At 47.1% G+C, this 101413-nt stretch overlaps 1 protein-coding gene across 6 annotated transcripts; it reads left to right on the forward strand.

Annotated features, from left to right (window-relative positions):
- The first annotated feature begins 3230 nt into the window (after positions 1 to 3230).
- Positions 3231 to 91354, forward strand: GTF2IRD1 (GTF2I repeat domain containing 1). 6 transcript variants are annotated; one of them, XM_033171542.1, is made up of 27 exons: positions 3231 to 3360; positions 41918 to 42046; positions 45052 to 45193; positions 49406 to 49552; positions 49970 to 50153; positions 51313 to 51623; positions 54230 to 54325; positions 58272 to 58355; positions 59637 to 59820; positions 62135 to 62160; positions 63278 to 63398; positions 65795 to 65832; positions 67257 to 67337; positions 68162 to 68275; positions 68728 to 68793; positions 69704 to 69887; positions 70014 to 70072; positions 71265 to 71327; positions 72814 to 72897; positions 74869 to 75052; positions 76038 to 76066; positions 81143 to 81190; positions 85153 to 85230; positions 86188 to 86380; positions 88686 to 88723; positions 89023 to 89159; positions 91229 to 91354. In XM_033171542.1, exons 2-27 carry the CDS (start codon positions 41924 to 41926, stop codon positions 91295 to 91297), a joined length of 2883 nt encoding a protein of 960 aa, XP_033027433.1. In that variant the 5' UTR covers positions 3231 to 3360; positions 41918 to 41923; the 3' UTR covers positions 91298 to 91354. The 6 variants fall into 6 exon arrangements, with proteins under 6 accessions (XP_033027433.1, XP_033027436.1, XP_033027434.1 ...); XM_033171545.1 differs by having other exon boundaries at positions 68162 to 68215; XM_033171543.1 differs by having other exon boundaries at positions 54236 to 54325.
- Positions 91355 to 101413: the final 10059 nt, after the last annotated feature.

Here is a 101413-nt window from a genome sequence, read left to right on the forward strand (position 1 = left end):
GCCAAAAGGCAGGGGTAGTCTGGAATGTTTTGCCGCTGTAGTGAAATGGCCCGAGGTGTCACTCTGTTCTATGCGGCAAGGGTGGAACCGGAAGGCCAAAAAGCATCACACTCACACATCGGAGGTGGAGAAAACAGCCAGGATCTCCCCTCTCTCCCTGATCTTTTCCGAACGATATCAGTCTCTCCTTTGTCTACTCACCCTCTAGCCACTTGTGGAAGCCCAAATTACTCCCAAGAAACCGGAGATGTGTGAGAGAGTAGTTCATCCATTCTAGAAAGGCAGGCTTCTGCTTTCTTCAGTACTGTCGCCCCTTAAATCTAAATGGAGATTTATTTATTTAAGAACTGGATCGAAGGAGGCTTTCCGTTCCAACTCCACTTGCGAGCCCTATTTAAAAATGGATCAATATCGGGCTGACCTTGGGCACGGCTGTACTGAGCCACTTCACGGGGTGTGTGTCACCGTTTGGAAGGGAGGAATCGCCTCCCCCAGCTCAGTTACTGCAATCCTTTGCTTCAGCAAGCACGAAATTGCTGCCAGGCGGCCGTCGCATATTACATTTTCCCCGGTTGCAACCCCTTCTGTGGGGTGTCGAGCGGTGGATTTGCTCACAACGGGGTTTGCCCCAAGCAATAATGTCCCCCCTGTTACTCTCTGACTACTTCTAACCCAGCACAGTGGCATAGCGTGGGAGGCGGGGGGGCCGTGGCACCGGGAGAAAATTCTGAAGGTGCACAACCAGGAGCCCCCCATGCAGGCACTGGCTTCCATGGGGATCCCCGCCCCACAAAAGCAGCAGAGCAGCCTACCAGGGGAATGCTGCTAACACTGTTCCCAGCTCTCCGTCCGTCCCTTCCTCCCTGTTGCCAGGGGTCTCTGGGCCCCAGAGCCTGGCCTAGCAGGGTTGCCGTGTCCCGGCAGAGGCTGGGAATTGAAGAACCTCCAGAGGGCTCCGTCTGCCTTCCTTGTGCTCACAAGAGCGCACTTCTGAAGCCCCTTGTTCTGCAGACTGCACTGAGGCTGGCCTCCTCGCTGAATGGCCATCCATCTGGAGCTCTTGCTTCTCACTTGGTGTGCTGTGCTTCCCAGACAGTGGTGGAAGCAGCCCAGGCCCACAGTGAGTGGGCACAGACGGAGGCAGGCAAAGGGCAACCCCAGTGGGACACAGCATGGTGCCCCCTCTATTAGGGGGATTTGCCCACCAAGGAAAGGGGCGGGATAGGCTGAAGCATCTCACCTTGGCAGGCATTATATATATATAAAAAACACAGCAAATTGCCAATGATTTAATGTAACTCAGATAGGATATAGTTGACCTGGTGTATTTAGACTGCAAAACACTTTTGACAAAGTCCCTCACCAAAGACTCCAGAGTAAGCTTAGCCATCATGGGGCATGAGCAGAGGTCAGTTGCTGGTTAATGAACAGGATGCAAAGATTATAAATGAATGGAGTGTTTCCCCAATGGATGTAAGGAAGTGGAGTTCCTCGGGGATCGACCCCATGGGATCTGTACTTTTCAACTTGTTCAGCTCTTTGGGAGCCAAAGTCAGGTATGATTCAAGGCTGCTGCGGCAGGCTAGTCTGCACTGACTGGGAGCAGCTCTCCAGGCCACACTGAAAGCACAAAAGAATCCTGGGAAATGTAGTTTGCTCCACAGAGAACTACAGTTCCTAGCACTCTTAGCAAACTACAGCTCCCAGGATTATTTTAGAGGGAAGCCATGCACTTTCAATGTAGGGTGTGGATTTGACCTGAAGGTCGCATAGCCTAGCATGCCGAAAGCCATCAAAACATTTATGGGAACTTTGAAACTCTCCCGATAAGGACACACTCTCAAATAGACTGCAATAGAGAGCGGTAGACTCGTAATCTGGGGAACTGGGTTCGTGTCTCCGCTCCTCCACATGCAGCTGCTGGGTGACCTTGGGCTAGTCACACTTCTCTCTGAAGTCTCTCAGCCCCACTCACCTCACAGAGGGTTTGTTGTGGGGGAGGAAGGGAAAGGAGAATGTTAGCCGCTCTGAGACTCCTTCGGGTAGTGATAAAGTGGGATATCAAATCCAAACTCTTCTTCTTCTTCTTCTAGACTGGGTATTGCTTAATTTACAACCTTCCCCCATGGAGTTCTGGACTACAACTCCCATGAGCCCCAGCCAGGACTGATGGGAATTGTAGTCCAAAACTACACCCGAAGGCTGCTTTACTGCATGTGCCTCTTGCAAGGAACATAGACTCGCAGAATTGGAAGGCACCCCAGGGGTCATCTAGTCCAACCCCCCTGCAATGCAGGAATCTCAACTGGATCGTACATGGGAGGTGGCCACCCAACCTTCTGCACTTGGGTGGATGAGACCTTCCTCCTTGAGAAACAGCCGGAGCATTTTCCTTCCGATCCTCTTGGGCTGCTTTGCGGGATTCCTCTGCTGAGCTGACCTGAAAATCCATAAGAAAGACAGAAGAGCATTGCCGGATCAGGCCAAACAGCCCACCCTGCCCAGCACCCTGGTTCAGCACCTAAGTGAGGCAAACCCTCCAGCAGGATCCGTTCCCTGCTGCACAAAAGCAACTCTTCCCCTCCTGGGGTTCCCAACAACTGGCATTCAGAAGCATTGCTGCCTCCGACCCGTGGGGGCAGAGCATCGCCCCCTCTGCAGCCCTCAGCCTCCTCCTCTTCCACGAACTGGTCCCAATCCGCCTTTTTAAAGCCATCCAACTTGATGGGGGCTTGGGCTTTTGCCTCTTCCTCTAAGTTCTGCTGCGGGGTTTTCTTTGCATCCTAGAAAATACATTTGAGGGGGGAAAGGAAGCAAGCCTTTATTTATCTCGGGGACACACACACACACAGAGAAAGCTCTTGCACGTCTGCAGCTTACGGTTTGCTGCTGCTGCAAAACTCTCTCTCTCTCTCTCTCTCTCTCTCTCTCTCTCTCTGCCTGCCTGCTTTCCCTTTCCCTGCCTCTTAATCCTGTATGTAAATGGCAGCCAATGGATGCGGCTCTTGAGCGGGGCTGGGATTAGAGCCGGGGCGAATGGGTGGCAATCTTACTGGGATTACAGAACAAAGAGGCGCCCTCCCCCTCGCTCGCCTGCGCTGCAGCCCCCGGGAGGAAGGGGCTGGCTGCATGGGCCCCCCCTGCTCGGCCCGGCACCCCCCTCCCCGTAGCATCCACCCCCACCCCCGGGGCGCCCAGGGTGCCAATTACCCCCATCCCCCCTTCCAGTCCCCCCACCCTCCTCCTCTTTCCTCCTCTCTCTCCTTCCTCCTCCTCCTCCTCCTCCTCCTCCATACAGATTAATTCCACCCTGCAATCCAGGCGGGAGGAGCCGGCAGCTGGGAGAGGCTGATCCCTGCGGTAAGAGTAACTTTTCCAAACCCCCCCCACCAACCTACACCCTTCCACTCACCCCCTTTACTTCCTCTTTGCCCCAGACCCTGGTCCAGATCCACATCCCCCCTCTTTCTCCTCCCCCCCCCGTTTGCATGGCGAGCATTCCCCCCCCAAACCTCATCTTTCTTTTGCGCCTTGATTTGCGCGCGCGTGCGTTTTGCGGGCGCGCAGTTTACCAGCTTGCGCCTGCCTTGCGGATGTTCCTTTGGGGGGGGGGGTGAGGTGGGATTATTCGGAATTAAAAGACGTGGTGCGGTGGGGAGGGGGCTGGTCTGCCGGGGAGGAGTTGGAGAAAGAGGGGTGGGGGGGGCAGGGCTATATGGCCACTCAGCCCTGATGCGTCTCAGGTGTAAGAAGACATCGCAATCGTATTTGTTGTGTGTGTGTTTTGGGGGAGTTTACGGTTTGCGTCTTGGGGTGGAGGAGAGCAGGTTGTGTCCGTGCATTTTTCCTCTTGTCCCGGTGGGGGTGGGTTGGGGGGAAAGGTTAATTTCAAGATGAGTTGCAGGAAATGTTGCTGTGGGGGTGATGGTGAGATGGTGTATGGGGAGGTTGAGTCTTCCTCTCTGGCATCCTCCTCCTCCTCCTCTGCGGTTTGGGAATGAGGTCAGTGTGAGGAAGCCAAGCTATAGGAAAGTGAGTTGATGATTGACTAAGACCTTTCACCCTTCTTTCTTTTTTTATTTCTCTCTCTCTCTCTCTTTCTCCCATCCACAACACTTCACTGCTTTCCATGCAGTTTCTGGTTCTCTTCCACCCCCCCCCCCCCGCACCTACCTGGACTTGCAACAGCCATTCACCCCTCTCCCCCTCTTCCCCAAACTTGAAAATTGGGAGCTGTTTTTCAGACTGCAAACGCATCCAGCCTTTTCTCTTTCCCCCCTCGGCCTTCCTATTTCATGTTGGGCTGCAAACTGTCAATGAGGATGGGGAGAACTGAATGCGGTTTAACCATTTTGACACTGCCGGCATTCTTATTTTGAACAGCTATTTATGGCAATCATCATCTCATTTCCAATTTCTGCTCCAAGTTCTACCCCGAGTTGTTGGGTTTTTTTTTATTAAGGGCAATTCTCTCTCTCTCTCTCTCTCTCTCCAACTCTAACCAATCCCTTGTAACATTTCTCTCCTAACCGGAGAGATCTGATTATTGCTTAAATTTTACAATGAAAGCACCCACCTGGATCCCTCCCAGCCTTCAGAAAGTGGAAATCCCTTCCCTCCCTTCGTGTGTGTGGCCTGCTTGCTGTTTGATTCGTGGGTGAGCAAAGCGCGCTCTGCATATGCTCAGAGGCTTCGTCCTTCGGATGCTTGGCAGTTTAGCTCTGGTGTAATATAAAAAAGGGGTGTTGGGCTGAGCTTTGGGTAAACCCTGGACACCCTGTCTGTTCCCACCCCCAGCAAAAGGAAAAAAGTGTGCTGGGTTTTGGAAGGTTCTCTGTTTCACTGCATTTAGCCTCAGTTATCCTTTCTGTACTTGGTGTTGTGTTTGTACATTTTTAAAAAAAGGAAGACTAGCGCCTTAGGAGGAGGGTGGATCTGTAGCTTGGTGGGAGAGCATCTGTTTTGTATCCCTGACATTTCCAGGTCCGGTTGGGAATATTCCCTGCCTCGGTATACCTGGAGAGCTGGTCTGACATCAGCCACCTCTGCTCACCCCCCAAAAAACGTATCTTTGGTGGGGTGGGTGCAGATTTATTTCCCCACCCCTGTGCATGTGATTGATGCTTTTTTTTAATATAAAGGGGGGGAGAAAGGGGGGGGGGTTGTACTGGCATCACCAGAATATCAGCAGGGGCAGCCAGGCCTGCCTCATGGGTTGCATCGATCAGCTTTGCGGCACTTTGCAAGAAGGGAAGTCGCTTTAAAAGCAACAACAACCCCAAAACAGATTTATCCACAAGCAGGGAAGAGGCTGCAGGAAGAAAGTGTGTGTGTTTGTGTGGATAACCCAGCACAGCAGTACCGGTTAAAAATAGAAACGGGTGGTTTAACCGGCGAGGCACTCCCTAGGTCTTTCAAAAAAGAAAAAGAAAACCGCTAACCAGACACAGAAAAATGTGACCATGCGCTTTGCCCTTTCTGAAGGGAAATTGCAAGCAGGGCTGTTGCGGAAGAGAGGTGTGGGGGGGGGGGGGGGGAGAAGGGAGAGGTTAAACTCCAGGTCTGCTGGCAAGTTGCACCCTGGCAAAGATTTATTCCCTTTTTTTAAAAAAATTGACACAGTGAGGAATTCGTTCAGGAAGGGCAACGTGCCGCAAGAGTTCCTGTCGGATTAAATTCCCCTCGGTATGTTGCACATGCCGGCACATTTTCCAGTTCAGGTTTACCTGTTAATGGAAAAATTGAACGGGGCTATTCACCTGCGCAGGTTCTGTGTGGGAGATGCCCAGCAGGGTGATGGGTGTATGACAATTCTGTGCATCAAGGATGATGGGTATATATTCATGCGTGTCTTTCATGAGAGACGGAGTGTTTTTTCTGTGCGTAAGGAGTCATGCTTGATCCAGAAGGCTACTCCCCCCCCCCATAGTTCAATGTGTGGCTTTGAGTGAATTCAGTTTGGTCAATCCCTTCTCTAAGGTGCCATGTCATACCCAGGCCACATTTGTAACAAACCTATACTTTGGAACTCTCTGCCTATTGATAACAGGAAGACACCTTCGCTGTTCTCTTTTTGGTGCCTGCTAAAAAAAATTTGTTTAGACAAGCCTGTCCAGATAGGTATAAAGTTGATGTGTGTTTTAATCTGCTTTTAAGTTTAGTGCCGATTTTAATTTTTTTTTAATGTTCCAGATTGTTGCTTTTTTGCTGTTTTCAACCAATCACTTTTTAATTGTTTTGTTTATTCTTTTTGTAAACTGCTTCGAGGTGGGGTTTTTTTTTTTTTTGCAAATGAACATGCAGAAGATTTTAGGTTCGACAGAACTTGGTTGAAGGTGATGGCAAAATATTCATTAATACTCTTGACTTCCAAATGGCCCAGCAGACAATGCTAGGTTAGGTGGGCAAACAGCATTTAGAACTGAGTGCTATTGGAAGGGAGATTTGCAGATTTCTTTGCCCATAATTTCAACATTGGGGACAAAAAAAAAGTCTTGGTTGAGAAGCACTTCATGAATTTAAATGTCCTATATAAACATTTATAGACGCGGGTGGCGCTGTGGTCTAAACCACTGAGCCTAGGGCTTGCTGATCAGAAGGTCGGCGGCTCGAATCCCCGCGACGGGGTGAGCTCCCGTTGCTCAGTCCCTGCTCCTGCCAACCTAGCAGTTCGAAAGCACGTCAAAGTGCAAGTAGATAAATAGGTACCGCTCCAGCGGGAAGGTAAACGGCGTTTCCGTGTGCTGCTCTGGTTCGCCAGAAGCGGCTTAGTCATGCTGGCCACATGACCCAGAAGCTGTCTGCGGACAAACACTGGCTCCCTCGGTCTATAGAATGAGATGAGCGCCGCAACCCCAGAGTCGTCCGCGACAGGACCTAACGGTCAGGGGTACCTTTACCTTTATATAAACCACAGTTAATAACAGCCAATTGCATGATTGTTTATTATTGCATTTATATCTGAGGAGCTCAAAGTGGCATACATGGCTCTTCCCCCCACCCCATTTTATTCTCACAACAGACCTGTGAGGTAGGTTAGACCGAGAGACAGCCATTGGCCCATGGCCACCCATTGAGCTTATGACTGAGTGGGGATTTGAACCCTGATCTCCCAGATTCCTAGTCTGACACTCTAACTGCTACACCACACTGGCTTTCTAGAGTCCTTCTCTATTGGGGCAGCTCTGTAAATTAAGTAGGTCAATAAATAAATATGGGGAAAGCAAAATGTCACTTGGAGAAGGTTCTGAAATATTTTCCCGGAAGCTTGAATTTGTTCTGTTCTGGATTGTTTCCTTGGGTGTTTTAGTGTGTTGTAAACTATGTTGAGACCCCCCCCCCCACTTAAAATATAAAGCGGTATAGAAATGAAATAATAATAATAATAAATGCCATGGGGGGGAGTTCCTAGACATTTGGTGATTGGCGCTGTGGGTTAAACCACTGAGCCTAGGGTTTGGTGATCAGAAGGTCGGCGGTTCGAATCCCTGCGACGGGGTGAGCTCCCATTGCCCAGTCCCAGCTCCTGCCCACCTAGCAGTTCGAAAGCACGTCAAAGTGCAAGTAGATAAATAGGTACCTCTCCGGCGGGAAGGCAAATGGTGTTTCTGTGTGCTGCTCTGGTTCGCCAGAAGCGGCTTAGTCATGCTGGCCACATGACCCGGAAGCTGTACACCGGCTCCCTTGGCCAGTAACGCAAGATGGACGCCGCAACCCTAGAGTCGGACACGACTGGACCTAATGGTCGGGGGTCCTTTACCTTTATATATATATGAGTTTCTAATACTGGAAATGGGACAGAAGTATTATAACCAGGAAAACTAGCATAATACCCCCATGTCTGAATGCAACCCCAGATTGGAACAGGTAATGCTGGTGGGAAAATGTTTTGGGGTGTCCCTGCCACCTCACCTCTGATGGTTTCTTATGTTTTAAACTGGACCCAGGCAGTCAAATAGAGGACTGCCTTCTGTAATGTAGGACACCCTGCCGCGCTGTTGTCAACCGGGTGCTGTTCTGGCTGGGACTGATGGGAGTTGTAGTTTGAGAACTACAGAGAGCACCCAGTGGGCAAAGTCGGCAACAGTTCTACTCATTGCACTCTGCTGCTTTCAGAGCAAGAATTACTCAGACAGAACCGGGAAGTGTCTGTTTTAAGGGTTATGTATTGTTCAAAGGGTTATATTCTGTCTGCTTGGGAGATGGATGGGGGTTTCTGTTTAAGATGAACCTGACTTGATTTATGGACAGCCTCCTCAGTCTGCTGTCTGAAGCCTCCACTCCCGACCGCAAGCCAATATTTCGTTTGTTTGCTTGTTTTGTTAATTAGCGTCTAACTTGGTTTTTTTTTTAAATTCCAAATTTCCCCATGCTGCTTTCAACGAAAACAACAATGTAACTGCTGCAAAATGCGATCTAAACGGTCTCATAAAAATTAAAAGCATTCAGCTGTATTAAAAACCAGCTCTCAAGAAAAAAAAAAGATTTTACACACACACAAAAACCCCAACAACCCCGCAGAAGCAAGACTCAGTTTGGAACAAAAGCTTCTAGCAAGGGGGAGAGAGAGGGGTGTGCTGGGTTATCTACCGTATATCTGCCATCTCCTGCTATTTAAAGGTAAGGTGAAAAACACAGTCATCAACTGTGATGCAGTAGCAAAAAAAAAAGCTCATGCTATTCCAACCTGCATCAACAGAAGTACAGTGTCCAGATCAAGGGAAGTCACAATGCTGCTCTATTCTGTGTTGGACAGACCACACCTGGAATACTGTGTCCAGTTTTGGGCACCACAATTTAAGAAGGATGTTGACAAGCTGGAACGTGCGCAGAGGAGGGTGGCCAAAATGATGAAGGGTCTGGAAGCCAAGCCTGATGAGGAACGGTGGAAGGAGTTGGGGGTGTTTAGCCCGGAGAAGAGAAGACTGAGAGGTGGCATGAGGGTCGTCTTCAAAAATCTAAAGGACTGTCACATGGAAGATGGAGCAAGCTTGTTTTCTGCAGCTCTAGAAGATAGGACCCGAGCCGATGGATTCAAATGACAAGGAAGGAGATTCCAGCTAAACATTAGGAAGAGCATTCTGACACTAAGAGCTGTTTGACAGTGGAACGGGCGCCCTTGGAAGGTGGTGGACTTAGAGGTTTTTAAATTGAGGTGGTATGGGCTACCTGTCAAGCATTTTCTGGCTGGGGGTTTTTTCATAGCAGTGGGCTGGGCTAGATGGCCCTTGGAGCCCCTTCCAGCCGTATGAGTCTGTAGCCAGATTCGATTGTGTCTTCACACTAAAAGAGAGAAAGAAAGAAAACAGATTGGCGGGATTGGGTCACGATGCCAGATTTTGGGTTCTGTTGACAATTTAAATTGGATAATTTTGTTCTCTCTCTGAAGCTGTGGGTTAAAACCAAAAACCTCACCCTCCAGCCAGGAGATCTTTCTCTTTCACTGCCCTATTATAAATATATTAAAGATGGTTGTTTCACGGGAGTGTTTGCAGGGCATGTATTCCTTTTCCCCTCTTTGTAGATGTTAAAACCACTCAATGTTTGTGTCCCTATACATACATACATACATACATACATACATACATACATATATACATACTGTAGTTATAGCCCACTATTCTTTCCTCCAAGGAGGTGAAGGTGACATACGTGGTTCTCCCCCCTCATCATTTAATTCTCACGACAACCCTGTGAGGTAGATTAGGCTGAGAGAGGCAGTGAGTGGCCCAAAGTTGCCCACTGAGCTTCCTGGCAGAGTGGGGAATTTGAACCCTGGTCTCCTAGGCCCTAGCCTGACACTCTAAACACTACACCACACAGGCTCTCTAGGGGGTTCAAAGGTATACTGCACTGTAACTGGAGGTTCTACTGAGTTATCTTTGCCAGCAGAATTCAGCGGCCATGTTGTTCACCGGAGCAAGATGGTTTGAGCATATTACACCGATCCTAGTCCAGCTGCACTGGCTGCCAATTAGTTTCCAGGCCCAATTCAAAGTGCTGATTTTGTCCTATAAAGCCTTAAACGGCTCAGGACCGCAATACCTCAAGGACCACCTCTTTCCATATGAACCTACCCAGACCCTGAGATCATCTTCTGAGGCCTTTTTTTCGTGTGCCTCTTCCTCAAGAGGTCTGGTAGGTGACAATACGAGAACAGGGCCTTTTCTGCAGTGGCTCCCCGTATGTGGAATGCTCTCCCCAGGGAAGTTCTCCTGGCGCCTTCATTATATGCCTTTAGGCGCCAGGCAAAATCATTCCTTTTAAACCAGGCCTTTGGTTGATTTGATTGACATGCTATGCCAGGGGTCAGCAAACTTTTTCAGCAGGGGGCCAGTCCACTGTCCCTCAGACCTTGTGGGGGGCCGGACTATATTTTGGAAAAAAAAAAATATGAACGAATTCCTATGCCCCACAAATAACCCAGAGATGCATTTTAAATAAAAGGACACATTCTACTCATGTAAAAACACACTGATTCCCAGACCGTCCGCGGTCCGGATTGAGAAGGCGATTGGGCCGGATCCGGCCCCCCAGGCCTTCGTTTGGGGACCCCTGTCCTATGCCCTTTTAAAATGTTTTTTTTGGGGGGGGCTGTTTAGTTGTTTTTATTTTGATTATACATTTTGTGGTTTTATGTTTTGATTTTATTCTGAGACCTGGTATAGGGCGGTATATAAATTCTGATAGCAACCACCACCACCACCAAACCTTTTTGTTCTGATCCATCAGGGCTGCTCTGATGTTCTTAAGTAGCTCCTGAGCAGCCTTTTTGTCACAAGAGAGAACTCCTAGATGGTGTGAACCTCGGCCCCCTATTTCTCAGAATCATAGAGTTGGAAGGGGTCCTGGGGTCATCTAGTCCAACCCCCTGCAATGCAGAAATCTTTTGCCCAATGTGGAACTTGAACCCATCCCCCTAAGGTTAAGAGTCTCATGTTCTGTCGACTAGTGGGGTTTATATACTGCTTAATCTTAAAAAAAAAAACCTACATAAAACATATATCGAAATGACCAATAATCCCCTCTACCTTGGAAATAAAACTGGCCATTTTAAAATATATACATTATAAAATAAAACAACATATTGGAATGCGTGTTGAAATTGCATGTCTGGGGAGGCTTGTTTAATTGAACAAAAAAAGTTTTTTTTAATAAAAAAATGATTTTTATTCATTTTAAAAGAAATATTGATACAAATACAACAATATAAACAATACGACAACACAACAATACAAATAACTAAGAAAAGAAACAACATCATCAACAACAAAAACAAGAAACAAAAACAAATACCACATATGTGCTTCTTAACTTCATCTAGTTTCCGTAACATCTTGAGGTGACTTCCCTCGAACACTTCCTTCTGAATTTCATTATAAAACATCTTTAGCAGTTTATTCCACATTGGCTATTATCCTTTTGCTAATTTAATCAGTTCATTATCAACTATTCTTTTAATTATTTTTTACATTTGCCATTCTTACATTCAGATTCAAATTTTTACACTTACAACCTATACTAGCTTTTCTAAGGGAAATAAACTAGTGTATATTGCAATATTTCTTCAAATAGTCTTTAAATAATTTTTCCACTCGTCTTTCGCAGTCTCTTCCTTCAGGTCCCGTAGCCTCCCAGTCATTTTGGCGAGTTCCATAAATTCCATCATCTTCATTTGCCACTCATCTATCGCCAGTATTTCTTGTGTCTTCCAATTTTTGGCAAGCAATATTCTAGCAGCTGTTGTGGCATACAAAAAGAAAGTGGTATCTTTCTTTGGGATTTCTCCCCCTCCTATTCCCAGTAAAAAGGCCTCTGGTTTTTTAAGAAGGGGGTTTCTCAGCACCTTCTTCATTTCATTATAAATTCTTTCCCAGAAGTCTTTTATTTTGGGGCATGTCCACCACATGTGGTAAAAGGTCCCTTCTTTTTCTTTACATGAACCAAGAAAGTTTTTGCCAGGTGTTGACGGCACCCGCCTAATATCAATGGGCAGGGAGTTCCAAAGACTCAGTTCCTTCCTAGTGTGGGAGGAGCATTATGTTGCATTTGCAAAAAGTGCCTGTTTCCCATGCATAGCCTCCTTTGTGATATTACTCTCGCCGCTTGCACTTCAAGCTGTTTCTCTCCCTCTCCCTGCATCGCCCCCCTTTTTAATCCAGCGGTGAATCACTGCAAACATTCCCTGTATCCAGTCTGTGCAGTGTGCCAGCTCTCGGAGTGAGGGTGAAACAGGGGAGAGAGAGAACACAAATTCTCCCTTAAACTGCTTTCCCACGTCTGATCTCATTTCACTCTCCCCTCGTTTAGCCCGCACCCAGTTATCTGGCGCTTTGGCGCGGGAAGGCGGCTGAGGATGACCTCCGTTTTTTGTTATCTAGCGCCTAGAGTGACGGCGGGTGATACCGATCCAAGTCCGAGGTGTATTCTGAAACCTCTTTGGCCGGCACAAGCCTTTGCTGATAAGGCACAGGTTTTGAATTCCACTTATTTTCCGGGGCCGAAAAAGTAGACGCTTGCCACCATATCTGGGTCACATGGAACGTTTTCTGTGTGATTTTAATCTAGATACTGGGCTGAGTAGACTGCAGCCGAGTTTCTATTGTTAAAGGCTAGCCTGTTCCTTCTCTTTCCTTGTGCCTTCCGACGGCAGATGTAGAATATTATGATTTTTATTTTATTTTATTTCTTGCTGGCCTGTCTCTTCTGCAAGGAGCTCAAGGCTGGGCAGGTACCGAGCTCAATTGATCCTCCCAATCAGATTCGCAAGGTTGGTAAGGGCTGAGAGAAGATTTAAAGTATATTACACCACTTTAACAGCCATGGCTTCTCCCAAAGCATCCTGGGAACTGTAATATGTTAACGGGTGCTGAGATCTGTTAGGTGTGGACAGGTACACCGTATTGAGCTAGGTCAGGGGTGCCCAAACTTTTCCCAAAGAGGGCCAGATTTGATGAAGTGAACATGCGTGAGGGCCAGATTAAATCGACCGGTGGGCTGGATTAGGCCCCCGAAATGGACTTTGGACATGCCTGAGCTAGGTAAACCGATGGTCTCATGCAGTCTGAGGCGTCTTCCTATACCCTTCGCCAAAAGTGCAAGAAATTATCCAGGCGCCAGGCGCGTTTTGCAGCTAGCGTCGGTCCAACTGCGGCCACGTGGAGCTCTCTGGATGCCAGGTTGGTTACTAGCCAGTGTGGCGTAGTGGTTAAGAGCGGTAGACTCGTAATCTGGGGAACCGGGTTCGTGTCTCCACTCCTCCACATGCAGCTGCTGGGTGACCTTGGGCTAGTCACACTTCTCTGAAGTTTCTCAGCCCCACTCACCTCACAGAGTGTTTGTTGTGGGGGAAGGAGGGAAAGGAGAACGTTAGCCGCTTTGAGACTCCTTCGGGTAGTGAAAAGCGGGATATCAAATCCAAACTCTTCTTCTTCTTCTTCTTTAGGGGAAGCAAAATGTCTCTCCGAGAAGGACCTGAAATATTTCACATGAAGCTAGTGTTTGTCCTGTCGATTGTGTTATTTGATGTTCTGATGTGCTTTGAGATTTGTACTTTAAAACGTAAAGCGGTATAGAAATGAAATTATTATTATTGATGATGATTATAATAATAAACGACTCCATTGCAAGAAAATAAAAGGCAACTAGACATTCTGTTGCGGGAACCCGTAACCTAGGCTTAAGGTGCCATTTGGCGATTAGATTATATATCTGTGTTTCTGACACTGCTCCCAAAGCATCCTGGGAACTGTAGTTTGTTAAAGGGTGCTGAGAGTTGTTAAGGAACCCTGTTTCGCTCACAGAACTACAATTCCCAGAGCCTCCTGGGAAAAGGAATTGATTGTTAAATTGGACAATTGTAGAGATGAAAGGGACCCCCCAGTTTAGGGAGGAGGATGAGCCGGGCGTTTCTCCTGGGCGATGGCAGTAGCAGAGGCGGTTAGAAGGAGCACCTCATGGCCTCTCTATGGCTGCTGCCGCCGGCCTTCTCCCTTGGGCAGTTGGGCGGGAAAAACGGGGAAGCGGAACGCAAGGAGTCTTTATTTTTGAATGCTTTGTGCAAAAAATGGGGGGGGGGGTCGAGGAGGGTCAGTTGGGGGGGAGTAAGAAATGTCCCTATTTTCATCTGAGAAATGTTGGAGGGTATGAGATTCTTCATCTCAGAGTCATAGGTTCGATCCAACCCCAGATTTCCTGTGTTTCGTCCGCCCTGGCTGTGGAAGGGAGATGAAGGCTTGTTCTGAAGATGGTTGGGGGGCAGATTTTCAGTCACACCCCCCCCCCCCGCTTCCAGATCATAGACATCATTCATTGCAGCCTCAAGTGCTCTGTCTTCTCCCTCTGCCTCATTTTACCTCTTGCCTCCTCTCTTCTCTCCATCCTCGCTGGCCTCTTGCCACAGCTTCTCTGACCAGTTTTATGAAGAGAGGCCGCCATGGAAAGTGTTTCTCGTTTTTTTAAGGACAAGCACCTATGCCAAGCAGTTTTTAAAAAAGCCTGGTGAAATCGGGCCCCAGCGCTATTAATACAAATCTTGCGGTGGGGAGCGAGAGGCGGGAGGCCTTTGAACGAGGCATTAAACATTTATTAAAACCATTAGAATTAGTGTCAGGTCGTATTGATTTAAAAAGAAGCGCAGGGGAAGCTGCAGTCGATGGCGAGGGGGGCAGAGGAAATGCGTCTCCTTCCCCCCCCCTTTCTGTATTATTATCACATTTGTATCTCGCCTTTCCTCCAAGGAGCTCAAGGTGGCACACATGGTTCTCATTTGGCCCTCAAAACAACCCTGTGAGGTAGGCCAGGCTGAGGGAGACAGAGCGAGCGCATGACTGGGCCATGGTAACCCAGCGAGCTTTGTGGCTGAATGAGGATTTGAGCTGGAACCTTGTGCCATCATGCCCCTAGTATGTGGACAGCATGCATCTCTCCCTCCCTCTCCCTCCGTCTCTCTTCCCCCTGCCTGCAATCTTAATGTCTAAACAGGGCTAAGACTAACACCCCATTCTGTGTAATGGGTAGATAAAATGTAAGAGCCTATCGATTTTTCATTCATTATGGCCACTGCAGCTACTAAAGCTCTGCAATGTTTTTAAAAAAGTACAGTGGCACCTTGGTTTTCAAATGGCTTGGCTCCAGAACAAATCAGCTCCCGAACGCCGCAAGCCCGGAAGTAAGTGTTCCGGTTTGTGAACGTTTTTTGGAAGCCAAACATCCGATGTGGCTTCCGATTGAGCGCAGGAAGCTCCTGCAGCCGATCGGAAGCCGTGCCTTGGTTTTCGAACGGTTATGGAAGTCAGGCCGGAACGGATTAAGTTTGACAACCAAGGTACCACTCTACAATCCTTTTCCTGTGCTAATGATGCAAAAGAAAAGAAGAGGCCCAATTATTTATCTGCCCCGCTGCCCCCCCCGCCCCACTCTGCTTTTGACAAGCTCCATATATGTTTACATCGCTTGCCTTCAGAGTCAGTTTGTGAAGAGGTCCGTAAGCATCTCTGCTGAGAGGGTTGCAGTTATGCAGGTGTCATTCCCACGGGGAACAAGACAGTGATGTTTCGAGAAGCACCAATATCGTTAATGAATTAACAAACATCAAAGCGAAGGAGTTTTCCTTTCCCTCCCCTTTCCTCCCTTCCAGGAGCACAATTCTCAAACCGCTAAATTAGAGACAAAAGGAACCATTTTGAAAATGAATAAAGAAAGATGCTGCTAGGGGGGGATCAAAACAAGCAATTTGCCCAAAGCCAAATATGGTCTGTTCCCCATCCCCCCCAGTCCCATCCTTCTGCTTTAGAAGTTCAGCCTAAGACAGAAAAAGAATGGCAGAATCTTAAAACAGCGACTGCCATTTTGGGGACTGGGAAATGGCTATCAGTTGACGATATGTCACCGTAATCATCTATAATTATGCCCCTGTTTGTTTTCCCTGTTTACCAGCTATAGCCCATCCGTTGTGGCGTATCAAATATGCCTTTTGAACTACCTTCCTAGAGTTTCTGGTCAGGTTCACACATAACACTACACCGTGGTTTGGCTTAACTATGGTTTGAACACCCAAAACCACCCAGGCCAGCTAACTATGATTTCTTTGGATTACGAATCTTGGCTTTCATTATCTTGCTCTCCCATTGCATCCAACCCACAACCCTGGTTTGTTTCAGAGCCCTGCCACAGAGGCTCACCCTGCTACAGAGGGGCAAGGCAAGAGTGGACTGGAGATGGAGCCAGCTTTCGGTGGAACAAGCCATGGTTACTTGGCCTGTCTGCTAGAATGATCCTGGTTTCTTCAGCCAAGCATTGTTAAAGCAAACCATGGCTTAGTGTTACGTGCCCAGGCAGCCGATAGAAGTGAAATTGCAGGGGAAGGAATTGGATGTCCTTGTACGTTGCCCAGGGCAGCCGAGGACACAGAATTGCATAAAATATATATGGATGCTCCCTGAAAAATAGTTGGCAACCTTTAACGAGAAACGCTATCCTTCTCACCATCGTGGGAAAGATCGTGATCAAGTGATCCGTTTAGTTACTTGGTCTGCTGTTCAGATGCTAAGAGTTGGTGGCAACTTCCAAGGCCTCCCTCCCACTGTCTATGGAAGAGGAATACAGTGGTCCATTCTTAACCTGAAATCGTTCTTAACCTGAAGCACCACTTTAGCTAATGGGGCCTCCCGCTGTTGCCGCGCTGCTGCTGCCCGATTTCTGTTCTCATCCTGAAGCAAAGTTCTTAACCCGAGGTACTATTTCTGGGTTAGCAGAGTCTGTAACCTGAAGCGTCTGTAACCTGAGGTACCACTGTAGAGGTAACAGCCTTACAGCCAATCAGATCAATGGTCTGTCTCTTTCAGCATTTCCTACACTGACTGGCATTAGCACCTCAGGGTCTCAGGCAGGGATAAATATGCGAAAAGCAAAATGTCACTTAGAGAAGCATTTTTCTTGAAGCTTTCATTTGTTTTATCCTGGACTGTTTTATTTGATGTTTCAACGTGTTGTAAAGTGCTTTGAGATCATAGAATCCTAGAGTTGGAAGAGACCACAAGGGCCATCCAGTCCAACCCCCTGCCAAGCAGGAAACACCATCAAAGCATTCCTGACAGATGGCTGTCAAGCCTCCGCTTAAAGACCTCCAAAGAAGGAGACTCCACCACACTCCTTGGCAGCAAATTCCACTGTCGAACAGCTCTTACTGTCAGGAAGTTCTTCCTAATGTTTAGGTGGAATCTTCTTTCTTGTAGTTTAAATCCATTGCCCCGTGTCCGCTTCTTTGGAGCAGCAGAGATGTTTTTCTTTAGACTATAAAGTTGTATAGAAATGAATAATAATAATAATATTAACGAAATCAATTGCAAAAAGAAGGTTCCTAGACATTCCATTGTGGCAACCGTAACCTAGGTTTAAGGCGCCGTTTGGCAATTAGCTTATATATCTGAGTTTATAACACTGCTTGCAACTCCCTGGAAAATCACGAGAGTTTTTTTTTGCACTTTAATTTCCCTGCGTTCATGGAGAATGCTGTCCAGCAAAATCTGGGGAAATATTCCAGTGTAGTTATTTACCAACATTTCCATGGGTAAATCAAGGGGGCGCATGTCCATTGGCACTTGTTGTCGTGCCACTCCACGCCCAGGGTGCGTGTGAAATTTAGCATGACACAGCGCTGTATCGATCAAAAGGCCACAGTTCTATAAGGCAACAAACGGGGAATGCAGTGCGAAACGAACATTAGAAATTGGACTGGGGAGCCAGCGTTGCAACCAGGAAAACTAACACAGTAACCTCCATGTCTGAATTGCACCCCTTGCTTGAAACCTTGGGGAATCACTGCCAGTTACTCTATGCAGATAATACTGAGTTAGACTGGCTCAGCAGAAGAGAGCTTCCGACACGAAGCTGTCGGGTGGAGGTGTTTGCATACGTTTCTGTGGTTCCTCTCCTGAAAGGTGCAGGTACTACAGACAGGAGAAGGAATAAATAAGGCTGTTCTTCCAGTATTTGCTCCTCGGTTAAAAAAAAAAATAGCAGCAAGCAGAGCTTTCTCATCTCCATCCTCCTTTTGGTACCATTCCTGGAGATTTCTTCCTTGCAGTCATCTTCGGCCGGGAAATGGCTTGGCAGCAAATACTGCTTCTGATTTCCTGCGTGACTTTCTCAGATCCCCTAACCTCTTGCAACTCATCTTCTGTCTCTGTGTGTCGCTGATAGAAAAGGAGAAGCTGTTTTTTGAGAGAAAACGAGAGTCACTTTTTCGGGTTTACGCTGCTTCCAATCGCGAGCACTTTAGTCACAGGAGAAGGCTAGGTGTTTTGCCCTTCATCCTTCAGGCCATGGCAAGATATAATTAAGGGTGGCATCTAATGGTTACTGTCACAAGTGAGGCTCCAGAGTCTTGATTTACATGGAGAGGCCTTTAGATCTGGGTGATCCCATTTGCCCTGATACCTCTTGGGGGGGGATTGTGGAGCGTCATTTTTTGTTACTGCCTGCTAGTGGCTGACCTAAGATCATACGATGAGATGTGGCGGATGAGCTCAGTGGTCCATTTAATCCTGCATCCCGTTTCCCTACCTATGGGAAGCAGGACATGAGTGCAATAGCCCTTTTGTTCCCCGGCAGCTGAAATTCAGAGACATGATCCCTCTGACTCTGTACTAATGTAGGTATAATTAGTAGCCATACATAAACCTTTCTTTCGCCATAGATTTATCTGATCGCTTCTAAAGGGCAACCATCACTCTGCTTAACAGAGTCCAGAAAGAAAAATCCCGACAACACTTTACTGAAAAAAACTTGAAGAGAAACAGCGTATAATTTGAGGAGAAAGGGACAGGGAGGTTTTATCTTTCTTAATTTGGCCTTTGTACATAGTGGGGAGACATTCAACCAAACATACAGAGGAAATCTCCCTCAGAACGACACAGCCAATCGGAGCATGAGCCACCTTAGCAAAGATCCTGCCACTCTGCCTGGTTGCTAAGCAACACCACCTGCCCCACCCCTGGCTAGTTGACGTTAGCACTAACAGAATTAGCCCTTAAGCTGCAAAAAGAATGATCCCTGCTATTTCCAACGACCACATCTTGCAGCAGTTTCTCATTACTCCTTGAATGAAGAAGTGCTTTCTTGTGTGTGCCCTGAAGCTCCTGCCTGTCAGTTTCTAAGTAAAAGGAGATGGGAAGAAAAACTTTATCTCTGACCACACCCTGAATAATTTTAGAACAGTCGTGTCAATCAGTCCATTAAATTTAGTAGCCTTCAACAGTGGGAGTAGGCCACCAGGGGGAGAGGGCCTTCTTAGTGGTGGCACCCTAGCTATGGAATAGTCTCCTGCTTGTTCTGCTTAGGTTAGGAGGTGCCTGAAAGTCATGTTCTGGTGGCAACACTCATCTCCTTCCTCTGGTAAAGCCCGCCATGCCATTTTTGTTTCCAGTTTCCCGAAAGCTGCCATTTCTGATTAAGAATCGCTGCTACTTCTTTTTTAAAAATATCATTTTTATTCCTTCCCCCACCACCCTGAAGGCAAGTTTTGTTTGCAGGATTAGAAGCAAATAAATATTTATGCAATATGCAAATAAGACGTGATAAGATTTGAGCGCCGTGGAGAACGGGAAGCCTTTTAAGAGTTGCGGGGAGGAGATTAGGCGGCGTTTGCTGGCGTACCAAATTCCTTGTTGTCTGAAGAGGAGGTTTCGTCTCCCCGTCTTTCCTTAGTAGGAATGCAGGAAGGGGAGGAGGAGCAAGAAGAGCATGGCTGCAGGATCAGGCCAAGGCCCATCTAGTCTGGAATCCTATATTCCAGAGCAACCGGCCAGATGCGTCTGGGAAGCTCACAAGGAGGACTCGAGGGCAAAAGTCCTCTCCTTATTTACCTTCCCCAGGCATATTAGAGCCATTTCTGCTGCTGGTCCTGCAGGTCGTAAGCAAGCATTATGACTGGTGCAGCTGAGAGCCTTTATCCTAATGAATTCATCAAATCCCCCCTTTTAAAAACCTGTAAGTTGCTGACATACCTTCCAACATTTTTCCGATGAAAATAGGGACACCCTATTCCATTATAATAATAATAGTAATAATAATAATAATAATAATAATAATAATAATAATAATAATAATAATTGTTATTATTATACCCCACCCATCTGACTGGGTTGCCCCAGCCACTCTGGGCGGCTTCCAACATATATAAAAACATACCAAAACATTAAACATTAAAAACATCCCTATACAGGGCTGCATTCAGATGTCTACTCAAGGTTGTATAGTTAACTTATCTCCTTGGGTTGGGGGGTCGCATAACTCCATATCCTCCAACATTTCTCCCATGAAAATAGGGATGTCCTAAGGAACAGCGGGACATTCCAGGATCAAATCAGAAACTGGGGTAGCTTCTGTAAATCTAGGACTGTCCCTGGAAAATCGGGACATTTGGAGGTTCTGCGGTGCAAAATCCACTGTTTAGCTGTGGATCTTGAGATGCTCAGGTAATTAGTATTCCGTACGCCAAATATTCATCTGCAAACAGCATATGCTCCAGCTGTCCCTGTTTGCTAGGCACAGCCTCTATTTCCTGGCCTCAGTCTCCAGCACGTAGCAGCATAGGGAGCTGCCCTCCACTGGAGTCAGAACATTGGTCCATCTAGCCCAGTACTGTCAACACTGACTGGCAGCTGCTCGTCAGGGATTCGGACAGAAGTCTTTCCCAGCTGGGGATTGAGCATAGGAGGCTTTGCATGGAAAGGATGTGTTCTGCCACTGAGGCCCCCATCAGCCCCATACATTCAAATCATACCACTTTTAAGTTTCCCCCAAAGAATCTTGGGATATGCTCCTTCACCTTCAGATTGATAAATCCTGACGGGACTAAGGCTAAACCCATAGAGGGGTCTGGAGCAGAGAGAGCGAGGAACCAGCAAGTTAGAGGGACTGAGAACATTGAATCAGAGCACCAAAGGTGGTCAGATCTGGGTCCTTCAGAACCATGGACAGGTCTCAGGAAGCAGAGGAGTTGCTCTGATGCGCTCTTCTTTGGACTTAATGACCTAGCAAGGTCAAGAAAAAGTTCCCTTACCGCCGACAACTGGCAGCAGTATTATCACACTTCAACCAAGCTCTTTCACAGAGCCTTGCTTTCTTCCACAAACCACTGTAAGGTTTCCCGACACCAAGCCCCGGAGACCGAACCTTTCAAACTTGCACTGTTTTAAACCAACTTTTCCATGACAGTTCCTGAGTCCAAGGGACTGATTTTCATGGTTGGATACAGTCGGATGGCAATTTGAATCAATATAGTGGACTGTAACCATTGGTCTTTAGCTGCTGGGTTCAAAACTGCACTGATTTTTTTTTTTCATTTTTCATTTTTTGTTCCTTTGAATTCCTGAGCAACGGCAGCAGGTATGCGGCTGCTAGTAATAAGTAATCCACAGATCAGTGGTAGAGCACATGTTTTTCATGCAGAAGGTCCCAGGTTTAATCCCTTGCATCTCCAGATTAAAAAGGATTAGGGAGCGGGTGATGGAAACGGGACTCTGGAGAGCCTCTGACGGTTGGGAGTGGACAATACTGAGTTAGGCAGCCAAAATGTCTGAGCTGGTGTAAGGCGGCTTCCTCTAGTCATTAGGGATTGTTCTGTGGTCTGACTCATAGCCAAAGGCAAACCTTAGGCTCCAACTACACTGTACATTTAAAGCACCATGAAACCGCTTCATTCAGCCACGGCTTCCGTCCAAGAATCCTGGGAGCTGTAGTTTCTTTCCCAAGGCTGCTGAGAGTTGTTAGCAGGCTGCCTATTCCCCTCCCAAGAGCTACAATTCCCACAGCTCCCTCTGAAGACGGATTGATTGTTAAAGCACCTTGGGAATTGTAGTTCTGTGAAGTGGAAAGGGGGTCTCCTAACAATCCTCAGCACCCTTTAACGAACTACAGTTCCCAAGATGCCTTAGAGGAAGCCACGACAGTTAAAGTTGTATAATAGTGCTTTCAAAGTATAGTGCAAATCAGGGGTGTCTTAAGCATATCCGGTGGCGCCCCCCCCCCTGTTTCCCAGAGTTGCTGACCTTTTTACAGCGCTGCCGGCAGCTTTGCGGGGCTGGAGGAGGCAGGCAGCAGCTGGAGGGCGGCTCCTCTGGCAGGGAAGAGGCAGAGGTTCCGGGCGTGGCGCTGCTTCAGCGCGGCGGGCAAGGGCACCATGCCCAGCCTCCGTCTCTTCCCTGGCGCCTGTGCTGCGGTGGCCATGGCAGGTGGAGGCTCCAGGCGTGGCGCTGCTTTGGCACGGTGGGCGAAGGCAGTGAGCTGATGCTGGGAGGCGCTGCGTCCAGCCCCCGCCTCTTCCCAGGCGCCCTCCAAAACTTGGCGTCCTGGTGCCCCGCGACACTTGCCTCTATGGGCAAGACGCCCCTGGTGCAAATGGGGCCTCCGTTTCAAATTTTCACTCAAGCCATCAAACTCAATGGATGACTTTGGGGGTCTCCCTCCTTCCTTCCTTCCTTCCCTCCCTCATTTTTTCAACCTTTTCTACCTTGCAGGAAGCGTTAGAAACTCTCATATATAAACCCTTAAGCAAGGGTTACAGTCACCAATAATGTAATGTCTAGTTTGCCGTTTGGGGGAAAGACTGCTCGGAAGTCGTGTTTTTCAATATGACGTTTCGGTTCCTGAAATTTGTTCTGATTGTGCAGATAAAATAGAACGGTTAGAATTAGACAGGATGTGTTGCTAGTGTGTGAAAACAGTCAAGATCCAGTGATCCCCAGGCATGCATCTCCAGATGGTGGAGATGTCAGGAGCCATCCCGGCACCCGGGCATCTTCACTTGGTCGCAAGTGGCCGATAGCCAGGTGCAAAATGCGCCTGGCGAATTTCAAATGCTGTTTCGCACGGCTGCTGCAAGGATAAAACGAGGGCGGAAGTTGCAGGGAACCAGGCAGAGGGCCTTTTCGGTAGTGGCACCCACCTTGTGGAACACCCTCCCACCAGATGTCAAGGAGATAAGCAGCGATATGACATTCAGAAGACATCTGAGTTTTTAATGTTTGGTGTTTTATTTTGTTTTTATATTTTGTTTGATGCTGCTCAGAGTGGCTGGGGCAACCCAGTTATTACAAATAATAATAATAATATGATGATGATGATGATGATGATGACTACTCCACTTGGATCCCCTTGGGAGGAAAGGTGGAATATAAGTGTAAATTAATAACCCATGCTTTTGTTTTTAAATGTGGGGAACAGGTTAGCGTAGAAACGCTGAGTGTGCGGCTCTCCCTCCCGAGTCCTCAACGCCTCGGGGAACGCATTTTTTGCCTCATGAAACGTGACTAATTATTTACTTGACGGTAGGCCTCTCTCCGTAGGCCGCGCTGCCCTCCCTTTTGAGTTGGGGGAGAAAAACACACACAACCACCCCGTGTATACAAAACCCTAGTCAAGGGAGCTTGCTTTCCAGGTGGGAACAACAGGCTTTTTATATTGGCTCTTCTGGATCTCGCCAAGCGGGCGAGAATAAAGATTTACAGTGTTTGGGAGATTAAAGGCCCTTGTTACGTTGTTCAAATACCACGAGATTAGTTTCCAAGGCGACGGATGCCAGTTGCCATAGGCACCGTAGGGGCCTGGAATTGAGATTGAGGATGCATTTATTTATTTTTTACCCTGGTCACGCAAACAGTAGCTGAACCGCAGTTGTGTGTGCACGCGTGCATTTGTGTGTTTAGCAGAAAGCAAGGAGAGGGTGGAGGGGAAAGATTGTTGTGACTCTGAAATTTTGATGTTCAATGTATTATTATTACGTTTTTATATATGTTTGAAGCTGCCAAGAGTGTCTGGGGCAACCCAGGGTATAAAACAACAACAATATTATTATTATTATTACTATTACTATTATTGAATAGGACGTCCCTGTTTTCATCGGAGACATGTTGGAGGATATGTCTTAATTGTTTCATCACTTGCTGTTTGCCGCCCTGGCTTTTTGAGCTGGAAGGGAAGGATATACATTTAATTATTAAAATAACTATGTGGAGCACAAACACCGATCCGAGGGAGCCGGTTTCGTTTCACTTCCTCTAGATTTGTGACTCAGGTCGTTCTTGTTTAAAGAGCCCTGATTGGTTGAGGAATTCGTTGCTCGGTTCCTGCTTCTCTCATTATTCATTTTATTATATCGGATCATTTTCTCAGTGCGTATTTCTAAATTTGATAGATGCCTTTTGTCCAAAAGGCAAGGTGAAATCCCCCCCTAAAATAAAGTTAAATAGTAACAAGTACTGAGGTGTCCTTAATAACAGAACGAAATTTGGAAAAAAAACTATTCTCCTGCAAAAACTATTTTAAAAGTCACCCCCTTTTCTTAAATCCCAGCTTAAAGAGTAGGGTTGGGGGATATCTGGTTTTCAACATTGTGATATATCACCAGCTAAACATCGCAATATACTGATATATCACGGTGTCTGAAATAAGGATGGAGCTATGTAGAGGCAATGGCTGGCTTCACAGTTTTCCCCGCATTGTGATTTTTGCATAGCACACCACACGCACATCATGGTGCCAGGTCCAAAATTATGAAACGGATATCACAATATGGACTTCAAACCGGTTTTGGACGATATATCGATATATCACCCAGCCTTACTTAAGAGATCTCTGTGTTTCTAAGACTTACATCCTGCATTTAAAAAAAAAAAAAATGCTCCAAGTGCAGACTTTCATTATCAGTGACTTTGGAAGGTACATTTTGATTGGCAAGGAATTTAACGGCCTCTCTCGAGGGAATGCAGAAAGCAATCTTTGTGATTAGGAAGAGGGGAGCGAAGGGGAGAGGGAATAGGCTGCTAGTGATGAATTGAGATGGTCTTGGTTCATTAATACACCTTGCTAATTTTAGCCTCCCTTCTGAAACCTTTGCTTCTGCGATGTGCAATTTCCCAGCTAGCATCGGAAGTTTGTTTTCATTCTTTTTGTGGGGCGGTGCCCCCGGTAGTGCCTGCTGGATCTGGCCAGTGACCCATCTAGTTCAGCACAGTGGCCAACCTGATGCCTGTGGAAAAACCAAAAAGCAGGATTCAACCACAAGAGCTCTCTTCTCCCCTGTGGTTTCCAGCAACTGGTATTCAGAAGCATTGCTGCCTCCAGCCATGGATAGCCTTATCCTCCCTGAATTTCTCCAATCCTTTTTTGAAGCCATCTCGTCTGGAGGTCATCACTGCCTCTTGTGGCAGTGAGTTCCACAGCTTATCTATGCACCGCGTCCTGAATCTCTGTCCTGAATCTTCCCATGTTGTCCAGGAATTCCGGTGTTATGAGAGAGGGAGAAGAAAACCTTTCTCTATCCACTACCTGTACTACACCATGAATACTTTTATAAACTTCTACCGTGTCACTTCCTATTTGCCTTTTCTCTAAACTAAAAATTCCCAGACGCTGCAACCTTTCTCGATTGGGGAGTTGCTCCATCTCCTCGGTCGTTTCAGCGGCCCTTTTCTGAAAGATTTCCTTGAGAGACCCAGGAAATTTGTGCCCGTATATCACAAGCGCATGTTTGTAGGTGAAGCAGGATGCACTAGCAACATTCTCAGAATTTAAATCCTGGGAACTGTAATTTGTTAAGGCTGCTGGGAATTGTAGCTTTGCAAGGGGTTAAACTGCAGTTCCCAGGATTCTTTGGGGGAAGTTGTGTATTTAAAATGTGCTTTAAACATATGGTGCCTTGCCTTGCCCTGGCCTGTGAGCTTGAGAAGCCAAGCCACTGCTTTCTCTGACACTCCCTTTTCACTAACTACTTTCTTCCTGCTTTGACCATATGTCTTGTCGTCTCTTGGCTGCCTTCTGTCTGCCACCCCTACATGTCACTACTAATTTACTGTAGCATTCAGCATTGACTATTGTCTGATGCCCCCAGAAACTGAAGCGGGCTTTTTTGTTTGATTGACAGAGGAGTCGAGTCGAATGTTCAACTGCAGGCCGAAATTTCGCACAACCGAATCAGGCCTATGTGAATTTAATTACAGGTGTGTTCACCCCCCTTTTTTTTTCCTTAAGGAGAATGAAATCTAAATAATCTTATGTGCTCATTCTCCTTCCTCTACGCTTTGAGAGAATTTAGAAGTAAGCGAAACAGTGGCTGTGGGGTGTGTGAGTGTGTAGTGCTTTGCTGCAGCACACGAGAGTTTATGCCTTTGATCTCAAACAGCCCCATCAGCAAAGGGATGCTGAACCCCAGGGAGCGGCATCCTTTTGAAACACAAGCTTGAACGAATTCCCTCCAGATCTTCCAGAAATCAAAATAGAACGACCTCTCTTTTTTCATGTCTGCAAAAGCTGTCTTGATTTTTTTAAAAAAAATATGCTTTGCTCTCTCCCTTCCTCTATTCCCCTTAAACCACCCTGGGAATTGTAGCTCTGTGAGAGGAATAGGGGTCTCCTAACAACTCTCAGCACATGTAAGGAACTAGGGTTCCCAGGATTCCTTGGGGGAAGCCATGGCTGTTTAAGAACTGGAAGGTTGCATAGAATCATAGAATTGTAAGAGTTGGGAGGGACCCCGAGGGACATCTAGTCCAACCCCCCTGCAATGCAGGAATCTCAACAAGATCATACATGACAGGTGGCCATCCAACATCTGCTGAAAAACTTCCAAGGAAGGAGAATCAACCACCTCTCCTGGGAGTAGGTTCCACTGTCAAAAAGCTCTGACTGCCAGAAAGCTTTTCCTCATGTTTATCTCCTTTCTTGTAACTTGAATCCATTGGTTCAGGTCCTACCCTCTGACGCAGGAGAAAACAAGCCAGCCCTTTAGATATTTGAAGATGAGTATCATGGTGCCTCCCAGTCTCCTTTTTACCAGGCAAAACATACCCAGTTCCCTCAACTGTTCCTCATAAGGCTTGGTTTCCAACCCCTTGATCATCTTGGTTACCCTCCTCTGCAAACATTCCAGTTTGTCAATATCCTCCTTAAATTTTGGTGCCCAGAACTGGGAACAGTGCTCCAGGTGAGGCAGAATAGTGGGATAGTTTGTCCACCTTAGGTCCCCACCCTGCACTCAGCACTCACCTGTAGTTCTTAGAAGCTGGCAGCATGTGACAGTGGCCACACTACAGGAATGGCTTTGACTGGTTGGCTAAACCAGGTGAGGATAGTCAATGGGTCTCAAACCCTCAGTTGAGTTAGGGACTTCCCCTGCATGCAGCAGATTGAATGGATGAGACCAACAGTGGGTCCAGTGGCCAAGAAGGCAGTTTCTGCATGTGCTGTAGAGGGAAGTGAGGGGCAGATGGGGCTCGTCAACCTGGGAAGGTAGCCCTTCTGGGAAAAGGAAAACTCTGATCCTAAACCTCCGCTGCCTTGCGGGACATTTCAGAAGAAGAAAAGGCTAAGGAGTAGCACACTTCTAGAGTGGAGTTCCTAAGACTGTTGGATGGTGTGTTGTACACCTCCTTCCGGCACCAAACTGGCTCCAAAAATATTGCTCTGCTTTCCTTTGGACTACATAAGCGGGGCAACGGGGGTGGGGGGAGTCTTGTTGTCTGGACAGCCCAGGTTCTCCAGACAAGCAGAGGTCACTTCAGTGCTGCAGTGCTAACACAGCGGTTTGACTTCAACCCCCCCCCCCGAGGTCGACTCCATTGTCTCTCAAGACAGAGAGATGCCACCAATTGCTTACCTTGATTGTGGCACTACGCTTCTTTTCATGCAGCGTAGAATAGCATTAGCTGTTTTTGGGGCTGTTGATCCATGTTACGCTTGTAGTCTACTAAGACCCTTAGACATATAGTGCAGATGCGGTGGTTTCTAGTGTTCCTTTTAAATCAGCAAATATGGAAACACCTTAAAGCTCTTGTAATTCCCCTCTGGAATATAACAAAGCTAACCCTAGTCTAAACCACAGAGCCTCTTGGGCTTGCCGATCGGAAGGTCGGCGGTTCGAATCCCCGCGACGGGGTGAGCTCCCGTTGCTCGGTCCCAGCTCCTGCCAACCTAGCAGTTCGAAAGCACGTCAAAGTGCAAGTAGGTAAATAGGTACCGCTCCGGTGGGAAGGTAAACGGCGTTTCCGTGTGCTGCTCTGGTTCGCCAGAAGCGGCTTAGTCATGCTGGCCACATGACCTCCCTTGGCCAGTAAAGCGAGATGAGCACCGCAACCCCAGAGTCGTCTGTGACTGGACCTAATGGTTAGGGGTCCCTTTACATTTTAACCCTAATCATATGTACAGGCCTACTAGCATACATTTGCATTGTCTGCATGCTGCTAGTCCTCAAAGAGGAGCAATTAATCCTGGATTTTCCTCTCCTTCTCCTCCTATTTTGTGGCTAGCAGGCAGGCAGACAGGCTGTGTTCACAAGTTGTGTTGCCAGCCTGCCCTAGAAAACATGGGGAGAGAAAAGGGTGTTCCAAGGGTCTGTGGCGTTCCTAGACAATGTTTCCCATCTGCATTTCGGGTACTTTTTGGAAATGGGAAGCCTTTCTAGCGATGCAGGGTTGGTCGTTGTCCAGGGCCCAATGAATGCAGGGTGTGTTCCTGTGCATGTCTTGTGAGCAAAAGGCTTAATCAATTTGAGGCCCCTGAACCTTCTTTCAAAGCCAGAGCCATCGCGCACCCTCCCTTCTCCCTGCAATGAGGACATAAAGTCATCAACATGCCTTGGATTTGAGTAACCACAGCTTTGCCCTCCGTGTCTTGGATAAGGAGGCCCCATGACTCTTCTCTCGGAGTCTTGTGGCTTCCGGACAGGCCTGGGCTCCAGCACCTCTTGCTGTACAAATCCATCGGTGTCTCCATGGGCAGGTTCCTCAGCAAGGACCTGTTTGTTTAGTTAGTCCAAAGAGAAGTTCATCTCTGAGGCACCCGTCTAAAAGTTCCCTCAAGGAGCTACATTGTGGTCATCTGGAGGTTCGGAGTATGTTGTCAGCTGGTGACATTCAGCTCCATTTCTCCTTTACATCTGCAGGTGAGGCAGTGGAAGTGCTGGACCAATGTCTTGCCTCGGTAATGGCCTGGATGAGAGCCAACAGATTGAAGCTCGATCCAGGAAAGACTATGGCACTGTTAAGAGGCAGTTCCCCAGACCGGATGGATGGGAGGTCACCTGCTCCTGGTGGGGTTACACTGCCTCTGAAGGAGTGGGTACATAGCTGGGGGGTACTCCTGGATCCTTTGCTGTCGCTCGAAGCTCAAGTGGCCTCGGTGGCACGGAGTGCCTTCCATCAGCTTAGGCTGGTAGCCATGTTGGTCTGACGCAGTCGAAGTAATTAATTTAATTTAAAATAAATAAATAAAATAGTCTAGTAGCACCTTAGAGACCAACTAAGTTTGTTCTAGGTGTGAGCTTTCGTGTGCTTTCTGAAGAAGTATGGAGCAGAATATCTGAAGAAGTGTGCATGCACACAAAAGCTCATACTTAGAACAAACTTAGTTGGTCTCTAAGGTGCTACTAGACCAGGGGTCAGCAAACTTTTTCAGCAGGGGGCCGGTCCACTGTCCTTCAGACCTTGTGAGGGGCCGGACTATATTTTGAAAAAGAAAAAAAACACAAATTCCTATGCCCCACAAATAACCCAGAGATGCATTTTAAATAAAAGGACACATTCTACTCATGTAAAAACACACTGATTCCTGGACCGTCCGCGGGCTGGATTTAGAAGGCGATTGGGCCAGATCCAGCCCCCAGGCTTTAGTTTGCCTATCCATGTACTAGACTATTATATATATTTTTAATTTTTTAAAATTATTTCAACTGGATAGGGATAGATAGCCTCTAGGTTAGATTACTGCAACGTGTTATATGTAGGGCTGCCTCTGAAGACAGTTTGGGAATTTCAGCTGGTGCAGAATTTGGCAGCCAGGTTGCTCACCAGGGCAAAACCGTTTGAGCATTTGACACCGATCCAAGCCTGCTTGCACCGGCTGCCAGTTTCTGGGCCTAGTTCATAGTTCTGGTTTTGACCCACAACTTTAAATCCAAGTCTGGCCTATGAAACTTTGCTTGCTTCACTTCTGCTTTTATTTATTAAAAAGCTGTGGTTCCCACACGCCTCCCCAACCTCAAAACTCCTGTTTCGTTTGGCAGTTGTGTGTGGTTATTACATAAGCCTCTCACCACAGAAGATGTTTTTCTGCTGGGCCTTGGGGTGACCTGGTGACAAACAAGGATGCCGTGAGCTTGTGCCCCTTTAACAGTCAAGTAGAAGAAGGAATTTCATCAGGCTTCTTCCAAACAGCGGTGGACAAGCCCCCATCTTGCTTTCAGCTGGCCCTTGGACCTGTGACAATCTGCTTCTTTTATTTATTATTTGTTAAATTTCCTCCCCAAGCAGTGCAGGGTGGCAAACAGATACCTACACAAAGCCAACCCCCCCCCCCCAAACCAGCGAAAACATTCTAAAAACAATGACAACCAAAAAGGTTGCCAGGAATAGTATTCTTCAGGCACCAAATGTCAGGGCAAACTTTCACATTCCTCCTGAAAGTTAATAATGACAGAGATGAAGATAATAATGATAGAGACTAACTAGGAAGGGCATTCCACAACCGAGGGGACCACCACTGAAAAGGCCCCGCCAACGCAAAATTTACATTAGTTGCCCCACCCACTTTTGCCTCTGGCCCCACCCACTGCTGGCATGCGGCTCTTGGAAGGTTATTTCTTTTTTTATCGTACAGACCTACGCCTCTACCACCCTGGGAAGCATTTACGTGCCTCTCCCCACCAGCTTTCAGATGTGTCTGAAGTATGACCACTTGTTCTAAAATAGGTGGCGGTGGGGAACCTGCTCCTCCCCAAAGCTGTAGAACTATGGGGAAAAGTTTACCCCTGTGTCTACTGTTAGTCCTACTCTGAGTAGACACACTGAAATTAGCGAATACGGCAAAAGCCACAGCCGCACCACACATTTAAAGCGCTCTGACGCCACTTGAAAGAGTCATGGCTTCCCCCCCAAGAATCCTGGGAAATGTAGTTTGTGAAGAGTGCGAAAAGCTGTTAGGAGACCCTCACCCCACCCCACCCCGTTCCCCTCACAGAGCGACAACCCTCGGAGTTCCCTGTGAGGAGGGGTTGATAGTTAAACCGTGTTGGGAATTGTAGCTCCTTGAAGGAATGGGGTGCATGTGTGTGTTTCCTAACACCTGCAACAAACTACACCTCCCAGGATTCTTTGGGGGAAGCCATGATGGTTTGAAGCGGTATGATGATGCTTTAAATGTATATGGTGAAGACAGAGGAGGCCTTACGAAACACACAACCTCTGCAGTTGACCAGTCGTCGGTTTATATAATCACCTTCAATGAGTGGCTGGGAGTTTTTTTTTCTCTTTCCGTGTGTGCTCATTTCAAAATGGTGGCTGCTCTGTGGGTTTCTCCCCCCTCCCACCCTAGTCACTCAGCAAGCCTGAAGTGAAGGTCAAATCCTGGCCTGCTTGTAATCAATAGGAGCTTTGTTACTGACTCCGGGGTTGGAGCAGTGTGTGTGTGTGTGTGTGTGTGTGTGTGGAGATTAATCTTTAATTGCTTCTTGGCTGAACTTCAAACAGGGTAGATTTTTTTTTGTAATAAGATTTTCCATTGTGCCCAGAGTTGCTGGAGGATATAGGTCACTTTTTTCCAGCTTTTTGTCAAAGTTGCCATTTCCCCCCTTCCCTCTGTGTTAAAAACAAAAAAGAGCAACACCCCCCACACCCTGGCTCCTGCTAAAACTTCAGATTGAGCCTTTTTTGGTTTATAAAGATCATGGTGACTTAACGCATGTGCTGGAATCTCCGTGTTTCCCTCACCTGACGGATCTTTTCCCCCTGGCTTATTTTGCTTTAAAGGCCATGTGGGACCAATTATTTATTTCCTGCAGAAACACATGTTAAGATGGCCAGGAGCTGCTTTGAGTTAGTGTAAAAAGAGCCTCGGTTTCCAAGGATTCAGAAATTCTAGTGCATAAAAGAGCGCTTTTCTTTCTTTTTAATGTGAAAAGCTGGTGTAGTCAATAAACATTGATTCAGTTTGAATGGGAGCGTTTGAAGATCCCGACTCTTTTTTTCTTAAGGAAGGGAGAAGAAACTGGATTCCGAGCTTGAGATGGAATCTTGGTAACAGAACAGCTTTTATAAATATGTGCCCTCTGTTTGATAATCGGAAATATTTATTAGTCAATATTCTCATGTCTGGTGCAGGGATGCTAATATAAACCAAGGGGGGAATTGTTGCCTAAGAATCACAATATGTCTCTTCCTTTTCTCTTTGTCTTGTTGACCGCCCTACGATCTTCAGAGGAAGGGTGGCATATAAAACAATTTTTTTTTTTTAAAAAAAAAAGAATAATAAATGAAACTTTAGACCCCTCCCCCTGTTGCCCAAGCTCCACCCACCCTGCATTGTTATGGCAGAGCGGGAGAGGCTTGCAACAGGCTCCACCTACCATAGCTGTCAAGTTTTACCTTTTCTCACGAGGAAGCCTATTCGGCATAATGGAATTTCCCTTAAAATAAGGGAGAACTTGACAGCTATGCCACCTACTCTGACAAGCGCATTGCATGTTCTAATTTCATGCTGATCCCAGGGACTGGGAAAAGAAAGTTTCGCAGGGAGGGACCAGCTCTGACTGTTGGAAAATTGGGGGCATTTTCATGCAGCACGTTGTTAAACTATGGACCCCCCACTTTTGCAGGAGTGATGGCCACCAACTTGGCTGGCTTTAACAGAGAACTGGGTAAATTCAAGGAGGGTACAGCTTATCACGATGGCTGGGATGTGTGCCTCCACAGTCAGAGGCAGTATCCTTCTGAATTCCAGTTGCTGGAAACCACAGGAGGGAGAGAGTCATGTTGCACCCAGGTCTTCGCTGTAAGCTTCTCAGAGGCAAACGGTTGGCCACTGTGAGAACAGGATGCTGGACTAATGTCTCACTGGCCTGTCATGGACTGGCTGCATACAGAAGGGTGGTGGAAGGCACCAGTTTCGGAACTTCCCAAGGGAAGAAGGCTCAGAGCACAGGGAGTGGTGGTGGGACGACGATGAGGGGTCAGAGGGGGAAGACTGGGAGGAGGTGGTGTCTGAAGCTGAAGGGGGAACAGGGTATAGTGAGCGGGAAGAGGCTGTGGCAAAGAGCAGTCCATAATCAGAGGTAGAAGCGAAGGCTTGGAGAGGAAGGGGGCGAAGAGGCAGAGATGAAGCAGACTGCTGAAGAAGCCAGGGAGTCTCCCCTTCCTGCTGTGACCAGCTTCCTTCCCTCTGGTGTGACAGAACCAGAAGAGGTATGAAGAGGGAGGAGCTAAGATAGACAAGCTGAAGAAGTCTCTGGTTGCAAGGAAAGGACCCGAGGGAGGAGGCAAGACCTACTGGGAAGAGTTGCTGTGCTCACTAGGCCTAAGCTGTTTGGTTTTTTGGATAAAGAGTTAACTGGTGCCTTGTGAGTTCTTACCGACCTGCTCCTAAGTCCTGCTTTGACATTGCCTGATCCAGGAGGCCCTTCTTATGTTAAGAAATGAGCTGAGGGTTATGTGGGAGAAAAAAATTGCTGTTCTGAAGGAAAGAACCCAACTTTGAGACGGAACCAGTTGATAGAGCATCTGGCAGAGGTTTCCATATTTAATTCCCTGCAGCTTGAGTTGGGCTGAGAGAGAGCCCTGTCCAAACCCCTGGAGAGCTGCTGCCTGCCAGTGTAGGAAATACTGAGCTGGGTGAGCCAACGGCCTGACTCAGTATAAAAAAGCTTATTCTGTTCTCTTGCTGCCATGCCATGCCCTTCTCTACCCGTTCCTGTTTTCCGTATTGCCACCTAAACCTACCGCCTGCTTTTCAAGTTTTCCTTCAGAAACTTGGGAGCTAAAACCTTGGCTTTAATTTGAAATGCTCAGGATGATTCTCTGGAGATTGCCCTTTGGATGTTGTAGGCAGCATTACCAGGAGGTGATCGCAGGCCTGTAGATAATTCCTGGGGTCCTGCAAAATAGGTACGCCGTGTGTTTGCATTTCTAGCCCTTTTATAGCCTCCTTCAGCAAGCTGAGAAGCTGTGCAAAGCTGCACTTAACAGGAAACTGCATCTGCAGAAGTTTGGTTCAAAGGACGTGCACGCCAGGGGGACTCCCGTGGAAGCTCCCGTCAGCTCATAAAATGGGAGTGATGCAAATGTATTGGGTTAATGGGCCCAAGAGGCTGTTATGGTTTCGTTGTGCAACAGGAGAGAGAGGTGGTTAAAAGCGATTGGAAATACTCTATTTGTGTGTGTCGTCCGAAACCCTGGACAGCCTCTGCCAGCCAGTGTAGGCATTACTGAGCTGGATGGATGCAATGTCCTGACTCAGCACCAGGCAGTTTCCTATGTTCTGAGAGGGCTGAGGGAAAGCGAAATGAATCCCCCCAAAATTGGTGGTCCCTGCTGTGGTCAGGCTCTCCTCCTTCCATTTTAGTTCTTGCCTTGTTGCGTTGTTCACCTGAAGAGTTGATTTCTTCAGTGAGCTAAAAGCTATTGACGGTCAAGATGAGCACCAAGTGGAGCAGAAATGTTGGGCCAGAGCAAAGCTCTCTGTCACTGATGTTGACAATTGAGTTGGGCAGGGCTTTAGAAGTAATGTGATCCAGCCTTCCCTGATCTGGCACTCCATCCCGGATGTACAATTCCCATCCTCCCTGACTGTTCTGTCCTCACTGGGCACCTGAACAACCAGAGGGCTTTCCAGCACCAATGCCAATGTGGGCAGCAACCAAAGCAGCAGCATCCAGGGCTGGTCAGAGTCCAAGCAAGCAGGGTGATCAGCAAAGGGTCAGGCGACAGGCAAAGCCAGAGCTGTCCAAGTCAGGTTTGGCACAAGCAAGAGATCCAGTAGCAGGGCAGGTGCCACTACCAAGAAGGCCCTCTGCTTGGTTCCCTGTAACCTCACTTCTCGCAGGGAGGGAACCACTAGAAGGCCCTCGGCGCTGGACCTCAGTGTCCGGGCTGCATGATGGGGGTGGAGACGCTCCTTCATGTATACTGGGCTGAGGCCGTTTAGGGCTTTAAAGGTCACTTTGAATTGTGCTCAGAAACGTACTGCCAGCCAATGTAGTCTTTCAGGACCGACAAGCTTTATAAACATGTGAAATGAGCAGGTACAAAGATGGCAACAGAATTAGGTTTGCCATACAGCCGGAATTTTTCAGACATTGCCCGGATTCAGCCGTTGGAAACAGTGTCCTGGCAGGAATCGCTTAAATGTCCGGGAAAATTCCAAGTCGAAAGTGTACATTTTGGTGAATTTCCTTTAAAATAGCTCAAAATCATCTTTGTTTTTTTGAGATCTTGTAGAAAAAGCTCAACAACTTTTGTGTCTAGATTTTCACTTTTTCATATTTTGCAACCCTAAACAGAATCATAGTTTTTATTCCTCCCCCCCACCCGACTTTTGGAGCTGATCAACCCCCTTCTCTCCACTGCTTCTGAATTCATCAGGCATTGCCCCGTGTCCTTTTGCAGCCCAAGTTCTCCATCATAAGGACTGGACACCTGCCATTCTCAAAAGTAAATAGAAAGTGGCCATTGTAAAAGCTTGGACCTGGTGAAGCACTCGGAGACATTACAAAATAAAGCTGTACTTTCTCCGAAGGAAGGCAAACGCTCTCCTTGTTGCGCACCCTCAACCCGTCCCCTCCTCCTTCCACTTCCATATGCTTCCTCTTCTCTTCCTCTTCCGCTAGCTTCCCCGGATATCTGTCTGCAACCGTTAAAAACCAGGTCACGTTGCTTTCTCTGCATTCCAGAATCTCTGCTGTAACCTTTGGCTGTGAAAGAAGGGGCCACCAGAACAGGACAGTGGTGAAGGGTTTTGCTCACTGAATCAGCAAAAATCCATTTGCTTCATGACGGCACCTTGCACAGTCATCCCCAGAGTCAAGACCATTGGCCTGTCCTGCCCAGTGTTGTTGGCACTGACTTGCAGCAAATCTGCAGGGTCTCAGGCAGAGAAAAGTGGTTCCCAGCTCCACCTAGAGAGCAAATTTCCAAGTTTTCAGGCAGGAGTCCTTCCCAAGCCTATCTGGAGATGCCAAAGGCTGAACCTGCATTCCTCTTCCAGCTCAGTGGCTACTAACTCTGATGGCCTCAGAAGCAAGCCTTCCTCCTTTAGCATAAATTGCTAGTCCTCGTCTTTTACTGAAACTCAGCCTAAGTAGGGTGAACGGTGCAATTTCTCTCTTCCGCTCTGCCTTCTTTTATTATAGATTTATTGCATCTGTACCCCACCTTTTCCTCTAAGGTAAAGGTAAAGGGACCCCTGACCATTAGGTCCAGTCGCAGACGACTCTGGGGTTGTGGCGCTCATCTCGCTTTATTGGCTGAGGGAGCCGGCGTACAGCTTCCTGGTCATGTGGCCAGCATGACTAATCCGCTTCTGGCAAACCAGAGCAGCGCATGGAAACGCCATTTACCTTCCCGCCTGATTGGTACCTATTTATCTACTTGCACTTTGGCGTGCTTTCAAACTGGTAGGTTGGCAGGAGCTGGGACTGGGCAACGGGAGCTCACCCCATCTCGGGGATTCGAACCGCTGACCTTCTGATTGGCAAGCCCTAGGCTCAGTGGTTTAACCCACAGCGCCACCCACGTCCCTCCTCTAAGGAGCTCGAGGCAAATGTCAGTTGCTGGAAACCGCAGGAGGGGAGAACGTTGTTGCTGTCCAAAGTCCTGCTTGCGGGGTTGGCCGCTGTGAGAACTCGATGCTGGACTCGATGAGCCCCTGGCCTGATCCAGCAGGGTTGACTTATGTTCTCTACTGCTGAGCTGCAGCCTTCGCTAAGGAAGCTTTCTTATGCTGAGTCAGGCTGCTGAGTCTCTCTGTCTCTGTCTCTCTTGCAAAGATGAAAAAGCAAGCATGGTTCTTTGCATCTTCTTTTTATATATAATTTTTTTCATTTGGTTTTTCAGATTAAAATTTTACAGTCACATATTCAACATACAACATAAAACAAGATTCCAGAGAATCTCCTGAACTCCCCTACTCCCCTTTGTGGGTCCTATCGTTAATCATTTCCTCCTGCATCTTTTATAATAATCCAAATCTTTTACATCTCCATTGTGTCCAAAATTCACCATTAAACTACAAGTGTTATTCCAATCCTACTAACGATTTTAACTGTTTACAGTGGTTTTTAAGATAAGTTATAAATCCCCCCCCCATGGTTCTTTGCATCTTCAGATTGGATACGACAAGGTTATTTTTCTATCAAGCCTTGTATTTCCTATAATAAACTTAGCTCTTTCTGGTTCCTCCTCTACGATTCTCATACCCTCCATCATTTCTCTGATGAAAATAGGGATGTCCAATTCTAAGGTTGCCATAGGTCCTCTTTTTTCCAGGACATGTACAATCTTTCATGGGTAGAATCGTCATAGTGACCCATAGTTAAAAGCAGAAGTGTCCTATTTTTTTGCTCTTTAAAATATGGCAACCCCATTAGACTATTACATATTAGTAATAATAATTTTCTTATTTATTCCCCTGCCCATCTTACTGGGTTGTCCCAGCCACTCTGGATAGGTTCCAACATATATAAAAACATAATAAAACATTATAAAAAGTCCCTATGCAGGGCTGCCTCCAGGTGCCTTTTAAAGGTTGCATAGTTACTTATCTCCTTGCCTCGGGGGTTGCATAACTCCATAACCTTCAACATTTATCTGATGATAATCGGAATGTCCTAAGGAAAAGCGGGACATTCCAGACACCAGGATGGCTTCTGTAAATCTGGGACTGTCCCTGGACACTTGGAGGGTCTGGATTCTCTGTCTAGATGGGCCTTCGTATGTTCGTTGTGAGTGCAGCAGTTTTGCTCAGAGTCAGTATCTGCATCCAAGCTTGCTCTTAGCAATTGCTCATTAGAAGAAAATATGTAATAATATTTTCTTTTAAGACATTGGCCAACCCATTTAAAACGCCCCCCCCATCTGCTTCCTCATTTCTTTCCTTTGCCAGTCGTGTTTTGCATCCATCCTTGGATGGTGGAGAGAAGGAGTTTGATCCCAGACCCCCACAGAGCCTGGAGGAATCTTTTTGTCTGCTTAGCAAATTGAGTTAAACCGAGCTGGCTTCATTCTTATTCTCCAGACAGGCGCTCCCAGACTCAACAATTCCTCCTCCTCTCCTCCATTAGAGCTTTTCTGTCTCTGTTCCCCTGCCCACCCCCGCAACTGTGAATGACGGCCATCTTCATTGCCACTCCCTTTCAGCAGTGGAGTTTGCTCCCACAAGGACCACATTCGCATACGATACCCCTTTAAGCCCTCGTGTCTTCCCCCAAAGCATTCTGGGAGCTGTAGTTTGTTATGGGTGCTGAGAGTCGCTAGGAGACCCCTGTTCCCCTCACAGAGCTACAATTCTTACAGGTCCCTCTGTGAAGAGAGGTGGGTTGTTTGACCGCTCTGGGAATTGTAGCGCTGTGATGGGGAACACGCATTCATGGCGGGGGGAAAGAGTTGTTGCAAAACGAGAGCCAGTGTGGTGCAGTGGTCAGAGTGTTGGACTAGGACCTCGGGGGAACGGGGTTCAAATCCCCGCTCAGCCATGAAGCTCACTGGGTGACCTTGGGCCAGTCACATTCTCTCACCCTAGCCTACCTCAAAGGGTTGTTGAGGGGATAAAATGGGGATGTGGGCAGAACTGTGTCTTGGGTATAAACATAATAAATAAATAAATAAATAAATTTCACAGCTGTTGATGGAGCTTAGTAGCCCAAAGAGGTGGAAGCAGGGGGATGAGAAGGTTTTCGACTGCGACATCATGTTGATATCATTTGTGGAGTCCTGCATCTTCACCCAGGGATGCTCAAAAGATTTTGTAAAGCAAAACCAACCTGATTTGCAGTAATTTTTAAATTTGAATTTTTGCATGGTTTTTATTGTATGTAGGGTTGCTGTAAACCGCTCTGATTTTGCTTCTTTTTCTTTCTTTTTAAAAAAACCCAATACGAGTAGTTGTATGCAAAAAAAATAATAATATTAGATTGGGATGCAGCTCTCCTGAGGTTTTAAAAACGTCTCTGAATTTTGAGATTCAGTTTTTGGCACGCCAAAAATATTAGTGATAAAATGTGTTCAGAATTACGTATTTTTAATGTAAGACACATTTTTTTTTTTTTAGAAAAAAAGAAAATCACAAGTGCATAGGGAAACAGATGGAATGGACTTATGAATGAACACACAGAAAACTGATACAGTCCGGAAATAGACTGACCCATCCACCCCTATTCTATTCTAGTCATTCCTGCCCCCCCCTTCCCTGCCCCATCCTTCTGCTTTTCTGTGTGTTGGAGGAATCCCTCCCCCTCCTTGAGACTGAGCATTTTGTCATAGCAGCCCTCCACCCACAGACTGCAGCGGTGTAACTGAGACACAGTCGTCTTCTTTTCTCACTGCTTCCCTGAGAGCCAGGCCAAGGAAACTACAGAATCCTGTTTGCAGAAAGAAGCTGAAGAAGTGAGGCAGGGTTTCGGTTAAAAAAACAAAACAAAAAAACCACCCAATGTTACTGCGCAAAAATCGTTTACAGCAGGAGGCAGGTGTTTGGGACGTGAAACAGTTGCAGGAAGACAGTGAGAGGTGAGGAATAATAGCATCCAAGCGCATAACAGTTGTCAAAATCCAAATGTGTAGTAGGATAAGGGTTGCCAGACCCCCAAGTTTCTAGGTTTGGCAGGAGGAGGAGGGCAGGAATCACCAGGTGAGCAAGAGTGGCGTTAAATGTTTTTATATATATATATAAAGACTAAGCGCACAGCTTGCAAGCAACTGCAAATTATTGCATAGACTCTTCAGGTGGATTAGGGTGGGGATCATGCCTTCCTCAGCTCCCTCCAAACCTTCTCCCAATTAACCTCCATCTCCAGGAGTAAGTGGTGGGAAGGGAGTGCAAAGGAAGAATCACCAGGGCCCACCCCCATGACATCAGCGGGGCCATCACTAAGTTTCAGATTTGAGCCCTGAAATTGCAGGATCTGGGATGCTCCTGACCAATTTTAGAAACTCAGATATATAAGCTAATCGCCAAACGGCACCTTAAACCTAGGTTACAGTCGCCACAACGGAATTTCTAGGCACCTTTTTTTTAACAATTAAATTAATATTAAATAAAAATATGTATAAATAAACAAATAATACACTGGTTTGTATTTCAAAGGGGGGGAAATCTCCATGTGGTTTAAAATGCATTAAAACATCCAATAAAACAACCCAGAATAAAACAAATTCAAGCTTCAAGGAAAATATTTCAGATCCTTCTCTAAGTGACATTTTGCTTTCTCCATACAGTGGAACCTCAGAAATCGAACGCCTGTAGAATCTAACGTTTCAGCTCCTGAACGATTGAAAACCAGAAGTGATTGTTCTGGTTTTCGAATGATTTCCGGAAGCTGAACGTCTGGCGTGGCTTCCGATTTGGCTGCAGGACGTTCCTGCAGCCAATCGGAAGCCGCACCTTGGAAGTCGAACGTTTTGGAAGTTGAATGGACTTCCGGAACGGGTTCCGTTTGACTTCCAAGGTATGTCTGTATTTATTTAGTTACCTACTTAATTTATAGAGCTGCAACATAGCAGAAGTAGGAAACCATGTGGTATAGTGGTTAGAGTGTCGGACTAGGACGTGGGAAATCAAGGTTCAAATCTCCACTCAGTCCTGAAGTTCACTGGGTGATCTTGGGCCAGTCAGCCTCTGAACCTCCCTCACAGGGTCGTTGTAGGAATTAACTGGGGGGGGGGTGGACCATGTACAGTGGTACCTCGGTTTACAGACGCTTCAGGTTACAGACTCCGCTAACCCAGAAATAGCACCTCGGGTTAAGAACTTTGCTTCAGGATGAGAAAAGAATTTGCGCAGCGGTAGGCCCCATTAGCTAAAGTGGTGCTTCAGGTTAAGAACAGTTTCAGGTTAAGAACGGACCTCCAGAACGAATTAAGTTCTTAACCCAAGGCACCACTGTACTCATGGAGGAAAAGGTGGGAGAGAAATGCAAGAAATAAACTCTCCTGCTTGCTTGCTGAAAAATGCTGGAGGGGCCAGCTAGACGGAGATGCTTGTTGCCAACGTGGCATCCAGAGATCTCCATGGGGTCGCAGTCGGACCTGTGCCATGGGGGAATTTCTGGCACATGGGGGAATTTCTAACGCTCCACCTGACCCGGCAGCCCTTACATAGGATCATTCTGTGAACAGGAGGATTCCCCATCAAATGTGAGAAGGTGCCATCTCTTCTACACCCATGTCTTTAGAAAGCTTCTCAGCAGGGCATTCCACAACCGGGGAATGTTGTACATGGGACTCCGTTTAAAAATGACCTGGAAACTGCAGTTTGGTTCAAAACACAGCCGCAAGACCGTTAGCAGGGACTTGGCCTTTCAGTCCTATAACTGCAGCGCTTGTAACCAGCTCCCAGTCGGTTTCCGGGCTCAGTGTAAAATGCTGGTTTTCGCCTATAGAGCCTTAAACAGCTTAGGAGCTAAACAATTGCGTCTTAGATGACCTCAAGGCCATATTTAGATGCCCTGCTGTGAGTGCTCCCACCAAGCGATGGAGAGGGTCTTATTGCTGGTGTCTCCATTGTTATGGAATAGCTGCCCCAGAGAGGCTCACCTGGAACAATCCTTATGATCCTTTCAGTACCACACAAAGACCATTTTATTTGACCAGACATTTGAACAAGCCTGTGTTTTGAAACAAGTTCTAGGCTTGTGCCTTTCAAAGAAACCTGATGCTCTAGTGTAGTTTTGAGCTGAATTGCCATGCGTCTTTATTTTGTTTCCATTGGAAGAAGAGTTTTATCTTGTTTTTTCTTCTTCAAATAAGATTTTCTTGCTGTAATTGCTGTATCTTTAAAATATGGGATGGTGTATTTCACAAATTTTTATTGGGGGGTGGCCATATAAATATAAATAAATAATAATAATAACAACAGAGACCTCGTTCTTGTTGATTTCCAGGTGGCTATGGCACTGCTGGGAAAGCTGTCCGACGGGCCTCCAAACAACTCCAGGTCTGACCAGTGGCACTTAGTCTTCTCTCAAAAAGATGAAGTCATCACCAGCTTAGTATCTGCCTTAGATTCTATGGTAAGCTTCTTCCTCTGCCTCTTCTCTGCACCAAACTGTACGACGTTAAAAACATTAAAATGTGGATTACAGTACTTGTGAAGGGGCTAACAGAAATCTAGGTGAGGGCCAAACCACGCATGATATGCAAACTTTAATGTGGTAGGAAGGTGTGTGTGTGTGTGTGTGCTCGAGACAAAGAGTTACAGAAGCCAGTGTGGTGTAGTGGTTAAGAGCGGTGGACTTGTAATCTGGTGAACCGGGTTCGCGTCTCCGCTCCTCCACATGCAGCTGCTGGGTGACCTTGGGCTAGTCACACTTCTCTCTGAAGTCTCTCAGCCCCACTCACCCCACAGAGTGTTTGTTGTGGGGGAGGAAGGGAAAGGAGAATGTTAGCCACTTTGAGACTCCTTCGGGTAGTGATAAAGCGGGATATCAAATCCAAACTCTTCTTCTTCTTCTTCTTCTCCCCCCCTGGTATCTTGCTTCCTGAGGCATCGCTGCTCTGCTGTTTTTGCAATGGTCACTGACCCAACAGAGCAGGCACCCCCAAACTCGGCCCTCCAGATGTTTTGGGACTACAACTCCCATCATTCCTAGCTGACAGGACCAGTGATCAGGGATGATGGGAATTGTAGTCCAAAAAACATTTGGGGATGCCTGCCACAGAGTGATGAGATGCTAGAACTCAGCGTCATGTTGTAACATGCGGGACGGATAAAAAAAAAATACTTCTTCACACTAGCCCATAGTTAGACTGGTGATTGTTCTTCTTTTAAAGCACCTGAGTTGGTGCCAAAGAAATTCTTGGAGGAGGAGAAGGCAGCCAGGGGCTTATTGGCTATGCTTTGCTTCCGTGGACAGGGGCAGCCATGCTTCTGAATACCAGTTGCTGGAAAACGCAGGCGGGGGGGGGGGCTCTTGTGTTCGAATCCTGCTTTCGGGTTTCCCGCAGGCATCTGGTTGGCCGCAGTGAGAAGAGGTTGCTGGGCTAGATGGGCCATTGCCCTGACCCAACAGGCTCGTCTAAAGTTTTTATGACATACAAAAAATGCCCATTTTGTTGCATAATGATGATAAGATTCTAATACAATAAAGTAAGTCGAAATGAGGTGGAGGGGAGTCACACAGGTGTAACCTTATGTTCATTTCTTTTTTATTATTTCACTTTTTCTGTATATTTTCATTTTTAAGTTTGGTTAACATATACTTATGTATAGTTTAAGAGTTGTGAAATTGTATATTTTTTTCTTCTTTCTCATGAATAATTTTTTTTAACAAAAAAAAAATTAATGCCCATTTCCTCTTGCCCACTATTTGCTGAGCTGCTGTGATGTGACTGAGGGGGAAGGATCAGTCCTGGAATGTTTCCTAGGGACAGGAAAGAAGACTATGAGCTGTGCATGGGAACATGTCAGATAGAGTGGACACGGCACTCCTGTTGCCTTATGCTGATATTACGGACAAACAGCTTCAGGGATTTGGGCTCTGAAGTGAAAATCGCTTCCTCGCATCCACAGCCAGAAGGGTTTTGAAGTCAGAATCTTTAAGAACACATATTGAGGTTTCTATTAACCTTTATGCTGGAATCTGCTGTTTGATCGTCCCTTGTGTTTTGCAAACTCCTGTGTGAGGTTTTCCGCAACAAGACAGTGATGGCTTTTATCTCTGTGACAAAGAAAATAATTTGCATGAATTTCTGCCCCCCCCCCCAAAGAGTAAGCTTTCTCCCCCCCTGCTTTTTGATGGCTTAAAAATAAATAAATCCCATGATGAATCTTACATAAGTTATTTTTTTCCTTATACAAGATGTGTGTGCCTGGCTACATCTCTGCATCAAAAGTGATCTTATTTTAACTACGAATGAGATCAGACAGCGAACAGTTTGTGTGTGTGTGTGTGTGTATTTGCACACACATATTTTCAAAATGCTATAAATAAAAAGAGAAGCTCTTTAAATAAAAGCCCTGTTCAGGGGGACACATTTAGACTACACATGCTTGAAACCAGTTCAGCTGAAATGGATTCCCCATACACTGTTCTCACCCCCTGAAACTGTAGCTGCGTGAGAATTCTGTGATGGTTTTGTTGGTTTGTAAGTCACGTGGGGCAGAGACCTCTTTTGTTGTGCTTTGTAATGCACAAAAAAATGATGTGTGTGTACATGCTTAAAATTTATACGCCATTTGGTTGTAAAAAAAACAAAAACAAAATCAAAGCAGTTTACAAATAAGATAAAACAATAAAATTATTGATGAAAACAATTAACAACAGTTGAAAACATTCAAAAAATTAAAGCCAGTAATAGACTAAAAACAGATTGAAGCATGCATCAATGATCCATCAACGGTCTACATAGGGCAGGCTTCCCTAGGAGAAAATGTTTTTAGTAGGCTCCAAAAAGAGTACAGTGAAACATCAAGAGGCAGGGAGTTCCATAGTGTAGGTGGTGCCACACTAAAAGATAGAGTTCTTGCAAATGCAAAATGGGTATTATGGGGCATTTGTAACAGTGCCAGTTCTGCAGATCAAAGCAGTCGAGTGGTCCTGAATTGGGTAAGGTGATCTTGCAGGCAAACTGGTTCCAAGTTGCTCAGCATTTTATATACTAATAGTAACACTTTGAACTTGACTTGTTAGCAAATTGGCAAACAGTGTGGGTCTCTCTGCAGCAGAGTTATATGCTGACAGGACCTCACTCCCGTCGGCAATTGTGCTGCAGCATTCTGCACCAACCGCTACTTCCAGAAACTAATTGGCAGCTGCACTCAGGCCAGAACTGGTGTCAGGTCATACCTGCAACCAGTAAATCTCCTGCGTAGAATGCTTTTGCAGCAGTCCAGAAGGAGATTTCCTGGTACCGGTATGGCAATCTCTTAAAATATTCTCACATGCTGTTTTATTATACTCACATTGCTAAGCCGCCTCGGAGGTCCCCTTGTGTCAGAAAGATGAGACAGAAACATGTAGACTAAATAATGATTAAATTCAAACGACCCTGGTTCTTTCCTCTCTTTCTTTCCCAGTGTTCAGCACTTTCTAAACTCAACGCTGAGGTTGCCTGCATCGCGGTCCATGATGAAAACACCTTTGTTGTCGGGACGGAAAAAGGGAGGATCTTCATGAACACGAGGAAGGAGGTCCAAGCGGATTTCAAGAAGTTCTGCAGTAAGTATTGGGTTGTCCTGCGTCTGGCAAGAATGGGGCAAGATCAGATCCTGCTTGCCTGCACACCTTAAGCTGGGTTTTGAAACCTTGAGTAGAAATGGATAGGATGGTTGCAGAGCTACATTTGCTCAGTCTTGAGCCTGCCCCAATCTTGTAGAATTGAGGATTGAGGTTGAATCCTGACAAGACAGAAGTACTGCTCTTGGGGGGCAGGGGGCGGGCAGGTGTGGAGGACTCCCTGGTCCCGAACAGGGTAACTGTGCCCCTGAAGGACCAGGTGCGAAGCCTGGGAGTCATTTTGGACTCACAGCTGTCCATGGAGGCGCAGGTCTATTCTGTGTCCAAGGCAGCTGTCTACCAGCTCCATCTGGTATGCAGGCTGAGACCCTACCTGTCCGCAGACTGTCTCACCAGAGTGGTGCATGCTCTGGTTATCTCCCGCTTGGACTACTGCAATGCGCTCTATGTGCGGCTACCTTTGAAGGTGACTCAAAAACTGCAATTAATCCAGAATGCAGCAGCTAGACTGGTGACTGGGAGTGGCCGCCGAGACCATATAACACCGGTCCTGAAAGACCTACATTGGCTCCCAGTACGTTTCCAAGCACAATTCAAAGTGTTGGTGCTGACCTTTAAAGTCCTAAACGGTCCAGTATACATGAAGGAGCATCTCCACCCCCATCATTCAGCCCGGACACTGAGGTCCAGCTCTGAGGGCCTTCTGGTGGTTCCCTCCCTGTGAGAAGTGAGGCTACGGGGAACCAGGCAGAGGGCCTTCTTGGTGGTGGTGCCCGCCCTGTGGAATGCCCTCCCGTCAGATGTCAAAGCAATAAGCAACTATCTTACTTTTAAAAGACATCTGAAGGCAGCCCTGTTTAGGGAATTTTTTTAATCTTTAATGCTGTATTGTGTTTTTAATATTTGGTTGGGAGCCACCCAGAGTGGCTGGGGAAACCCAGCCAGATGGGCGGGGTATAAATAATAAATTGTTGTTGTTATAGTAGTAGTAGTAGAAGAGGGGCAGGAAGATGTGAAGCTTTCAGGACACGTTTGTTCCTACTGCGGAATATAAACGTACAAAGGGTCTGTTATGTACTGAGTTGAATAGGATCCAAAATGCAGTAGTCTGATTGGTCCTAGAACAATAGGATTGAGATTGCAGCAGTCTGACTGGTCCCAGAACAATAGGATTGAGATTGCAGCAGTCTGATTAGTCCCAGAACAATAGGATTGAGATTGCAGCAGTCTGATTAGTCCCAGAACAATAGGATTGAGATTGCAGCAGTCTGATTGGTCTGCAGGAGCCATCCAATCCAGCTCCAGGTGGAAGTGAATCCGCACTCCAATTGGCATACAGGAGTATCCTGGAATTAGCCAATCACGTGGGACCCATTGTGTAAATAGTGTATATAAAGCAAACGTTTTGGGGGAACTGCATTCCTCACTACCATGAGCTGAATAAAGAGCATGAAATTCACACTTGACTCCGAGTATATTTCAGGATCCCTGCTGGATCAGGCTAGTGGCCCATCTAGTCCAGCACCCTGTTCTCACAGTGGCTGACCAGACTCCCCCAAGAAGCCTGTTAGTGGAAACTGAGTGTGTTTCAGCTGTTCTTCAGTGTTAGAACATCAGCTTTTCATGCAGGTTGCAATTCTCAGCATCTCCAGGTAGGGATGGGAATATCCTGGAGAATGAAAGAGCTTTTATGGTAGCTCGTCTAAATGCATTGCCCCCTTGTCAGTACTGTTTGGAAGGTTTCAAAAAATCCCCTTCCAGAACAGGTTCTTTTCCTGTAATTAGAAAACACCAGATACAATACATTACATAATTTTGGATTGCCTTCTTCTTGACACCCATCGCAGAGATCTCCTAGTTGACTCCCTTACAGCGAAAAATATTGATTTGCAAAGGGTCTGTAATCCATTATTTGTTGAGGGACAATACTCCTGAAACTACCAATATTGTTTCGGGGTACTTGCCGTATTTTTCGCTCCATAGGGCGCACCGGACCATAGGGCGCACCTCGTTTTTAGAGGAGGAAACAAGAAAAAAATTTTTTTCTGGTTTTCCTCCTCTAAAAGCCCTGTTTTTTTGAGGATCAGCTAAAAGTTTTGCAGCTTTTTTTGCAAAGGGGGAAAAGCAAAGCTCCTTTTGCAAAGGGGGAAAAGCAAAGAGGAAAAGCCCTGTTTTTATGGGGTTCAACTCACATTTCTGCAGCTTCTAAAGGAAAGGGAGCCTTTTCTACAGTTTCCAGACAGATAATCTAATCAGCCAGTCACATGTCGCTGGGGAAACAAACAACCTCCCTCTGCAGCACATTCAACAATGGAGGCCTGGGCAAGGGGGCTGGGCTGAAAGGGAGCCAGGGACTCTTATCTCTCTCCCGATCTCTTGCTGATCAGCTGCTGAAGCGGGGTCCTTTCAACACCCCCTTTTCTCTTTGTAAAATAAAAAGCATGTTCCTCTTTTGGCCCCTGGGCAATTCGGCTCCAGGGACCACCATTCGCTCCATAAGATGCACAGATATTTCCCCTTACTTTTTAGGAGGAAAAAAGTGTGTCTTATGGAGCAAAAAATACGGTAGCCGAGATCTTTAAAGCTAAATCTAAAGTTGCCTGATTTATTCAATGGTGTGGTCTAGTCTTTTGTTTGGATCATCAATGTGTTTGGATGGCTCTGTATGATTTTATGATTTTACTGTTTTAACTTAACGCCAATAAAGGCTAGTTACAAGTTACAGAAATGAAAGACAAGAAAGATGATGGCTTTAAGATTTTTGTGAATTTTAATTTAATATCATATATATACAGTATATGCTTCCAATCCCCCTTCGTGGGGCAATGCTGTGATTTGCCCCAATGGACCAGCCTCCGCTGTATATGACTGAGCCTCCACTCAGTTGTGATGGAATTACAGAATCCTGGCATTGTAAGAGTTAGAAGGGACCCCGAGGGTCATCTAGTCCAACCCCCTGCAATGCAGGAATCTTTGTGAGGCTCAAACCCACAACCCTGAGATTAAGAGCCTCATGCTTTACTGACTTGGCTCTGTGTGGGTTTGATTTGCAGGGTGTTCAGAGAGCAGTCGGGTAGGCAAGCGCTTCCGAGTTGGGCAAAGTGGCTTAAAGCCTTGTAAACAAAAAACACATGTTTGCTTAGTTATAATCCCGAGGTTTCTGATGTGCTAGGAAAACCAGGCGGGGGCCTGCGTGCCCAATGCTGGCAGAGAGTTTATGCTTAATCCCCTCAGTGGGACTGCTCAAGAACAGTTCATTCTCCGGCAAATATTAGCCTTGCTAGGCTGTCAAGGTCAATGCTGGCTTGGATTATGTGCAGAGTCTGCACCAGCTGCGAATTTTGCCCAGAGTCTAATCCATTTCTGAGCTTTCAGCGTTAGCAAAGACTGTGGCCTTTCGCTTCGCTCCAGGTATGTGTTTCACATGGCCAGAAGTGGAGCAAAGAGGCTGGATTTTGAGGGGCAGTTTGATTCTAGCAAGACTTCTTATCCATGGGTTTAAGAAATAATTTTTTAAAAAACACATTTCCTTTAAAAATCTCTGCCTTTTGCTTTTCGTCCATATTTCTCTGCCCCATCCCATAGGGGAGGGACTATGTCAGGGGCTCGCTGGATGAGGAAGAGTGGTGGGAGCCACATGCCCAAGAGCCCCGCAGGGAGGACACAGAGGAGGACAACTTAGATCCCAGATCTTGCTGAACAATGGGCCAGGCAGGCCAGAGGAGGAGCCCACTCCTTCGACACAGCCTTTATCTGCTGGGGAGGGATTCAGAGGGAGAGGCTAGAGGGGGAAGGGTGGGGCTAGTGGTCAGTTTCAGCAACATCTCAGACGAACTGAAGGACTCTACTGTGTTGTCTTTTTTTGTGAATCAATAAAATCTAATAAAAATACATTAAAAAATTAAAAAGCTAATTGCATTCCATGCCTCCCGTGCTTCCCTGTCCTGTGGTTGACCTGGGCAATGCTTGAAGCTCCTTGATAGACTGTGGCTCAGCAGAAAAGCATCTGCCTTTGATGCCAACAGTTCAATCCCTGATGTCTCCAGGTTAGGGTTATGGAGCAGAGTCCTTGAGGGGCGGGGCTTAGGAAGAAGGGGCAGGGCCTTAGACAGGGACCGCATTTGGTCTGAGAGGCGGTGGTGGGTCCTAGCGCCCGCCTCCTGAATTTCCACCTCTCCCTCTTCCTGTTGGCAGGAGTCCAACAGAGGAAAGAGCAGGATCTGGATGGACAGAAGAAGCCCAAGGACTTTGGCCGGACCATTCCCCGGATCTCCCCGGATCAGGGATCGGATGTTTATCTTCTCAGGAAGATGGTGGAAGAAGTCTTTGACGTGCTTTACAGTAAGGAAGAGCTTGTGATCCAGTTCGGTTTGGGCTCAGTCTCTGCTGCCTTCTGCTGCAGGGTGTCTGGGTCATGTTGCCTATGGGTGTCTTCTCTACTAGTTTGTCAGGGCAGGGGAGGAGGGGCTGGGTGAGGTGGGGCTTGGCAGGGTAAGCCGGTGGGTCACCAGGGGGCCAAAGGCGAGGGCTGTGAGGCAGGAAAGATCAAGGCAAGCTGGTGGTCAGCTTACTCCAGAGGAGCTGAAAGGCGCTGTAATCCAACAACGCCAAAACCTTTCCATATTTCGCAACCAAACAGTGTTTGCATTTCTTGGTAACGGTGTGGCAAAGAGATGGGGCCCAGGAGCACCTCTTGGCCCAGCTATAATCCGAACTCTGTGTTTGATCTGTGTTTGCGATTCTTCCTTTTTGCCCCAGGCGAGGCCTTAGGGAAGAGCAGTGTGGTGCAACTCCCCTACGAGAAGTTCTTGAAAGAGCCTGGCTCTCTGATGGTTGCTGGGCTGCCCGACGGGCTCACCTTCAGGAGGCCCGCCGAGTACGATGCGAAATCTCTGATGGCCATCTTGGAGCACAGCCACAGCATGTGCTTCAGGCTCAAAAGGTAAGGGGGTCCCCCCGCGTGCTCAGCTAATACTTTCAGGCCTCTGCAGTCACTTTGCATAAGGATAAAACAAGCAGTCCTCCTATGGCTGCGGTTGGATGCCACACTAAACTGTGGTTTGTTGCAACCTTGCATTTAAGCGCTAGCCTGGGAGGCATAAGTGAGCAGGAATTGCATGCAGGTAGTCAGTGTTAGAAACTCAGAAATATCAGCTAATCACCAAAGGCCACCTTAAACCTAGGTTATGGCTGGCACCACTGAATGTCTAGATGCCTTCTTTTTTTGCAATGGCAGTTATTATTATTTATTTCATTTCTATACCGCTTTATATTTTAAAGGGAATTAAATCTCAAAGCGGATTACAACACATTAAAACATCCAATAAAACAATGCAGAATAAAACAAATGTAAGCTTCAATATTTCAGATCCTTCTCGATGTGACATTTTGCTTTCCCCATATTTATTTATTTACCTACTTAATTTATAGAACACAAGTACTGTCGTACCTTGGTTCTCAAACAGATTGCGTTCCGGGAGTCTGTTCGACTCCTGAAACTGTTTGGAAACCAAGGCACGGCTTCTGTGTGGTTGCAATTGGACCCGCACCAGTTGCAAAACATACCTGGTGCCAGGCGTGTAGCAAGGGGGGTGGGCCACCCCGGGTTCCATAATGGAGGGGGTCACAAATTATCAAGGAACAATTTTTTTTAATTTTTTTTAAAATGCCTGCTCCGAAGGTCTTACTATACTAGGGATTATATAGCTATACATGAAATTTAATGCATATCGGTTAATATATTGACCCTCCTCCACCAAAATAGCTGTTCACTTGGCTGTTTTCCTATGTCGTGAAGGCTGAAATTTCAGTTCAGAGAACACTTACTGTTCCCAACCCTAACCCTGTGGAAAGCCATCTAATTAGACTTTAATTTGATTTTGAGATGTTTTTAGGAGGTAATTTAATTATTGTTTGATTTTATACCAATGTTATGTACCTGATGTTAGCCACCCTGAGCCCGACTTCGCCCCCCCTTGCTACGCCCCTGCCAGCAACTGCTCTTCAGCACTGCCTCTGACCCCGGAGGCTGATCCCAGTTCTACGGCCCCCTTGCCTTCCCTCCCATGTCATTTAGCTGCAGTTTCCTCTCCTTTTCTCAGACCTCCTGAGGACTCCGCCTGGGACCCCAACCCTCCTGTCGAGGCGAGCGGCCCCGTCCAAATGTCAAAGGGGAACCGAGAGCCAGGGCTGAACCACGTGCACGCTAAGCCGGCCAACCCAGAGGCTCTTCCTGCGGTCACTACGAACAGCTTCCTGTACGGGGTGTCGCTCCCCGCGCAGATCACCATGGAGATAAAGCAGGAGGGTCCTGCCGTTCGGCACGGGTTGAGCACAGCCGGCGAGATGCTGAGGCCCCGGCTGTCAGGAGAAGCGAAGGTGCCCTCGCCACAGGAGTTCGGTGACTGCTGTGGTAATGGCCTTAATGTTTGCTGTCCAAGGCGTGGCTGGTTAAAAGCCTACAGAGAGGCCCTGAAATGCCTTGGATCGGGACTAAAACTGGGTGGGGAACCAGGAATCCTGTCCTGGTGGCTTTTGCAGCATCGCAACTGCAGCTGTGTCCCCCCCCCAACGATGCCTGCAAAAGGGACAGTAGCCACAGCTGAGTTGGTAGAGCCTGGGACTCTTAATCTCATGAGGTTTGAGCCTCACGTTGGGCGAAAGGTTGCTGCCTTGCAGGGGGTTGGGCTAGTTGACGCTAATGAGCACAATTACGTTTCCGAGCACAATTCAAAGTGTGGGTGCTGACCTTCAAAGCCCTAAACGGCCTCGGTCCTGTATACCTAAAGGAGCGTCTCCACCCCCATTGTTCAGCCCGGACACTGAGATCCAGCGCCGAGGGCCTTCTGGCGGTTCCCTCACTGCGAGAAGCAAAGCTACAGGGAACCAGGCAGAGGGCCTTCTCGGTAGTGGCGCCCGCCCTGTGGAACTCCCTCCCTTCAGATGTCAAAGAGATAGACAACTACCAGACATTTAGAGGACATCTGAAGGCAGCACTGTTTAGGGAAGCTTTTAATGTGTGATATTTTAATGTATTTGATTTTTGTTGGAAGCCGCCCAGAGTGGCTGGGGAAATCCAGCCAGATGGGTGGGGTACAAATAATAATAATAATAATAATAATAATAATAATAATAATAATAATTATCATCCTCCCTTCCAGCTCTACAGTTCTATGGTTCTAGGTTGAGCTCCATTCAGAGAACCCGGGAAAGCTCACTTTGGGGTTTGCAGCCAAGTATTGCAACATAGGAAGCTGCCGCATGCTGAGCCAGACCTTGGGTCCATCTAGCATTCTAGCTCAACATTGTCTACACCGACTGGCAGCAGCTCTCCAGTCCCCTGCCTTGGGTTGCCGTCAGGGACTGGACCCCGGGGCCTTCTGCCGCTGAGCTACGGCCCTTTCCAAACGGGAAGCTGAAATGGGGAGGTGGTCTGGAATAAGCTCCAGTTTCTCCTTCTAGCAGCAGGAAGGCAGAGAGTTCCCGGCGTGCACAGCGGGAGGATGGCGGACTTTAACATCTTTGCTATCTATCACGAGTTAATTTGGCGGCTGCGATGGGAGTAAGCAGCCTCCCACCTCCCCGGGACGACGGGGAGGGCTGCCTTTGCCCGCGGTACTCCTTAACCCGCTTTGGGTCCTTCGGGACCGGTGGGGGAGTCTGGGCACATAGGGCTCGTTTTCAGATGCAGCTCCTGGAGCCGGCCCCGTTCGTGCACGCTCCCTTTAATTGGATATATAAATTTGTTTAAAGATTTTGGGCATGTCTCGGACAAAGGAGTGGGAAGAATGTTGCTAACTGCAGCCCTGAGTGATTAAGAATGAAGATTGGAAGAAGACGCGGACTTTACATTGGTATGTGAAGGAGGGAAAAGAAGGGGGGGTAAGCTCTGGAATCTCCGTTTGTTTTGCCTCAATATCTACTTAACACGGGCGAAACCTCCCCCTAGAAAATCCACTTTCACAGGCAAATGGCAAGTGGACTTTAAAGACAGAATGGAAATTAGAATGGAAATTACAAAAATAAACTGTGTGGAGGTGAAACTTGATCTGGACTTGACTCAACAGAAATGGAGGATCCTCGGCTGGCTGTGACGCAGCTAGAATTAACTGCCGAGTGCTGATGATAGCCTGTGGAGCTGTACACCACTTCAAAGGGAGAAGCCGGATTTGATGGACGATTGATAGTGGAATTTACGAGGGTCTGGCCCTCCCGGAAAGGAGTGGGGACGGCTCACAGGGGAAGAAATTGGTGTGTCGCAGTTTGATTTACAAGTTTGATTTATGAGAGACTTTCAAGATGGCGTCAGCCGAAATGCGATATTGGGAGAGGATGGCTTTTTCCACACAGAGACATTATTTACTATAAGAGTGTCTGCTTGCTGGCATTTATCAGAGGCTGTGAAAATATTGACTTTATGAAGCAACTGGAAAAGATCATAAGAAAGCGCTCCGGAGTCCGAGACATGGGGAATTCACAAGTTAAAAATTTGGCATAATTGGAATTGTTATAATTGGAATTGTATAATTAATTTGGCATTGTAATTTGTTTGGTAATTGGAAATATATGTTGGAAAATCAATAAATATGTCTAAAAAAAAAAAAAAAAAAAAAAAAAAAAAAAATAGCAGCAGGAAGGCAGATTCCCATGCTTTGGGGAGGGGGGGTCACATGACCCCTTGTGCAAACGCTGATATCTCCCCCTATGATGGTGGTTGCTAATAGGCAAGGACCCCCCGGCTCAGTTCAAATTGGATGTGAAATACTGCCTCCCAGGTCGAGCCACCCGTTACTTGTTAAAGGGCGCTGCGTGCTGGCACACAGACCTGACTCTGAGATGGAATAACCTTAGCTGAAACTTGCAGGAGAAACAGGTCAGGAGAGATGGAGTCCAGCCTTGTTTGCACCCAACACCTTTCCATTTGTTCTTGCCATTTTGGATTTCCCTCCCCTGCCCCAAAAAACTCGCCTTATTTATCGGTATTTCATTTTTTTGTGCTTTGCTTTCATTCTTTCCTGTGTCCAGGACAGAAATCTGCTCTCCCTGGCGGTCCGCTTATCCAGAACGTACACTCCTCCAAACGCATTCTGTTCTCCATAGTACATGACAAATCAGGTACGCTTGTGAAACGGAGAAGGGGTGTTGGCGGGTGGGTTTTAAATCATGGGACCCCTCCTTGCTTAGGAACCATAGAGCGAAAAAGGTACGGCGTTTGGGGAGGCCCAGATTATTGGCAGAAGCTTAAACCTATTCCAGAACAATCAGAATGGCAGATTTAAGGCCTGGGACATTATTGTTCTTGGAAGTTTATTTCTTAGGAGGGGCTGGCACCTCTGCTCATGTTGCTTGCCAACCTGGAACACTCCGCTCCCTGCCAAATCTCCCCCCTTTGCCAACCCACTCCCCCTTTATACCTCACCCAACCCTTCCATCCCCTCACGTTCCCTTCAATGCCCCCCACCCCACCACTATCCTCAGTGGTTATAGTATCTGCTTTGCATGCAGAAGGTCCTTGGTTCAATCCCCGGCCACCCCAGTTGGACTCCTGCCTGAAACTCTAGAGAGCCACTGCCAGCCAGTGTAGATGCCAGGAGCGAGCCATCTGTAAATCACACCATGAAAGTTGGAGTTAACTCTTTCTTGGCAAAAACACGGTCGACACAGGTGTCTCAGGCCTAATGAGCACAGGAACTTGTCTTCGGTAGGTCTTGCCTCCATGAAGCAGCTGCCAAGACTGAAGGTCTCCACCTCCCCCCAGCTCTCTAAGTCCCCTCCTCTCCAGGGTTTTTCCCAAGCAATCAGAGACTTTGTCTGAATATTGCCAACCTCTCCTCCATCCTTTTCATGCCTCTTCTGGTTCTGAGGGACCAGGGGGAGGGGAACATGCCGCATCTCTGCCTCTTGGCCTCTCTCCTCCAAACCTCCTTCTTCAGCTTCTGCCTCCGAGTCTGGACTGCTCTCTGCCACAGACTCTCCCAGCTCACTAAGCCATGTTACCTCCTCAGCTTCCGACACCACCTCTTCCCAATCTTCTTCCTCTGACCACTCATCACTACTCCCCAGGCTCTCAGCCTTTTTTCCTTCGGTTTTCCCAGCTGCTTCCTCCTGCCATTCCTCTGCGTCCATCCAGCCCATGACAGAAGACAATACTGAGAAAGATGGAGTAGTGGTCTGGCTCAGTCGGCAACCTTTTCCTATGCAGGGTGTGCAGTTACTCACTGAACGCCCAACGTTTTCTTGGATCTGACCTGCCCGTATCCCCCAGAGGAGAGGTGGAATGTACCGCAAGGGTGTGCTAGACAACCTCCAGCCGACACACTGATGCCCAGAGCATCGAGGCACTGCAGATATTTCTGTCATCCTTGCCATTCGCAGTATCTGCTCCTAGGCAGTACCTGGGGGCATGGGATGAATGAAGAAGGCAGCCATGCAGTCACAGCACATGAAGTGGTAGCATCACACTCGCAACCATGCTCGAGATGGGGCAGAACAGCAGCAACTGCAGGTGCACACATGCTTGTAATGCCACTGCTGCCACCCTAGTTCTTTCCCTGCAAGGAGAGTGCAGTGGTGCTGCAGTTCATGCATTGCAGCCATATATACAACTGATAGGGTGTCCATGTCATGTTTTATTTTTTGCCAAGCATAACAAACTCTCCCATTTTTAGACGCGCATGCATCATTTGTTTCTTCCGCTCTTCTAAGTCTGGTCATGAACTCAATGTTTGAAGTAGATGTGTCAATAATTACCTAGGCGCTTGGATAATCCTTCCGAGATGAAATATTCATTTTGGATGTTTGGCAGGGGTCTTTCGTAGGAACGAATTGACAACCTCAACCGCTTTGCATGCAGCGCCAAACCATAGTTTAGCGGCACATGAGCGAGCCTGACACTCACACGGTCCTTCCTCTGCAAATTCCCTCCCTAGCATTAGAGAATGCTTTATCCTGAGTCAGAACATGGCAGTCCCTCTGTTCTGAGTGTTGTCTTAACTAACGGTTTCCGACCTTTTTGATGCAGCAACCCGTGAGTCCAAATTTACTTGACCCATCGGTTTATCGCCACGTCAATTTTGGATGCCACAGTTAACGTGAAAATTTTCATAGAATATTTTTAGTACTTACAGAGTTAGTCACAGTTTGTTTACTGGTGTAAGGACGTTCAGTGGTTGCTCATGAGAAATCAGCCGAACGCAGAACTTCTAAAAACTAAGTTCTTTATTGTGCAGATATTTACAGTGGAGCAAAAGTTCAAACGTCCATCTCATCACTCTGCAGAGTCCGGGAATGAACCCTTCCGGTTCTTGCTCCAGCAAAAAAGGCGCGGGATCCTGAACCCCCGCCTCCCCCTTCCACGTCTTTCCTGTCTGCAAACTCGGGGCACGGGAACCTGTCCCTGTTCCCTGCTTCCCCCTTGGTGCTCAGGCTCTGCCATCCCTTCAGAGCCCCTGCTCCGACTTCTTGCCTCCAACTCCCCCCTCCCCACTGGAGGAATGGTCGCTTCCTCCTGAGGAGGGGGATGACGAACTGGTGAACAAAGGGGGTGGTTCCCTGTACTGCAGGCGCTGCTGGGATGCTACCAGCCGTGGGGAGGGGGGTTTCCTGACAACAGGGATGTATGAAAACCAGCCACCTGACTTCAGAATATTCCTGCGCATCAGAAGGGAGCTGCAGTAATTGCTCAGAACGACTCCCTGTATGAGCCTATTGTGGTGAATTGCCGCCACATCTGCCATCAGCCGGCAGAGAGCAGTTCCCAAGTGCTAAAACATATGACTGGGCCTTCCCAACCTAGCTCAGTTGGTAGAGCATAAGACTCTTAATCTCAGGGTCATGGGTTTGAGCCTTACGCTGGACGAAAGATTCCTACATTACAGGGGATTCCTACATTGTAGATGAACCTTGGGTTCCCTTTTAACTCTACAGTTCTGTGATTCTTTTTTTTTTTTTTAATAAACTTTATTTCACTTTAGCAATTACACAATTACGCAGATATACAAGAAGAAATACAAAGGAAAAAACATACCAACAATTAAATCCACTTTACAATGCAAGGCTCCAAAAATTACGCATGTAATTACATTATCCACATTGCTGATTACTACTAAAATTTACTTGCATTGTTACTATACATACATCCTATATGAAGGAAAAAAGGAAAAAAGAAAAAGAAGAACAAAAATTGATGACTTCCACCTATCACACAGCACTACCTTTCAATCTTTTACTTTTACACCGTATTTATTAATTTCTGTGATTCTGTGATGTTCAGCTGCAAGTTGTACATAGTATCCATCATTAAGGAACAAAACCAATTATTAGATGTGTACTTATACGACCTGTGGCTTACTGGCACAGAATTTGTGACCCACTCAGCCATGGGATTCACTGGGTGATTTGGGGCCAGTCACAATCTCTCCGCCTAACCTCCCTCACAGGGTTGTTGTGAGGAGAAGAATGGAGAAGAACCACGTATGGCACCTTGAGCTTCTTGGAGGGAAGGTGGGATGTTAAGCAATAATATACAAGAAATAAAAATGACTGGGTTTGTCGTGTATTTTTGTAACATCGGTTGTTCGTTTGGTTTTCTGCACGCTGCTGAGAGATATTTCTTTACGTATAAAGCCATAATAGAAATGGTCTTAAGTAAATTAATGAATGGAGATTGGAAGGCAGTTGCTGGGGAGAGCCTAGTTGTGCCCATGCCCTGGTTATGCGCTTCCCAGAAGAGGCGTCTGGTTGGGGATCAGGCTGCTGGGCTAGCTAGCCCTTTGCCCTCATCCAGCAGCCGGTTGCTCCTCTCGTTCTTATGTTGGGTGGTTTACAGTCACCCTTTCCATTTGCCAGCTGCAGGGTTTGCCTAAGTGAAACCGTCCAGCACGCAGGATTCGAACCCGGTGCAGCCGGCGCAGCGGGAGCCTCCCGCTTCCCCTCAAGCTCAGGCTTGCTCTCAGAGTGGGGAGGAACCACAAACCTTGTTCCCGAGGGCAGAGTGAGAGAGGGATGGGGAGCCTCTGTGCCAGAGATGCCATATGGAAACTTCTTGTTTTGTTTTTGCTAGATAAATGGGACAGTTTTATAAAAGAAACCGAGGATATCAACACCCTGAGGGAATGTGTGCAAATTCTGTTCAACAGCAGATATGGTGAGTGGATGTGAAGTGCCTGTTTTTCATCTGCAGTGCTTATGGCGCGCATATCATTATGGAGAGATTTTCTGGACTTTTTTCTGACTTTCTGGTGTTTTTTCCCCTTTTTTTCTTATTCTCTGACGCAGCATCAGACACCATATGCTGTGTGTCCCTTCACTTAATTGCTATCTTGGTGTGGCATTTTCCAGGCCCACGGCTTCTAATTAATGCAAATGTTTCTGAGGTGTTTTTTTTTTTAACTCATTTGTATCAAGTCAGTAAATGTGCAGTTGGCCTAAATGGGGTCCTCTGGCCTCCTCAGTAGAAGGCCTTATCGGAGTCAAAACCGATGGGGCAACATCCACAGAAAAGACATCTCCTATCTTTGAAGTGTTCTGTTTTTTTAAAAAACAACCAACTGGTTTATTAATGTTATGGAATAAATAAAATACATAATTTTTTCGGCCTGGTGCCTTCTAGGTGCCCTTTGAACTACAACTCCCATCATCCCTTGCCATTGTGTAAACTGGCTGAGACTGGTGGCAGTTGGAGTCCCCAGTGGGTGACTGGTGCTTCTCAAACTTGGGTCTCCAGCTCCTGCTGGACTTCCATCATCCCTAGCTAGCAGGACCAGCGGGCAGGGAAGATGGGAGATGTAGTCCTAATAACGGTTGGGGATCCAAGTTTGAGAAACACTAACAGAGGGCACCAAGTTTGGGAAGGCTGCCTTATGCCAGTGTCCTGCTGGGACCCTGCCCATCTTTGAACTGATACTATATAAATTGCTGCCTTTATGAGTTTGGATGTATGCAGTTAGTACTGTTGTCACCAAGAAGCTGCCCATGGGCATTGCGTTGCCTTCAGGAGCCCGCTGAGCAATCTTCCACTTCCAGTATTTTCACTGAGAATGTGATTTGCCACTTTTCCATATTTGCTGCCATTGAACTGAAAAGGATGGCCATAAATTAATGGATGATGACAATAATTTGTATAGCACTTCAGAGTACTGGTATTTATTGAAATCATGGTATCCTGTTAGGCACCTTAGTTTCTGAGCACAGGGCATTATATTCCAACTTCCTCTGAAATTATGCCAATGCGACATGTTTGAAACATGGCCAGGGCTTACTGAAAGGGCAAAGCAGCCTTTAACTTTCAAAAAAACTTTCCCTGCAGGGAAAACAGGGTTGCGAAACTGGGTTCATGCCAGTGGCGGACCCAGTTCAGCAGTGTCTGCTGTTAAGAGTGTCCTGTCTGTTCTTACCCTTTAAAGGTTAAATGTTCTGTCACTTTCAGCTGAAGCTTTGGGGCTCGATCACATGGTCCCTGTCCCGTACCGGAAAATTGCTTGCGACCCGGAAGCAGTAGAAATCATCGGCATCCCAGACAAAATCCCATTCAAACGGCCCTGCACGTACGGAGTCCCCAAACTCAAGCGGATATTGGAAGAGAGGCACAACATCCACTTTGTCATCAAAAGGTACGTGGTTGTTTTGAGAGGCTTGTGAGCAGGGGGACAGCAGAGAACCGAGGGGTGGGCTTAACTCTGCGTGACTCAAAATCAAGCTTTGTGAGAGGTTCTTCTTTCCCCAAAATTGCCATTTCTCCTTTATTTTGAAATATTTATATACCATTCGTCATGGAAACGTTTCCAGGTGGAGTGCAACAATATTAAATATACAGATGAAACTCAAAAAATTAAAATATCGTGGAAAGGTTCATTTTTTCAGTAATTCAACTTAAAAGGTAGAATTGATGCTTTTGAATTATGGTGCTGGAGGAGACTCCTGAGAGTCCCATGGACTGCAAGAAGATCAAACCTATCCATTCTTAAAGAAATCAGCCCTGAGTGCTCACTAGAAGGACAGATCCTGAAGTTGAGGCTCCAGTACTTTGGCCACCTCATGAGAAGAGAAGACTCCCTGGAAAAGACCCTGATGTTGGGAAAGATGGAGGGCACAAGGAGAAGGGGACGACAGAGGATGAGATGGTTGGACAGTGTTCTCGAAGCTACTAACATGAGTTTTGCCAAACTGTGAGAGGCAGTGAAGGATAGGCGTGCCTGGAGTGCTCTGGTCCATGGGGTCACGAAGAGTCGGAAACGACTGAACGACTGAACAACAACAACAATATATGAGATAGACTCGTGACATGCAAAGCGAGATGTGTCAAGCCTTTATTTGTTATAATTGTGATGATTATGGTGTACAGCTGATGAGAACCCCAAATTAACAATCTCAACTTTGGGGGTTTCATCAGCTGAATGCCAAAATCATCACAATTATTACAAATAAAGGCTTGACATATCTCAGTTTGCATGTTATGAATCTATCTCGTATATTAAACTCCAGTAGCTAATAAAAACAATTGCTTACATAAATGGATTTTTCCACAACATTCTAATTTTTTGAGCTTCACCTGTACAATAGAGTTAAAAAACATATTCAGGAGATGAAATATTTAAAATCATAGACCACCCAACAGTGGGGTGCTTCTGCGGCAACGGGGAGGCGGGAAGTCTGGGCACTTGCAGGGGTGTGCCGCCTCTTCCTTTTCCACTGCCTGAGGCGGCTGCTTCCCCCTCCATCATGGATGGGATGGCTCTGAAGTACACCCACTGAACTTAACGAACATTACTAACTTAGACCCATTCATTCCCGTGGATCTGTTCTGAGGAAAACTTAGTTGGATACAGACCATTGTTTTCCCTAATTGTATGCATACTTTTGTTTATTTTATTCACACCCCACCTTTCCTCCAAGGAGGCCATGGTTCCACCCCTCAATTAATCCTCACAACAACCCTATGAGGTAGGTTAGGCAGAGAGGTGGTGACTGGCCGAAAGTCACACCGTTTGTGGCCAAACAGGGATTTGAACCCTGGCGTCTTCCAGGTCCTAGTCCGACACTCAAACCGCTCTGCAGCAAGGAAGGATGCAGACAATCCAATCTTTAATGTGCTTTCCTTTAAAATTCCACTGCCAATATTAGCATTGGTTCTTCACCTCTGCTGTATGGTAACAAATGAACGTGGTAAAGATGGTGGTAATAATCTACCGGTAATTTAGTTTATTCTTGTTTTTAATTAGTTCTGCATGGTTGGTTGGTGTGTGTGTGTGTGTGTTTTAAAAAAATCTGCTTTTAACCATTGTCAGGGAACTGTCCCCAGCGCAGCGCCAGGTGGTGGAAGGGCTCTCCGGATGTTACAGAGAGCCCCGACCCCACCTGACCAGCAGCACCTCCTCTGGCAGCGGAGGGAGCAGCGAGGCTTCCAGCGGGGAGGGGCATGGGTCTCGGGGAATGCAGGGTCAAGGCTCTGAGGATGCTGGAGAGACCCTTCACTCCCCTAGCCCAAGGATGGGAGGCGGGGTTTTCGTATACCGAAACTCTTTTGTTGGGGTCAGAACCGGAAGGGGCCATTCCCGGATTCTGCCGACGTTTGATACGGACATGAACTTGTTAGCCCTGCACTGTACATAGTATGCACAATAAAACTACTAAAGGAAAGGTCGGAGTTTTGCCTGGTTACTCATGAGCAACTAACCAAGGACCTTACAACCATCTTTTATTGATCATTAAACATTTTACTTTGTCATGAAAATCCCAAAAAAGAATCAAGAGCGGTATATAAATTGTATCAAGCCAATAAAATGGCCGTTGTGGCGACCCACCTAAGGCCAGAGCACAACCCACCAGTTGAAGATCCTAAATGAAATCTTGAATTATGTTTACCACCCTCACTTCCCTCCTCTTCCTCCTCCTCCTCCTCCTAAATTGTTGCCTTTTCTTTTACAGGATGTTTGATGAAAGGATCTTTACAGGTACATTGGGCAGTCTTTCATTTTGGGGGAAGGGGTGGTAGCTCAGTGCAGTGTTTTTCAACCACTGTTCCGCGGCACACTAGTGTGCCGTGAGATGTTGCCTGGTGTGCCGTGGGAAAAATGGAAAAATTCAAGATAATTACTTTATATATAGTCAATATAGGCACAGAGTTAATTTTTTTAACATTTTCTAATGGTGGTGTGCCTCGTGATTTTTTTCATGAAACAAGTGTGCCTTTGCCCAAAAAAGGTTGAAAAACACTGGCTCAGTGGGTAGAGCGCATGCTTTGTCTCCGGACAGTCCCAGACTCAGTCCCTAGCATCTCTCGGTAAGGATGGGAAAGGCATCTACCTGAGACCCTAGTGGAGACCAGGAACCTCTTGCCCTCCAGACGCTGTTGGACTGCAGCTCCTATCCTCCATAACTATTGGCCTTGCTGACTGGGAACGGTGGCCCTCCAGTTGTTTCTGAACTGTGACTGCCACCACCCCTGGCCATTGGCCATGCTTTCTGAGGCTGATGGGAGTTGTATCTCAGCAACACCTGGAGGGCCAATGTTCCCCCAAACCTGCCTTAAAAGCTAACCAACTGCATTGTCACTATGTCCCATTTCTGAGCCAAGTCCCAGCTTCTGGTAGTTTTGGGAGGTGACCTGAATATGCTCAGCATTTATGCAGTTTTACCTTCCCAAATCCACTGGGAAGAATTTGGACCTTTCCCTCCATATTGGGGCATTTGATGCCCCAATCACTTTCCCAAGTAGCTTTTCATTTTTTGATTTGATTTGATATTTCTATTTTGCTTTTCCAACGACAAACGCTGAGCTCAAGGCAGCTCACAATGATCACAAAAGCTTTTAAAAAAAAATTATAATCACTGTACTATCACACACAATAACGTATAAATAAAGAAAACAGCAACAAGTTCACCAAAGTGATTAATACAATTCAGTAAAGTCATAGCAATTCAAAATATCCCTTCCCGATAGCTATTTAACTAAACTTGTATGAATGGCAGACTTACTGGGAAGAGACAGGGAGAGGTTGTGCCTGGCCATGGGTAATTATTGGTTCAAAACTCTGCGCCTGGAAAATATCTGTTTGTTCTTCCTTCCAGGAAGTAAATTTACCAAAGATTCAACCAAGATAGAGCCATCCAGCCCTTCTGGGGAAATCTCTCCTGACCCACACAGAATGGCGTTTCTTGATCTAGCAGGAACTTCACAGGCCAGTCATAGGTAAGCTCGTATCACCCCGTATCAAATCATAGAGTTGGAGGGTCCTGCAAGGTCCTCTAGTTAAACCCCCTCCTTGATGGCAGAAATTCACAGCACGTCCTCAAAAACCCAAGGTTCTCAGTTCCTGGCCCAGCTGCTATATTATAGTCATCACCAACCTTGCACCCTCCAGGCATAGCTGTCAAATTCCCTTACTCCGAATAGGATTCCTCGCAAGAAAAGGGAAAAGTTGACAGCTATGCCTCCAGGTATTGTTGAATTGCAACACCATCAGCCCTAGCCAGCATAACCAGTGGTCAGGGATGATGGGAGTTATAGTCTTGCAACATCTAGAAGGTGCCAGGTTGGGAAAGCCTGGTGTCTTAGTGTCTCTCTAATTTGCTCCGCCAGCATCTTTTCTCCCTGGAATGCCAGTAGAGGGGAGGAAAACATGGTCGCCACCAGAGCCAGTGACTTTGAAACCAATTTTTTAAAAATAAAAAAGAGAAAAGAAAGGAAGCTTCTGTTGTGATAAGGGTGTCCTTCACCACCACCACCCCAAAACCCATTCTGGGGTTCCCAAACTGATTCCCGAGAGACCACCATGTCTCTACCTGCTCCACATCTAAATTCTTTAGAGGAAATATTTTGATGGTTTTTTTCTCCCTGCCTAGAACTTGGGGACATCCAGTGAAGCTGTATGGTGGGTGATTCAGGACAGACGATAGAAATTATGTCTTCACGCTGTTTAAACTATGGAACTCCCTCCCACAGGAGGCAGGGGCGGCCACCAGTCTGGGTGCCTTTAAAAGAGGATTTGACAAACTCACGGAGGATGAGGCTGTCTGTGGCTACTAGCCGTAACGACTGTTTTCTTCCTCTACAGTTGGAAGCATTATGCCTTATGTTGCTGGGAATCATGAGCTGTTGTGCTCATGTCCTGCTTTTGGGCTTCGCGTTGGGGCATCTGTCTGGCCACTGTAAGGACAGGATGCCGGAGTAGATGAGCCTTTGGCCTGGTCCAGCCGTGCCGTTCTTACGTTCTGCCCAACTCAGGCTGGTTCTTAAGGATCTGGGATGCAGCAAGTGTGATTAAAACAACAAGTCATGCCAGAGGCAGAGAAGGCAGCAAAACAGATAATAAGCTTATGAATAAATGGAGCTCTGGCTGCAATCTAACGGGTTGGGACTCGGTCCAACCATGAGCAGCACCGGGTACCATTTAAGAATGTAATCTGATTTGTCTATGATGGTGGACTTTTGGTGAATTATGAAGGTAAAATGAGCAGTGGTTAACAGAGCAGTCCTATGCATGTCTGCTCAGCAGTGAGTAACATTAAACACAATGGGGCTTTCCTCCGTGTAAGAGGGGATATGATCGCAGCCTGTGAGTTGAATCCAACAGCCCAGCAAGAAAGGAACATCTGCTCCTGCCTCTCTCCACCAGGCCTAGGGTGGGGCCTGACAGACTGCTGTTGCCAAGCAGAGATTACTGTTAACATTCTTTTCAACTGCTTTTTAATTGTGTTTTTAAATTTTTTAAAAAATATTTTTAACTTTTAATGGTTTTTTGGAGGGTTATTTGCCTGTTTCTGTTTATATTTTGATTATATATTTTGTGTTTTTGTATTGAGAATGTATCTTGTGAACTGCCTGCAGGTATAGGGCGGTATATAAATTTAATTAACAACCAACAACAACAACAACAACAATATCTGACTGCCAGTTTGCTTAATTTTAGGTCTTGCCCTGAAATGTAAAGCCCTAAATGACTATTTATTTCATTTTAGTTAGTTATTAAATTTGTATATCGCCCTTCATCTGTAGATCTCAGGACCGGTTCAGAGTATTAAAATGCAAGATCAAAACTATGTTCCCAAATATCTGAAAAAACCACCTGCTTACATACAGACTTGGGTTGCCATTTGTCCAGAATTTCCCATAGGGCCTACATAGCCAGAATACAGCATTCGGAAGGAGTGTTTGGGCGGAAATCGCTGAAATGTCCAGCGAAATCCGGACGTATGGCATCCCATGTCGGAAGTCTAGATTCTGGCAAATTTCTTTCTTTCTTTCTTTCTTTCTTTCTTTCTTTCTTTCTTTCTTTCTTTCTTTCTTTCTTTCTAACAACTTTGGCCAAACAAAAAAACTTTTGTGTCCAGATTTTCACTTTTTGAAAAGCGGCAACCCTAATACAGACCCTCCGTTATGCAGAATGATTCAGTGTTTGCTCCTAAGGGCAAAACAAGGCCAAACATTGTACATTTAAAAAAATAAATGAATCTATGGAATTGCCTCTTTCTTAGTGCGCTGTTCATACCTGTTTGGTTGTACAGCATGTTGTTGTTGTTGTTGTTGTTTGCCTATCAAGCACTTTATATAAATGAAATATAACCATGATTGCTTTCCTTTGCCAGATCTGAAAAGTGCCCCATTTCTGGAGAATGTGAACCAGGTAAGCTGCAAACAGCCACTGCTGTCTTAATTAGAAACAGGGAAAGGGAGTATGATTCTCAGGTCTTGCGAAGCCATGAGGACTGTCAAGCCTTGCAAAGCCCTGTACACAATGCTCTGCTCAGCTGATGGGGAAATGCCTGCAAACCCCCTTTTGACTGTATGGTGCTAGGTGCAAATCAAGTGGGTACAGCTTGTCTGAAATGGCCTCACGGACCAAATGCAGAGTGTGAACAGGCCTTTTTAGACCCATGGGCTGGAGATTCCCAAGCCCTGCCTTAGGACCCCAGAACTACCGCATTGTGTCCTTTCAACACACTGCTTGAAGTAGTCAAGCAGCAGCTCGGTCGGTAAAAGCGTAAGACTCTGAATTTCAGGGTCATAGGTTCGAGTCCCACATTGGGCAAAAAAGATTCCTTCATTGCAGAGGGTTGGACTAGAGGGCCCTCGTGGCCCCTTCCAACTCTACGATTCTATGTAGATTTGGGGGCACGCAGGGTAGGGCAGAACCTGCAGCTCTTTGGTTGTTGTAGAATTGGAAAGGGACCCTGGGGGGTCTTCTAGTCCAACCCCCTGCAACACAGGAATGTTGGTGGACTCCAACTGCCCTCTGCCCCAGTCAGCACGCTCGGTGGTTAGGGATGAAAGGAATTTCAGTACAGGCATGTCAGGCTCCCTGCTTCTGCATTAAATGAAGTGTAGAGTCTAATTCGCATGAGTCCCCTATTCTGGCCACTGCTGGATTCTGGGATCATGACAATTAGCAACCCTGAATCCAGAACTCTTGCACATGATAAGTGTACTTCCAAATGAATTAATGCCAGGGCATTGTCCATCTAGCCCAGTGCTTCCTGAGAGCCAGTGTGGTGTAGTGGTTAAGAGCAGTGGACTTGTAATCTGGTGAACTGGGTTCGCGTCTCCGCTCCTCCACATGCAGCTGCTGGGTGACCTTGGGCTAGTCACGCTTCTCTGAAGTCTCTCAGCCCCACTCACCTCACAGACTGTTTGTTGTGGGGGAGGAAAGGAAAGGAGAATGGTAGCCGCTTTGAGACTCCATCGGATAGTGATAAAGCGGGATATCAAATCCAAACTCCTCCTCTTCTTCTTCTTCTTCTTCTTCTTCTTCTTCTTCTTCTTCTTCTTCTTCTTCTTCTTCCTGTTCTGACTGGCAGCTAATGTAGACAATGCTGAGGTTGAGGGACCAATAACCTAAGTTAACATAAGGCAGGTGGCTTGAGGAAGGCTGTCCCTCAGCGGGAGAGCAGCTGCTTTGAGTGCAGAAGGTCCCAGGTTCAATCCCCAGGGGCATCTCCAGGGCAATCCTGGGAAAGACTCCAACCTCGAACCCTGGATAACTTCTACCAGTCAGTGCTGATTTGTCCTCGCCCCTCTGCTTTTCATTCCTGTTTCCATCTTCCTTGACAGGTACTTCAGGAGAACTGGGAGGCATAAAACGCATCAAGATAGAACCGGATGAAGTGGACATCATTCAAATCACCGTTCCAGGTAGACTAGATAAAAGCTCTCTGCAATGCTGACAGGATTAAAATTATTTCTAGATGGGCAGTGTCAATTTGGGAACAGTTTTCAACCCGCAGGGTTACGGCCCAGAGAATTCTGGGAGCTGTAGTCTCAAATAATTGAGGGTGGCTGAGAGTTGTTCAGAGGCCCCTGTTCCCCTCACAGAGCAGGGATTTCCCTTGGAAAAAGAGATTGGTTGTTAAACCACCCCGAAGGGAATTGTAGCTTTGTGAGAGGAACAAGAGGGTCACCTAACAGCACCCTCAAGAAACGACGGCTCCCAGAATTCTCTGGGGGAAGCCGTGATGGTTTTAAGTGTCGTCATAGCGCTTCAAATATATGGTGTGAATGTGGGGAGAGTTGAGAGAGGGTCAGGGGCTGAGGTAAGGGTGGCGCTGCCACGTCATTGGCATCACCAAAATGATGGACTGAGGGTGAGGCAAGTGGGGGCCAGTGGCAGAGAGGAAAGGTTGGCCAGGAAATGGCTCCGTAGTCAGGATGGAAGGATCTGCCATCTTCAGTTCTGTCAGTTTCTCATTTTCGCCATTTTAAATTCAGTCCTCCACACTTCTGCAGCAATTTGCAATAATGTATTTTTTTTTAAAAAAAAAAAAAAGCCTCGTGAAAATTCGCCAACGTTTTGGTGCAAATTTGTCGTAATAAACGCATTTGCGTGAAGGCTGGACTAATCTACACATTATTATTATTATTTTGCCAGCAGTTTCCCTTAACAATACATTTTTCAGTTTACAGTCCTCAGCTCGGATGTTTAGTTTCCTGCTAAATGCCTGTCTCCTCTCTGGTTTCAGATAAAGGGCCCAGCAATGATTTACAACATAATGAGAAGCAGATGGAGGGCAAAGGTGAGTTTGGCCCGTTGCCTGGATACCTGAAGGATCACCTCCTCCAATGCAGGCCTGCAGGTACCTGAAGATGGCCTTCATAGGACCTTCACCATACCCCACCCCCACCATCTCAGATGAGGCGGATGGTAGGTGTGGAGGCCCTTTGTGGTGTTGTTTCCTGGAGTCTAATAGGGAAGGCCTTTTAATGAGGGATGGGCAGGTCGGTGCATCTGTACAACACAGACCTGCCCAACTTCTCTTCCTCTCCTAATTGTGGCCTCTAGCATTATTCTCTTTGCATTTCCCCAGACGTGTCAACAATCTCAATTTTATCAGTGCTGTTGACGGTGCTTTTCTCTGCTTGCTTGCGATTTTTGCTGTCACTTTATTACTTGCTTTTGTTCTGCCTTTTGGTCCTTTGTTTATGAGCTGGCCTGGAATTTTTTCTTTGAGGATGCCAAGATGCAACCCCCCCCCCCAATGTGAGTCTTATTGCCATCAATCCCTGAGTTTGCTGCTTTTTTTTCCAGATGGCATCGGTGACGTTTTAAGTCACTTGAGGAAACAAGTAGAAATTTTGTTCAACGCTAGATACGGTGAGATACTTGGCTTCTTACTATTAAGTGTGCTTTTTAGATCTGCTGTTAACCTTTGCACATCTGGAGGGCTCTGGGTTTCTCACACCTTCTCTAGAACTTCCTAGGCAGGACAGCTATTTTTTCCTTCCCCTTCATGCAAAGATCTCAGGGCAGGTCACAAGATAAAAAAATAGTCTCTCCAAGAAAGCACATATTAGATACAGTGGTACCCCGTATTACGCACATGTTCCATTCCAGATCACGCTACGTAACACGGGCGTGCGTAACACGAACACCCCCCCCCAAAAAAAGAAAAAACCCGGAGGTCCGCGCGTTTTTGCCCTTCTGCGCATGCGCGAAGTGTGCAGAATGCTTCTGTGCACCCGCGTGTTGCGCACACTCTGTGGAGGACTTCCGGGTCGCAGAGGTCCATAAGTTGAACATACACAACACAAGGTGTGACTGTAGTTAAAACAAAAGAAAAATACCCCCGTCCCCCAAACACATTTAAAAGGCTGTAGAATATTAATCAGCCAGAGGCCTGGTTGAAGAGGAGTGTTTTCACCTGGCGACTCGAGATGTATAATGAAGACAACAGGCGAACCTCCCTGGGGAGAGCATTCCACAAATGGGGAGCCACTGCAAAAAAGGCCCCTTCTTGTGTTGCCACCCTCCAGAGCTCATGGAAGAGGCACACAGAGGGCCTCAGAGGATTAACACAGTGTCCAGGTCGTTTTTTTATGGGGAGAGGCAACCTTTTTCTAAACCATTTCCTATTCAGCAGTATCCCTTTTGAGGTAATACCATGTTGGCAGCAGCAAGCATTTTAACATGCTCAGTGGTGTTTCGATATCTTGACGAAGACCTTTAATATACAGGGTTTCAGGCCAAAGATCCTTTCTGAAAGTTGTGTTTCTTGCGCTTGCAGCTAAAGCCATAGGAATTTCCGAGCCTGTCAAAGTCCCGTATTCCAAGTTCCTGATGTACCCCGAAGATCTCTTTGTCGTGGGCTTGCCAGACGGGATCTTGCTCAGGCGACCAAACTGCTTCGGGATTGCAAAACTGAAAAAGATCCTCCAGGCAAGCAGCAGTATCCGGTTTGTTATCAAGAAGTAAGTTCAAAGCCTTCCTCTCACTTTGCCAAACCATGTCCCATCAAGAGAAGGCAGCTTTCTGTGTTTCCTCCTCCTCCTCCTCCTCCTCATTATTATTATTATTGTTGCAAATTTCTCTTTCAGGCCAGAACTTCTTACAGAAGCAGTGAAGGAGGCAGTTTCTGATAGCCCAGGAACAATAGGTAAAACACATTTATTTCCAGTTATTTGATTAATGAACCCAGGGATTCCCAAACAGCGTCATGTGGACCATCAGCGGTCTACGAGATTCCTTCAGGCAGTCTGTGCCTATTCAATAATAATAATAATAATAATAATAATAATTTTATTATTTATTCCCCACACATCTTACTGGGTTGCCTCAGCTACTCTGGGCGGCTTCCAACATATATAAAAACATAATTAAACACTAAACATTTTTTTAAAATGTTCCTGTACAGGGCTGCCTTCAGATGTCTTCTGAAGTTACTTATCTCCTTGGCTTGGGGGTCGCGTAACTCCATACCCTCTAACACTTCTCTGATGAAAATAGGGACGTCCTAAGGAAAAGCAGGACATTCTGGGATCAGAACCCAGGACAGCTTCTGTAAATCCAGGACAGTCCCTGGAAAATAGGGACACGTGGAGGGTCTGCTCTCCTGCGTTGTCTCTCCTTATTTACATTTAGACTGTAAGCTTTGGGGCGCAAGGAAGATCTTGTATGCATGTGTGAATAAGCAGTGTTACAGTACTGAGCCTTAGGATCACCTAAAGAAAGAGGTAATCCATTTTTGGAACAGGCCGGTTTAGCTTGGGACATACTGTTAGCCCTAAGAGCTCAAAATAGAACTCTTGGGGTCGTATCCAGTATTAGTTGTAGAACCTCTGCAACGAATCGGCCCCATCTAAACGTTTAAAGCACTATGATGCCACTCCAAACAGTCGTGGCTTCCGCCCAAAGTATCCTGGAAGCTGAGGTTTGTTAAGGGTGTGGCCCTTACAGAGCTACAGTTCGTGGAGTGCTTTAATAGCCAATCTCCCTTCACAGGGAATTCTGGGAATCATAACTCGCTTGACGGGCTCCCTAATAACTCCCAGCACCCTTGGCAAGCTAAACTTCCCAGAATCCTTTGAGAGAAGCCATGACTGTTTAAAGCGGTACGACACCGCGTTAAATGTAGAGTGTGGCCTAACTTAAGTCCAACTGATTTCAGTGGGTAGAATTGGGTCAGAAACAGCCAACTCTGTGGGGCGTCGTGGGGTTGGATGCTGAAGAGGGGGATAGCTAGATGCTGCTCTAAATGTGGAAGAGGGTGTGTGATGCGGACAGCCCTCAGAACAGACGTTGAAATTAAGACAAATAAATAAGAGCCTTGGTGCCTCTTCTGTTGGCAGCCAGTGAGAGAGACTCTAGTGAACGTCTTGTAGAAGAACCGGTGAAAAGACCAGGATTTCAAGGTGAGAAATGCAAGATCTGTCACGGCTACCATGACCACAATCCATCTGATTTCCCAAATTATGTAGTGTTAATTTATTTTGCTGTTGACATCCCAGGGCTACTTGGCTCCAGTAATATCACGTCCGATTTGGCGTTCAGTTGGGTGCCTTAACACGTAGCCCACTCCCACTCTGCGTCTGCTCAAAATGAAGCATCATTGGGTTTGCAGAGACTTGCTCCCAAGGAACTGTGTAGAGGATTGCTGCTACATTAGCACTGCTCTGCCCCCTTCTCAAGTGATTTTGCCTCTCCGGACTCTGTCTTTAAACTCTTAACAATGCCTTTCTGTTGCCTGGATGAAAGATCGAGAGAGGTATGCGTGTGTAGAAGCCAAGAAGGGCAAAACAAGGGCAACAACTGAAAACTGGGTACAAGGGGGGAATGGATTGGAGTATCCTAGAATGCGTCTGGCCGCCAAGAACCCTGAAGAGGAGAACTCTGCGATGCAACATTTTGTTGCCGTTCCCACCCGTATATAATATTTCAATTCAAGATATGTGTTAACAGTTAAGCGTAGGAGCTGAGTTGCGCATAACGTTGTGGGGCCCTGTCGCAAGTGCATGACGTCATATGCGCGACGCCCCCCCCCCCCCAACCTGGCCAGGCCAGCTCGGCCTGCTATCAACCACCCACCTGAAAGAGAAGTGCGGGGTGAAGTTGCTTTGCCCTACGGGACCCTGGTGATTCTCAAAAGGATGTGGCACGGCCAAGCAACTTTATCCTGGCATGTCCTTTTGGGGGGTGGCCCCTGTCTTGAAAATATGGGGGGGCTGGCCCCCCATGGATGGTGCCCCTGCAGTTAAGAAACCCCCGCATATAGAAAACTAGATTGCAAGGAAGAGATTTCTCGTCTAGCCTTCTTGATTCAATTGCATTCTATTGCATTAGTTGGGATTTGGTCTGATTTTTGTATGTAAGCCCCCATGTGTAATCTGAAGTGATAAAAAGCCCACTTCACGTCTGGGGGAACTAAACCTATTATAGGGGGGGGGTGTTTTAAAATCTGTTCAATACCGACTTTCAGTATACCAGTGTTTATTGGGTCTCAGACAAACGTCCCTATCCTTCTACTGTCTACTCGGAAGCAAGCCCCACTGATTTCAGTAGCACATTACTTCACATTAGTATGATTGAGACTGCAGCTGAAATGGCCTTTGTTGGTAGCTTTCCCCCCTAATAATGGAAACAGAATTGTATGGAAAAAGGAGCAGGCATTTGACATTGTTCTAGGATGCTCCCCCCCCCCACCGCCTTTCCTTTTTTGATTTTTATTTTAAAAAATGGACCAGCTATTTCAGAGCTGAGCCTATCTCAAGGTTTTCCCTGTTGTAAAAGTGTACTATAGTTAAGCATTGTTGCGTTTTGTGTCGCCCCCCCCAAAAAAAAAACCTCAACGGGCAGAACTCTATGATAGTTTCTCCCTCTCCCTCTCCCTCTCTCTTACAGAAAATTACGACACTCGGCTTTCGAGGATAGATATTGCAAACACGCTAAGGGAACAGGTTCAAGATCTGTTCAATAAGAAGTATGGTGAGTAATCTGGCTGGATGCTAATCTTGACACTTGGGGTTCATAGAATTGTAGAGTTGGAAGGGGCCCTGGGGTTACCTGGATCTTCTCCCTACAGTTCTTTTGAAGATGGGGACAACGTTTGCCCACCTCCAGTCTGCAGGAACCTCACCTATTCTCCAAGAATTATCTAGGGTTATAGACAGAGGCTCTGAAATTGCACCTGCAAGCTCCTTTAGCACCCTCGAGTGCAGCTCATCACACCCTGAACATTCTGTCTTGCTCAAAGCAAGAGTCCCCGGGGAGAGCTGCAATGTTTGTAGGTGGTCCTCAGCAGGGTGAGAGGAGAGCAGAGCAGCTTGCAAAGGTTGCGGTGGTAGAGATAGTTCTAGGCCATGGAGGTCTCCTCCAGCAGAAGTCGCTGGTCCAGTGGTGCCTTCTGTGGTTTGTTTCAGGGCATGGTGATTCCTGTCCCCAGTCTTTCCCATCTGTGATGTTCTCTGATCTGTCTCCTGGTCATATGGGGGCTGATAATAAATTTTTCTTAGTTTTACCTAAAGTTATCTGTCAGGGATCTGCCCTCCATGGCCAGGCATGGTTGTGGTGGGTACAGGCAGCCCCAGCCACTCCTATCTAGTGATACGTCTCCCAGCGGTTCTTCCTGCACCTCCCCTGGGGAGGAGGAGTTATCCTCAGGCAGCCAGGTGGAGTGGGGGGTTCAGGATGTTGCTCAGAGACCCAGCACCGTCCAGCAGACCTGCTCTGAGGGGGGAAAGCCACTTCCGTCGCCTGAGCTGCGCAGAGGGGTCAAGAGACTGGGGAGGCGGCACTTTTAGGAAAGCAGGCACTTCCAGATTCTTCGAGCGACCAGGCAGTCATGTTTTTGGGTAGCTCCGCACTGTAAATAGTTTTGACACAATAAAACTGTTAAAAGACAAGACGGACTTTGTCGTTACTCGTGAGCAACCCCCTTGCGGACCTGACATTATCCATAACCGTTCCAAAAAAGTAAACTAAACAGAGGTTCTTTCGAACCTTCAGACCTCCTTCCCTCCCTCCATGGGTTCCATTTCTAACAAAAAAAATAAAATTCGATTTTCTGCATCTTTTACCGTAATCCATCTATTTTATAATCACAAGAGTCATTGTATTCCTGCCAATGATTTCAACTGTCTACAGTGGTCTTTCAGATGCATTAAAAAGTTATTCCAGTCTTTTAAAAATACTTGGTCTTCCTGGTTTCCGATCTTTCCTGTCAGTCTCCCCAGTTCTGCATATTCCATCAGCTTAGTCTGCCAGTCTTCTCTGATCGGTACTTCTCTTTCTTTCCATCTCTGGGCAAGAAGCATTCTTGTTGCCACTGTCGTTGCATACATAAAACAGTCTTTTATTTTCTTTTGGTACTTCCTTGCCTAGAATACCTAACAAAAAGGCCTCTGGTTTTTTTTAACAAAAGTTATCTTAAACTCATTATATATCATTTCCCAGAAAGCTTTTACCATCCCACATGCCCAACACATATGATAGAAAGTGCAGTCATACCTCTGGTTATGGCTGGTTCAGGTTGTGTGATTTAGGGTTGCGCACCGCGCCGAACCCAGAAGTAATGGAACGGGTTACTACCGGGATTCCGCGCATGCACAGAAGAGCTGAATCACGCTTTGCGCATGCGCAGAAGTGCCGAATTGCATCACGCGCGTGCGCAGATGCAGTGGCGTGGGTTGCGAACGCGCCTCCTGCACGGATCGCATTTGCAACCCGAGCGTCCACTGTACCTTCTTTCCTTTTACATTTCCATATGGGGGCTGATCCTGGCAAGGCAGCATGGCCCCAACAGCGTTGTCTGTTGTCACTGACCCAGACTTCCCCGAGACCACTCCACGTTTATCAAGGCCAAGCTGGAGCAGAACTTGGGCATGCCTGTCTCCAACCCCAGTGCTATAACCACTGCGCCACCCTGCCCACCTGTCACCTTTCTGCCTTGCCTTTCAGGTGAGGCGTTGGGCATCAAGTACCCTGTCCAGGTTCCATACAAGCGCATCAAGAGCAATCCGGGCTCTGTGATCATCGACGGGCTGCCCCCGGGAATCCCCTTCCGGAAGCCCTGCACCTTCGGCTCCCAGAACCTGGAGAGGATATTAGCCGTGGCAGACAAGATCAAGTTCACGGTAACAAGGTATTTCCCTCCTCAGGGATCCTTCCCAGGTTGTGCTTTTGTGAGGGCAAGTGTGTTTGTGCTGGAGTGGGGAGTGGGCCTTCTGCCTTGTGGCCTGCGTTTATGACTCTGTGAAAACAAGTCGCTCGGGGTTTCTTCCTAGGCTTACATGCATACTATCCATGTGGGTTTGTATGTATGTGAGACTGTGGATGTGTTGGCCTTGCCCACCACTATCGTGCATTTCCCTTCCAAAGGTATCTGGCCTAGCGGGTGAAGAAGGTGCAGAAAGGTGAGAGCCAGTGTGGTGTAGTGGTTAAGAGCGGTAGACTCGTAATCTGGTGAACCGGGTTTGCGTCTCCGCTCCTCCCCATGCAGCTGCTGGGTGACCTTGGGCTAGTCACACTTCTTTGAAGTCTCTCAGCCTCACTCACCTCACAGAGTGTTTGTTGTGCGGGAGGAAGGGAAAGGAGAATGTTAGCCGCTTTGAGACTCTTTCGGGTAGTGATAAAGCAGGATATCAAATCCAAACTCCTCCTCCTCTTCCTCTTCCTCTTCCTCTTCTTCTCCCACCTGCTACTCAAATGTAATGCGCACCTTTCTTGGCCAAACAACATCGTGATTTAGCCTGCACATTAGATTTCATGGCGCTTTTACATTCACCAGCAAATACTTTTCTCGGTCTCAAGGTTTTGAAAACTGAGGTGCGCATTAGATTCATGTAAATACGGTATGAGACATGGTGGGAAATTCTTATCTCTTCCCCCCCCTTTATAAAAATAAAAAAGTTCTTTACTGTCAAGCGTACATGACACTATAACTAAATATTAAAGTAAGTTTGGGGTGGGATTGCTTATTATAAACAGGATAAATAAATCACACCATAACCCACAAAGAACAAAGACTGAAATGGGGCTGGGGGAGTTAAGGAAAGGAAATACTTAAATCAATTGTGATAATTGTAATACTTGCTTGCTTATTTATTAATACATATTTTGTTTTCCAGGCCTTTCCAAGGACTCATTCCCAAGCCTGGTAAGTGCCCAGTGCAACCAAAGGCTTAAGTATATCTTGCCATTCTGGAAAGCAAGATGACTTTAACAATTTTGTGGGGCTGTCCATTTGGGGGAGGTGGCAATATCAAAAGCAACACGATGACCAGAAACAAATACAATATGAAAAACTTTATGGAATGATTCAAAACATCAGAACTAACAAACTGAAGACTCTGAAAGTCCTTAAATGAATCACGGTGCCAGACTATACCCGGCGGAGAACAAGCTGTGAAGCTTTGTATAATCAGCAAAGAATGTCCAATTCTGATGTCCAACTCTGAACAGTGTTTCCGGATAACAACTACTGTTTCATTGAATTCTTCATCAGTGAACTAACCAATCTTTTTTTTGAATGCAGTGACTACATAATTGCATGAGCATTTTTTCCCATGTATATTATATCTATTTGAAAAAAGATTGGTTAAAGTAGAAATTACATATCTTTCTACTAACGAGTGTTGAACTAACTCGCTGATGAAGAATTCAACGAAACCGTAGTTGTTATCCGGAAACACTGTTCAGAGTTGGACATCAGAATTAGACATTTGCTGATTATACAAGTTTCACAGCTTGTTCTCCGCCAGGTAAAGTATGGCACCGTGATTCATTTAAGGACTTTCAGAGACTTCAGTTTGTTAGTTCTGATGTTTTGAATCATTCCATAAAGTTTTTCATATTGTATTTGTTTCTGGTCATCATGTTGCTTTTGATATTGCTGACTCACATTTTGCAGCACAAGGGTTTGTTTGTTTAACTCATTTGGGGGAGGTGGCCTGACACCTTTTAAAGTTTTGCTCCATGGTATTCTCCATTCTGTATGTGCATTAGCTCTGTGGGTCTTTGCAGATGTAGTTGCTTTTTACACACACGTGTGTGTGTGTGTGTGTGTGTGTTCCATTGCTTGTTTTAAATTGTTTGTTACCCTGTAAATACATATTCTATATATACATGCCAAACTGAGGATGACCACAGGGCCAAAATGTGTCTGGCCATATTTCGTTTTGTTTGACGGAGTCCAGCCATTTTATATTTGGTCTGTTTATAATACAGTCGTACCTTGGAGGTCGAACGGAATCCGTTCTGGAAGCCTGTTCGACTTTCAAAACGTTCAGAAACCAAAGCGTGGCTTCTGATTGGCTGCAGGAAGCTCCTGCAGCCATTCAGAAGCTGCAGAACTTGTGTCGGATGTTCAGGTTCCAAAGAACATTCGCAAACCGGAACAATCACTTCCGGTTTTGCGGAGTTCGGGAGCCAAAACATTTGAGAACTAGGCTGTTTGAAAACCAAGTAGTTCATATTAGTTATACAGAATGCTAGTTCTATATTAATTTAGTTGGCCTTCTTTGGGCACTCAGTTTCCAATTTGTTCATAATGGCTTTCATTAGCGGCTTATTACGAAAAGATCTCTTAAGAGCCAATGGCACTGCATAAACTCAGAAACATTGCATTGCAGTAGAAGTCACTGCAATGACCCATAAACAGACCAAGCAAAGCAGCAAAAGCTTGAGCAACAGAAAACGTCTCCTCAATAAACAGCTGAGCATTTACAAATTGAACATACACAAACACACAAAATGTCTGTGCTTTTTATGCAGACCGTCTCAGGTTCAGCCTGTGGTATCTCCATCTGGGGTTAGGAAAGACAACCGTCTAAAGGCCTGGAGAGCTAGTCAGTGTAAATTACCCTTCCCTAACTCCGTGCCTTCCAGATGTTATTGGATTTCAACTCGCACCAGCCCTAGCCAGCATGACTAATGGTTAGAGGTGGTGGGAATTGTCATCCAACAACCACCGGAGGTTCACAAATTCCCTATCCTTGGTCCAGACAAAACTAAGCTGGATGGCGCAACAGTGTGGTATTTAAGGGGCCTTCCATGACATTTTAAACAGTGAATGTGCTTTAAAACCTCTTTTCTCATACTTCAAAAACCTCTGAGTTCAATGTTAAGTCCATTTTGCAAGTGAGGGAACAAGAGGCTTAGGAGTGGGGGGGGGGGTGGCGGCAGATCATTGCTTCTTGCGATGGAGAGTTCATATTTTGAGAACTCAGTCCATCAGAAGCAGAAATCGTATTAAGGAAGAAAGCTCTCTATGACTTTTGGTGAAGAGGATATGGTGTGTAAGCCAAAACATGCCAACCAGCCCTTCCTTTTTTGATCTGAAAAACGACGTGTTTGGGGAAATGGGGCTTTCGAAAGCAGGAGAGATGGAGAACAAATATGTTTGAAAAAAGAAAAAAGGGTCATTAGAGTCAATATGTTGCATGTATTGTGCTTATTTCAAAAAAGGAGGGGGAAAGGAAATTGCTGGGTAGAAGGCAACTTATCATTATTATTATTAGTGACCTGTTTGCCAATTTATCAAGAAGAGTTTCTTCCAAGTCTCATGAATTGCCCAGGGGCAGGGAGCAATCAAGCTTGGGAATGTAATGAGGAGGGTGGGAACGCTTTGCCCACCTGAAAGCAGAGTACCGTATATCGCGGCGTATAAGACGACTTTTTAAGCCCGAAAAATCTTCTCTGAAGTCGGGGGTCGTCTTGTACGCCGGCAACATCATGCGATGTGACCCGGAGCCACTCCCCGGCGCTCCAGCCGCAACCGCTGCCTCAGCCGCCATGGAGCCCGGGCTGGGCGTGGGCGGCAAGCGCGGAGGCTTCCTGTGCGGCGACGGGGAGGTTCTCCCCGCTGCCCCAGGCGTCGCTGCCGCCGCCTCAGCAGCCGTGGAGGCCGTCCTGCCCTTCAGCGGCAAGCGCGGAGGCCTCCTTTGGGGCGACGGGGAGCTTCTCCCCGCTGCCCCAGGCGTCGCTGCCGCCGCCTCAGCAGCCGTGGAGGCCGTCCTGCGCTTCAGCGGCAAGCGCGGAGGCCTCCTTTGGGGCGACGGGGAGCTTCTCCCCGCTGCCCCAGGCGTCGCTGCCGCCGCCTCAGCAGCCGTGGAGGCCGTCCTGCGCTTCAGCAGCAAGCGCGGAGGCCTCCTTTGGGGCGACGGGGAGCTTCTCCCCGCTGCCCCAGGCGTCGCTGCCGCCGCCTCAGCAACCGTGGAGGCCATCCTGCGCTTCAGCGGCAAGCGCGGAGGCCTCCTTTGGGGCGACGGGGAGCTTCTCCCCGCTGCCCCAGGCGTCGCTGCCGCCGCCTCAGCAGCCGTGGAGGCCGTCCTGCGCTTCAGCAGCAAGCGCGGAGGCCTCCTTTGGGGCGACGGGGAGCTTCTCCCCGCTGCCCCAGGCGTCGCTGCCGCCGCCTCAGCAACCGTGGAGGCCATCCTGCGCTTCAGCGGCAAGCGCGGAGGCCTCCTTTGGGGCGACGGGGAGCTTCTCCCCGCTGCCCCAGGCGTCGCTGCCGCCGCCTCAGCAGCCGTGGAGGCCATCCTGCGCTTCGGCGGCAAGCGCGGAGGCCTCCTTTGGGGCGACGGGGAGCTTCTCCCCGCTGCCCCAGGCGTCGCTGCCGCCGCCTCAGCAACCATGGGGGCCGCTGTGCGCTTGGGCGGCAAGCGCGGAAATCTCCTGTGTGGCGCGGGGGACGCTCTCCCCGCCGCTGCCGCCGCCTCAGCAGCCATGGATCCCGGGCTGGGTGAGTATACCCCAAACTCTGTTTTTCCACATAAAAAGTTGGGGGGTCGTCTTATACGCCGAGTCGCCTTATACGCCGCGATATACGGTACCTTTTAAACTTTCAGCTTAAGGCAAGAAAGCAGTGATTTTTTAAAATGTATTTATCTTAAAAAAAAAAAAGTTTAATAGCAAATATAACAGAAAAAGAAAGGCCAGATAATAAGAATAATCCATCAATCTGAATTTAAATATTTACATATTCATACAAAGAGTCCACATGCTCAAAAAGATATCCAAACAAGATTGATTATACATTGAAATCCCATATTACCCATGCAATTCATTGTTATTCATGTACAGTATTACATTTCTAACCCACCTTCCTTCCAAGGAGCTCACGCTGGCGTACAAGGTTCTTCCGCTCCCCGTTTCATCCTCACACAACAACCCTGTGGGGTAGGCATAGGCTGGGAGGCAGTGAATAGCCCAAGGACATCCATTGAGCCTCATCACTGAGTGGGGATTTGAGACCAGGCATAGGAGTCATCTCCTAGGGGCTGAGGTCCCTTCACCCACACCCCAATAAAATATTTGAGGGGGGCCAAATTTGATGGGCACTGCCATTCAAATGGTGTGTGTGTGCCGTGTCTTGTGATTGATTAAGTGAGGGAGGTTCAAGTTGGCATCCTGAGATCAGGCATCCCGGGTCCAAGTCCGGGACACTTCAAGGCTAGGTTTTCCTACGGCCAGAACAAAGCAGTGCATGCCATTTTACGTTACGTACTGCCCTGTGATCTTCGGATGAAGGGCAGTATTCAAATTTAATAAACAAAACACACTGCACAGTTTAAAGGGCATGCAAACACACAGTAGAATTAGCAGTTTTTAAAGTAGGTAAAAGGTAAAGGACCCCTGGACGGTTAAGTCCACTCAAAGGCGACTATGAGGTGCGGCAGTCATCCTGCTCTCAGGCCGGCATTGTCCACAGACAGCTTTCTGGGTCATGTGGCCAGCATGACTAAACCGCTTGTGGCGCAACGGAACACCGGGACAGAGACCGGAGTGCACGGAAAAGCCGTTTACCTTCCCGCCGCAGCGGTACCTATTTATCTACTTGCACTGGCGTGCTTTCAAACTGCTAGGTTGGCAGGAGCTGGGATAGAGCAACGGGAGCTCACTCCGTTGCAAGGATTTGAACCACCAACCTTCCAATCAACAAGCCCAAGAGGCTCAGTGGTTTAGACCACAGCACAACCCAACATAATTAAAAGGAGCAGAGGAAGCAAGCTACCTGATTCCAATTCAGACCACTGGGCCATTTTGCTCAATATTGTCTACCATGACTCCAAGGTAGCTTGCCTCCAGATTTGTAGCTTAACTTCAGCACAGAGCTTTCAGGGGACGGGGGTGAGCTTCGTGTGTGGATCAGCCGCAGCCTTTTTGGCTCGGTTTTCGTGCGAAGACTGAACTCCGCTCATTCTCGCTCCCCCCCCCTTCTCTCTTTCCTTAGCGCCTAGACGGATTTCCACACTGGAAAAAGCTTACGCCGCTCTGCACGGTACGTTGCTCAGTGGGTGTGTCGTGGATGGTAGCAGACAAGAAACGCTTGGCTAAGGGAACATGCGATTAAACTGAGCGGCTGTGGAAGGGCCCCGGTGGGTTTTTAATAGCTGCCGTTGGCCACGGCACCCTGAGATCGAGTGCCGAGAGGACTGCTGGACCCCCGGGGACTGTAGCTGGCATTTTAGGTGTGCTGTGCAGCTGCTAAGCCTGTGGGGGGTGCCCCACAACTAACCAAAGAGGCTGCCAACCATCACAATATCAGGGATCTATGGGGGGACGGGACATTCCTTTATTGCAGGGGGTTGGACTAGATGACACTTGCGGCCCCTTACAGTTCTGTGATTCTATAGATAACAGGTGGCGATGGGATGAAGCAAGGTGGCAACTTGGCTAGGAAGGCTGCGCCCTGACCTGAGCTTTGCCGCTGACCTGGGCCACATTTATTTATTCCCTATGTTTAAAGCAACATGGCTCCACGTTAAACAGCCATGGCTTACACCAAAGCATTCTGGGAATGGTAGTTTGTGGAGGGTGGCTGAGAGCAGTTAGGAGACCCCCTGTTCCCCTCGCAGAGCTACAGTTCCCAGAGTTGCATGGGAAGAGGGATTGACTGTTAAAACCACGCTGGGAACTGTAGCTGCTCATTGAGGGGAAGAGGTGTCGCTTCCAAACAACTCTCAGCACCCTTAGGGAACTACAGCTCCCAGGATTCTTTTTTTGGGGGGGCGAGATCTATGGCTGTTTAAAGTGGCATATCAATCAATCAATCAATCAGGCATATCATCGTGCTTTAAATGTATGGTGTGAATGTAGCCCTGGTTCAGCTTCATTGCTTCCCTCTGAGAGGCTGCTTTGAATATTTAAAATAAAATTTAACCAGGCACAAGAGATCAGATTGCAGGTCTATAGGTTGACTCTTACCCCCACTTAAAGTGAGAATAAGCATTCTTAAGAGTTGCACCCACTTTGTACAGTGGAAAAAATAGACAAGATTAATAATAATAATAATAATAATAATAATAATAATAATAATAATAATAATAATTACCTGCCTATCACCCAAAGATCCCACAGTGGCTTACAACAACTAAAAGGCAATATTAGAGACTATTTTCAAACAACTTAAAATTGCACAAATAAGATGGGTCCTAAAAACGTACATCTCAAGTACAAAAAGCCAAGTATGTGTCTTCAGCATTCTCTAAAAGCTGCATTGCGAAAATACCACCTGAGGAGGGAGATTTCACAACTTAGGGGCTGCCACAGAGAAGGCCCTCTCTGTGGTCAGGTGAGGTGAGAGGTGGGAGATTCAGGACAGACAAAAGGAAGTGCTTCATTTTGCAGCTGAACTGTGGAACTCACTGCCACAAGATGCAGTGAGGACCTCATCCTTGGTCAGCTTTCAAAAGGAGATTAGGCAGAAGGAATCAGACTATCAATGACAAATAGCCATCAGGATTAGTGGCAGCGTGCCCTTGAAGAGCAGTTGCTGGGATGCAGCCACCGCAAGATAAGTCTATGGCTCTCATGACCTGTTCGTAGCTATTCCATCGGGAGATCTGGTCTGATCCTGCTGAGTTCTCCTTATGTTCTTAGGTTAGCTAGAGAGGACCAGTACAACTTCTCTGCGTTTTATATCTCTCATTAAATGCAATTGTCAGCAATGGCATCGGAGTAGGTCTTTGGGGCAGAATAAGGAGGAGGTTTGTTTACTTTTTTGAACTATTTATAGACAGCACTTCCATTAAAAAAAAAAAACAGCATACAGAATTACAGTGAGTTAAATAAAAAACAGCAGTAAATTCCGGCTGGCAAAAAAAAGGAAAGTCACCTTGCAAAGCGCTGAGTAACAGTTTATAGGAGACGCCTGAAGGAAGGCAGGGATAATTCCCGCCGAGCATCTAGTGGCAGGGAGTTCCACAGGGCACAGGCTACTGCATTAAAGGCTCAGAGGCCTCTAGTAAAGACTGACCAAAACCCAGGGGCGTGAGGAACCTCAGGGAGTGGCCAACAAAGGATCTCAGTGATCGACGCAGAGCATAAGGAGTCAGGTGGTCCTTTAGGTATTTTGGACTCAAGTTGTGTTGAAGCAGCTGGGCCTGACAAACGGGAGAGGGCGGTCATACTCACATCCTGCCTGCTGGCACTTCTTGCGTCCTCAAGAGCAACACAACCGGTGACAACGGCTGCCTTGGCACCCTAGGGTGCTTCCAGGATGATGCGGTTTTTGTGACCTTGCCCACCACTGAGTCTCAATGATGGAACGGGAGCAGTCAGCCCCTGGTGCGCAAGGGCACCTTCTGAAGCACACCGGCGACTCCTGAAGCACACCGGTGGCCCCGCCATTTCCCCCATTGGTGGTGCGTAGCTGGGGGTGCACCATAGCTGGGGAAAGTCTTGTGCAGCCGGCATAGCTGTCTTTTTGAGGCCTGCCTCTGCTGTCACGAGGGGCTTGAGCAGCTGTGCCAAAAGCCAAGGTTTCGGGTAAAAGCGGTCCAGACTCCTCTGTCCTTGCATTACACCCAATATTCAATACCTGAGGCAGGTGCAGGGAACTTGCAGCCCTCCAGGTGGCGCTCTGCTACAACTCCCATCAAGCATTGCCAACAGCCAGGCATTATGGGAATTGTAGTCCAACAGCAGTTAAGAGCTGCTCGACAGGTGGGACAGAATCACAAGAGGTGGTGGCCTCTCATTCCTTGGAGGTTTTTAAGCAGATGTTGGGTGGCCATCTGTCATGGATGATCTAGTTGAGATTCCTGCATTGCAGGGGGTTGGACTAGATGATCCTCCGGGTCCCTTCCAACTCTATAATTCTATTATTCTGTTAGCACTCAATGGACCACAGATTCCACACACCCCGGTGTAGACCATGCTGAATTTGAGGTACTGTCAGTGTGACTCAGTGTGAGGCAGCTTCCTTTGCTTGGTGCTGTTTCAAACCGAGCAAAATAGCCAACCGAGTGTTTCAGTCCAGAGTTTCCTTTCTTTGTCTGCTACCATCAACACACCCACGTCTGCCAAACTGAGCATAAGTGGCGTGAAGCTCAAAAAGTGAAGGGGAGGGCCGAGCCCCTTTTCTCCGGATCCTTTGAAATCCTTCAGGACATCCTTCCACCCCGATAGCATGCAAAGCTGCAAGCCTGGGAGGCAACAGGCCATAGATGATCTTCCCCCCAATCTGGTGCCCTTCTGGGTGCTTTGGACTACAACTCCCATAACCCCCGGCAAAGCTTTGCAGGCTGGGGCTGATGGGAGTTGTAGTCCAAAACATCTGAAAGGCACCAGATACGGTTGTCATAAAGTGGGGGTGGGAGAACCTCCCCCTCCCCCCAAGAGGACCAGATCTGTATCTGCCCTACCCCTCCAGCACCAAATGGCCTGATATCAACTGACCCAAACTGACTTGCAAATTTTTAATTTGTTTCTTAAATTTATATGCTACGCTTCACCCGAGCCCAGGGCTTCGCAACTATGACATAGTGAATTGAGCAGAATGGGAGGCAAAAAGCGGGGAGGGGGCCGGATTTTAGCCTTGCACAGGGTGCCACTGAATTTTTAAAGACCAACGTTCGCCACTGCCTCCCATTCCTCACATCGAAGTCCTGATGCAGCTCCTACACAGAAGCTAGACAATTAGCCAGTGCACTGTAGTGGTTAGAGTGTTGGACTAGGATGTGGGAGACCAGAGTTCGAATCCCCACTCAGCCATGAAGGTCACGGGGGCCAGTCACCCTCAGCCTAGCCCACCTCGCAAGGTCATTTTGGGGATAAAATAGGAAGGCATGCGTACGCCACCTTGAGTTCCTTGGAGGAAAGGCGGGCAATTAACATAACAAGCTAAAATGAACCAGGCCGAGGCAAACTACGTGTCACATGCAGTGGGTTATGTCAGCAACCGGATGGGTGGGAGGAAGAGCTCCCAAGGTTACAGCTCCCCGTTTCCTGTCTCCGCAGACGAGGACGACGCCAACCGCTTAGGCGAGAAGGTGATTCTCCGAGAGCAAGTGAAGGAGCTCTTCAACGAAAAATACGGTGGGTTGCCTTCTGGTACTGGTGGTCAGGGGGAAAAAAAGTTTTTGCCTGGTGCCCAGTGATATGAATTGATGGCTCCAGGAGAACCTCCCCGGGAAAGGATTCTATAAGCAGGGGGCCACCACTGAAAAGGCCGTCCTCCTCTTGCCTCATGGAGAAGGGCCTCAGTGGACGAATGCAGGGTCTGGGTTGGTTCCTGTGGGGAGAGGCGGATAATTTCGGAATCGCAGGGAACAAGGGCAGAGTGCAACTCAGCGAGGCAAAGAGGCAGAGGCCTGTGGTGTCTCCAGCAATAGGAAGGTTCGAGAAGGAGGCCTTGTGTAATCTGGCCTCTTAAACTCCAGCAAGTGCAGGAGTTTTTTTTTGTGAGAAAGGCTTCAGGAGTAAACACTGAGGAAAACTCCATACTGCCCGCTGCCTTGCGGGACATATTTGGGAAAAGAAAAGGCTACGTGTCTAAGACGGCTGGTTGGTGCCTTGTAAGCCTCCTTCCGGCAACTCCTGCAACCAAGCTGGTGCCAAACATTCCTTTGGACCACATCCGTGAGGCCGAGGGGGTGGTCCTGTTATCTGGGCAGCCCAGGTTGCCTTGCACCCCAGGGAGTTCAGTCTCTGCCACTACAGCAGACACTGGGATGCTACAGGGGGTTGACATCACCCCTGGGTGGCACACTCCATTGTCTCTCGAGAAAAACCATACACCGTGCCTATCTCTCTGCTACTTCCTCCTTCTGCTTGCTGCCTCCTTCTGCCCAGTTCATGAGAGAGAACAGGCAGTAGCCAACTAACTTTTACTCAGAGTTCACAGTTACAATTTAGGACCAGCCTTTTCCAGGAAGGTTTTGGAAACCGGAAACAGGATGGGGACCAGGCCGGTTTCGTTTCCGCTGTGAGACGTGGCAGGGTTCGCCATCTTGGGCCTTTTGCATCCCGCTATATCCTCTGCTGTTGTTTCAGGAGAAGCTCTGGGCCTGAACCGACCCGTCCTGGTGCCATACAAATTGATCAGGGACACTCCGGACGCCATTGAAGTAACTGGCCTGCCGGACGACATTCCCTTCCGAAACCCCAACACCTACGACATCCACCGGCTGGAGAAGATCCTCAAAGCCAGAGATCGTATCCGGATGGCGGTTACCAACCAACTCCAGTAAGGGTTGCCCCCAGTTCCCACCTCTCACCTCTTGAGCGCTTCTGTTGGATATGTAATGTTGCAGCGGCCTCTGCTGGCCTGAAACCAGAACTGCTTTGTTGGTTTAATTGCGGCAGAAAAATCGCTGCAAGTGAATTTATCAGAACATACAAACACAAGTCAATTCATTTATTCACCGCATTTTCCTCCATGGCAACTGGAGTCAAAGCAGTTCACGCCAAAGAAACAGTCTAAATATGGTAGTTCAAAAACAATGGCTAACAAAAAAAAAGTATAATATCGCTGGATAGCTCAGTTGGTTAGGGCGTGGTGTTGATAATGCCAAGGTCGCAGGTTCAATTCCCTTATGGGACAGCTGCATATTCCTGCATTGCAGGGGGTTGGACTAGATGATCCTCAAGGGCCCTTCCAACTCTGTGAGTCTATGATTCACTAATAACATAATAGCATATGATTGCCAGTTCATTTCTGGGCACGGTTCAAGTACTCACATTGGTGTTTAAAGCTCTAAATGAATTTTAACAGGGATAAATGTAAAGTACTACACTTGGGCAAAAAAAAATGAAAGGCACAAATACAGGATGGGTGACACCTGGCTTGAGAGCAGTACATGCGAAAAGGATCTAGGCGTCTTGGTAGACCACAAACTTGACATGAGTCAACAGTGTGATGCAGCAGCTAAAAAAGCCAATGCAATTCTTGGCTGCATCAATAGGAGTATAGCATCTAGATCAAGGGAAGTAATAGTACCACTGTATTCCAGTTCTGGGCACCACAGTTCAAGAAGGATACTGACAAGCTGGAACGTGTCCAGAAGAGGGCAACTAAAATGGTCAAAGGCCTGGAAACGATGCCATATGAGGAACGGCTTAGGGAGCTGGGTATGTTTAGCCTGGAGAAGAGAAGGTTAAGGGGTGATATGATAGGCATGTTCAAATATATAAAAGGATGTCATATAGAGGAGGGAGAAAGGTTGTTTTCTGCTGCTCCAGAGAAGCGGACACGGAGCAATGGATTCAAACTACAAGAAAGAAGATTCCACCTAAACATTAGGAAGAACTTCCTGACAGTAAGAGCTGTTTGACAGTGGAATTTGCTGCCAAGGGGTGTGGTGGAGTCTCCTTCTTTGGAGGTCTTTAAGCGGAGGCTTGATGGCCATCTGTCAGGAATGCTTTGATGGTGTTTCCTGCTTGGCAGGGGGTTGGACTGGATGGCCCTTGTCGTCTCTTCCAACTCTATGATTCTATAAATAACTTAGGCCCCAAATATCTGAAGGATTGCTTCATTCCCTGGCAGAATCATAAAACATTAAAAATGGTTTAAAACATTTCAAAATAACAATTGCTAATTTGTATTGAATTGTTTCATTATATAACATCTTCGTATTATTTTAAAGAGAAGTGGTATATAAAACTCTTTCAATAAATAAAGGCAAGCAAAAACAAAACAAAACCACATTTTGAAACAAATTAAACTCACCAGAAAAGAGGGGGTCCTAAAAATAGACATCTCAAGGGACAAAGGCCAAGCTAAAAGAGGTGCATTTTCAGTATTCAGTACATGTGAAAATGATCTGGGGGTCTTAGTGGACCACAAGCTTAACATGAGTCAACCGCGTGGTGCAGCAGCAGCAGCAAAAAACTAATGCTATTCTGGGCTGCATCAACAGAAGTATAGTGTCCAGATCAAGGGAAGTAATAGTAATGCTCTATTATGCCTTGGTCAGAACAAACCTGAGGTCCTGTGTCCAGTTCTGGGCACCACAGTTTAAGCTGGAATGTGTGCAGATGAGGGTGACCAACATGATCAAGGGTCTGTGTGAGGAATGGTAGAGGATCTGTCTGGGATTATTTAGCTGTGATTCCTGCATTTCAGGGGGTTGGACTAGATGACCCTTGGGGGTGCATTCCAACTCTGCACTTCTATGATTCTATGTTTCTGACAGTAGCCCACTGGGCAGGAAAGAGATGGGAGAGAGAATAGGAAACCAGGAGGGGTGCCCTTATTAACCCCGTACTGATGAGCCCTGCGGGAGTGTGGTCCTTGTCCGGATACGAAGCTTGCGCATTCTGTTATAAAAAACTTCGCTGGGAATAAGTCAATGGAACATACCTCTGATTGCACAGATAAAGGAAACTCCTTTGTTTTGATTCCAAGATTGTAGACTTTTCACAGGGGCTTCCAAAATCTTCTTTGTCTGTTTTATTTTCTTAAGAATCGCCATCAATCTTTCACTATGCAAATGCCACATTTTTCAATTTATCCATTTATTTTTATTTATTTTTTATTTTTTACACTGCAGGCCCTTTGCAGACCTAGGATCTGAGGCCAAACAGCCAGGTAAGTTGAAAAGCGAGGAGGAGGGGAGATTAAAAACAAACAACCCCAACCCCAAAACAGTCTCTCTTTGCTCGTAAGAACTTCAGAAGAATCCTGCGAGTCTCTTAAAACTTCTAGCAGGGGGAGGATGTGATTTGAAGTGGGAGAGCGGTGTTGTTTAATCCTTCCCCGCACTCGTGGTTTCCGCACAACTAGGGCACTGAAGGTGTGTTTATTGTGTTGCGAAGGAAAGTGGGGCGGGAAGCAGGAAGGTTGCTGCAGTTCCCGTTTGAACCCATGTCTCCCTTGGATGTCCCTAGAAAACGATGGCACCATTCCCAAAAGGAAGCGGAAGAGGATTTCGGAAGGGAATTCCGTGTCCTCCTCTTCATCATCATCTTCCTCCTCCTCTTCAAATCTGGAGTCCACGTCATCAACCAACCAGATCTCACTTGTGGTAAATAATACACCATGGGGCTTGTTTTTGCTGAAGGGGAGGGCCAGTCTGTGTCTGGACTGCACCACCTCAGACTGTGGATCGGGCCTCCCATGACTGAACACACAGCATGTCCGCTGCTTTCAAGACCCAGTGTTGCCCTAAAGGGGATTCAGATTAAGGGCTTTATCAAATGCTAATGCTGCTCAGAGTAGACCCACTGAAAATAATGGGCATTGCTAGCTTACAATCACAGAATTGTAGAGTTGGAAGAGGCCCCCCGAGGGTCATCTAGTCCAACCCCCCGCAATGCAGGAATCTCAGCTAAAGCATCTATGACTGATGGCCATCCAACCTCTGCTTAAAATCTTCCAAGGAAGGAGAGTCCACCACCTCCCGAGGGAGTTGGCTCCACTGTTGAACAGTTGTTAGTGTCAAAAAGTTCTTCCTGATGTTTAGGCTGGATCTCCCCTCCAGAGCAGCAGAAAACAAGCTTGCTCCATCTTCCATGGGACGGCCCTTTAGATATTTGAAAATGGCCCTCATACCACCTCTCAGTCTTCTCTTCTCCAGGCTAAACATCTCCAACTCCTTAACTGTTCCCCATCAGGCTTGGTTTCCAGACCCTTAATCATCTTGGTTGCCCTCCTCTCCACATGTTCTAAATTGTGAATCGGCCTGAGATGGCTTATATTTGGGGCTAGAAAAATGTCACCTAGATCCAGGGAAACCAACGCAATACCCTCCAGATATTACAGGACAGCATCTCCCACATCTTTGGCTATTGGTGTAGCAGGCTGGGGCTGATGGTTGTTGTACTCCAACACATTTGAGGTAGCCCACGTTGACTACCCTTGGTCTAGACAGGCCCCATTGTAGAGCAGTGTTTTTCAACCACTGTTCCGCGGCACACTAGTGTGCCGTGAGGTGTTGCCTGGTGTGCCGTGGGAAAAATGGAAAAATTCAAGAGAATTACTTTATATATAGTCAATATAGGCAGAGTTAATTTTTTTAACATTTTCTAATGGTGGTGTGCCTCGTGATTTTTTTCATGAAACAAGTGTGCCTTTGCCCAAAAAAAGGTTGAAAAACACTGTTGTAGAGTACTAGCTTCCTATGAGATCCTTGAATCCCTTGGGGGTTCTTTGTTTGTTGGCTGTTTCGAGGGCTGCATCTACACAGCTGTAAAAAAACATTCTGAAAATGCTCTGGAAGAAAAACCATTTTAAAGTTCACAATGAAAAAATTCATAGAGTTCCAATTTCAGCTCTACAGCGCCATCTGGTGTCACAGTGCTTTAACACATTTATAACGTTTTATGTTTACTAATGTAGCTGAGTTCTTGTAATCAATATGGTACATTAACCAATTTGATTAAAAGGCTTCATGTTTAATAAAAGCACACTGTAATTAACCAGATATAGTGCTTTTTTAAATGCTTTAAAAAAAATTAATTGCTTAAAAATCAATGAATAGCAGGCAGTAGCTTAGAAGAAATCCTGTATATATGTGTGCTGTGTCTATAGAGTGTGGGAAGTCAAGGGTGAATGTGGTTTTGGGGCTAATGAAGGTTCTCAACCCTGGTTTAGCGCTGTGAGATCATGCTCCTCCCTGCTCTCCTTTCCCAGTGTGGTTGCAAGGAGATTGGAAGCTTTGATTAACCACAGTTTCGTGTGTTAACCCAAACTGTAAACTATGGTTAATCTTAAATACGATTAGCAAAAACAAGCCAGCTTCATAACCTATGGTTTGAAAGTTGACTTGCTACCATGAACCATAGTTAGCTACTAACCACTAACCATAGTTAAAGACTCATTGCAGTTTGTCCAGGTTGGGACATCACAAAATAACATGAAATGGAAGCAAAAACTTCCAAACTCCTCCTGACAATCACAACAGGAGGAAAGGGGAACCATGCAGGTTCAAGGCTCACTGGTTCTTCCGGGTTAATGTTCAACTATGTGCAAATGTAACCATCCCGTTTGGCCCTGATGCAGCCCGATATTTCAGTGTTGCAATTTCCTTTTGTGTTTTTAATTTTTATTATTATTATTTTAATGAGTTTTCCCATCTCTTGCTTTCCCCCCCAGCAATGGCCGATGTACATGTTGGACTACGGAGGTCTCAACGTTCAGATCCCAGGACCGATGAATTTTTGAGACCTCATTCACTGAATTGGAACCTCAGATTATATAACACACAAACACACACACACACACAAAAAGAAATCTCTGACGATGTGTAATTTTTTTGTACAAAGTGTATATTCCAATATGTATCGATGCCTTTTAGTTTTTCCAATGATTTTTACACTATATTCCTGCCGCCAGGGCCTTTTTGAATAAAAAAAAGGAAGTGTTGCCTTGCTCTTAAAAAAAAATGTTTTAAAGTTATTGTTGACCACGTCTGCATGCTTACGGAGAAGGAAGTCCCATTGAAAACAGTAGAATGTGATGCCAGTTCTTGGAAGCCCTACCTGGTAGCAGGCCAATCCCACCAAGCCAATTTGGGTCTCAACTTCTTACTATTGCCGTATTTTTTCGCTCCATAAGACACACTTTTTTCCTACTAAAAAGTAAGGGGAAATATCTGTGCGTCTTATGGAGTAAATGGTGGTCCCTGGAGCTAAATTGCCCAGGGGCCAAAAGCAGATTGTGCCTTTTATTTTACAAAGAGAAAAGGGGGTGTTGAAAGGACCCCGCTCAGCAGCTGATCAGCAAGAGATTGGGAGAAAGACAAGAGTCCCGGCTCCCTTTCAGCCCCGCCCTCCTTTGTTGAATGTGCTGCAGAGGGAGGTTGTTTGTTTCCCCAGGACATGTGACTGGCTGATTAGATTATCTGTCTGGAAACAGTAGAAACTGCTCCCTTTCTTTAAGATTTTTCAGAAATGTGAGTTGAACCCCATAAAAATGGGGCTTTTCCTCTTTGCTTTTCCCCCTTTGCAAAAGGAGCTTTGCTTTTCCCCCTTTGCAAAAGGAGCTTTGCTTTTCCCCCTTTGCAAAAAAGCTGCAAAACTTTTAGCTGATCCTTAAAAAAACAGGGCTTTTAGAGGAGGAAAACCAGAAAAATATTTTTCCCCTTGTTTTCTCCTCTAAAAATGAGGTGCGCCCTATGGTCCAGTGCATGCTATGGAGCGAAAAATACGGTATATATATTACACAGCCTTCACCAGAGAGTCCTGGGGTGGGTAATATAAAATACAGTATTAAAAATGATTTAAAACAAATTTCTGTTGCACTAGAGTGGGTACTAAATATCTTGAGTATTCAGAGGCCAAGGCAGGGATTGTCAACTTGGTCCCTATTGCCCACTAGTGGGCGTTTCAGGATTCTAGGTGGGCAGTAGGGGGTTCTATGGCACAAGCTGAATCATCCTTCCATCGAGCACTGGTGGGCGGTAAGGAAATTTTACCATCAAGAAAGATGCATAGGTATAAAAAGGCAGTGGCGGAGGAACCCTCTCCGGCACCTGGGGCAGGACGATGAGGGGTGGGGCGAACCACCCGGCAGTGCACACGCGATGTCTGTACAGACTGCGCATTGCACAGCATCCTGTACGGACTGCACATGTGCAGTATCCCATACGGACTGTGCACCTGTGGCATCCCGTACGGACAGTGCAGCCCCTACAGTCACCGTGCGAGAGGCAGTCTGTACGGACGCCACGCGAGCGGCGCCCATACTAACTGCGTGCGTGCCCTCTGCTGTTCTACAGATGGGGGGGCAGCGGCCATCTTGTCACACACACCCCGAGTGGTGCCCGGTGCGGTCCGCCCCCCCCCCTTTGTACGCCCTTGTAAAAAGGTTGGCTACCCCTGGGCCAAGGCAAAGAAAGTGTATCTTCAGCATATGGAAATCTGTACAATGAAGGTGCCAGGTGTGAGGAGGGAATTCTACAACTAAAGGACTGCCACAGAAAATGACCTCTCCTGGGCTACCACCACCTTCAAGCTGCTGAGGGTCCCCACCTGCTGGTCTTAACATCCAGGAGGGCCTGTAATAATAATAATTATTATTATTAAGTATCACTTGGCCTAGTTTGTGGCCCATGGAGGTGCAGCTGATAGAAGCAGCTGAATGTCACAGGCTCCAGGGGGCCTGTCCAAGGAGGGTCAAGCCTTTGACCAAACACCCAAGAGCATAGCCCCAACAAGCAAAGGTCAAGCACGGATCAGCTTAGGTCCAAAAGGCGAACCGGAAACAAGGTCAGGAAACAGTCCAAGATCAATTCCAGACAGTGAACTAGAAGCACATCCAAGGAGTCCGAGACTAAACAACTAGAAGGTTCAAGAGAGAGGTCTTATCTACTGTGGCCTCCTAAACCACCTCCTAAGCACAGCTGCTGGTCATGAAGAGATTCCTTACAAAGACTCTTGCGTCCGTCATAGTCAACAATACTGCGTCGCCATTCTTTGGCTTGAACCCAAAACTTTTAGACTTGGTGCTCTTGAGGACTTCTCCTCCTCCTCTGACAATTTCAGGGTGCTTCATCAGGTAGCAGCTTGGGGGTCCCCTCAGCATTGGATTTGGGGACTCTGCCTGCTCCTCCTCAAGGTCCTCAACCTGTGAGGTGTCTTGTTCATCTTCAGAGGACTCCATGCCTGGTACCAGACCAGGTCAGGGCGGCTAACAGCACATAAAACATTGTAAAATATTAGACATTGAAAATTTCCCAACACAGGGTTGCCTTCAGATGTCTTCTAAAAGTCAGATAGTTGTTTATTTCCTTGACATCTGTTGGGAGGGCATTCCACAGGGCGGGCGCCACTACCGGGAAGGCCCTCTGCTTGGTTCCCTGTAACCTCACATCTTGGAGAGAGGAAACCGCCAGAAGGCCCTCAGAGCTGAACAATGGGGGTGGAGACGCTCCTTCAGTTACACTGGGCCGAGGCATGGTGGCAGAGGGCCTCGTTGGGCATGCCCGTGGTGGTGGCAGCTCCCCGGGCCTCGTGGCCTCCTCCCAACACGTGTGATGTCACACATGTTGCACATGTGACGTCACATGCATGCAATGAGCCCCCGCTGTGAAGAACTCGATGCCTTTGGTGAAATCACAGTGGGTGTTAGGCCTTCCTCCTGGACCAGGTCTTGCATCGCTGGTGCCTCAGATGATCGCAAGTGTTGCTCATATGTAGTCAGGCTTGCATTCTATGGAAGGCTTTCATAAGGAATCTCTCTCTCTCTCTCTCTCTGCCAAAATTGCAAGAGAATCCCATGATTGCTTTATTACTGTTTTCCCTCTGCTGCTAATTCTTGCTGTTTCCCACAATCATCCATCTTTTCACTTGTCTCCTACTTTCCACGCAAAGCTTCTGTATATAACATAATTATATGCAGAAGGGGCTTTTTGCTTCGTTGCAATTAAGTGACGGGAGCTGCAGTTCTTCCAGCCCCCCTCCCTCCACGCATCCTTTTACAACTTTTGAAGGAGTTTGCCGGTTTATTTGTTCACGTTGCACATGCTTGCACGCTCCAAATTCAATCACAATCCTTGTTAGAAGTGGCAAAACATGAAACGGGTTTATTAAGAAAGGAGGGGGGGGGGAGAGTATCCCGAGCAGATGGCATCTCAATGGAGCTTAATTAAAGAATGACAGCTTTGATTAAAACCGTTCCTTGGAAAGCGACGGCGCTGAGATGTTGGAGAAAGCGGGCAAGGAGCATCTGCAGTCTTGCCAAGAGCTTGAGAATCACCACTGCAGGGGAGTGAGGGATCAATCTACCATTGAGCAGAACTTAGTGGGATACACCCCTGTTTATTTATTTGCATTTATTATTCCGTTTACGTCCCATTTTACATGCTTCTCCCTCCAAGGAGCTCAAGGTGCCATCCAGATTTCTCCCTTTCTTAGTTTTAACTGCACAACAACCCCGTGGGGTAGGTTAGGCTGAGAGATCGCAAATGGCCCCAAAAGTCACTCAGTGGGCTTCATGGCTGAGTGGGGATTTGAACCCTGGTCTCCCAGGTCCTGGGACATGGGTGGCGCTGTGGTCAAAACCACAGAGTCTAGGGCTTGCTGATCAGGTCGGTTCGAATCCCTATGACGGGGTGAGCTCCCGTTGTTTGGTCCCAGCTCCTGCCAACCTAGCAGTTCCAAAGCACATCAAAAGTGCAAGTAGATAAATAGGTACTGCTCCGGCAGGAAGGTAACCGCCGTTTCCGTGTGCTGCTCTGGTTCGCCATAAGCAGCTTAGTCATGCTGTCCACATGACCCGGAAGCTGTATGCCGGCTCCCTCAGCCAATAAAGTGAGATGAACGCCGCAACCCCAGAGTCGTCCACAACTGGACCTATTGGTCGGGGGGGGGGGGTTTCTCCCAGGTCCTAGTCCAGCACTCTAACTGCTACACCACAGTCCTACTCAATTGTATCCTTTGCAAGTCCTGCTCAGAACAGACCCATTGAAAACAACAGGCATAACGAACTTGGGTCCATTATTTCCATTACCTTAGTTGGAAATCACCAATCAGAAGTATTTAACATACATTAGCCATGCCACATTAATTTCACTCTTGAGTAGGGCTAGCATTAGCTACAGCTCTGTGTTTTGTTCACAACAATATGTATATACCGCTGTGTAAAATGCAGGAATCTTTTGCCCAATGTGGCGCTCAAACCCTGAGATTTAAGAGTCTCCTGCTCTGCCGACTGAGCCAGCAGTCATAAATATATATTCTAAAGATATATCACTGTGGTCAACAGCAATATAAAAACATTAAACAGTAAAGCTATAAACAGCTAAAAGCAAAAAGCAATTAAAAACATATACATCTATCTTGAGCAGCACACAGGGCACAGATCTCTCCTTTACAGGTCGGAAGGAGCCTAGTTCTCATGAAAATGGTACCCTGGACTTTAGGACCAAAGCATAACTGAAGCTGCAGGAACCCGTCAGAACTCAAGAGCTTGTTGCTCCAGCAAATGGCAAACGGAACTGGAAGCCCATTTAAAGTCCACCCTGTTCAGGAGGAGCCAATGGCCAGTTTGGGTGGGCGGAGTCAGCCTAGGTGCCCACCTGCAATTTCCAAGACTCACCACATGGGGCACCAGAAGGCCAGCAGCTTCAAACAGGTGCAGATTGTGGCAGGCTCCAGGGGTCAGCAAGCTTTTTCAGCAGGGGGCCGGTCCTCAGACTTTGTGGGGGGCGGGGGGGGGACTATATTTGGGGTGTGTGTGAACGAATTCCTATGCCCCACAAATAACCCAGAGATGAATTTTAAATAAAAGGGCACATTCTACTCATGTAAAAACATGCTGATTCCAGGACCATCCGCAGGCCGGATTGAGAAGGCGACTGGGCCGGATCTGGCCCCTGGGCCTTAGTTTGCCTACCCATGCCCCAAGTCTACTGCTACCGCCCTCTCGCGTCTGGATGGCCACATAATGTACATAATACTGTATGGCAAAATTTCTGAGTTCACTGACTCCTTGATGAGCTCATAAAGTTATTTCCAGTAGCACCTTAGAGACCAACTGAGTTTGTTCTTGGTATGAGCTTTCGTGTGCATGCACACTTGGTATGAGCTTTCGTGTGCATGCACACTTCTTCAGATACACTGAAGAAGTGTGCATACACACGAAAGCTCATACCAAGAACAAACTCAGTTGGTCTCTAAGGTGCTACTGGAAAGAATTTTCTATTTTGTTTCGACTATGGCAGACCAACACGGCTACCCACCTGCAATCATAAAGTTATTGTCACTCACAACCCAAATTAAATGAAATAAAGCCAAAAAATATCAATATGTAACCCAGATTTATTAATCACCAATCATCATTATTAGGAATCATAAAATGTGAAAAAATAAGCAAGTGAAACAAATGAAAACTAATACCATGCTTTTTTTAAACCTTCTCTAATGAGATAGCTAGACCTGATGGGCTCTACTGTATTGTGAGATCTTATTACAGAGGTTCCGCAAAGGAGGTGCACTCTGTACATGCCTATGTGCAGAGGCTCATAGCTCCTACTTAGCTTTTTTTCACCACCATATATATGTTGGATGTTTCTTTTCAATAGCCAGGAAGAGGCGTTTGCCCAAATATGTGGAGAGCTTCACCCTGGCACACTGCAGAGAATGATATAAAGTGCACCAGATATAAAGTGCACATAGAACTGTAGAGTTGGATGGGACCACAAGGGCCATCTAGTCCAACCCCCTGCAATGCAGGAATCTTTTACCCAATATGGGACTTGAACCCATGTCCCTGAGATGAAGAGTCTCAATGCTCTACCGACTGAGTTATTCCAGCCTAATGCATTATATGCACATGCTACAGGGGTTAGGAATCCAAGAAGAGGCTGCTGGATCAGACCCATCTACTCCATCATCCCGTTCTCACAGTGGCCAACCAGATGCCTGTGGGAAACCTTCAAGCAACACCCAAACACAAAAGGACTCTCCCCGCACCCCCCCCCTTGCCGTGTCGTGGCTTCAAGTAACTGGTATTCAGAAGCATTGCTGCCTCTGATTGTGGACGCAGAGCCATAACTATTGTGGCTAAATCGCCATTGAGAAGCCTTATCTTCCGTAAGTTAAAGGTTAAAGGGACCCCTGACCATTAGGTCCAGTTGTGGATGACTCAGGGGTTGCGGCACTCATCTTGCTTTATTGGCCGAGGAAGCCGGCCTACAGCTTCCTGGTCATGTGGTCAGCATGACTAAGCCGCTTCTGGCGAACCAGAGCAGCACATGGAAATGCCGTTTACCTTCCCGCCTGATTGGTACCTATTTATCTACTTGCACTTCGTGCTTTCGAACTGCTAAGTTGGCAGGAGCAGGGACCGAGCAACGGGAGCTTATCCCGTCGCGGGGATTCAAACCGCCAACCTTCTGATCGGCAAGCCCTAGGCTCAGTGGTTTAACCCACAGCGCCACCCACATCCCTTCCCTTATCTTCCATAAAATTGTCCAATCCAAGATGGGGCCCACCCCTGCTTCTTGTTGAAGTGAGACCCATAGTTTGACAACTGTGTGAAGAAGTGGAAAGAAGCAGAAGTCCAAGCAAAGGAAGAATGGATACAAAAAACTTATGGAATACGCAGAAATGGCGAAACTTACCAGAAGAATAAGATAACAATTTATACATACAGTATATAAATATTGAATCTTTACAGATAAATTATAAACAGATAAAAACATTGGCAGGGTTATTGTAATAACTTGCAGTTTCATAAGAGTGTATATTTAAAGAAGATGAATATGTGAGCAAATTAAGTTAATTTGGATATGCAGAAGGTATTAAAAACAAATTTAAGGAACCACAGAAAGAGGGGGAAGGAAGACAAGGTTTGAAATGTCAATATGATTGTAAAATTAGTGAAATGCATAAACTTGAAAAGTACAAAATATAGAATATATTAAAAAAGAAGTACTTTATCTCATCTGTCCCGAATCTTCCAGCTTCTTTAGATGCCCACGAGTTCCATTCTTATGAGGGAGAGAAAAACTTCTCTCTATACACTTTAATATTTACAATACAGTGAGGGTATATATGGTGTTAGAGGAGGGATAGTACCTATGGAGGGCAGGGACACACCATGCTCCTTCTGGGTTAGTTTATCCATCTTTGCTGCCCACCCTGCACTAAGCTTTCACCAGTGGCTCTTAGATGTCAGCATTGCAACAGCAGGAAACGCCTTTGACTGGCCGGCTAAACCAGGTGAGGGTAGCTGTTGATGGGTCTCAAACCCTCAGTGAGTTAGGGACTTCCCCTGCATGCGGCGGATTGAATGGACGAGACCAATAGTGGGTTTAATGGTCATGAAGGCAGTTTCTGTACGGGCTGTAGAGGGAAGTGAGGGGCAGATGGGGCTCGTCAACCTGGGAAGACAGCCCATCTAGGAGAAGGAAAACTCTGATCCTAAACCTCCACTGCCTTGCAGGATTTCCTTGGGAGAAGAAAAGGCTAAGGAGTAAACCCTGCACAAATCAGGAGCGGAGTCCTGAAAACAGTTGGATGGTGCCTTGTATGCCTCTCGTGAGACAGACGGATGTCAACAACCGTACAATGACACACGCTTACTTATAGGTAAGCCCAGCTGAGCCCAGTGGGACTTATTCATAGGATGTAAGAAGGGAGTGATTTCCATTGTGAAGTCATGTTTCATGGGATCAATTCCAATCTGTTACCTCCGAGGATGTGGACAGGCTGCTTGGACGAGTGAAACCGACCACCTGTCTCCTAGATCCTTGCCCATCCTGGCTTATAAAAGCTAGCCGGGAAGGGCTGGGCGATGGGCTCTGCGCGGTGGTGAATGCTTCCCTCTGCGAGGGAATCTTTCCAGACCCGCTGAAAGAGGCGGTCATTAAACCGCTTCTTAAAAAAACATCTCTAGACCCGGCCAATATGGCCAACTATCGCCCAGTCTCAAATTTACCATTCTTGGGCAAGGTGATTGAGCGGGTGGTTGCTGAACAACTCCAAGCACGCCTGGAAGATGCGGACCATTTGGATCCCTTCCAATCAGGATTCAGGCCTCATCATGGGACTGAAACTGCCTTGGTCGCGCTGGTTGATGATCTCCGGCGGGCTAGGGACAAAGGTGAGAGCTGTTTCCTGGTTCTGCTGGATCTCTCAGCGGCCTTTGACACCATCGACCATAACATCCTTCTGGACCGGCTAGAGGGGTTGGGAGCTGGGGGCACTGTTATACAGTGGTTCCGCTCTTTCCTCCTGGGCCGTGTTCAGAAAGTGGTGGTGGGGGATGAGTGTTCAGACCCCTGGGCTCTCACTTGTGGGGTGCCTCAGGGTTCTGTCCTCTCCCCCATGCTTTTTAATATCTATATGAAGCCGCTGGGAGAGATCATCAGGGGGTTTGGGTTGGGTGTTCATCAATATGCAGATGACACCCAGCTCTACCTCTCTTTTAAATCAGAACCAGTGAAGGCGGTGAAGGTCCTGTGTGAGTGCCTGGAGGCTGTTGGAGGATGGATGGCGGCTAACAGATTGAGGTTGAATCCTGACAAGACAGAAGTACTGTTTTTGGGGGACAGGAGGCGGGCGGGTGTGGGGGACTCCCTGGTCCTGAATGGGGTAACTGTGCCCCTGAAGGACCAGGTGCGCAGCCTGGGAGTCATTTTGGACTCACAGCTGTCCATGGAAGCGCAGGTTAATTCTGTGTCCAGGGCGGCTGTCTACCAGCTCCATCTGGTACGCAGGCTGAGACCCTACCTGCCCGCAGACTGTCTTGTCAGAGTGGTGCATGCTCTGGTTATCTCCCGCTTGGACTACTGCAATGCGCTCTACGTGGGGCTACCTTTGAAGGTGACCCGGAAACTGCAATTAATCCAGAATGCGGCAGCTTGACTGGTGACTGGGAGTGGCCGCCGGGACCACATAACACCGGTCCTGAGAGATCTGCATTGGCTCCCAGTACGTTTCCGAGCACAATTCAAAGTGTTGGTGTTGACCTTTAAAGCCCTAAACGGCCTCGGTCCTGTATACCTGAAGGAGCGTCTCCACCCCCATCATTCAGCCCGGACACTGAGATCCAGCGCCGAGGGCCTTCTGGCGGTTCCCTCACTGCGAGAAGCAAAACTACAGGGAACCAGGCAGAGGGCCTTCTCGGTAGTGGCGCCTGCCCTGTGGAACGCCCTCCCGTCAGAAGTCAAGGGAATAAACAACTACCTGACATTCAGAAAACACCTAAAGGCAGCCCTGTTTAGGGAAGTTTTTAATTTGTGACTCTGTACTGTATTTTGATATTTGTTGGAGGCCGCCCAGAGTGGCTGGGGAGACCCGGCCAGATGGGCGGGGTATAAATAATAAATTATTATTATTATTATTATTATAAGTGTATTCATTGCAATCAGTACTGTTTACATTCTGCTGCAGGTCAGTTTCTGCCAAATACTAGTTATCCATCTCCCTGCTTGCTATTTAATGTGACTTGCACAACTATTTATGCAACTTACATAGAATCATAGAATCATAGAGTTGGAAGAGACGACAAGGGCCATCCAGTCCAACCCCCTGCCAAGCAGGAAACACCATCAAAGCATTCCTGACAGATGGCTGTCAAGCCTCCGCTTAAAGACCTCCAAAGAAGGAGACTCCACCACACTCCTTGGCAGCAAATTCCACTGTCGAACAGCTCTTACTGTCAGGAAGTTCTTCCTAATGTTTAGGTGGAATCTTCTTTCTTCATTACTGACATTCATTTCAATGTAAAGGAACCATCAACGCCATGTGAAAAAAGCAGTTTAATTAAGCATTATCTGTGGACAACAATGATGTGAATATCAGTTGCGCTTGCTTGACTGATTTATGTTCC

This window comes from Lacerta agilis, chromosome 15, assembly GCF_009819535.1.
Source record: "Lacerta agilis isolate rLacAgi1 chromosome 15, rLacAgi1.pri, whole genome shotgun sequence".
NCBI lineage: Eukaryota > Metazoa > Chordata > Lepidosauria > Squamata > Lacertidae > Lacerta > Lacerta agilis.

Coding starts and splice junctions, on each gene's coding strand:
- GTF2IRD1 (XM_033171542.1), top strand. CDS start 41,924: ATGGCACTGCTGGGAAAGCTGTCCGACGGGCCTCCAAACAACTCCAGG. Junction 51,624..54,229: donor GGAGTTCGGTGACTGCTGTG/GTAATGGCCTTA, acceptor ATTCTTTCCTGT/GTCCAGGACAGAAATCTGCT. Junction 67,338..68,161: donor CATTCAAATCACCGTTCCAG/GTAGACTAGATA, acceptor CTCTGGTTTCAG/ATAAAGGGCCCAGCAATGAT.